Below are 144,179 nucleotides of genomic sequence, written 5' to 3'. Positions count from 1 at the left end.
TCATGCCTTCCATGCTTCAGACCTGAAATCAACCATTTCTCCAGGGAGCCTTGGTTCCTTTTAATGGAGAAGAATATAGAGAAACCAAGTTCTGGGTGTTATTGGGGATGTCATTGCTTTGGGGCCATTTTATGGGGGAAATCCTGAGCTTTAATTGCTACCTCTGATTGCACTCCTTCCTGCCCTACTCCCTTTGTAGCTCCCTTTTCCCACACCAAAAACTGGCTCCCAGCGATGTCAGCGTGTTATCTTTACTTGTTCAGTTCGCCAGTATACACAATGCATTCCGGAATCGCTATACTTGTCTCACTACCAACAGCCAACATAGGTGAAGTTCAGTCTGCTTTTCAATTCATTTTGTTCTTAGAATACACACTTAAGAATACATTTTGTTCTTAGAATACTTTAGCACGGTGGTTAGTTATTTGTTAAAGTGTTAAAGTATTTGTGCTGAGTTCTGTAATTTTCTTTCTGTGAAAGATCAGGTCGCTAAGAAATCTATTTTGGTAATCAAATGAAACAAGGAGGTGAAGGGGGCTGAGTGCTCTGGTGGGGGACACCAGTGGTTTTGGTGGAGGGCTGCAACCACATGGAAGCCACGGCCCCCTCACGGACTCGCAGTGGTGGGTGGCTTTGGCTAGGTCAGTGCTTGGCTCAAGGCAGCGCTCTGGGCTCTTCTCGCAGGTACTCTGACCACAAAATGTGGACCGCCTACCTGGGCCTGCATGACCAGAGCAAGCGCAGCGCCACTGGGGTGCAGGAACTTGGGCTCAAGCGCATCATCACCCACCCCTTCTTCAATGACTTCACCTTCGACTATGACATTGCAGTGTTGGAGCTGGAGAAGCCGGCCGAGTACAGCAGCACCGTGAGGCCCATCTGCCTGCCGGAATCTTCACACACCTTCCCTGCCGGCAAGGCTATCTGGGTCACGGGCTGGGGCCACACTCAGGAAGGAGGTGAGTGGGGTGGTGGGGCTGGTGGCCACTGGGCTGTCCCATCACCTTCTGCCTGGCAGGCTGAGGTTGTTCAGGAGTGAAGTGGAGGCTAGGCTCTGGGTGGAAGGCCTGGCCATGCCACTGAACTGAGTGGCCTTGGCTGTTGCTTAAACTCTGAGTGTGTTTCTTCACCTATAAAATGAAGATAAAACACCCTCCCAGATGGTACTCAGTGAGCGGAAGGGACACTGGAGGGAGCCCTGTGTGATGTAAAGGCCTGGCAAGCTGGGCCTATGTCAGGTCCTATGGGGGGAGCCTGGCCTCCTCAGTCATTCTGCCTCCATCTGAAGGCCCTTAGCTGGTAAATGGTAAATGGAAAAAAAAAATCAGTTATAATCGTACCACAGCACACTGTGGAGAATCTATAGAATAGAGAGAGGAAGACGAGAAGGAGCTTGACATAAGGCTTTACATCCTTAACACAGCCCTGGAGCCACTCTGTGGTGCTTTCCCTCACTCTTCTGTTTCCTGTTTTCCACACCCAGTCCCCATGCCGAACATCCGATTTCTTGTCACCTGTCGCACAGTTATCCACAGGGCTGCATGATGTCCCCTCGAGTAGGCGAGGCATCAGTTCCTTGAGCATATCAGCCATGAGCACTGGGGTTGTGTCCGCAGATTTGCTAGTGAGGTCACTGCCGTGGGAGCTCCTGGAATGGGGCGCTGTCCGTTGCACTGCCCGTCGGGGTGCCATGGCCCGGGTCAGCCTCGGCCTGCTCACTTCTCCCCTTCCACCCAGGCACAAGCGCGCTGATCCTGCAGAAGGGCGAGATCCGCGTCATCAACCAGACGACCTGTGAGAGCCTGCTCCCGCAGCAGATCACCCCCCGCATGATGTGCGTGGGCTACCTCAGCGGTGGCGTGGACGCCTGCCAGGTGTGCGCGCGCGGGGGGGGGGCCCGAGGCCTGGCGCCATTTGGCAGGCGAGGGCGCAGGCGGGGCTGGCACTCACACTGAGTCGCTGGTCTCCCTGCAGGGCGACTCCGGGGGCCCCCTGTCCAGCGTGGAAGCCGACGGGCGGATTTTCCAGGCTGGTGTGGTGAGCTGGGGTGATGGCTGCGCTCAGAGGGACAAGCCCGGCGTGTACACAAGGATCTCTGAATTTCGGGACTGGATTAAAGAGCAGACTGGGGTGTAGATGCAGTGGCCATCGGCGGGCCACCCCAACGTGCACACCTGCAGGCCAAGGACAGGATCGCTAACTGCACCCCTGACTTGAGCTCCCCAGAACCCAGACTGTGAACTGAATCCCCAGGACTCTGGAGAGGGTGAATCGGCTTGGAGAACTTCTTTCCGCGCTCAGCCTCCGAAGCAGGAGATGGGAGCTGGGGACATTGCCCGTCCCAAGGGGCACAAGCCCGAAGACACAGCCTTTTCCCTCCAGTCCCAAACTGGACTGAGGCTCCTCTTGAAGATCTTTGCGCTCTGCCTGTCTGACACAGGAGCGTTGGGACCCCTACAGTGGGGCTGGTGGGGGCGCTGTAGGCTTCTAGGGTCACACTCTTCAGGAAACCCAGGCTGGAGGACCCTGGAAGACAGATGGGCCCAAGATTTGAATTTTTACCAGCTCCTAGGGTGGGCTTCAGTGTATGTATTTGTGTGTATGAGTAAACTTTGTTTTTAGGTAAATTTTTTCTCACGGGACTTGATGGACTCTCCTTCCTCTTTCTCCCAGCTCCAGTTGCAAGCCATAGACTGGGTTTAAATTCCACATCAGCACACACCCTGGAGTCAGGCTAAGAGCAGAGGCCACAGTGCCCTGTGGCCTTTTCCAGAACAGCAAGGGACTATGTTTTGCTTCTGCGCAGGGCCTGGTGCCCTGAAAGGAGGAGTGTGCAGGGTAGAGGGCGCCTGGCAGTGAGGCATGAGGTGGGAAGGGTGTGCAGTATGCCCAGCCTGGGTGCCCGAGGAGAAGGAGGAGCTGTGTCCCAGGAAGAAAGGAGGAAGTACGGCTTTCCCTTAGGCAGGGAGATGAGTTCTGTGAACCGGTGTGTGCATGTACACGTAGACATGAGGGTAGGCATGATGTCGAGGCTGTCGATGATAGTCCCTGAGCCTTGCAGGAAGGATGGTGCCTTGCTTAAGTGTTCTCACATTTCTAGTATACCTTCTTTGATTTTTTTTTTTTTTTAAGATTTTATTTATTTATTTGACAGAGAAAGATCACAAGTAGGCAGAGAGGCAGGCAGAGAGAGAGGAGGAAGCAGGCTCCCCGATGAGCAGGGAGCCCGATGCGGGGTTTGATCCCAGGACCCTGGGATCATGACCTGAGCTGAAGGCAGAAGCTTTAACCCACTGAGCCACCCAGGCACCCCCCTTCTTTGATTTTTTTTACTTATTAATCTCAAATATTCTCTTTCCTTGCTTGGAGTGACACAGAATGACATCAATGATCTAGGGAGGGCTTAGGGAGTTCCTGAAGGGACATTTGAGAGCCTTCTGTATGCCAAGGCATTATAGAGGCTGGTGCTAGGGGAAAGGAGGGGCTTAGAAAGAGAAATCAGAGGGCCAGTGTCATGGACAAGGTGGGGTGGTCTTTGCTCATCACCATACCCCTGGCTCAGGCCTGGCTCCTGGACGATGCTAATACATATTTGCTAAATGAATAGTCTTTGCCCTCCATGAGTTTTGGGAACCAAAGTGAGGAAAACACAGTTTGGTTGGAGCAATCTGGATGAACCTCTTGGAGGAGATCAGCTGCCTCTTTGCTTTTAGCCTGAATGTTTGACTTTCTGGAGGGAGGAGTTTTGTCTTGACACCTGCACAGGCATGTACATTGGATTTTCCTTCCAGGGAAAGGAACGAGCGCCCATTCTCCACCCACCCCGGAGTTTTTTTTTTAATTAACATATAATGTATTATTTTCTTCAGGGGTATGGGTTTGTGAATCATCAGTCTTACACAATTCACAGCACTCACCATAGCACATACCTTCCCCAATGTCCATAACCCAGCTACCCTATCCTTCCCCTCACCCCCAAGCAACCCTGTTTGTTTCCTGAGATTAAGAGTCTCTTATGGTTTGTATCCCTCCCAATCCCATCTTGTTTCATTTTTTCCCTCCCTTCCCCCCGACGAACCCCCATCCTGCCTCTCAAATTTCTCATATCAGAGAGATCATATGATAATTCTTTCTGACTGACTTATTCTGCTTAGCATAATACCTGCTAGTTCCATCCACGTTGTTGCAAATGGCAAGGTTTGTTTTTGGATGGCAAGAGCGTTCATTCTTCACCAAGGTGTGATAAGTAGAAGAAAGAAGAGGTTGTCAGAAGACTCCCGTGCGGGGGGCGCTGTGCTGTAAATAGCTGACACTCAGTGGGAGGCTTCATGTGCGCTCTGCTTCCCGAGTTCGCACACCCCTCGGGTCGCCAGCCTTGGCTCAGGTGTGTAGAGGTGGTCACCCACACAGTGGAGTGTGGGAGGCCAGCCTGTGCCTGCCCATTGCATCCTCTTTCTCCCACCATGGGTGAGCACTGTCTTGAGAACTCCCCGCCCAGGTCAGAAATGCACACAAGGTCATCAGGAGACTTCCATGTGGAAGTCCCTTCGTCCCCTAAGGGCGATTACCCTGTTCTGATTAACTGTCATTCCTTAGCTGTTGTTTTCCCCCTGGGGAGTGGGTTAAAAATACAGATAGTTCTTCAGAGTCACTTCCATTTCTCCAGGAGACTCAGTTTGGCGGGGACTGGGCACAGCTTCTCCCACAGTGTGGCCCCTGGGCCAGGAGCTGTGACACCACCTGGGAAGGCTCATGCTTCACCCACACCTCCTGCATCAGAAACTTTGGGGCAGGCCCCTTGGTCTGTGCATTAGCAGGTGTTCTGGGTGCTTCTAACCCACCACCATTTCAGCAGTGTGTCCACAGGCTAAGGGCATCAGCCTCACGGGCGCCCAGGGCAGTGATGTGCAGGTGTGTCCCGCATTCCTGGCCCTGCCCTAGAAGCCTCAGACATTTGATGCCTGGAAGCTCAATGAAATGTCAGTTCTTTTAAAAAGACCATGGGGCCAAATCCTTTTACTCCTAACTGGGGATAAGGATAGCCTAAGAGGGGCGCCAGAGTGGCTCAGTGTGTTAAGCCTCTGCCTTTGGCTCAGGTCATGGTCTCAGGGTCCTGGAATCAAGCCCTGTGTTGGGCTCCCTGCCCAGCAGAGAGCCTACTTCCCTCTCTCTCTCTCTCTGCCTGCCTCTCTGCCTACTTGTCATCTCTGTTTGACAAATAAAATCTTAAAAAAAAAAAAAAAAGAAAAGAAAGAATAACCTAAGAATCCTCAAGTAAGGGGAAGTCAAGCTCATCCCTTTGAGGTCCCTTAGTCTCCAAAGATCCATTTCTCTGGTTCTCTCCCAACTACCTTTAATTGCAGTTGTTTTAGCCACCAACCAAAAACATTTAAAGTTTAGAGAATGTTTAATCCAGTTGCATGGACAGGGAGTCTGATTCAGATGTGGATCCTGCAGAAATAACAGTGAGCTTGGATGAATTAGGATGGAGTTTATAGACAACGAATAAGCCCAGTTTGGAAGTCTTCCGAGCCCCAGAGCCCCAGAACCCATACAGTGGGGAAGGAAGTTGTCCAACCATCATGGGGCAGCACAGGATTCCCTTCTGGGCCTCCGACCAGCTGGAAGGAATAGAACCCATTGCAGCCACAGGGAAGGGGTCTGCTCCCTGCCCTCTGGGGTGGGTTGTGAGTAGTAGGCTGGTGAGGAGGGATGGGGAAGGACCCCAAGTCCACCTGTTCTCAGAAGGCTTCCTTCTGTTGCTTTTCAGTAGCTTTTCTAGTGCAATCAATTGGTGCCCTCTTGTAGGGTGAGGGTCAAGAAGCCCCAGCACGAAGCCTTTCCTGGTCAGTCCTGTGGCCCCATTAGTGCCCCCGCCCCTAATCTGCAGCCAGAAGTGCTGGCCCTCAGACACTGGGACCTGGAGGTCAAAGACAGTTTTGAGAACAGAGGTCACCTCTGTGGGTAGGAGGTACATGTCATCACTCAGAGTAGCCAACAAGTGTGAAACATCATCCCATGAAACACTCACAGTTGGCAGATAGCTGTGACATACACACACAGGCAGGTATGTTATTACACGCCACACACACACATTTGTGGGGAGGAGCAGGGCGTGTGTTCTAGGGACCAAGGTCCCAAATTGAATATGTCACAGGAATGTGACATATTCACCTGTCACCAGGACCCCCTCTCCCTCCACAGGGGCTCTTAGGTGACTACAGGCTTGAACTTGGAGGGTCTCTACCTTTTGGGGATGAAATGATGCTTTTCATTTTTCTAGGCTTAGAGTCATGGGTGCATGTGTCATGTATGTGGATGCTTTGCACACCGGTACCCACATGTAAGGGGAAATGGGTCTTTAAGTCAGTGGTTCTCAGACATTTGAATTTCTTGGAACTGTGAAGTTGTAGGAATACATGGCCCCGACAGATCTCCCACTTAATGATGAGCGCCTTCTGAATGTTCTACGTGCTTTATTTGTCTTAGTTAATTTAAACCTCACTATGATCATTCCCATTGTACAGACAGAAAACCAGGGTGCTAGAAGTTTTTTTTTTTAAGATTTTATTTATTTATTTGAAAGAGAGACAGTGAGAGAGAACATGAGTGAGGAGAAGGTCAGAGGGAGAAGCAGACTCCCCATGGAGCTGGGAGCCTGATGTGGGACTCGATCCTGGGACTCCAGGATCATGACCTGAGCCGAAGGGAGTCATCCAACCAACTGAGCCACCCAGGCGCCCAGGGTGCTAGAAGTTTAAATCACTGCCTCAGATCCCACATTTAGGACCTATTGGATCGAGGACTTGAGTGCTCTTAGGCATTTGTGTCCCACAGCCTATTTTCTGGGCTGGGGTTTTGCCAGCCTGGGTGGAATGGTGCCACTGATGGGGTTCCTGGGCTCCACCTAGCTGCCAGGCCATCTCAGTTGGCCAGTAAGAGTGGTTGGTTGAGGGAGGGAAGGAGGTGGGGGAACACCACTGTCTCAGGACAGGTGCCTCTGGTCAGGTGACCATCAGGAAGAAAGCTGGGAAAGCCACCAAGTACCACTGAGAAGGAGGAGACCAAAGCAGGGATGGGAATGTTTATCATCTGCTTTTACCTCTTGGCATGACCTAGAAAGTGGTTCAAACTGTTCTTCCACAAGATGAGCAACACTAGGAAGATGTCAGAGAGGTTTTGAGCAAGTGGCCATTGGTCTGAGCCTGTGGTGGGGGGTGGACACAGACTCCCACCACCCAGCTCGTGGCCAGCAGGGGCCTGGTCTGGTTCCCTTCGGGGATGAGCCCTTCTCAGAGGGTGGCAGAGACAGGACATGGGAGGGAGCTGCCGTGAGATATCAGAAAAGCAGGAGTGAGCTGGTCCAGTCACTGGCTGAATGTACAGGGGAGGCCTCGGTCTAGATTTATTATCTCTTCCCTGCCCCCCCTCAAGGAAAGCCCCTGAAGAAAGAGCAGCTTTGATTCTCAGATGAGTGCCTGTCCATCACACTAACTGCTTTAGTGCTCAGATAGAGCCCCAGTGATGATATATTTTGATAAAAAAATCCTCTTACTCTTAGGATTTCAACTGGTTTCTCTCTCCTTTTTCTGTTTCCCTCCTTTTCTTCTCGAGAGGGGTGTATACTCCCAAGTTCCATTGTCCCGGGGCTGCAGCTTGGAGACCGTGTATTTATTGTATCCCCTCACCTTCGATTGTTTCCGCAAAAGTCTATCCAGAGCTGTTTCCATGGTCTGTCCGTTCCATTGTTGCAGGCTCTTCCAACAGGAGGAGGCATGTGTATTTTCCTGGGATGTAAACTAACTTTCCCTGCCCCTTGGCTCTCCGCGCCTCCCTTCCACTGCACGCGTCCTTCACCTTGGAGGTCATCACTGTTTCCCTGCCCACACCCTTGTGATCAAGAATAACTCCATCTCTGTGCCAGACAACCTCCTCTGGAACTTCATATGGACTTGCTTAACTCAAAAAGGAAATTCTTAGCCTGTGCTCTTTTTCCAGAGAGCTGCGAGAACACAGTGGGTGTGTGTGTGGTGGGGGTGGGGTACTGGGAGAGGAAGCCTGGGGGCAGAGGAGGACAAGGTCCAGTAGAGGAGGGTAGAGAAATTCTCTTCGCACAGAAGTATGTTCAGAGAACAGTTTCCAGAACAAATGGCATGAATTTCATAATATACTGTCCAAATGCCTATGAGGACTACAGAAATGTACAGAAACAGACTAGAAAAACTTGCTATCTTTGAAACCTCTGACTTGCAAAAAGTGGTAACAAGCTTATTTATATAAGCCAGCCAGAGGGAAGGGTGGAGAAAGACGTCATTCATTAATTCAACAAGTTTTCACCCACTCTGCCATTTGTGATGGGGAAAGGGCGATTGGTGTAGGAGCAGGCGCCACCTTGGGCTCCTCGGCCCTGGCCTAGGCAGACACTTGGGAAGCCTGCCTTGAAGCCTGTCCAGAGCCTGTGGGGAGTTCGCATTCCTAGCAGGTGTGAGGTCACAGGGTCTGGCTCCCTGCCTGGGCAGGGGAAATGTGTCTATGCCTGGCGCCTTTCCAGTGTGTGCCAGGACCTTCAATTGCTCAGTGGGAATTATTTCCTGGGATAACCAGGGCCCGAGGGGCCTTCAGAACTGGGAGAATACCACCAGTCAGGGTCACAGTTGGAAAGAACCTTAAAGGTCATCTAGGACAGAGGCACCACGTTCCACAGTCTGTTAGGCATCCAACTCTTGATTTCGGCTCAGGTCATGATGGGCTCCACGCTGAGCATGGAGCCCGCTGAAGATTCTTTTTCTCCCTGGGCCCCTTCCCCACGTGCTCTGGTGCTTGCTCTCTCTCAGTATAAATAAATAAGAAAAAAAAAAGGTCATCTAGGCCAGTCTGCAACAGAGCAGAGACAGGCTTCTGATGCTTAGGAACTTGCTGTCCCTCCACCTGTCTTTGTGCACCTGTCCTGCCAAATGGTGTTACAAGCTATCTTGATGTCTGTTTCTTCCCCTCACCCTTCCCCCACCCCCCACTGGATCGGATGTGAGAGCTTGTCTGCTCCAACAATATATAAGAAGTTCAGTAACGGGGCACCTAGGTGGCTCAGTGGTTAAAGCCTCTGCCTTCGGCTCAGGTCATGATCTCAGGGTCCTGGGATTGAGCCCCGCCTCGGGCTCTCTGCTCAGCAGGGAGCCTACTCTTCCCCCTCTTTTTCTGCCTGCCTCTCTGCCTATTTGTGATCTCTGTCTCTATCAAATAAATAAATAAAATCTTAAAAAAAAAAAAAAGAAGTGTCAGTAACAACCAGCGGTGTGTGCTGGGTGTCCATATAGATGACTTCATGCATCCTCATCACCGTCTTCTGAAGTATACTTTCTCATTCCGCTCATTACACGAGGGGAAACTGAGGCCCGGAGGCGCACTGCATCCTGCTCAAGGTTCTTCAGTCATGGAAGAGGAAGGATGCAAACTCAGCTGCTGGCCTTCTAAGTCTGTGCAATTAATCCTGCACTGCCTTCTAGAAGCAAGGTACTCTCCACCAGAAGCTTTGCAATGCTGGGTCCAAGGACCCCCCTTGCCAGGTAATAAACTCACCGTCTTAGGAACCACATGGAAAAGGCTAAAAGGAACTTTCTCTAGCTGGACTCTGAAATGACTCCTTCAGCATTTCAAATCTTTCCTGTTCCCATTTCCTTCAGCCCCTGGCCATTTCCCTTTCTCGGGGCCAGACCATCTGCTTTTTCTTATTCTTCTGCCTGGGGTCAGTGTGGACTGGAGGGAGAAAACATTTTCTTGTGGCCTGGGCAGCGGAACTCAGTATTCTGACCTGTGGCTCAGAAGGGTCCTCCTCTGCCCCTCATCTTGCTCCCCTTTGCCACGCATTTCTGCTGAATGCTGGTTGCCTTTGGGGGAGGCTTAAGAGAAGGGCAGCAGAAGCCCAAAGTGATGGGACCTGAGGGAATATAGCAACCAGAGCTGTAAAGACAATTCCATTTTGTTCTAGTTCAAAGGCTTTTGAGAAATTAAAAAAAAATAGTTGACAGTTTGGACTGGGTATTTATTTTAGACAATAAGTTTAGACAATAAGATAAACAATTTTGGACTTTTGCACTGGGTATTTATTTTAGACAAAAAGCTTTTTAAATTTGGTTTAAAAATATTTTGTTGAGTTTAGCTTAAGGGCAAAGAGATGATTTTGAACCCAGGCTCTGGGGCTTATTTTGGTAAGAGCAGTAGGGGGCGCTCACACACCACATTTCCTACGACGAGTCGGGGAAGCAGCAGGAGCAGAGGTCCTGAAGGAAGTTTTGGGCAGTTCACCTCTCCCCACAGCGTCCCTCCCGTCCAATTTATGACGAGTCTTGGCGAAGCGTAGGTGTAGAACTCCTGCGTCTCCATGTGTGGAAACCCCGGGTTTGGACACCGCCGTGAAGGCGCTTTCCAGTGGCTTCGCTGCCTTTTCTCCTCCTCACCCCTCACCCCCAGGTGTGAACACCCGCAGGCAGTGGCCCCCTGCCAGCTGTGTCCCCGCACACCGCGAAGGAACGCACTGTACTTGGCAGACGCTGGCAGGCACTTATAAGTCCCACAAGTATTTCCCGAGGTCCTGAACTGGATGGCCTATCTCTGTGCGTGGTGCCAGGCTCATTTGTGCGACCTTGGACTGTGTGAAGTGTTGGAATCATGCAGGAGTCCTGGCAGATTCCTAGGGGCGAGCAGGTTTATGGGAGGCGAGAGGGATTTGGGATCACGGTCACTGCTCGGGGAACTGAGCATTTTCTTTTCTTTCTTCTTGGAGCTCCAAGCAGCTCCCCAGATCACCTTTCCAGAGCACGGATTTCATCCCATTTAATGTATCTGGAAACGTTTCACAACTCTGAAGTTTTTTCTTCTCCACGATTGAATAATTTTAACCCCTTCAGGCTTCCCTCACTACTTTCTAGCTTTGCAGTTATGTTCATCACATCAGGGAAGCTGATGAGTAGTTCAGGATTAGGTGTTTCTTCATTATTGAAGGTGAAAATGACAGGGGTAGGAAGTGTGTTGAGGCTTGATAATATACTTAAAAAAAAATTAACTGCAACCCATTTCCATGGTATGTACATTCATACCTCATTTATTCAATCAAAGTGTAATTACTGACTTCTTACTCTGTGCCATTCCTGTTCTAGGCACTGGGTGTGCACATGATGATTCTGAGTACCTCAGGAGAAAGGTAGGGCTTAGGGAAGTGAAGTGACTTGCTCACATGCTGTACTCAGAATTTCCTGACTGCACACAGCACTGTCCCGTCTGTGCCCTTGTCTGTCACGGGAGGGAAGAAAAGAACCTTAGAAAGGCAGGAGCAGAATTGAACGTTCTGTAAAAACTTTATCAATGCCCAGCTACTCACAGATTAGTTTTTGGCTTTGGAAAGGTAAGCATATTTTATGTTATCACATGTTCCTGTCATCCTAGATTAACATTATCTGGGACTGAGTCTGAGTTGGATTCAGCCTTGACCTCCCTATATACTTTGCATTCTTCTTGGGACCAGTGATCCTCTTCTCTGTTGTCCTTATTCATGGGACTGCATTATAACTTCTGGGAAGCAAAGATCAGTCATGTCTAAACCGAGAACAACTTACTTTTATTTATTTATTTATTTATTTATTTATTTATTTGACACGGAGAGATTACAAGTAGGCAGAGAGGCAGGCAGAGAGAGAGAGGAGGAAGCAGGCTCCCTGCTGAGCAGAGAGCCCGATGCGGGACTCGATCCCAGGACCCTGAGATCATGACCTGAGCCGAAGGCAGCAGCTTAACCCACTGAGCCACCCAGGCGCCCCACAACTTACTTAATATACTTAAAGATGGCCTGTTGTAATGGTGTGTGGGGAGAACCAGGGAGAAGGCCAGCCAGTGTCCCAAGGTTTAGGAACTCCGGCGCTGAGCGTTGTGCTGCTGTCTGGGGCATCTGGTTCCCACAGGAGGCTGGGGCTGCTGGGCAGCAGTGAGCTGCTGGGTTTTCTTTGGCTCCTGGCTCTGCTCATCTCTCCACCCCCACTCCCAACCTACACTTCACGGTGGGAGAAGAGCTGGAAAATCCACTGATGCCCATGAAGAGCTGGGATAAAACGGACTGTGAGTGAGAGAGCCCAGGTGGGAAGCGATTCAGCTGGGGGGAAAACCTATACCTGGTGCCTGCAAACAGGCAAGAAGAGGCGAGATTTTGTTTGGCTCTGGGATGCTGGTGTTGCTGACAGTTGGCCTGTGAGAAGGAGAATGTCAGGCTCGGTTGGGAGCACACTCGTCTTTACTGAACAGGAGAGGGCTTTCTGCCCCAAGTGCTCCAGCGGGGAGGCTCGGGCTCAAGGGAGCGTCTGGTAGCTGTCCTGGGTGGGGGCATCGGAGTGGGTAGGACTGTGTCCAGAAGCATTCCAGTGACATAGAGAGGAGCTACAGTAGTACCCACTGACTGTAACAGAGGCCCCCCTTTCCTTTCACCCCTCCTTTCCAGTGAGTGTGTGTGTATGTTTGGGAGCACTTACAACGTGCAAGGCAAAGTTGGAACTAACTTCCCCAGAGTGAACCTGGGCTGCTCTCTTCCTTCTGGGACTGCACGGGTATCCCTACTGTCACAGTACCTGGGAGGCCTGTGATGCTGTGGGACCGAAGTTCTGGATAGAAATGATGCACGAATGTACCAGGTACTAGTGGGTGATCAGTGCTTAGATTTTCTAGGCATATGCAATTTCCCTGTGTCGACCTCATCCTTTTCACAATACTTCCCTGCTGCAGCTCTTTGAAAGGCGCCTAATAAAATCTTTCAGGGCAGTGGTGCCTAGCTCTTCACCCGTCAGATAGTTCTTGAGGAAGAGAGTCTAAGAAAAGCCATGTGATATTTGCAGGATGAAGGAAGAGCACACACTTGTGGAGGACATCTGTGCACACAGGAGTGTGTGTGTAGTCGGTCCTCCTACAGGAAAGGATGTGTCCACCTATTTGACACAGAGGTCTTTTATTTTTTTTTTTTTAAGATTTTATTTATTTATTTATTTATTTGTCAGAGAGTGAGCACAGGCAGACAGAGGCAGAGGCAGAGGCAGAAGCAGGCTCCCGGCTGAGCAAGGAGCCCGATGTGGGACTCGATCCCAGGACTGGGATCATGACCTGAGCCGAAGGCAGCCGCGTAACAAACTGAGCCACCCAGGCGTCCCGAGGTCTTTTATTTTAATTAATTTGACAGAGATCACAAGTAGGCAGAGAAGCAGGCAGAGAGAGAGGGGGAAGCAGGCTCCCTGCTAAGCAGAGATCCCGATGCGGGGCTCGATTCCAGGACTCGGGTCATGACCCGAGCTGAAGGCAGAGGCTTAACCCACTGAGCCACCCAGGCGACCCAGACACAAAAGTCTTTTAAATGGCATCTTAAAGTCAGAAAGAATCCTCAAATTTGGATATAGAGAATGAGCTCAGCTATACCCCAATAAATAAATAAATAAATAAATAAATAAATAAATAAATAAACGCTATAAGCACTGCTAGTGCCTGGCTTTAAGCTCAGTTCCTAACTCAGAGCATCCTGTTTCTTCGCTTGCTCAGAAAGATGTATTTTATGTATGGAAACGAATCTCCTTCATGCGGTTTCTGTTCCACATTTCAGTCTCTGTCATTGCCTCTTCTGCCTTGGCTTTGTCTCCCAGAGGCTTCAGAACAAACTCCGTGGAGGTGGGGACCCTGGCCTCCCTGCTGTCAGCATGCCAAGCTGGGACACACTCTCAGCGGCCTTGCACTTGCTCTCCCCTCCCCTCCTTAGGCCTTTGCTTACATGCCATCGCACTTCCAATCGCTCACCTGTCCACCGACACTCCGCTTACCTGGTATATTGTTGGGCCCCACCCACCCCTCCCCCAGTCCTTCCCCCACCAAGAGCAGAAACTCCACGAGAGCATGATTGCTGTTAACTCTGTTCAAGGCTGCAACTGCAGTGCCAAAAAGAGTGTTTGGTGTAGGAGACATTCAGTATTCATTCATCCACGGGAAGCAATAAGAAGCACCAGAGGGAATGAGGAGACGAGAAAGGTCTCTGAACTTTCAACCCCACTGCCCTGGTTTGGCAGAAGCGCAGTGCTGCAACAATAACTATTATTATAGGAATATATTTGCAGGACCATTCCTAGAGGAGAGACGTCTCTCCTCAGTCTTGATCTGAGCTCAACTCTGGAACCTTGCTGAGAACTTTTCCTCATTGTTTTCCCTAGGACACAGAGTTCCCACCTCAAAATCCAAGGGAGGTTGCCTAAGAATCTCATGAGGTCACGTAAGTAGTACAATAGGCCTTGGTGTACAGCAGACAACGTCCCCTGGTCTTACGATCACAGGCCCACTTCTCACCAAATCCCTTACCCAACCCCTACACACACCCCTCCCTCTAACTCTCCTCCTGTTACCTTTCTTTGGGATTCTCCCTAAACTCCTGAAGTAATTCTTAAGTGATTTCAGTTAAATTTGCATGCTTTCCCTCTAATCTACTTTGATTGTTCTTAATCTTAAGTCTCTCTGCCTGAAAATGTGCAATGTTTCTCTATTTCCTACCAAATTTGGTTCAATTTCTTAAGGCCTTCTCTGACCTGGGCCCAGTCTATATCATTTTCTTCCACTCTTTCCCCTCAGGGATCTTCTAATGCTTGGCAAATTAAGCTACGTTCATTCCCTGAACATTCTACCTCCCAGACTCAAATGTTAGTTCCTGGAGAGACCTCCTTCTCTTCGCACTTCTGCCTGTACCAGTCCTCGACCTCTTTTCAAGGGGGATCCAGCTCAACCGTTGCCTCCTTCATATTGCCTTCCCTGATCCCTCCAGCCAGGTCTCTTCCTCCTTCAAATTTGCAAAGCACACTATTTGGTGTTTCATTCAGTGGCAATCAGTTATTTTTTGTAAAGCCATTTTCTCCTAAAGTCAGACTTTAGTAAGTCCCGATCTAGTGTGGGAAGCTCTGGCAAAGCTTCTTTAAGAAGTGGTATGTACTGGGACGCCTGGGTGGCTCAGTTTGTTAAGCGGCTGCCTTCGGCTCAAGTCATGATCCCAGCGTCCTGGGATCGAGTCCCACATCGGGCTCCTTGCTTGGCGGGGAGCCTGCTTCTCCCTCTGCCTCTGCCTGCCACTCTGTCTGCCTGTGCTTGCTCTCGCTTCTCTATGACAAATAAATAAATAAAATCTTAAAAAAAAAAAAAAAAAAGAAGTGGTATGTACGGATGGACCTGATGAGTAAACCGGACAAAGGGAGGAAAGTGACAGGCCAGTGTTTCAGAGAACAATTTGGGACAGTTTGATGAATGATGGCAGTTCTCAGTTAATATTCATTCATAACCATATGCAGCCTTCTATTTCATACCTTCATTTAAAAATGAGTAAGATGGGGAGCCTGGCTGGCTCAGTCAGTAGAACAAGCAACTCTTGATCTTGGGGTCATGAGTTTGAACCCCACACTGGACACAGAGATTATTTAAAAAATGAGAAAGGTTCTGATAGACATGGTGAAGATGATATACCTGATACAAGTTATGCATAAGAGCTGAGTTTTTGAGTTCTACTACCTGTCAAGGAATACACAAATAAGACAGTCCCTTAAGTCAAGAATTCAGCCAGTTGAGGGAGACACATACTGAATAATGACAAGGCTTCTAAAGTAGTTGCTAATACACTTAAGTGTTGTTCTAAGCATTTTACATATAACTCATTTCTCATCCTATGTGATGAGGTAGATTTACAGGATAGTGTGATTGAGAAATGGTTTGGTGGAGCTAAACAAAATATGCTATGGGAACAGCCAGGAGGGTCCCTAACCCCAAACTGGAGATGGATGGGAATGGGTGTTTGGACTGAGGGGTGGTTTCCTAGAGGAGGTGAAGCCTGACCTGTGTCTTGAAAATCTGACTCTAATCAGCCAGGCAAAGCAGGCTGGGGGCGGTGGAGGTGGGGTGGGGAATGGGGTAGGGGAAGAGAATCCAAGGGAGAGGGACGCAGGCTTGAAGTAGGGCAGTGGCCTGATTAGAAAGATGACTATAGTAGTGATGCCTGAGATGGACTGGAGGCAGCTCACCTGCAGAGAGGGAAGAGCAGTTAGAAGGCTGTTTGTGTTATGAGACCAGAAACAACAAAGACTTGAACTAAGCTAGTGGCAGTAGGGATGGAAAGTGTCACCTGTACAGGTGGGAAAGATAACTCCAGTGGAGGTATTCACTAGGTAAGAGTACATAAAGAAAAAAATGGACCAGTCAACATCTTTAAAACAAGGTCATATGCAATTTTTTCACACTGTAAGAAAAGTTTACCTCTAATGCTCTTTTAAGAGTACTAGGTCCTGGCATAAAAGACATAAGAACACCCATCTGCGTAACTGAATTCTTATTTCCCACCAGCATTACCCTCCTCTCAAGTGTCTCCCAGATGCTAGTGCTCAAAAAGAATCACAATGCTAGAACTGGCAGGAGAACAGTTCTGGCTTCTCTTCCAATCGCTGTGTCTGGGAGAGTTCACACAGATATAGGCTCTAATAATTGAAAGCCTCTAAGGCTCCAGCCCTTTCTAGCGGCCTGGAGATTTGAGTGCATCTAATGCTTTTTCTATAATGCATAGGCAGGACACCCACCACCTACATGGACCACAGATTCGTTATTACTTTCCTTGCTTGTCTCAATGGGTTTCTGAACACCACTAAAGGTGCCGGCATTTTATTTTTAATAAATTCTACACCCAGGGTGGGACTCAAACTCTTAACCCTGAGGAGTCACATGCTCTATAGATTGAACCAGCCAGGCTCCCAAAGTGCTAGCATTTTATAAGCTGTAAAACATACTGAAATCTTTTTACTAATCTTGTAAGGTAGACTCATTTGCATTCAATAAAAAATTCTGTCCCTGGACAAAAGTTATTATGCACACAAATCCTATCATGAACTATTGATGCTTGGATGGAACATATCTGCTTTAGCCCCTAATTTAAAATGGTCTACAGGACAATGACATGGATGGAGCTAGAGTATTACGCTAAATGAAATAAGTCAGTCAGAGAAAGACAAATACCATGATTTAACTCCTACACGGAATTTAAGAAATGAAACAGATGAACATCGGGTGGGGGAAGAGAGGCAAACCTATAGAGAACACACTGAGGGTTGCTGGCAAGGACATGGGCAGGGGTGGGTGGGTTAAATGGGTGAGGAGTGTGAAAGAGGGCACCTGTGATGAGCACTGAGGGTTTTATGTAAATGATGAACCACTAAATTCTACACCTGAAACTAATATTATACCATATGTTAACTAATTTAAAGAAAAACTTGAAAGAGGAAAAAAAATGGTCTACAGGAATTTCATTTGATATACATATTTTTTTAATGTTCTAAAGCAACTTTTCCAACAGAGGGTCTCTAGAAAGTAAGAATCATTAGAGGCAATTTTTCTGAGGCTAGTCTTTTACTGGAGAGCGTGCTCAAATGTGCTGCTAAGCCTAACTGTTCAGGATTTCTGGTCAGAGAGACCCACTCATTCACTAAATGATCTCTCCAGCTGAAGGCAGTCAGCTGTGGGAAAACTTAGGCAAGAAGAGAAAGAAGGGTGTGGGATTTTGTGTGCGAGCCCTACAAAATAATGCCAACTCTGCCCAGAGCCTCTGCAATATCCACTTGCCAATCAAAGGTTAAGAAAACAACCAGTTTTCCCTTTGTCCCCAAGGGTGTTCAAACCCGAGTTCAAATCAGTTTGTTGATGAGGAATTTCTTTCTACATTGAATATGCCTATCTTAGTTTTCCATCTGTATAAAAGTTTACCCATATAGGGGCACCTGGGTGGCTCAGTGGGTTAAGCCTCTGTCTTCGGCTGTCATGATCCCGGGGTCTTGGGATCGAGCCCTATATTGGGCTCTCTGCTCAGCAGGGAGCCTACTTCCCCCTCTCTCTCTGCCTGCCTCTCTGCCTGCTTGTGATCTCTGTCAAATAAATAAATAAATAATCTTTTTAAAAAAGTTTACCCATATTAAAAAAATGAATTACACTAAACTTTGGGATTTGATATTCATGAGAAGTTTCTCCCACTTAAACTCATTGTTTGTTAGCTTAGTTTAGTACTTAGAACAAACATTCTTGTTCAAAAGAGAATGCCCAAACTATTAATTTCAATTCTGTCAGGTAAGAAGATACACATCTTTGGTTATTACATTTAGTATCATTCTCAGAACAGTTGTTCTGGTACGCAACTCATATGCAAATCAAACTGTAGGATATAGACAACCCTTAAACAATATAGGATTGAACTGTGTTAGTTCACTCGTATGATTTTTTTTTTTGGGATGAAGTACAGTAATGTAAATGTACGTTTTATGATTTTCAGTAACATCTTTTCTCTAACTTTACTGTAGGAATACAGTACATAATGCACATAACATTAAAAAATGTGGGGGGTGGCACCTGGGTGGCTCAGTGGGTTAAGCCGCTGCCTTCGGCTCAGGTCATGATCCCAGGGTCCTGGGATCGAGCCCCATGTCAGGCTCTCTGCTCAGCGGGGAGCCTGCTTCCTCCTCTCTCTCTGCCTGCCTCTCTGCCTACTTATAATCTCTATCTGTCAAATAAATAAATAAAATCTTTAAAAAAAAAAAAATAAAATAAAAAATGTGGGGGCCCCTGGGAGGCTCAGTGAGTTGAGCCTGTGCCTTCAACACAGGTCATGATCTCAGGGTCCTGGGATCGAGCCCTGCATTGGGCTCTCTGCTCAGTAGGGAGCCTGCTTCCCCCTCTCTTTCTGCCTGCTGCTCTACCTATTCGTGATCTGTCAAATATATAAATAAAATCTTAAAAAAAATAAAAAATTTGTTAATTGGCTACGTTATCAGTTAAGACTTCAGTCAATGGCAGACTGTTAGTAAAGTTATTTGGGATTCAAAAGTTATAAATGGGATTTTCAACTGTGTGGGGGTCGGCACCTCTAACCCCTCACATTGTTCAAGGGTCACCTGTAATTATTTTAATTTTTACATTCTACATTAATATATATCACCTGTGGCTGAGACTACTGAGAACCCAACCCAGGGGCTCCTGGGTGGCTCAGTTGGTTGAAGAGCCTGAGTCTGGACTTCACCTCAGGTCATGATCTCAGGGTTGTGAGATAGAGCCCTGCACAGGACTCCATGGTGGGTGGGTGTGGAGTCTGCTTAAAATTCTCTATCCTTCGGGAGCCTGGGTGGCTCAGTGGGTTAAAGCCTCTGCCTTCTGCTCAGGTCACGATCCCAGGGTCCTGGGATTGAGCCCCGAATTGGGCTCTCTGCTCAGCAGGGAGCCTGCTTCCTTTCCTCTCTCTCTGCCTGCTTCTCTGCCTACTTGTGATCTCTCTCTCTGTCAAATAAATAAATAAAATCTTAAAAAAAACAAAACAAAAAAAAGAACCTAAGAGAAGACGATTTGTTTCCCCCCTCCCCGCCAAATTCTCTATCCTTCTCTTAAAAAAACAAAAACAAACAAACAAAAAAACCAGGGTGTAATGAAAAGAAAATACCTCTTAAAATTTACCACTCACAAGGAAAAGACAATGCTTCTTAAAATTTACCCTCTTTCTCTCTGAACTTAATTCTGAAGTGCCTAGTAAGCTTGGGATCAATGAAACAATTTTTCTTTGCTGGTTACTCACTCTATATAGACCAGTTATCATTGAAAGCCACATCGAGGGGCGCCTGGGTGGCTCAGTTGGTTGAGCGACTGCCTTCAGCTCAGGTCATGATCCCGGACTTCCAGAATCGAGTCCCGCATCGGGCTCCCAGCTCCTTGGGAGTCTGCTTCTCCCTCTGACCTTCTCCTCTCTCATGCTCTCTCTCACTCATTCTCCCTCAAATAAATAAATTAAAAAAAAAAAAAAAAAGCCACATCGAGGGGCGCCTGGGTGGCTCAGTGGGTTAAGGCCTCTGCCTTCGGCTCGGGTCATGATCCTGGGATCAAGCCCCATGTCGGGCTCTCTGCTCAGCGGGGAGCCTGCTTCCCTTCCTCTCTCTGTCTGCCTCTCTGTCTACTTGTAATTTCTGTCAAATAAATAAATTCTTAAAAAAAAAAAAAAAAGCCACATCGAGATGAATCTAAATCTAGAAAGCCCTTTCTTTAGGCTCTCTCAAAGGTTTACTACCTATGCAATGAGCTGTCTTCCCCCACCCCCAACCCAAGTACTGGTTTTCTACTTTCTGGTTGTAAGGTATTACTGAAATGTTACTAACACGTCTCTCAACAATAAAGTACAACTTCAGGAAAGATTCAGAAACACTTCTAAAGGTGCAACCCACACTTTAAGAAGTAGCCTTGCACAAGAACGTGCTTCAACAGCTCTAAGATCTGAGGAGCTTCTCTAACTAGCTTCCTTTTTATCTCTTTCAATCCACAGTGCTTGTGGAATCGGTGCACTTTCAGCTCTTTTCTTCCTGGCATGTACCATCTAATGTAAGAATCTCTGGTCTGTGTGCACTCAGTGGATGCTTATTTAAGTAATGCGTTATTCTGATAACTTTCTCATCCACTTCTCAACCAGCACCACCAGTTTCTTCCTTCCAGCCAACAATAAAAAACAACAGCAGGAAGTTTTACTCCATAAAGCATTAATAAGATATTTTAATGAGAAAAAAAATCTTAGTATTATGTTTCTATTCAAAGACACTCAAAACTAGTTTTTCCCTGCCCATCCCTTCTAACTGCAACTTTGTGACCATGTAATAAAGGCCAGTTTAAAGATTTTTTTAAAAAAGTTTAAACCTTTTTTAAAAAGATTAAACAACCAGGCTAGCAAAAAGGTACTCAATACATACTTTCCTTATATCAAACAAGCTAATATTTCAGTACAATGTAACTATACAGAATATATACAATACACATATGTTCACAAAGCAAACACTATAGGCTCAGAACAGATTTGAAAAAACATGATATTCACATTGATTACAATAACTCTAAAAATGATTGTTAACGTTGAAACGGCACTTAGTTTACAAAAAAGTCACAAAAATATATATATATGTATATATATATATATATATATATATATATGAAGTCACCAAGAACTATGGTTCCTGTAAAATACTAATAGCCAGATACTAGTATAAAATGTGAAGTTCTGACATTGTATACATTTTTTAGGAAATAAAACAAAATCCAAAACCATTTTCATTATTGTTGAAAGTCAAACATGCCAAGTAACTTAGCTATGGCCACTGACACCAAGTAAAGCCATATTTAAATGAGATGACAACTGGATACAAAGCTGGTGAGCTGGGGACTGGCAGTTAAGGGAGTTGTACTGGTTTTAGGAGAGGGTAGAAGACATAAAAACACCCATCCATATACTTTTAATTCACATTTCTGCCCCAGCATTACCCTCCCCCAACGGTTTCATAAAACGCCAGTGACCAAAAAGAATCATAATGCTACAAGGTTAAAAAAAAGTTTCCCCCAGACTTCTTGATGCTGGCCTATAGGAAAATATTAAGCATGCATTGGCTAAACAAAGCAGTCAGTCACCCATCTGGAAAACTGTGATGCGCAGTTTCCTCCCAGGCTGGTTGTACTAGAAAGTACTCCAGTTTTTAAATGGAGCCAGATTTGTATGTTAGCTCTGTAAAATTATTGAGCTACTGTAGCAGCAAATATGAAATTACAGAAACAAAACCACAATTTCATTTAAAAATTCATTTCTGTGACATCAAAACAATTTTTTCCTTCATATCTGTCTCCTGTAACCAGACATCAATTTTTTCTATCACTGAAGTATGGTCAATTTCAATTTCAATCTTTCTCATTATGCTGCTGTGGAAAAAGACAAGTTCTAATCCTGGAAAATTTTAATTTACTCTTAAAAATGAGAATACAGGAATTTCAAAGTAAAAAAAAAAAAGTCTGTTCTAAAAGTATCTCACAAATATATATATTTAAATATTAAAATAGGCTACCTAGGATTTTTATAAAATGGCTTTTGAAAAGATAGTAGAGGCACAAAGAAGCCATACACTATCTTCCAATTGGACATAAGGTGCCACAAGGGTGCCCTATAAAGAGGCAGGCAATCGCTATCTGATGCAACAGGAGGCACCAGTAACAACAGAAAAATCAAATATATTATTGGGACTTGGATCAAAACCAAATTTCGCTCTATTAAGGGCTGTTTTTTTTTTTTTCTTTTTATCTTGAAATATATGCATTAGAAGACATCACTTTGTATAAGGAAGAAAATGAATACAGTTTATGATCTTACTCCTTCCAAATACCTGGTGGCATTCATTTCAGGCACCTGAAAGATGAAAAGCAGTGCAACTTTCAGTAATTTAATGGACTACTCTCAGTATGAGAGACCTTACATAGCATCTATCAACTTGAAAATTAAATTGATAACTGAAATAAAGCAAAGCTTTTAGAGAAAACACATTTATAATCTAATCACAGAAAAGGTTCTTTCTAGAAAACAGATGTTTCTAGGAACTGCATGAAAGGCTTCCCACCTCTAAATGAACACAGCTTCCACTAATGCCGTTGGAAACGTGTTAAAGTGAGTTGACTGGCTCCTCTTAAAGCAGGGAAGATTTATCCTTCCTTAGAAGGTGATGTACTTTGGTAACCTGAACATACAATTACAGGATGATTTTTTAGCTTGTTTAACTGGATTACGAAATCTGGATATAGTTAGACCAGCATTTGGAAAAACAAGGATAATGTAATAAAAGTCATGACACTAGCCCCTCAAACAATCAAGCAGCGATTTTGTCAATAAATCATCACAACTGAATCCAGGGCTTTAAGCTTACTTAGCAAAATTAGTCAATTTAAAATAGAAAGGCAATAATCAAAGAATTAGATTTTATAAACCAGGCACTTCAAACTGAAATTAAAATTTTTAAAGTTAAAAACATTTTTAAAAAAAAGTTTCTGTTTTCAGTCAATGGTCTCAACTTTTAAATTCTTTGTAAACTATTATGTACACAAGAACCTTGGTACTAGTTGTAACTGGCATGGGGCCTGCACAGAGGAAGTTTGCTTAAAGTAGCACGAGCACTTTAAGGCAGTTTTGTATTTTGGATACCGCCAAACTGAGAGTCCATAACACTGCCTGACATCTCTGCAGAGACTACCTGTAAAGACCTGGAACTGTTTTTTTCTGTCATAAAAATATAATCACTACAATGTAGTGGATATATCTAACTGTATTAGTTTAGTATGAGGTTAAAAAAAAAAAAGTACAACTAGGATGTCACTAAGAGTCTATATCCCATAATCTGATATAAGCTTAACTCCTCCATTAATAAATTTCAGCCTTTATAATCGAAGAATAAAATATCCACAAAATGTCTGTTCCTTAGTTGAACCTGGAAATTCATTCAATTCCACTTCATTGTTTAATCTTAACCATTATTGCTTTTGGCAAATTCAGCTTGCTAAGGGCTTTCCAAATAAAAACAGCCTATATCACCACAAGTAAAATGACATTAAAAAAGTGGGTATAAGCAAAATAAAAAATAAGTTTAAATTTTGAGATTTTAGCTTAAAGCTAAAGGAGTATGCTTAGCTATAAATATTCTTCATAGATGTGTTTACTATAATAGAACTCTCCCCAATTTTGTGCCACTGCTTAAGAAAAATCTAGTTTCTATACACTTTTCTTCCAGTTACTTTTAAAATCTGTATATATTATAAATAAAGCATCTTATGTCAATAACTTATAGTGAAAATCATATTTATTACCTTTTAACAACTTTGGGTTGCTTCCAAATGCAAACTTTACCAGTCACTCCCCTTGCCATTAATATTAATATCTAGAAAACTATTCTCCCTCACTTGGATGTATATTTCAGAGTTATAGCTTCACATTTTACAGATGAGTGAAAATAGGATAAGTGCCACATGAAAGCTTCTAATTCTCTTCGTCAATTCAACAAACCTCAAACTCCTTTCTGTTAAGATATTACAATTTCAGGACTTGATTCATCAAGCAATAACAATGATTTTCTCCATGTGGTACAGTACAGAGTTGCTATTACCTTATAATTTTTTTTTAGGGACTACAAAACTAAGAGACTAAAGATCTGAGAATCTTCAAAATAAAAGCCGCTAACCAAGATAACTGGCCTCTATCTAGACTGAATACAAAAATAAAACAGAAGATCAAATAAAAGACTGAAAGAGTTAATACAGCTTCCAAAGGTTCCCAGGGACTCATTTATACAATGGGGAGAGTCTGGCTCAGTAGTCAGAAGGTAACAGAGCTACCAATGATACTGCATTAGATATGCTGACTAGTCCATTCCATTTGAAAAAATATTTTAACAAAACACATTTTTCTGTTTGTTTTTAAAAATCAAAGGGCATGTGTCGTATCATGGATCCAAATTACTTAATCCAGAATGGTTGCTGAAAGGCTAAAATATAAGACTGAATGAGGCTATTTAAACATTTTAGTACACTTTGTCTCACTGAAATTGAGAACTTTAAAAACTGGCAGTGTAACTTAATGTGCAACTAATTATGTGAAATAAAAATTAAGATGATTACTTGAAATTCCAAGTAAGAGAAATTCATTTAAATGTATTTGTGGATGAAAATCTCCATCTGTATCCATTTCTAAAAACTTCACATAACCCCCCCAGTATTAATCCTTTTGTTTCTGAATTATTACAATCACGGTCACGCTAGACGCCTCCTTGTTAGAACACACCCTTAAAAATGGAAAGAACGACCGTAGGAGCTGTAACATCCAGTATCACAGCGAGCATCTTTACTCATTTCTAAAGTGTATCTCATCTATTTGGTAGCATAAAAATGTAAAATAAATGCTTTTCTTGTATAAAATACTCGTTTTTAAAAAGGCAATTTATCCTGCATCCTAAAATTTAAGCCCTTTAAATATCAGAAAGTTACCCTCCTGGGCCCTAACAAAGATAGCTATACTTAAGTATTCTAAACTGGAATTTTTTGTTTAGTTTCACTGGCAATCCCTAATGGATGGGATAATGTAACTAGCTTTCATCTCTTTGCAATCTTTTTCATATATTCTGGTAAAAATTATACATTCGGGTATCCCTCTCTGATGAATTTTAAATAAACCTAAATAACACTATATACAATTATACCTTGCGGCTTAGTTTCCTAAAACAGATCCATAAGCTAAAAATCCTTAAGCTGTCTATCAAGAAAAATGTAGAGCCTCAATGAAAGAAAAAAAAGGCTTTTGTTTATATCACTTTATGTTAAATACTAGTTAGCTACCTGTATTGATAAGATTTGGGGAATAAACAAACCAAGTACACATTTTCATAATATATTCAAATTTTTCATTAAACTTGAAAAGCTGTGCAATCCGTAATTACCAATGAAAATCTAAAGTTTCCATTTGGGAAAGAAGAGCCAGTAGTGGTAATCCTACATTTCTGAGAATACAGACCACTTTTGAGCTGCCAAAATTGTGGGCTCTTTTAATGTAGAGTTCTCAGAATAGGGGACGTGTTTTAACACTTTCAACCATAAAAATCCCCGATTTTGGTTTTTTTTTTTAAACCCTATTTCTTTCTGTTTTTTCTTCCTTCCTTCTTTTCACACCCTTAAAAAAAAAATAACTCTTAGAACTGAAGGCAACAATGATTCCTGGCCATAATTTTACCTAGTTTTTATTTTGCCAATGTAAGATTTTAAAATTAACTCCAAGGCTTATCCATTGGTAGGCAGAACAATTTTCAAGAATATGTAGGACATTAAAAATAAAAATTCCTGACCTTTCTAGCTGAGACACAGCAGTACTGTTACAAATTAAGTATCTCAGTCTGTTGCAAAAAATGTAATTCAACCCTACTAGTAAAGAAGCATAAACGGTGGAAGCCCATCATAATTTGAGTATGTTGTTCTTCCTGAAGGTAATATACCTGTGTTTGGGAGCAAAGGGGGAAAAAATGTTCAAGATGGAGATAAGGAGTCAAAAACAAGTTCAAGACAGCAGAATCAAGAAAAAGAATGTTACCTGAAAAAAAAATCTTCAATGCATTTACTTTCCCTTCCTTTACATTTGTGGGAGGAAAATCAATCACAGAATTAGCCAATTAAAAAAATGAAACAAGTAAAATCACTAGAACTTAAAAATTAATTTTATTATTAAGGTCTAGCACCTGGACAAAATTCAGAACATGTGTTTTGAATAAAAAACTGTATTTAGTTTCTTTTTCTAATTTAATCAGGTGTTCTTATAATTATTAAAGTTTGGGAATATACACAGAAAAAAGTTATTCAGAAGTTGTCTATGGACTCATGAATATTTAGGATCAAGGTCAGTGATGCTTTAATGGCACTAGATGAAAAGTATACTCCAGTCTAGAGTATCACATAAATTTCAACTATAAACAGGAAGTTTCATTTTTTTAGCAGCAAAAGAAGTGATATTAATTTAAGGTTTTAGTTTTAGTTTTAACGATTCTTTCCCCCCAGATTAATGAGTCATAGATCATTAATTTAAAGCCTCTTCTTATCTTTTACATTATTGCTTACATTGTGTAAAACCTACACTAACCCTTTTAATGAACTTGGCAATGTCTAAAAATATTTTGGGAACAAAAAACAAAGTATCACTGACATAAGGAATTTTGTAAACAATCTTAATTGGGTTAAGAACGTAGCCTTAACAGAGAATTCTTTTATTTTGTCCAAATCAGCACAATAGAAACATCCCCAAGATTACATAAGCCTATATATAAAATATAGAATATCTCCAATATTTTTCCCTTATATGATATCATGCCAGTATATGCAAGAGGAAGTACTGTTCATGGGGCAAGAGGAAAATGATTTAGGCAATGACCTAATTAGCCAGGCACTAACATTCAGAGACCAGGTAAACAACAATTTTAGTCAGAAAAGCAGTATTAAAAGAGTTCCTATAAAGCTGAGATTTATGTATACTTCATTTCCCACTCCTGGTCATTTCATGCACAGCCTGACTATTCTCAATCATGGTTCTCCGACTTCATAGAAGAAAGATTATTTGGAGTGGTACTAAAAAAAGTTCAGGGACTGCCTCTCCCAAAACTATTATTTTTACCGTGAAAAATAATAGAAATGACAAAGAAATGAAAAAAAAAAGAGTACATTGGATTTCAGAAGCATTTACCCTAATAATTTTTAAGAAAGCTTACCGTAAATATTTCCAAAACCAACAGGCTTTACAAAATATTGTACAACATCTTGTGCATAAAGAGCAAATATCTACTCAGGCTACCTGTCAAATTATGTTTAGTAATTTGTTTCTGGTGTACCCTTTCATCTCAGGAAGGTCAACAAACATCTGAATTCTTCTTTACCTCATGATCTCATTAGCCCACTTTTAATAATGGAAGAAGAAACTGACAGAGGCCTTAAAGTCTACTGGTTCTCCTTAAGTCTCAGTTTCAATTATGTTTCAACATCATGTTAGTGTGCACTTACAGAAGCAATCTCTCAGTCACGAAAAATAAAACGAAAAATAAAACGTCAGTTGCGGGGCTTACAAAGTAAAAAGGGAAATTCTTTCCTAAACTCTTTTTTGTTTAAAAAATTAAATTTAAAAGTACAAGACCAAGCACAGGCACTTTCCAAAAACCAAAAATGAAGCCAAACCATGAAATTATTCAATGGTTATAGAAGACAGCTCTGATTTTGGGGGGTCATCTCTGGTTGCCTCAGTACAAGCACTGGTCTTTGGCTGCTCTGGCATTTCTTCCTCTTTTTCTGCCAGCCCACCAAGAGACCCCAAGGGGAAAGTGCTTTCACAATTCTGGGTCGAGGAGACCTGCGAAATTACAGGCATTTGAACAGAGGAGTTGCTTTCAAAACTGTGTTCTCCAAGATCATACTGAACAAGGGTTTCTTCTTGCTCCTGGTTTAAGTAGTCCGGTACTAGGAAATCACTAGATAAGAGGCAAAGGATGAAAGAGGGAGTTAATTTTCAAACAAGTAATAAATTAGCCACAATAAAAAGACCTGATTTGTAAAACAAGATTGGGATTTTTCATTTCTCTAATTGTTGATTGGTTATAATTCAGGATGTTCAATTTCTAAACTAAATATGAACCAATAGTATCCATTAGAACCAAAGTACATCAATTCTCTCTACCACCAATAGATAAGATTATCACCTCCACTGTCATTTTAGACACCTAAACAGACTTTCTTGTTCTATGTAGAAGAGTTTCCGTATACAAACAAATGTAATTCGCATGCTCACTTAAGCAAAGATCATGTGAATAACTTCTGCTTAACCTTTCTTGGATTATATACTAATTAAGAGGTATATCAACTTAGCTTTTTAAGTCCTTGAGCATAAAAGGCATTATATTTGAAAATGTCATGAGACTGGTTATATATTAGTCCTCAGGAAGTGTTAATATTGAAAATATTTAATATTCTATTAGTAGAGTAATTAAGTATTTAATTTTTGAATATGGACAGTAAAATATACCCAAATTTTAACAACAGTGGGTATTATCCCTAAGTGGTTAGATCAGAAAATATTATAGTTTCTTATATTTTATACTTTCCTACATTTACTAAATTTTCTACTATATGCATTTTTTGGTAAAAGAATAAACATTATAAATCTTAGATGCTTTAATTAAATCTTTGTTAAGCTAAACAAGCTCATTCTGCTAGGAATGTCAATAACTAATGCATTTAAGAAGGATATTTTATAATTTGATTGTCCAGTATTAATAAAAAATTAAAATCTGTTCATCTGCAAAACAATTTAAAATGCCCTATGTTGTATTTTCTAAAGTCTTCAGGTGTTAGAGGAATGGACAGTAGAGGGCTCTGAATAGGGAAGATACAGGCAACAGGAGTGGTTAACTGAGACACTATTTTCGTTATGAACAAACAATGTTTGATAAGACATGTAGAATTTAGGTTTAGTGGGTGCCTGGGTGGCTCAGTGGGTTCAGTGGGTTAAGCCGCTGCCTTCGGCTCCAGTCATGATCTCAGGGTCCTGGGATCGAGTCCCGCATCGGGCTCTCTGCTCGGCAGGGAGCCTGCTTCCTCCTCTCTCTCTCTGCCTGCCTCTCTGCCTACTTGTGATCTCTCTTTGTCAAGTAAATAAATAAAATCTTAAAAAAAAAAAAAAAAGAATTTAGGTTTAATGATAGGACAACCAGACATTCAGACATGATTAAATAACATGAATGTCAGGTTTGGGGAGAAAAACAGAATTTATCTAGCAATAATTTAGAATTTATTAAAAAATAAGATTTAAAAAATAAAGATGATTTAAAATGTAAAGGTTTAGGAAGATTTCATTTGATAAAAAACAAAGGATTCCTACAGATGTGTATTTATGATAAAATATTTTAAAAAGATGACAGAATTTTATATCTAGAGACCTTAGAAATCATCTTTAAAGCTTACATTTTATCTTTCTCTATGTTTCAAGCTTCTTCATTTGTAAAGTGACACGTTCAATCATAACAGCAGTTAGTGGTAGAGGCAGAACTAGAACCTGATTTCCTTGGATACTCTATAAATCAGAAAGGAATTCTATTATAATAAATTATTAATATTAAAAGCATGGAGCTTTAAATTGAAAAAGAAAATTTGATCTAAAGAATCATATCCATCATAGTTGCTATTGAAGTTTCTTTCTTTATTGGTAAATATATGTTCCTTTATATAGAATTTTAAAAAATGAGAAGTGGTCAAAAATTTTATGACATCCAAAGAGTCTGAAGTAATTCAGTATCACTAAGATCATCCAACATGGTAAATTTTCCAGTATGGTCCATATTACTTTAACCCTATGTTATTGAAAAAACAAAAACACAAAAAACAAAACAAAAAGACAAAGCAAGAGGTAAGCAGTCTACTTCTGTAGGGAAAAATTTCCAATACCAACTAGAAAAATATTTATAATTGTATAAACTTAGAAGATTCAGCAAAATTTTATCAGATCATGGGATCAGAGTATGGACAGTGGGAATTTAAAAGGAATGTGACTGATTAGCTGGCAACCTGATAAAAAACACAGCAGGCTGCCCTAAAAGCAGGAAAAGAGAGTTTAGTCAGCAGTTTTCCTGGTTCGTTTTTGTTGTGCACCTCACCTGCTCTGGAAGTAGTTTGCTAGCTCTGACGCTTCATGGTTCAGACTCCTCAGGTGCACGATTAAATTTCCAGAGTTGGTGAACATGGCGCCACATGTTTTGCACTCGTAAATCCGAGGCTTGCGGATAATGTGCCGGGAAACCCTCATGTGGTGTTTATATTCCCCGAAGGAAGTGAAAGTGGCACTACATATCTGGCACCGGAAACAGCGTTTACCTTCATGCTTTAGGCGATGCATCTTTAGCGAGTAAGCCCTGGTGAACTTTTTCCCACAGCGGTCACACTGAAATGGTTTAATTCCTACAAAATTAAGCAAAACAAAATATTATCTAAAAAACAAAATAAAATGAAAGGTCACAAACCTCACAAATTTCTGAGTTATAATTTTGTAGCAATAGGTAATTTAAAAAGACAAAAATCAGCAAAAATGGATTCCAATTCAACATCTCAGAAAAGGTAAAGAACATCTGAAAAGTCACAGTGCTTAGAAGGAAAGAAAGAAAGAAAGAGAGAAAGGCATTAGAGGGAGAGGTAAACTTGTTTATACTGAACATCTATTTTATAGATGATTTAATCACAGTATTTAAACAGAATTAAAAACTCCATAAAACACTGTTATTTCAATTTCATTAAAGTAGTATTGTTTATACTGAAAAGACGGAAAAAGGACCTACTTTTCATTCCCTACCTGGGAGAGAAATGAGAAGAAAAAAGGAAAATTCTAACATCTCTGAACATAATTAATAATGATGGTAGAACTATCACTTGGCAAAGTGGGTTTCTGGGCCTTTAATGTAAAGTGACAGAAAAAGATATAGAAACTAATATGTGAATTATAAAGTATATTAATTGTCTCTTCCAATTAACTATCACAGTTTTGGCAAAATTTTTAAAAACCTTCAAAATATAATCTGTTGATTTAAATAAAGTCATAGGGAATTGATGTTAGCTCAAGGACTATTAGAACTAGCCAGGGCACAGGAAAGTAAGATAAAAACACAGATGAAAACAGTTGCAAAGATTTCTTACTCTATCAGAGGTCAGTGTTTACCCACGAGAATTTTGTTGCCTTTATGTGATCACTGAACTAAATTTTAAATCTGTACTAAGCATCATTTATTAAAAATCTCTTTTATACTAATAAATAATACAAAGCTGATTAATCAGGGTACAGAGAAATTTAGGATTGCAGAACTGAAATTAAATTATGGTTATTAGATTTAAAAAAAAAAAACTTATTTGGAAATAAGTCCAACCCTTAAAGAAAAGTTACAAGAATAGTACAAAGAACATCAATAAATACCTTTTCAAAAAAAAAAAAAAAAGATTTTATTTATTTGACACAGAGAAAGAGATCACAAGTACACAGAGAGACACAGAGAGAGAGGAAGCAGGATCCCCGCTGAGCAGAGAGCCCGTTGCGGGGCTCGATCCCAAGACTCTGAGATTATGACCTGAGCCGAAAGCAGAGGCTTAACGTTACCATGAGCCACCCAGGTGCCCCAATAGATACCCTTTTAATTTCATCTGCTCTATCTGCTTCAATAGAGAAACAGTATTTGTGCTTCTCTATTGTACATATACACACAACTAATATATCCCTTTTATTTATGTATTATACACACACAGCCCTTCAAGTTTTAATCTAAATACTTAGGCCTATGGCAAATGTGCTAAGCTTTCTCATACTGTACCATTTAAGCAACAGAATAAGTAAGGCTTATCTGACTTCTCAGAGATACATATATATTTTTTTATTAACATAGAATGTAGTATTTATTTCAGGGATACAAGTCTATGATTCATCAGTCTTACATAATTCAAAGCACTCACCATAGCACATACCTCCCCAATGTCTTAGAGACATATTTTTTAAACTCAAAAACACCTGTTTTCTATTTTTAACTGGGATTTCTAAATATGTTTCAAGTACTCATTTATGCAACAATAGGGAAGGTGGCATTACCTGAGTGGATGAGCATGTGCTGTTTTAAGTTCTGAATACGGGTGAATCGTACCCCACAAGTTGGACACTGAAAAGGTCTATCTGGACCATTTGGACTTGGTCGTTCTGTACTGCTGGTAGAAGGAGCAATGTAGAGTTGGTAGGGATATTGAACATTTTCCAATCTAAAAAAACAGACCAAAGAAGGCAACCAGATTCTGATTTTTAAGTTGAATAAATATTTCTGTATAACTTAAAAATGAACAGAAGAAAAAATGACTTTTTGAGAGCTTAAGTGTTACATTAAAAGTTTCATTTATAGCAATATGAAAAACAATGTTATTGTCCAGAATGTCTGGCATCTTAAGTAACATATAAATGATTTTACCTCAGGTACCGTTAATCTCTCTAATACTTTCCTTCCTAATATTGCTTTAATTTAGGTCTTCATCAATACACTCCCTCTCTTTATGCCCCCCAACCCCCCCCATCTATCCTTCTGCTTGCTTCACAGTGATCTGATTAAATCAGCCCCCTCTTTAAAATCTTGCAACGGCTCACTGCTACCTTCAAAGTCTAAACCCTTTGCGAGGCATAGGAGACTCCTTATGATCTGGGTTCTGTGTACTCTTCCAGCCTCATTTTTTCTCATATTCCCCAAATACACCATATACCAAATAGTTCCTAATATTTCTCAATGCTGTGCTTTTCTACATTTAACTAATGACAATGCTCTTTAGAGATAGGTAAGACTGGATGACCGGGATTTAGGTGGGGAGTTACGGGTCTTGGCCATGTTAAGTCTGGAAGCCCCTTATACATCTATGTGAAAATATGAAGAAGGGAGGGACAGTTTGAAGATAATGACTTGTGAATTATGGGTATGTAGAGGAGCATTTGGCATCATTCTATGTAGTAAGTTAAATAATAAATATTTTTGGCTTTCATCTCTGTTTCAACCACTCAACCTGAGCATTCACAGACAATACATAAACAAATGAGTGTGGCTTTATGGGAACACTTGATTTACAAATTAGGTGGTGAACTGGAATTGGCCTGTGGTTCACAGTTCACCAATCCCTGATACAGAAACTATTTAAAGGTAATGGGCCTGGGCTGTTTTCAATGCCAAAAACCCTGTATAGGTGGTCTAATTCATGATGTAATGACCTCTTTGCTCTGAAAAATAAAATGAGGTACCAATAAACTTCTTATATAATTAAAATTATATAGTTAAAATGTTTGGATTTACAGTTGCAATCCCCCTTTATAAGAAAACAACATACTATGTCAGTACTAACCGATCATCATCATCTGCATGAGCATTAGTGCTAGAAGTGCTTTGAAGTGTAGGTAACCCTTCAGTGACACCTTCATCTACTGAACCTGTGAACAGAAGGACAAAAAGAGGACAGCTGTCAATACTGTGGTATAAATGAGCCAAGATATTAACTGCAATCTGTATCACCAAGCCCCTAAAACACAGAACATAAAGAAATCTTTTACAGAAATCAGATGTAAGACAACAGCCTTATATTACTACTTAAATTCTTTTAGGAACAAATAATAAATTTCAGAAACAAGCAAATTCAAATGTAAACTAAACAAAAATTTGCATAAAATTAAATCATGTAAGGAAGCACTATTTTTACTTTTCAAGACTTTATTGTGACATACACATAGAACTTCTACATAGAATTCAAGAGACAGCTATAAAGTGAGTATGTATCTGTGCAACCTTCATACGAGTCTCACTAAAACACTGCCAGCATCCCGTAAGTCCCCATTTACCCTGCCTGGATCACAAACCAAAACTTCTTCCTTCCAAGTAATAACCACTCTTCTATCTTTCATGGACCTCATTTCCTTCCCCTTTTCCTTTTAAAAGTACTTTTATTTCCAACATGTGTACTTGTAAACTATGGGTTGGCTCTTGCTGCAACACAGCCATGAACCATCTAGGGCTGCTTTTACACCAGTGGCACAGCAGAGTCATTGCAGCTGCGACAGAGACCACATGGCAGCTAAGTCTAAAATACTTACTATCATGCCCTTTACAGAAAATCAGCCGCCCTCACCAACGACAGTATATAGTTTAGTATTACTGCTTACAAACTTTATATGAATTACACTGGAATGCACTCTTAAGTCTTCTTTCCTTCAATACTGTGGACCGATCCATGCTATTACAGGTGAAAGTTTACACTGTAATAGTCATAATCTAGCCATTTCACTCTTAATGTACAGTTTCAGGCTACCATGAACAATGCTGCTGTGAATATTCTTGTACATGTAACATAATGCTTTTTTTTAAGGGTACCTATACTTAGGAATGAAATTGCTGGTTTGGGGCACTGGGTGGCTCAGTTGGTTAAACATCTGCCTTCAGCTCAGGTCATGATCTCAGGGTCCTGGGATCAAGCCTCATATTGGGCTCCCTGCTCAGCAGGCAGCCTGCTTCTCCCCTCCCTCCCACTTGTGCTGTTTCTCTCAAATAAATTTTAAAATCTTAAAAAAAAATTGCTGGGTCATTGGATATGTGTATCTTTATTAGAAAATGCTAAACTCTTCCAAAGTGATCATACTAAATTTATATCACTACTTGCAATGTATGAGAGTTCTATCATTCTACCTCCTTAGCAAAAAACTTGGTCTTGTCGAATTTTTAAAATTTCACCGATCTGGTGGGTATGTAGCAATATTTCACTGTGGCTTGAGTTTTATTTCCCTATTGCTAGTGAGGTTGAGCACACTTATTTACTGAACCCCCCGTTTTGTGAAATGCCTGTTCGAGGCTTGTTACTGAGTCGTCTGCTTTTTATTATGAATTTTTTCATATTTCAGTGATACATGTTAGAAATATTTTTCTCACTTCTATGGCTTATCTTTAGATGACCAAAAATTTAAATTTTAATTGAACTGAATTTCTAATTATTTTCCTTCATAGCTGTGTCTTTTTGGTGTTGTTTTTAAAAATCCTTGGGTGCCTGGCTGGCTCATTTGGTGGAGCATATGACTCTTGATCTCAGGGTTGTGAACTCAAGCCCATGTTGAGTGTTGAGATTACTTAAATATAAAATCTTAAAAAAAAAAAAATCCTTCCTCATCTCAGGTAATCTTATCAAACATTTGCCCTTGACATTTAGGTCTTTTCTTTAATCCACCTGGAGCTGATTTCATAATCAAACACATTTCCTGAAATGTCTGTCTTTTCTTCTCTGTTCTGCAGGCCTCTAAGTGTATGGGTCTGTTTCCAGGTTCCATTAGTCCCATCCGCTTGTCTGAACTTACATCAATGCCAATCTTCAGTTACCAGAGCTTTTCTATCAGATAGGGCAGTAAGTCTTCTCACCTTGTTCATTTGCTTCCTGAACTCCTTGGCTATTCTTGGCCCTTTGCATTTCTTTATACATTTTAAAATGAGTGTGTTAGACATAAATGATAATTATCATTCTATTTCCTCTCTTTAGTTTGGAAATTATATAATCTTTCCCTATTTTTACTGGTTACTTTGGAAATCAGACACATAATTACCAAATTCTGAAATTAAAACTTTTGAACATTAAGGATCTTAGAACAGTTTAACTCCATTTTTCTACACTTTCATTCTGCAACTTATGAATTATTGTGATATTTTACTTCGCTTTGACGAAGTCCCACAAAATATCATTACTTTTATGCAAGTAATGTTTACCAATATTTGTCCATCTATTTTACCTTTCCTTTGCTCTTCATTACTTCTGGTATATTAGACTTTCCATCAGTGCTTACTTTGCTTTTGCCTGAAGTCCACTGTTAAGAATTTTCTTTAGTGAGGATTTGTGATGATAAATTTTTTGTTTCTTTGAAAATATCTTTATTTCACCTTCATTCTTGAGAGGTATTTTCACTATGCATGAAAATTGACAGTTATAATTTTCTTTTAGCACACTGAGGATATTATTCCACTGGTTTCAGAAGTCATTCTTCCGAAGGTAATGTCTTATTTTGTCTTTTCTCTATTTTCTCTATAATGTGCCTAGGTTTGTATTTTTATTATTTCTATTTGGGATTTGCTGGCCTCTAATCTATGGATTGGTGTTTTTCACCAATTCTAGAAAATTCTCAGCCATTTTCTCTTCTCTTCTTAGGGCTTCATCAAACCTACATTTGTATCATCCATAACCTTTATTCTCTTCTTCGTAGTAGTTTCTGCCATTGTCCCTGTGATGGTTAATTTTGTGCATCAACTTGACTGGGCTAAGGATGCTAGGATACCTGGTAAAACATTATTGCTGGGTATATCTGTAAGAACATTTCTGGAAAATATGAGCATTTCAATCAGCAGACTGAGTAAAGAAGACTGTCCTCACCAATGGAGTTGATGGCAAGTGTCTGTGGGTGTTTCATCCAATCTGTTGAGGCCAGAATAGAAAAGGTAGAAGGGCAAATTTGCTCTGTCTTTGCTTGAGCTGGGGTATCCATCTTTTGTTCTTGGACACCAGAACTACCAGTTCTTGGGCCTCTGGACTTGAGACTTATACCATCAGCCCTCCAGTTCTCAGACCTTCGAATTTGTACTGGAATGACATCATGGGCTTTCCAGGGCCTCCAGCTGGTAGATGGTAGACTGTGGGACTTATCCTCCATAATCATGTGAGTGAATCCATCCTAAGAAATCTCCTATATACATACCCCCCCATGATCTGGAGATACACTAATACAGTCTCTTTCTAGGCAGCATTCAGGTGATTTCTTCCTTTCTTTTAACGATTTATTTGTCAGAGAGAGAGAGAGAGAGAGAAAGAACATGTGCACGCACAAGCAGGGAGCAGCAGGCAGAGGAAGAGGGAGGCTCTCTGTTGAGCAACGGAGGCCGACGTAGGACTTGATCACGGGGATCATTACCTGAGCTGAAGCGAGACACTTAACCAACTGAGTCACCTAGGCATCCCACAGGTGACTTCTTTTATCTTCTGATTCACCCATTCTCTCTCCTGCAAAATCCAATCTGCTGTCAAAATGCTAACAGTTCTTTATTTTTGGTTACTTTTTTCTTTTCTAGAAGACCTACTTATCCCCCCGAAGCCCCTGCCAAATCTGCTACAACTTTTCACAGTATACTATTGTCTGTAATTATTGTTCAGGTTTATTTCATTAAAACTTGGTAAGCATATGCATTTTGTATCTGTGTGTGAAAACTAAGCACCAATGCATTTCTGCTACCTGTTTTTGTTATACTGTTGTTTTTTTCTCTGCTGTTTCCTTGTGGGCCTCAGTTGTTTTTCACAGTGGTTACTGCCCTTAAAAATGGTATGTAGAGACATGATTTGCTTAGCTTAGGATGGATATGCCCTCTTCCAGAGAAGCTTTATGTTTGCTTCTGCTATGTTCCTGGAGGCCACTATCTATACCAAATTCACTGAAATTCCCTGGCCCACTTGTGCAACTATTAGATCAGGATCTAAATCTGCAAGAGGGCTGGTCAGTGGCCACAACTTCGCAGAGATGTGTTTTTTTACCCCTTTTCCTTCCCATTTTCTACTCTGCCCACTGCCAAGGCAGCTATTTCTATAGTCTTCTGGGGTCTGGAGGAAGGGAAGCCAATTTGGTTGTAGTGGGGAAGTCCTTTGGGGTCCCTACTCAGTGTAAAGCAAGGTCTCTAGGATTTCATATAACTTTCACATGCTCTGAGCCTTAACTTCTGTTTGCCTTGATCTTTGAGTTAATGAACCAAATCCCCTTTGTGTTCTGGCAAATGTCTTAGGAAACAACTGGTTTTAGTGCTCTGATATACATTTACCTTTCTGGGTTGGGCTCCCCTTACCCCACGTTTAACTTGGCAGTTCCCCGACTATTTTTCAAATACTAAAAAAAGCCCCATGTTGTTTTTAGTGGGAGGAAGATCCGCACAACCTATCCTGTTCTCAAAGACTGAACTTTGCCAATGTATTTATCGTACGCAAATAAGCTGTGCTTTACCAAATGAACAAATCTGAACTCAAGTTGTATAGTCCACTGTAACAGCAAGCATGCTTTTGGTTGCAATATTTTAATGAAAGCTAAAACAAACTAGTTTGTAACAGTTTGAACAATACCATATACATGTGGATATTTAATAAATATCATGTTATTAGAGAGTTAGTGTGAAATTTCCTTCTGATGAAAACGTAGAATCCAGTACTTCAGTTTTCCCCTTTGGAACGCTTGAATTAGCTGACATTATTAAGAAATGAATACATTTTCCACTTAAGTAAAATTTTCCCCAAAAAATAACCTAATTGCTGTAAAGGCATCCAAACTTACTTTAAGTCATTTGTGCTAGAAAATTTGTGACAGTCTGCCTTGATTTCTTAAGAACACTAAATATAATTGTTTCTTGATGACTCATGGCAAACATCACAAGGACACCAATTACTATATTACTATTCTAATACACTGATAGAGATTTTTGAAAGGACACAGGACTATGTGCATTTACATCCATCCCCAACTGCATCTATATTCTTCCTACACACTTCTCTCCCACACCCAACCTCACTCTCACTGGTGTGTGTTTAGCATTTCTGTATGCCTTTTCATTTTCTCTTTCCCTTACTGTTAAAATCTTTGTATGCTTTTCCTCATATCTACTTGCCCAACTTATTCCCAATCCTTTTGATTTGTTTTTAATACAGATTGGGGGACCAGATACTGCTAATTTAAGAAAACTGTTCACTTGTCAACATTTCCTTCCCCATTCTCATTTTTTCCTTAAAGGGAACTAAACACTAACATTTCAATCTGTCCTAGGATAAAAACTGGAAAAATCCCAGTATTTGGACCTGGTCACCATGGACACACAAAAATCTTCTTTATAGCAGTATTCTGCAGCTATTCAGAGTGCAGACAATATTAAAGCTTATAGGCAAAGACCTGCAAAAAAGGACTAGAGGTGTGACTAGAGCAAGTCAGGAAGACTGATCTGACATTTGCTTCTCACAATCAGACCACACTACTTCTAGGTGGGGCAGGGGTGGAGTCTTGGAGAAGTGGAAGTAAAAACCACACTGCTTTGGATGGATTCTAGCACTGTCAAGAGTTTGCTTAAAAAGCTGGTCAAAAAAGAACTAAAATGGAGTCTAAGATACATCTAGCAGATGGCCCCTCTTAAAGAACATTCTCCTCTTGCCCATGGTTATTAATGCACCAAAAGCTAAATATAAAAACTACTCCAAGTTAAATTAAGAGTTAAAAAGCACACTTTAAGAATTCTATCTATACTGTGGACATTATAACACACAAATAATGTTATATCACTTATGCAACTATTGATGAAAATCTTTTTTTTTTTAAAGATTTTATTTTTTTTTTTTTAAAGATTTTATTTATTTATTTGACAGACAGAGATCACAAGTAGGCAGAGAAGCAGGCAGAGAGAGAGGTGGAAGCAGGTTCCCTGCTGAGCAGAGAGCCCGATGCGGGGCTCAATCCCAGGACCCTGGGATCATGACCTGAGCTAAAGGAAGAGGCTTTAACCCACTGAGCCACCCAGGCGCCCCTGATGAAAATCTTTTAAACTTTCTCCCGAGGTGATGGTTTTGGCAATGATAACACAAATAATCATATGAATTGGAATTTAATTAAAACAGTTTAAGAGCAGGATACACAAACAGCATTACTTTCCTTGAGTTACAGTGATGCTTCTTAAATTATAAAAATGGAATTTTCTCACCTTATGAAACAGGAAACAGATTTATAGAGACAATTAGCTTCATATGGTAAGGGTTATCTTATCAAGATAGAGTCTACTCTCTTCCATCAGTTAGTAGTATATAATAGCTTTTGTAGCATCAAAGGGATTCCTGTTTTCTGCCGCTAACCATTATTTAAGTACCCAAGACATAAAAAACTCTTCTGGGTGGTGAAAAAGAACTCCAGTGACCATCCACTACTGAACATTTACCATGTGCCAGCCACTCTTCCATGTGTTTTTAAAACATTATCTCATTTCATACTTGAGAAAGAAAAGCAGCTCCTAACATCCAGGAACCGGCCTGAACACAGACACTAAGGAGTGGGCCTGGTGTTCACAGCTAGACCCTGGCGCTTTATGTTGGACACAGATAATCTCACAGAATAACAACATCAGACCAGGTCACAATGGTCTGAGACAAAACACATAATTTTGTTTAAGCACAGCCAAAAACAAGGTCATTGTGCAATTACAAGAATACCAAACATCCCCCCTCTAGCTAATAAAAGTTATTGGGGCACCTGGGTGGCTCAGTGGGTTAAAGCCTCTGCCTTCAGCTCAGGTCATGATCCCAGAGTCCTGGGATTGAGCCCCGCATCAGGCTCTCTGCTCAGCAGGGAGCCTGCTTCCTCTTTCTGAATCTCGGCCTACTTGTGATCTCTGCCTGTCAAATAAATAAATAAAATCTTAAAAAAAAAAAAAATTACTGCTGCTATAGCTTCCCACTAGTAGGCAATCCTAGATATTTGTTAGATATTTTTCCTAGATACACAATCACAGGGGTGGCTGGTTGGCTCAGATGGAAGAGCATGCGATTCTTGATCTTGGGGGTCGTGAGTCTGAGCCTCACACTGGGTGAAGAGATTACTTTAAAAAAAAAAAAAAAAAAAGACACATAATCATAGTTTTCCCTGCTTACTGATATCGCTAGTCCTGAGCAGACCCCATCACTTCTGTGAATCCTCCCTAAAATCACTTCACACAAGCCAAAACCTTTAATTTCTTTCTAACACCCTCTTACTAAGAAACCCTAAAGACCCCAGGGTGTGTGATTTTCTATAATGCAAATGAGCAATAAAACCCAACTTGCTCAATTATATTTGTGCTCCTCGTAGTCACTGGCAACCAGACACTGGCAAGAATGGAGGATCCATTGAGATTCAATCGCAATTCTTGTTCTCTTGCACTGGGCACCTTGTTAACAGAGTGTACATCTAAAATCCCATTTGAGGTGCAACTTGACCTTGGCTGGGAGATTAAGTTCATTACAAACTGAGCTAAAATATTTCACAGTAAAGTCCTTCAGTGGTGGGTTTGCTTTTGTTTTCCTAGAAAATCTTTTGGGAATATTTTGGTTATCTACTCAGATTTGTCACTGTTTCTTGGTCAGATTGTTTTCTAGCCTCCTAAGACCTGCTCCTATGATAGGTATGTCTAGGGTGTTGACTCCTGTCTAAAGAGGAATACATTACAATGAGGATGGAGATAGGCCCATCTGATCTGAACTGAATCCATCTGAAATGGGCCTGGAGGCTGAGTTCAGAAGATCTCTGATTGGCAAAAACTTTTCAAAACTCTACAAGGTATGCCCACAGATGAACCTTGAAGATAGTACAGAAAGTGACAGCAGCCAGTCAGGAAAGACCACATATTGCATGATCCTACTTATCTGAAATATTTAGAACAGGCAAATCTATAGAGAGTATATTTGTGTTTGCCTAGGGTTTGGGTGGGACTAGGAGAGATTCACAGCTAAAGGTACAGGGTTTCTTTTTAGGGTGATGAAAATGTTATAAACTTTTGTGGGGATGGTTGCACAACTTTGTGAATGTACTAACAACCACTAAAGTATACACTTTAAATGGGTGAATTTTATATGTGAGTTATATATATATATATATATATATATATATTTTTTTTTTTTTTTTAAGATTTTGTTTATTTATTTGACACACAAAGATCACAAGTAGGCAGAGAGGCAGGCAGAGAGAGAGGAGGAAGTAGGCTCCCTGCTAAGCAGGGAGCCCAATGCAGGGCTCAATCCCAGGACTCTGGGACCATGCTTCACCTGAGCCAAAGGTAGAGGCTTTAACCCACTGAGCCATCCAGGCACCTCAATATAAGTGAGTTATATTTCAATGACGATCTTTATTTTCAATGAGGATGTTTAAAAAAAGAAAAAGATGGGGTGCCTGGGTGGCTCAGTGGGTTAAGCTTCTGTCTTTGGCTCAAGTCATGGTCTCAGGGTCCTGGGATCAAGCCCCATATCAGGTTCTCAGCTTGCCAGAGAGCCTGCTTCCGTCTCTCTCTGCCTGCCTCTCTGCTTACTTGTGACCTCTCTCTCTCTCTGTCAAATAAATAAGTAAAAAATCTTAAAAAAAAAAAAAAAAAAAGGTTTAAGGACTTTCTCAATTTTGTCTGCATCCCTAAGAACTGCTTTGTTTACTTTCACACGCTCAGAATCAGGTATTGTCTGGTCCCTGATCAGTGACAACTGGCCTTTAACCGAGCCCTGAAATAAAAAGTTACACAAACATTGTTTTGGACCACTGCAGTTCTCACGAATTGTCTCAATCTAAAACTGCCGCCTCTTCTAGGCCAAACATCTGCCTCCTTCATGTTTCCTCTCTCTAACACTAGCTAATACACTCACCTCTAAACTGATTTCAACAATGAAAATTTGGAACTGCAAATGACCATTTTGGGGGGAGCTTCTGACATAAACAAGACTGTTCACTTGAGGTGCATCAACACTGTGCAACACTATAGAATGGGGATTTTAAGAGGCACTGCCATGGTTACTTCCGACGTATGGCCTTGCTGTCACTGACACAACCTTGATAAGACATGGATATGGACCAAACACTGAAGTATACTTAAATATCTCCAATGAGCAATCAGTTTGTTCTGGTTATTGGTTATTTTTAGGGTGGCCTGAGGCTTTTTCATGCTAAAGATCTATGCTATAATGATGGGGAAAAAAATTACTAGATTTTGTATTCCTGACTTGGGAAATCCCAACTTCTTTCTCCAGTAATAGGACCACACATTCACTGATATTATTGCGAAGAACTCCATAAATGTTCTATTTTACTGAGACTTTTGACTGTCCCTATCATCCACAAACATCAAGAAAAATAAAGGGAATAAATTATGTAGCCACTAAAAAAAGAAAAGAAAAAAGAAATCTTGCCATTTGCCAACAACACGGATGGACTTTAAGGGCATTATGCTATGTGAAATCAGAGGAAGACAAATACTGTATGATCTCACTTTTACCTGGAATCTAAACAAACCATGCTCAAAGATAACAGAGAGCAGGACAGCACAAGGATGGTTGCCAGAAGCAGGGGGTTGGGAGGATAGGAAAAACAGGTAAAGGCGGTCAAAAGGTACAAACTTCCAGTATGAAATAACTAAATCAAGGGGATGTAATATACAGTATGGTGACGATAGTTAATATCGTGCTGCATATCGGAACGTTGCTAATCTAGTATATCTTCAAAGTTCTCATCATGAGACTCTTGTGTGGTAACAGATGTTAACTAAACCTACTTGCTGTCATCACTGTCATGTAATACATGTCATGTAATACAAGATTTTATTTATTTGAGACAGATCACAAGCAGGCAGAGAGACAGGCAGAGAGGGGGGAGCAGGCTCCCCGCTAAGCAGAGAGCCCAATGTTGGGCTTGAGCTCAGGACCCTGAGACCATGACCCGAGCCAAAGGCAGACGCTTTAACGCACTGAGCCAGCCAGGAGCCCCTGATCAGGTATTATTAACAACTAATTTAGCAGTAAAATTTCAAGGTGCTATTCAGTAGATTCATGTTTCCCAACCCAAAATACATACAACACATTTTTTGAGGGATTCTTCAGAAGATACTGATTTAAAAGTAGATAACTCCCTCCCAAGATAACAAAATCATATTAATTTTGATTCTTCAGTTATCTTTTCTATCCCTTTACTACTTACCTACTATCAATACTAATCTTGTTTAACAAATAATGTGATCTCTCATCTCTACTTCATGTTTTTTAACTCCCTAAGATCTCCTTTTGTCACTTAAGGAAAAACAATACTCTTCTAGGTTTTCTCCAGACTATAAAGACTATTTTGAATGTAACAGATCAATGAATCTATTATCTATTAATAACTGTTCCTTTAAACATGTCAGAAGGTAGGTTCCGTTTTAATGGCCCCTTGTATCATATTATATTTCAGCTCTGAGCCTTGAGAAAAAAATGTTCCCTGATCTGACATCATGAAAATGCTTCTGCTTAAGTCATTACAATCCTATCATCAAGGCCTATTCAATCAGAAAGACATTAATACAGGATATCCTGAATACGACAGTCTAAGCTTATTCTCTTCAGAGACACTTCAGCCTCTGCAGAAACTGTTTTAACTGATTAACAGTTTCCTCAAGGAATCTGTCCATTTTAAGGGACATAAAACCGACACACTCCTGTTGGTTTTTGAATGATACTTATATTCGCCAAACACCAACCATGAGGATACTACTTCTTAATGTGATCACAGGGTTTACAGGTGCCTGCTGCACACTAACTTACCCTGTGTATTTGCAGTAACCTGTTAGGGATTTTCAGACATTAAAACTACTACCCTGAACTGTACAACTATGTTCCTGGTTGTCTTTTGCTGGAGGGCACTGACATATTTTATAGATAGGTATTAGTATCCTTACTTTATAGTTATAGGAACTCACTGAGGTTAAATGATTTATTTCCTCAAAGTCATACACCTATCATGTGGCAGAAACTGGTAGCAGATTCTAGATCTGACTCCAACCCCTGAACTTTTAATCATTATACTACTTTTCCATATATGATCAATGTTGTAATCCTACCATTATTCTAGTCGCCAATTATCTATTCACTACTGCTACTGAGAAAACTGTCAAATTATCTCTTAATATAACTGACCCCTGTAACAACTGCTTTACTTTTGATGGCAGATTTTAAAGTTTAGAAAAAACTGAATTCCTTTAACATAGGAAACTGTCGATTATCTAGAGCTATTTATTTTGTCTTTGTGAAGTGCCTAAAGATAATTGAATACTTCAAGACAAATAATAAAGCCATCTCACTTACATTTTTTAAAAACTGTATCAGATATTGATGACCATCTTTTTGAGTATGAAGACCCAACCGAAAACTAGCATACTATTTTTCTCTTTTAAATTTGCTGTATTTATTGCTTCTATTTGCCCTAAACTGGGGTCGTCAGATTTATAACCCCCCTGTTGGGCCAAATGGCAATAAAAGGAACTTAAAAGAACAGGCAAAATCCTATCTAAGTTAACTTCATGGATTATCAATTTTAGAATTTTGTAATAATGGGCGCCTGGGTAGCTCAGTCAGTTAAGTGTCTCCCTTCAGCTGAGGTCATGATCTCAGGGTCCTGGGATGGAGCCCTACATCAGGCTCCCCGCTCAGTGGGGAGTTTGCTTCTCTCTCTGCCTCTGCCCCTCCCTCCTGCTCAAGCTCTCTTTCAACTCAAATGAATAAAAATCTTAAAAAAATTTTTTTAAATAATGTGTTAAATATTATATTCCCAGTCCCTAGGAAAGACAAACTACTTTTTAGATATCTTCTTTAATAAATCAGTAGTAAAATTAAGTACTCTTATGAGTATTCTTATAGAATACAGAAAAAAAGTTAGATACATATTTTTCCTTTCTCCTGCCCACATTTTTTGAGTGCTTACTATACTCTAGGAATTTTGTACAGTAAAGCTTTGTTTCGTTGTATAGATTTGGAGTTAAGATAGATTAATTGAGAGTGATTAGTACATTTACTATGAAGGCAAGGAAAACAACTCCTTTGGATATCCTTGATTCTGTGATATTCCTATTATAGTTACTCACATGTCAGCTTTATAACAGAATCTGTACCTGACAGTATATATTGGAAGTAAATCATAGTTATATAACTGGTAGGTTTATTCTACTTAAGTCTAACTTCTCTATTTAGTCATGTTAGTAAGACAGAAAGGCATATCTCAACTGATTAGATACACCTGAGAGTGGTTAAAATCAGACTATCTCACATGCCTAGTAAGCAAGATACTGAGTGAGATTAATATTTGGTTTCTAAGTTCTCAGATAAAATGATTAAAATAATAATATCCATGAAATAGTTCATTATTTAGAAGGTGTATGAGGAGTAAAGAATAGTAATTTAACAAAAAAACTTGGTCACATTAACAAATAGCTAACATTAAATACTTTATTGAAGGTGTGGTCACTGAAATTCTTCAAAAGTATCCTGACCCGGGACACCTGGGTGGCTCAGTTGGTTAAGCGGCTGCCTTCGGCTCAGGTCATGATCCCAGCGTCCTGGGATCGAGTCCCACATCGGGCTCCTTGCTCGGCAAGGAGCCTGCTTCTCCCTCTGCCTCTAGCCTGCCACTCTGTCTGCCTGTGCTTGCGCTCTGTATCTCTCTCTCTCTCTCTCTAACAAATAAATAAAAAAAAAAATCTTAAAAAAAAAAAAAAGTATCCTGACCCATGTCCATCAACAGATGAGTGGTTAAAGATGCAGTGTGTACACACACGTGCACACACACAGGAATACTTCTCAGCCATAAAAAAGAATGAAATCCTGCCTTTGCAGTAACATGGATGGATCAGAAGGTATAATGCTAAGTGAAATAAGTCAGTCAGAGAAAGACAAATACCATATGATTTCACTCATAAGTGGCATTTAAAAAACAAAACAAATAAAGAAAAACAAGGCAAAACCAAAAACAGACTCAAATACAGAGAACTGAGAGCCTCCCCACAGGGGAGGTGAATGAAATGGGTGAGGGGGATAAGAGCACACTCATCATGATGAGCACTGAGTAACATGTAGAATGTTGCATCATTATATCGTACACCTGTAACTAAAATAACACTGTGTTAATTATACTGGAATTAAAATTTAAAAAAAAGAAAAAAGAAAAAAGAAAAAAAAAACCACCTTGACCCAAATTCAGGTATATGATCTTTAGTTGGTGCTGTGGGTAGAACTATGTGAACAAAAAGCTATATTCAAGTCCTAACCCCTGATATGTAGGAATGTGACCCTATTTGGAAATATGGTCTTTGCAGATGTAATTAAGTTAGATGAGGTCATCCTGAGTAGGGCAGGCCCTAATCCAAAGACCAGTGTCCTTATAAAGTAAGGGAGATTTGTAGGCAGAAACACAGGAAGGCCACCTGAAGATGGAAGTAGAAATCCGAGGGATGCAACTACAAGTTGAGGAACAACAAGGAGTATTAGTAACTGCCGGAAGCTAGGAAGAGGCAAGAAAAGAACCCTCTTCTAAAACCTAAGGGAGCACAGCCCTGCCAAACACCTTGATTTCAGACTTCTGGCCTTCTGAAAAATGAGAGAATAAACTATTGTTTTGTATCATCCAGTCTGAAAGTACACTTTGTAGTGACAATACAAAGTAGGTCAAAATTCAAGAAATCAACAAAGTTAATATGGCATTCCTGGTTCCCCAATCTAATAGAGAAATCCTCCTTCTTAATCTTTATTGGCTATTCTTCTCTCCCTGAATATAGGTATTTCTTAAGGATCAGTCCTTTGGTTTCAGCTTATATATATATTTTCCTATTGAGGTTCAATCTGTCAGAATACAGAAAAAAAAGTTACCATACTAAAGAAAAGCCCTGAACTGGTAATCTTCAGTCTTGATTTCACCAATCTTGCTTTTTCAACTGCTTTGTAGCATGACATTATGGGGTTACCACCAAAGCATAATTCACACAGAATTGACCTTGCTGACTTACTCTTAAAACTAGGTTCCCATCTTCTTCTACTGATTTTCATATTACAGTAACTAAATTTAATAGACTCCTATCCATTATATAATTACCATGATTTTTCTACCATTAAGAAAAAGTAACTGTAAAAGATTAACTGTAAGATATAGCTCCTATGAAAAATTATGACTTCGAATCAGTGAATATAATAAAATGTTATCACCATTTTTCTAATCATCTAAAGTTCTCTAACCCCTTCCATCCCTCCATCCACATATTCAATATCATCAGGTAGTAATGATTCTTCCTTTATAAAGTTTCTTATGATTTTATAGTTTTACTTTAAGCATCTTCATTCATACAAAAGCAACTCTACTGTAACTAGTTTCTGAGACTCTTTGCCCAGAAGAACTCCCCTGCAAACTATTACCAAATTAATTTTCTTAAATATCTGCAAGTGTCTTATTTTTATTCCCGTTAAGGTAGACTCTTTATTACCACAAGGATAACATTCAAGCTTATGTGGCCTAGCTGTGGCAAACACTGCTAGTTGCACATAGTATCCATTCTCCTCCAATTTTGAGGCAGCAATTTTGAGGCAGTTCTATATCCTACTAATAGACATAACTTCTCAGATTCCCTTACAGCTAGGAAAGATCACATGACATAATCTGGCAGTTTTTTAAAGGATTTCTGGGAATGTCTGTGCTTTGATATAAGCACTGCCCCTTCCTAGAATATGAAGCTAAAGATGAAGTAAGCATTTCTTAACTATGTATGAAGCAATAAGCGTATCAATGAAGCTGACAAACTAAGGACGGTGGATTATAAATATAGAAGGCACCTAGGCCACACTGATTACACTGTAAAGCCACCATACCAGTCCTGGATTTCATACTTCTGAACATTTTATGTGATAAAAATAAAGCCGCCTTTGTCTAAGCCACTTTTATGGGTTCTGTTAGATGTAGTTAAATGTAATACCAACTGAAATGAGAGAGAGCAGTGTCTCAACTGCTCATTTTGTCCTATCTCTCATTATTTCCAATACTTGCAGGCTTCCAGGGTTTATTCACATCATTTTAAACTGAATTTGCCGCTTCCCAAACATGCAATGGTTTTCCACATCTCTGGGCTCTCATTCATTTTCAAAGAAAAGTCATTTCCTCTCGTGTACAAACTCATATTTACTGATGAAAATCCAGTTCAAATACATAGGGCTAACTTGCTCTGTCCTTTGTGACCCTTAACACTTTGTTCATATGGCTAGCCTAGTACTAATCACTGATTTACACCTCTGCTTCCTCAATTAGACTGTTAAACCCTGAGATGCAGGAACGATGTCTTTTTCATCATATATCCCCAGTGTTTGGCACAGGGTAAGTTTTCAGCAAATATTTTGACAAAGAATAAAACACTAACTGGATTTTTAAAAACCGGTATATTCTGCATTGAAAATAATTCACAATTCATATATAACACAATCTGCCTTTGACCTGTCAGAAATTGTTTAGCTATTTTCTCAGTGCATAACTTGTAAAAAAAATAGGACTAGTAAGTCTCTAAATAAATCCAGTTATCCTGTTTTATTCTTTTTCATGATTCCTACAGGATCCAACACAAACTTTTATCTTAAAAGGTATGCTCAAGTTGACTTTACAATATCATGAAAAACAAAGAAGACATTATACCTATAGAGGAAGACTGTGGACTAATCAGAAGGTCTTCTTGGACTTGTTCACTTCCTGGCACTGTCTGTTGATCACTCAGTGAACTCTGAGATGCACTGACAGGCTGAGACACTTCCTCATGGACCTCCTCATCACTTAACCTTTCTACTTTGACCCGGACATCTTCTTCACTACCCAAAGGCAAGGTAGTTTTTGTGCTCTCACAAGTCACATAATCAGTCATTCTTCGCCCCGTCTCAGATGGGCCAGGTAACTCTAAAGTCCTGGTGTTTTCTGCCTGCTTAACCTTATCAGGCTGAATCCTTCGATCAATTCCAAAAGGAAAAGTCCAGGGAAAAGCTAAAGAAGAGTCAACTGGCTGATTTCTATTTTCTGAGTAGGAAGCTGAAGAATTCAATACCTGGGGAGAACTTGTTTGTGTGCTACACTTTACAGGACTTTCAGGAGACATAACAATGTAGCTTTTGCGCTTTCTCCGGGACTCTCGGCAGACAGGAATGGTTCTTTCTACCACACTGCACTCTGAAGACACTGGCGAAATACTTCCATCTCGAGAAGTAAAATTGCAATTAGAGTTATTTTCTTGTCCAGCATCTAGACCCTTTTCTGGTTGGCTGTTGGGTGTATTCCATAAAATGCTTGATTTCATGAACTCTGAGCAGGTGCTAGCAACACTAAACATTTGCATATAGCTGGCCGCAGCTAGAACATCAATGATATTTTCTGTGTTAATTGACAGAGTGGCTGTGTAAGCATATTCTAAAAGGGGTATAAAGCCAGTCACTGTAACATGATGCAAATCCAACACATTCTTGTTCTCATCCTCTGCTTGGCCTACAAGTTTGGTGCGAAAGAAATCACTGCAAGCTGCTAGTACCACCTTATGTGCCCGGAAGATTTTGTCCTGGACACGAATAGTGATATCACAAAAATGTCCATCATTTCGCAACATATTTAGCTTTCCAAGCATTTCCTGGCTGTGGGAAGAGGAGCTATGAGTAAATGTTTTCACACCCATCTTTTCCTTCCTCTTCTACAGATGCTCTTCAAGGATGCAAATGAATCAGAAATGTCCTAAAAAATACATAAAATAAACATTAATTGGTGGTATAGTGGTCGAAATAGAAGGTGATTTACATTATTTTCATGTGGCCACTGTGCTAAACAAACAAAGCTGAAGGATGGTAATGAGAAAGTTCAAGGAAGGGAATTTTTTAAAATACACTCTCCTTACCATTCCCTCAAACTCTTACCAGTGGAGTCTGTGAGCTAATGTTTCAATGAGCTGGATAGTTTTAAATAATAATAGTTTGTATATAAGACAATTATATATTTATAATTTAGAGTGCTCTCTATGTGCCAAACACTGTTCTAACTTCACATTTGATAATTTAGTTGACTGTCCTATCAATGAGGACATTATTATTCCTGACTAACAGAAAACGGTTAACTATTTTGCTAAAGTCAGAAAGTTATTGAGTGGCAGACCCAAGGTTCAAATCCAGACAGGCTGCTCCACAGCTCCCCTCTTAACTTTAATGCTATATATTGCCTCTTTTAGGATATAAAGTGATTAAATATAAGGGGTTAAGACTTCAAGATATAGAATGTGATGGGCCTGGATTTTTTCTCAACAATTCCTCCATGATTGTTACCTGTAACAACCTGTTACCTATAAATGAAACAATGCTTAAGTAATGCTTAGCACAGTACTTGGCATTTTGTGAATGCTCAACAAATGAAACCAGTTATTTTTATTGTTTATGTTCTTAATACAATGAAACAAACTTTCTGGAAATAAATTTATAAAAAAGTGGTTAGAAATCCATCAGTTGATTGGATTTTTCCCTTAAGAAAGAAGTTAGTTTGCCCTTATCAGATTTCACATTTACTAAAAATATAAAAAAATGACATTCTCAAATAGTTTTAATATAGCACATCTAATAATGCTTCAGTTTTTTAATACTTTCCCCCTAACTTCTCTATATACCCTCTATGTGAAGTCAGGGAGACCTTTTAAGAAAGTTAATGCTCAGAAAAGTTACATGACTAACAAATGACAACCAAAGCTATAATCTGGGTCTTTTGACTCTTAGATCACAGACTTCTCAAGTGTAAAAAAAAATACAACTATGTACATTAATTATTTTACGTGTTATAACTTTTTTTATTGTTAGTACTGAATTAAGTATAAAACAAAGTCACTCTGGAAATTACCTCTAGATAAAGATTTTAAATACTTCAAAAATACAGCTATCAATTTTAAAAGATGCTAAAGATGAATCTTTAGACTTGGAAAAATGTTTGGTTCTGAATATTAAATGAATGCCTAATTACTGACATATAGTGGACACTCAACAGTAGTAGATATTACTATGTATTTGGTGAAAAATGTGATTAGAGTGTTTGTATCCATATCACACACATGGAGCAAGAGAACATGAGGTCTTAACCTGAGATTCATGAATTCCCTATGGGAGCCATAATCCTTCTGAAACTGTACAGAATAATGTCTGCATCTATGTACAAAAGCTTTCATCATATTCAAGGGAATCACTGGTAGGAGTGTGGGTATTTATTTTATTTTTTTTTTGCAGATTAAGCAAATTTTTTTCTTAAAAAAAACCCTAGCATACTGCTACACAACTAGGTTTTCAGGTCCTCTTGGTTCAAACTCTAAAGTCATATAGACTAGGTCTACTTTTTCTTTTCCCTCAAAAAAGTCTTAAAAAACTGAAGATGGAGGGGCGCCTGGGTGGCTCAGTGGGTTAAGCCGCTGCCTTCGGCTCAGGTCATGATCTCAGGGTCCTGGGATCGAGTCCCGCATCGGGCTCTCTGCTCAGCAGGGAGCCTGCTTCCCTCTCTCTCTCTCTGCCTGCCTCTCCATCTACTTGTGATTTCTCTCTGTCAAATAAATAAATAAAATCTTTAAAAAAAAAAAAAAAAAAAACTGAAGATGGAAATCACATGCCACTCGTTCCCACGGTTTCTCTTCTTTAAACTAAACATCCCAAATCCCTTTAAGAGCTCCTTAAAATCTGATTAACATCCTTGTTCTGAACCATCTCCACTTTTCAATGTTCCTTTAATACTGGTCCCCAGAACTGCATGCAAATATGGTTCGGTATGGTAGGATTATAAATGAGCATAACTGTACTATTTTTACGTCCCTTGTTTTGGGCAGAAATATTAATAAGACTGAGTCAGGTATTCTAACAGTCAAATTGTAACTGATTTTGCTCAATAGTAGATTTGCCAAATGTGAGGTACTCTATTATGTGAAGGGAGGAACATTAAGTACAAATAAAACACTGTCCTTGACCTCCCTGAGCTTACAGTTGTTATAAAAAGGCATGTTCCTAACCAAGACTACAAAAGGTGTGCAGCAGTGCTATGTGAAAGCAATGAATGAAATAATTAATTTTGAATGTACAAGGGAGAAGACACATCACAGAGGATGGGGCCTAGCGAAAGTAGAATTCTGCCAGGTGATAAGGCAGAAAGGAGTTCCAGGTTATCAAGGGTTCACACATGATCTCAGCGAGTGTTCACCATCCTGATGGTTCTTCCCTGCGCAACAAATTGTTAATGTGCACTGTATGACATTCTAAATGTGAGCATGCACCTGCAACTAATATAACATTGCTAACTATACTGGAATTAAAATTTTTTTTTTTTTAAAGTAAAGGGGAGCCTGCCTTCGGCTCAGGTCATGATCCTGGGGGCCTGGGATCAAGACCTGTGTCAGGCTCCCTGCTCAGTGGGGAATCTGCTTCTCCCTCTCCCTCTGCCCTTCCCTGCTGCCCCAATAATTAAATAAAACCTCTAAAAAAAAAAAAAAAAAGTGAGCATGCAGAGGGCAGTGTCAGTTTAAACATCAAACAATCCATTTGATAAATATCCCTTTGAATGTACTATGCAGATAAATGTGTATGTAAAGGGGGGGGGACAAGATTTCTAGCTGAATAAATATAAGGTCATTGAATATTCTAAAATGGGAAGACAAAATTATCAACCTGGGATAACACAACAGAAAGGATAAAAGGCATAAAGCCCTGTGCCCAGACAGCCAGGTAAGGCCACTGAAATCATTATCTTCATTGTTATCGGAGAGAAGTTCAAATACAAATATACTTCATATACTCTTTCCAAAGACAAGTAACCGCAATACACTAGACAGCTAAAATTGGTCTAAGCAAACCTCTGTTTTAACATTGCTGATTTTTCTCATAAGAATGACATGAAAAGGAAGAAAATGGAAGGATTTTAAGTTTTAAGTTTTTAAGTTATTAAGTTTTGCTACACCATAGTAAACCGGCTTCTTTAAAAGCACGGCCATTAAGAGTGCTTGGTTTGATTGGGATCATGTGGTTCAGGGAGGAAACCACATGTCTTCAGAGCAAGTGATACAGTCTTAATCTGGGGACCATCTGCAGGAACAAAGGTGTGAAGGCAAGGAATTAAAGAGCATTTGGAGAACATGTGCAACAGGGTCTTAAAATGAAACCATTTCAATCTTGGCTTGGGTGGAGGACTCAGACACTGCTGGCCAAAAGTGAGATGCAAAACCACCTATACAATAAGGTAGTGGAAAATTATTTTTCTTTTTCTTTCTTTCTTTTTTTTTTAAGATTTTATATATTTATTTGACACGGAGAGCGCAAGCAGGGGGGAGAGCGAGAAGCAGGCCCCCTGCTGAGCAGGGAGCCTGACACTGGGCTCCATCCCAGGACCCTGGTATCATGACCTGAGCTGAGGGCAGAAGCTTAACCGACTGAGCTGCCCAGGTGCCCCAGAAAACTGTTTATCGACCTTGAGTTATACCCACCTTCAATATTCAAAGAGTTAAATATTACAAAAGGATTTCTGCAACAGCAATCAGTGTGCTTTGAGTTCCAAACCCCATCCCACTCCCTCCTACTCTTCTGCAAGGGAAAGAGTTGAGACATGTTTGCTCTTTGTCTTAGGTCTATGGAAAATGTATGTCACACTTGGAAAAAATTGAAAGGGTTCAAGTCTTATTTAAACTCTGGCAAAGACTATGAAGTATGCTACCACTTCCCAACAGAATATAAAAGCAATAGAGTAGAGTGGTTGAGATGCGGCTCTGGAGCTAGAGTGCTGGGTCTGCATCCTTGTACTGCCTTCTAAGTTTGTTAAGCTGTATGACCTTAGGCAAGTCATTAAACTGTGCCTTACTTCCCTCAACAGTTACTCAACTTTTGCCTCTCTCAATCCTGGAGGGGCCAGAAGCCATAGTTAGCAAATGAAGAGGAATAAAAGGCCAAAGGGTAGAAAAACGGGGGGGGGGGGGGGGAAAGGAAGCCAAATAAACCTCATTTTCACATTTTGTCTGCAGTACGACTGAGGAAGGAAAGGAGGGAAACCTTTAACTCTGAATTAAGTTCATTAGTTTTTTTTAAAAAGTATTTTATTTATTTGACAGAGAGAAAGAGAGGGAATGAACACAAGGGGGAAGGGAGGGAGAGGGAGAAGCAGGCTTCCCAGGGAGTCCCATGCAGGGCTCGATTCCAGGACCCTGGGATCATGACCTGAGCCGAAGGCAGATGCCTAATGACTGAGCCACCTAGTAGGCACCCCAAGTTTATTAGTTCTTGAAAATAATGCTTTTATTTTCTGAAAGTAACCTGAAAAGTTACTAAGACTTGACTTTAAAGGAGTTGGAGGAAGAACTAACACCACAGTATACATTTAAATGGATAATGGAAGACAAAAATAAAAATGGATTATAAGAACCTTCCATAAATTCTGCTTCTTTAATGTAATGGTTACAAATCTAAGCTACAAAGCCTGATATAGCTGAAGGTATGGGATGAGAGGAAGGTGAAGATTAGACTGAGAAAGGTCTTGTATACCATGTACTATATGCATTTCCTAATACATGTCTGTGGAAACCTAGTCTTATGATATACTCCATGATAAAAAATTACACGGACTAATATATTTTGGAGATACTGCAATATTATACATTGTGGCAAAACTTAGGATGAAATTACTCTATTTGAAAAAGTCATACAGGGACGCCTGGGTGGCTCAGTTGGTTGGGCAGCTGCCTTCGGCTCAGGTCATGATCCCGGCGTCCTGGGATCGAGTCCCACATCGGGCTCCTTGCTCAGCAGGGAGCCTGCTTCTCCCTCTGCCTCTGCCTACCATTCTGTCTGCCTGTGCTTGCTCTCTCCCCCCCCATCTCTCTCTGATAAATAAATAAAATCTTTGAAAAAAAAAAAGAAAAAGTCATACATAATATGGATATAGTTTAGAAGTCAGGTTATACTCAAAAAGTATAACCTGAAATTTTTATCAATTACATAATTCTATTAAACATTTCATTTTCCCCACCTGTGTAGATGAATATGTATGTGTATAGTTACAGATTTAATTTGGAGCTCATTCAAAATTCTTGAATAAAGATAAATATTACTGCATTCCAATTACTAATGTAGAATTCATGCAGTATTTAAAATTAATAAAATCTATTTGTGTAATAGTTTGCAATTTGAACTAGTAATTCAGAAATCGTCTCCTTCCCGCCCACCCCTCTCCCTTTTATTCTAAATCACTGATGAAATAGCATACATGGTTATGAAAACAGTAATTGCTAAATCCCATGTTGTTTTGCAGCTGGGCTGAAAAATTTTTGGCAAATAAGGTATATAGCCTAGTTATTAAAAAAATGGTTTAAGTTAGACAATCTTGGGTTTTGAAAACTGACTCTTCCACTTATAAGTGAGGCATCAAATCTCAGTCAAGTTACTTCACCTCTATACGCTTGTTTGCTCATATGTAAAACAGGAATAATGGAAATCACACTTTCAAGACAGTCAGAAGATTAAATTAGCACAGTTCCAGGCATTAAGTAAGCATTCAGTAAATATTAGCTACTATTACCCTAGAAAAAGTGAGAGTGAAAAGTGAAATGAAGATCAAATTTCATGTCTACTCTATTTCTTATATGACACAGAATACATCTTGAATATATATATATTTTTGTATAGAGATTAGCTGATAATAATTATCAGAGGATTTGAGGTTAAAATGGAGTAGAGCTCTTAGCATGCAAAGATGGCTGCCTCACATGATTAAATAGTGATGAGGACTGCTGATTGGAAGGTAAACTTGATATTTAAAAAGAATTTGCATGTTTAAACAACTAGCCACATTTATAACTGGACACTAACCTTCCCAATGATCTAACATGGTTTTAATTATGGGAAGAATGAACTGAGAGAATTTCATTTCTACTCTATATCCTAATTTAAACCAATCAAAGGCAGAAAAGGCGGCTAAGGAAAGGGACATACTGCTTTTAAGATGCCTCTAAGAGGAGTATCTAGGTAGAAATATATGAAGTTGCCTGTACTGTCTACCATATAGCAGATGCTAATAGTAGGAGCTTTAGATATGCTATCACACATGAGGTAAGATGATAATAATCTGATTTTACAGAGTAAATTTATACTTGGGATATTACTTTGCTCAAAGCCACTTATGTTTGTTTATGCTATGCTAAGGACCTAATGAGATTTTTTTTTTTAACTGGGACCTAATGAAATCTTATTCAATAGGGATGAGTAGCCATTGGGGAGCAGTACTGTCATATCTGTATTTTAAAAAGATAATTCCGAAGGCAATATAGATTTGAGGGTGACTATTACAACAGTATAAGTAAATGATAAAAGCAAACTAAGTGGCACTGAGGATAAAGGAAATACATCTAAGAAATATTTAGGAGGTAAAACCACTTAGGTATGATCTACCAGGACTGGGGTCGGGGAGTAGCTAGGAGAGAAGAACATGACTCTTAAGTTTCTAATCTGGGTGACTGAGTGGATGGTGTTTTCACAAATAAGAGAATGAAAGAGAAAGAAGGTTTTGGTAGGGGCTGATGATGAAGAGAAAGAACATTTTGGTTTTAGGCATACTAAATTAGAAAAACTTTAAAGAGGAATATTTACATCAATTTGTATATGAAATTGCTCATTTTGATGTGGAGTTCAGGAAGAGGTCTGCATGGATTTAAGTACTGGATCTTACATAAGTCACTGATAAGTCTCATTCTGTTGATTGTTACAACTAAAGACATCCAAAGAATGTACAGCTAAAAATGTGAAGGCAAGCTGTGAGAAGCTCAGGGCAGGCAGAGCAAAAAGATTTTTTTTAAAGATTTTATTTATTTATTTGAGAGAGAGAGACAGAGATAGCGAGAGGGGAGGAGAGGAAGAAGCAGGCTCCTGCTGAGCAGAGAAGTCCAACATGGGGCTCGTTTCCAGGGCCACAGGATCATGACCTGAGCTAAAGGCAGATGCCCAACTGACTAAACCACCCAGGTGCCCCTAATTTATCTTTTGATCCTATCCAGTATCTAGCATGATATATTTAAAAAAAAAATGCTGTGAAATATATGAGTAGATAGATATACTTCATAAAATTTCTATGTGGTACACACATATATATGTAAAATGCCTATATATATTGGTTATCGAGGATTAAAGGTAAAGAAAGTTATAATTTGAATTTATACTCTTAAATCTGAATTAAAACAGGAAAGAATAAGGCATTTATCCTGGCTTTCCAATATAAATGGTATTTTTTGGTAATCAGACTATGAAGAAAGATATGTCTTTATAGAATGTTCTGGCTAATAAATGAAGGAGTATCAAAGTAAAAGATAACCATTTTGCAGTCCCCATTCCTAAATGAAGATGTATACATCACCAATGGTTCAAACTTGACCAAAAAAAGGACAATAAGACATTGCAAAAAAGACTGAACGAAATTCTAGATCCCATCAACACACTATCAGTTCATAGGAAATACACAGGTGACAGGAACATGTTAAGTCACATCACTGCAATGCAAACAGCAAAATCTATACTATACTAATCTATACTATACTCTATACTATGAGAAAGCCTACAAGAGGCTTTTTTTTTTTTTTTTAAATAAAGAGCAAGGGGAAAAAAGAGATAAAGGAGGAACAAAAATAGGGAACTTATAGATTAAAAGAATTTATGAATCAATCACACTGCAGAGGGGTTATCTTAATTGAAACAAATTAACACAAAAATAAATTTTTTAAAAAAAGATTTATTTGACAGAAACAAAGGGAGAGAAGAAACACAAGCACAGGAAGTGGGAGAGGGAGAAGCAGGCTCCCTGCTGAGCAGGGAGCCCAATTCAGGCCTTGATACCATGACCTGAGCCGAAGGCAGATGCTTAATGACTGAGCCGCCCAGGCACCCCCACAAAAATAAATTTATGAAATAATTGGAAATTTGTTTTTACTGTTTGATATCAATAAATTATTTATATGTAATGACTATATATTTTATAAAAGTTTTAGATATAATTCACCTCCTATATTAATAACCCTTTTAAAAGTATACAGTTGGAAGCTTTTTTTTTAATGTTCTGACATTTTGATTCTAGCCATCCTAGTGGGTGTGAAGTGGTCTTTCACTGTGGTTTTGATTTGCATTTCCTGGATAACTAATGATGTCAGACATCTTTTCATGTGCTCACTGGCTATTTGTATAAGCCTTGGAAAAATGTCTATTCAGATGCTCTGTCCATTTTTTACCTGGCTTGTATGTTGTCTTCTTACTGAACTATAGAAGTTCTTATATCTTCTACATACAAGTTGCTTATCAGACATATGGTTTACAAACATTTTCTTCCATTCCATGGGTTGTAATTTCACTTTCTTGATAGTGTCCTTTGAAGCACAGAAGTTTTGAATTTTGATGAAGTATAATCTATTTTTCCCTTTTGTTGCTATATTTAAGAATCCTTTGCCAAACTCAACATCGTGAGTATTTATCCCTATGTTCTCTTCTACAGGGTTTTGTTTTTTTTAAATTTTATTTATTCTTAGAGAAATAGAGAGTTCATGCAAGCAGGAGGAACAGGTAGAGGGTGAGGGTGAGAGAGCGGGAGAATCTGGAGGAGTCTCCATACTTGAGTGTGGAGCCTGGAGTGGGGCTAGATCCCATGACCCTTAGATCATGAACCCAGCTGAAATCAAGAGTTGGATGCTTTCCTGAGCCACCCAGGCACCCCTCTTCCACAGGTTTTATAGTTTTAGTGCTTATAATTAGGTCTCTGATTTTTAGTTTTTCTTTTATATATGGTATGATGTAAAAGTTTAACCTCATTCTTTTGTATGTGGCTCTCTAGCTGTCACAGCACAATCTATTGAAAATATTCTTCTTCCCCAATGATCTTGGCATCCTCATTGAAAAATTATGGGTTTTATGAAAAACCCATAAACACATTTGTATGGGTTTATATCTGGATTCTCAATTCTACTCCATTGTTCTATATGTCTATCCTTATGACAGTACAATACCTTAGTCATTGCTGCTTTGTAGTCAGTTTTGAAATCAAGAAGGATGAGTTCTCTGAGTTTGTTCTTTTTCAGTATTGTTTTGCTTATTCTGAGTTCTGTATAACTATAAAATATGAATTTTAGAATCAGACTGTCAATCCCTACAAAAAGTCAGCTGGGACTTTTGAGAGGGATTATGCTCAATCTGTAGATCAGTTTGGGGAGTCCTGTCATCTTCACAACACTGAGTCTTCCAATATAAGAACATGGGGCATTTTTCTGTTTATTTAGACCATCTTTAGTTTCTTTTGTAGTGCTAAGTTTTACACTTTCTTTGTTAAATTTCCAAGTATTTATTCTTCTTGATGCTACTGTGCATGGAACTGTATTCTCAATTTCAATTTTAATGGTTCATTGTTTATAGTATTTTTTATTTATCCTTTTAAAAAGATTTTGTTTATTTCAGAGAGAGCAAGAGCAGCATGAGGGGCAGAAAGAGAAACAGACTCCCCAGTGAGCAAGAAGCCCGGTGTGGGGCTTGATCCCAGGACTCTGGCATCATGACCTAAACCAAAGGCAGATGCTTAACTGACCGAGCCACCTAGGCATCCCCATAGTATTTACAATTTCTATTATTTCCTTTCTTCTCTTGGTTTTAGGTTGACTTTGCTCTTTTTCCAGTGTCTTCAGGTAGAAAGTTGGTTATTAATTAGAGCTCTTCTTTCTTTTTTTAAAGATTTATTTTAGAGAGAGATGGGGGGAGGGGCAAAGGGAGAGAGAGTCTTAAACAGATTCCACACTGAGTGCAGAGCCTAATGCGGGTCTTGATCCCATGACCCAGAAATCACAACATGAGCTGAAACTAAGAGTCCAATGCTTAACCAACTGTATTTATAGTTACACGTTTCCATCCAAGCACTGCTACTGCTTGCTGCATATAAGTTTTGGTATGTTGTATCTTCATTTTCATTTATCTCAATGTTTTCTCATTTCCTGTTTGATTTCTTCTGTGACCACTGGTTATTTAGGAGTGTACTCTTTTATTTTCACATATTTCTGAATTTCCTAAACTTTTTCCTGCTATTACTGATATCTAATATCATGCCTGTATGTTCTCAGAGCACACTTTGTATTATTTCAACCTTTTAACATTTATTGGTAGGAGCTCCTGGGTGGCACAGTCAGTTAAGTGTCCAACTCTTGATTTCAGCTCAGGTCATGATCTCAGGGTTGTGAGATGGGTCCCTGTGTTAGTCGCTCAGCTCAGCACAGTGTGCTTGAGATTCTCTCCCCTCTGCCCCTCCCACTTGTGCTTTCTCTCTCTCTCAAATCAATCTTAAAAAGAATTTTTTTTATTGGTTTATGACCTACCATACGGTCTACACTAGAGAAAGTTCCAGATGCTATTTGAGAATGTATCCTACACATTTTAGTCCATAAAACCCTCTCACTTGGTACAATTCTTTGGAGTTCCACTCTATCTATATAATAAATGCTGTCTAATTCATGAATTGCTAAATAAAGCCAACCAGATCTTTTCAAAATTTATGGCTGGATTTTTCCTTTAACACACTGCAAATATATAAAAAAAGAAGAGAGAGAATACTACGGACGACTATACACAGAATTTGATAACAAAAACGAAATGGAACAATTTCTGAGATAAACTACACACAAAATTCAACCGAGATGAAATAGATAACCTGAACAATGTAATAACTGTTACAGACACTGAACTGACAATTAAAATCATTCTAAAGAAATCTTCAGTCCCAGATGGTTTCACTAGAGAATTCTATGAAACATATAAAGGGGTAATGCCAATTGTATAATCTCTTCCCGAGAATCAGAGAGAGAAGACTTCTTATTTTCTAAGGACAGCATTACTCTGATACCAAAGTCTGTAAAAACAAACAAACCCCAGAACATCTTTGTGAACACAGATGTACACCCTAACAAAATATTAGCAAATCAATTCTAGCAATGCAAAAATAAAAAGAAAAGAATACCATAATCAAGTGGGGTTTATTTTAGGATTACAAGGCTGGTTCAGCATTTAAAAAAAAAAAAATCAGTCAATTTAATCCACCATATTCAGAGTCTGAAGAAGAAATGCCACATGATAATTTTGATTGATGCTGAAAAAGTTTTGGAAAACACTCAGCATCCCTTCATGATACTCTTAACAAACCCGGAATAAAAAGGAACTTCTTTAACCAGTTAGAGAGCATTACAAAAAAAACCTGTAGGTTGTAACATACTTACCAGATAAAGATTAGATACTTTCCATTAAGATCAGAGAAAAGGCAAGAAAAAGAACCAAAAGGGGCGTGTGTGTGTGTGTGTGTGTGTGTGTGTGTGTAACCAAAAAAATAAAACTGTGCCTACCAGACATGATTATCCACACCCAAGGAATTAAGGAGAAAAAAAAAAAAAAAGAAAAAGAAAAAAAAAAGCCTTCCAGAACTAATAAGTGACTGGAGATAATAACATCATAAAAAAGTCAACTGTATTTTGATATAGTAGCAATAAGGAACAGGAACTCTAAGTAGGCAAATCTATAGACAGACAGAAAGTAGATTAGTGGCTGCTAAGGGCTGGGGGAAATTTGGGGTGACAGCTAAAAGGCTCAAGTTTTTTGAAAGTAATGAAAATATTCTAAAACTGTGGTGATAAATTAGTGAAATTACTGAAAAGTCACTGTACTGTACATTTTATTTATTTATACATTTTATTTATTTTATGGTGACTTGCCTATATAATATGCTAATTTTAAAGCCATTACAAAATAGGGACGCCTGGGTGGCTCAGTGGGTTAAAGCCTCTGCCTTCGGCCCAGGTCATGATCCCAGGGTCCTGGGACCCAGCCCCGCATCCGGCTCTCTGCTCAGCAGGGAGCCTGCTTCCTCCCCCACTCTCTGCCTACTTGTTATTTCTGTCAAATAAATAAATAAAATCTTAAAAAAAAAAAAAAAAAACCATTACAAAATAGAACTAAAATGAAAAACTCAAGAGATGAGTTAAAGAGTTGAACAGGAGAATGGAGTAGACAGAGGAAAGAATCAGTAAACTTGAGAAAAAAATAAAAATTACTCAATATGGATAATAGAGAAAATAGACTAAAAATATGAAGAGAAACTCAGAGGCCTAGGAACTATAGAAAAGATCTAATATTCATATCTTCAGAGTCCTGAGAGGAGAGAAGAGAAAGGATAGGGCTGAAAAACTATTCTTCTCCCCCAACAAAAGGCTGAAAACTTCTCAAATTTGGAAAAAACCTAAAACTAAGTATTTGAGAAGTTCAACAAACCCAAAGAAGATAAATCCAAATATCCATGCCTAGATACATCACAATCAAACTGATGGACGCTAAAGACAAAAGGAAAATCTTAAAAACAGCAAGAAAGAAGTGACTTTTTACTTATAAGGGGAAAACAATTAAAATAACAGAGGATTTCTCATAGAAACCCATGATCCCAGATGGAAGTGGCACACCACTTTGTAAGCATTCAAAGAAACTACCAATCAAGAATTTCATATCCAGTGAAAAGATCCTTCAGGAATAAAGGGGAAATCAAGGAACTTGCCCATGGGGGCACCGGGGTGATTTAGTGGGTTAAAGCTTCTGCCTTCGGCTCTGGTGGTAATCCCAGGGTCCTGGGATGGAGCCCCACATCGGGCTCTCTGCTCAGCAGGGAGTCTGCTTCCTCTCTCTCTCTCTGCCTGCCTCTCAGCATACTTGTGACCTCTATCTGTCAAGTAAATAAATAAAATCTTAAAAAAAAAAAAAAAGAAAAAAAAAAAAGAAAAAGAAACTTGCCCATGAATGAAAAATGGAGAATCTGTTGCCAGCAGATCTACTAAAAAAGAATGGGCATATTTAATTCTTGAAATGGAAGGAAGAATGACAGAAAAAAAAATAGGCACTAATCTTTCCTCTCCTCTGACTTTTCTACATTATGTTTGACATAACTGAATCAAAAATTATATAACACTGTTTGATGTGATGCTCCAAGTATGTCGAGAAAATACTTAAGACAGGGAGTATATATAAGACTATAAACAGGGAGGGTAAAGAGACTTTAAAAGCTTTCCGCACTTCATTCTGACTGGTAAAATGTTGACATGAGTACACTGTAAGATGTTTATTCATGTTTAATGTAATTCCCAGGGCAAATTCAAAATAATCTATACAAAAAGAAATACTCAAAACACTGGATAAGTCAAAGTGGAATTCTCAAAAAAGGTAAAAGTAATATATAGGAAGGGAGAAAAAAGAAAACGGAAACAAAAAACAGAGGGAACAAACATAAACAAAAGATAAGATGGCAAAGTTAGGTCAGAACTTACCACTGACTATAAACAGTCCAAATAAAACCAATTAAAAGAGAGATTTGGCAGCTTGGATATTAAAAAAAAAATGAGTCAACTATATGCTATCCATAAGAAACTCATTTCAAATACAATGATATAGGTAGGCTGAAAGTAAAAGGATGAGAAAATACTTCTAAGAAGTAGTCATTAGCCATATGCAGTTATCTTAATTCAAATTAAATAAAATTAATCAAATAAAATTAAATACAAACTCATTTGCCTGCCACATTTCAAGTAGATCTGTATATCAAAAAGCAGTTTTATTGTATTGGTAATGTGCCCAGTATTACTTTATTTAGAAAGTTTTCTAGAACTCTGTTATAATCTAAAATGCCTACATCATCTAAGTTACTTAATTAACAGCAGTAAATTAAGGTTTCTTTTTATTGTGGCAAAATAGACATAAAATTTACTATTTTAGTCATTTTTAAGTGTATAGCTCAGTGGCATTAAGCACACTAATGCTGCTGTGCGACTATCATCACTACCCATCTCTAGAACTTTTATATCATCCCATACTGCAAGTCAGTATTCATTAAACAATAAATCCTCATTCTCTATCCAGCTCTGGTTACCACCCTTCTACTTTCTGGCTCCATGAATCTGACTATTCTAGGTACCTCATATAAATGGAATTATCCAATATCTGTCCTTATGTGACTGGCTTATTTTGTTTAGCATAACGTCTTTAAGGTTCATCCATGTTGTAGCAGGTTATCTATCCATTTACTTTCTTTTTAAAGGTTCCAATCCAATGTACGTATACACATTTTATTCACCTACTGATGGACATTTGGTTTGTTTCCATGGGTTTTAAATCTCTACTTAAAGAAACTAATGTTTACTCTCAAATTCAAACAATCTCCAGGTAGAGAGCAATCCTGGAGGTCATCTAGTTCCATAGCCTTCTAATACTTAAATCATTTGATGGAAGTTATCACAACCATGAAGTTCTGGTATTTTTCCTGTATTATCCTGAGTGAGGGTGGCTACTGCTTTAAACTGTTCATATTTCTTTTTCAAAGTTGGCAATTATCATCAGTATTTTATTTATTTTAAAGATTTTATTTATTTATTTGATAGAGAGAGAGACCATGAGAGAGGGAACACAAGCAGGGGGAGTGGGAGAGGGAGGAGGCGGCTTCCCACTGAGCAAGAAGCCTGATGTAGGGCTCGATCCCAAGACACTGGAATCATGACCTGAGCTCAAGGCAGATGCTTAATGACTGAGCCACCCAGGCGCCCCTATCATCAGTATTTTAATTAATTTATGTAACTGTGACAAATATAACAAATGTTCACATGTGTGATATACCTGCATGGGCAAGGCTAGATTTTTAAAAAATATTGTGTACAATATAGAAAATTTGCCCTTCTTATCATTTTTAAGTGTACAGTTCAGTGGCATTAAATAAACTCACATATAAATGGAATCCTCACATATGTGCTACTGTGCAACCACATAAGTATTTCTAAAACTTTTTCTGTGGCAAGGCCAGATTTTTTATGACACTCAAAAGAGCTGCAGGGAATAAAGGCAAAAGGCAAATAGCAGCACAGATTTAATTTTGGGAGGATATTCTCAAACAGATTTTATGAAGTGTGTAAGAAATAAGTTCATCTATTTAAATATATTTTAAAAAATTCATTTTTATATAAAGAAAATGAGTGTGTTCAATCTCACCTATAAAAACTAAGCTCTGACATTAAGAAATCTTGATTTTTTTTCTGACCCTTTCCACAGATACTTAAAAGGCAAGCACATATGTAGATAAAATTTATAGAATTACACTGTATGTTATGTTACTGCATTTTTTTTCATTTTATCATTCTTGCTTATAGGCAATATGGATGTATAGTTCATACTTTGCTCACTTACCCTCATTAGTTTGTTCAAGGATACTTTATGTGGAAGACCCAAAAGACTCCACTCCAAAACTGCTACAACTCATACAGGAATTCAGTAAAGTGTCAGGATATAAATCAATGCACAAAAATCAGTTGCATTTCTATACACCAACAGCAAGACAGAAGAAAGAGAAATTAAGGAGTTGATCCCATTTACAATTCACCCCAAATCTTAAGATACCTAGCAATAAACCTAACAAAAAGGCAAAGAATCTGAACTCAGAAAACTATAAAATACTCATGAAAGAAACGGAAGAAGACACAAAGAAATGGAAAAACGTTCAATGCTGATGGACTGAAGAACAAATATTGTGAAAATGTCTATGCTACCTAAAGCAATCTACAAATTTAATGCAATCCCTATCAAAATACCATAAATTTTTTTCAAAGAAATGGAACAAATAATCCTAAAATTTATATGGAACCAGAAAAGACCCTGAATAGCCAGAGAAATGTTGAAAAAGAAAACCAAAGTTGGCGGCATCACAATTCTAGACTTCAAGCTCTATCACAGAGCTATCATCATTCAAGACAGTATAGTACTGGCACAAAAACAGACTCATAGATCAATGGAACAGGACATGGAATCCAGAAATGGACCTCAACTCTATGGTCAACTAATCTTCGACAAAACAGGAAAGAATCTCCAATGGAAAAAAGTCTCTTCAACAAATGGTGTTGGGAAAATTGGGACAGCCACATGCAGAAGAATGAAACTGGACCATTTCCTTGCACCACACACAAAAATAAACTCAAAATGCACGAAAGACCTCAATGTGAGATAGGAATCCATCAAAATCCTTGAGAATAACACAGGCAGCCACCTCTTCAACCTCAGCCGCAGCAACTTTTTCCTAGAAACACTGCCAAGGCAAGGGAAGCAAGGGCAAAAATGAACTCCTGGGACTTCAATCAAGGCCAAAAGCTTTTGCACAGCAAAGAAAAGTCAACAAAACCAAAAGACAACTGACAGAATGGGAGAAGATATTCACAAATGACATATCAGATAAAAGGCTAGTATCCAAAATCTATAAAGGACTTCTCAAACTCAACACCCAAAGAACAAATAATCCAATCAAGAAATGGGCAGAAGGGGCGCCTGGGTGGCTCAGTAGGTTAAGCCGCTGCCTTCGGCTCAGGTCATTATCTCGGGGTCCTGGGATCGAGTCCCGCATCGGGCTCTCTGCTCAGCAGGAAGCCTGCTTCCCCCTCTCTCTCTGCCTGCCTCTCTGTCTACTTGTGATCTCTCTGTCAAATAAATACATAAAATCTTAAAAAAAAAAAAAAAAAGAAATGGGCAGAAGACATGAACAGACATTTCCCCAAAGAGGACATATAGACACATTGAAAAGTGCTCAGCATCACTCACCACCAGGGAAAAAGAAATCAAAACCACAATGAGATACCACCTCACACCAGTCAGAATGGCTAAAATTAAGAAGTCAGGAAACAATAAATGGAGGCGAGGATGTGAAGAAAGGGGAACTGCAAGCTGGTGCAGCCACTCTGGAAAACAGTAAGGAGTTTCCTTAAAAAGTTGAAAATAGAGCTACCCTATGACCCAGCAATCACACAACTGGGTATTTACCCTAAAAACACAAATGTAGTGATCTGAAGGGGCATGCACACCCAAATATTTATAGCAGCAATGTTCACAATAGCTAAACTAAAGAAAGAACCTAGATGTAGATGTCCATCAACAGATGAATGGATAAAGATGTGGGATGGATGTGTATGTGTGTTGTGTGTGTGTAATGGAATACTATGCAGCCATCAAAACTGAAATTTTGCCATTTGCAATGACATGGACAGAACTAGTGGGTATTATGCTAAGTGAAATAAGTCAATCAGAGAAAGACAATTATCATATGATTTATTAGTAATTTGAGAGGCAGGGTAGGGAGGGAAAAAATGAAACAAGATGGGATTGGGAGGGGGACAAACCATAAGAGACTCTTAATCTCAGGAAACAAACTGAGGGTTGCTGGGGGGTTGGAGGAGAGGCAAAGGGTGGCTGGGTAATGGACATTGGGGGAGGGTATGTGCTATGGTGAGTGCTGTGAATTGTATAAGACTGATGATTCACAGACCTGTACCCCTGAAGCAGATATTCACAGATAAAATAAAATTGAAGTAACCATAATAACCACAAACTGGTAATTCATAATTGTCACAATTATTAATGGTACTATACCTTAGTAAAAGTTCTTTACATAAGATGGGGCAATTAAGTCATGGAAACCCCATTCCTTAAGCTCCAGCTGTAACTCACAACCGACAAAAAGAGGTACAATCACAAAACCTCTGGTAAGATCTTCTCCTTTGAGGACCCGGACTATAGTTGGTCAAGAACAGGACTTCCTATAGGAACTCTGGAGATTACTAGTCTTTGTATATAAGACTGTGGAGAAATACTGCATTTTGATATAGTGACTATTGTCTACAGAGGAACCACATGCCAGACAGAGGTTTGACTCTGGGACTGATATGTACATGTATTTTTTTATACTATAATATCTATAACATATATGATAATATATAATATTTATAATAACAAGTATTATTTGTGCCCCGAATGTTATCATAGAAGTTAAAGAGATAAAAGATGGAGGAATCGATTGAAATGAGGCATTTTTTTCCCCCTCAGCTGAGAAAAAACCCTCAGAAATATAGTGAAGGGATTTGAATTTTGAAGATGAAAGGGATATTAGATTATTTGCAGTTTAAGAAGTTTTTTAGTTCAAAATACTTATCAGGTGCCAGATATCATTCTTTTTAAAACAGTCCAGAAAGACTAACAAAGTCAGTAACTTAATGGAAGATGGGGATAGGACTCAAGACTACTCCATTCTTGGGAATCCACTGGTTTGTACAAAAATCACATATAAAAGCAGGACCAGGAGCTAGAACTACTACATTATGACAAATACTCTTTCCACTGATTTGATTAATAAGGTAAGAATAGTAGTGTAAGAACAGTTAATAAAATTTTTATCTTACTACTTCTAGAACTCACATTCGATCGGTTCAAATTAGTAATCAACTATCCTGAAAGTAAACTGCTTTTATACAACTAAAAAAATCAGAGTAGGATGGGAAAAAGTTAAGATTCCTTGTAGTAAACACCTTTCTAAATTGTCAACTGATACAAAGTCAGATAAATTCTGTAACAAAATGATGTCTGAAAAAAAATTGCTACTGAGCCAGAATTTTGAAAGCTGAGTCTTAGAAGTAGTATTTGCTGTAAAACAACCTATAGAGAAAAATAACTGTGAAAATACCTAATGTAGCCTATTCTGATGATCCGAAAATCTGATGTCTCAGAAAAATATGTCTATAGTTGCAACTTTCAATCTATAAATATAAAAATCTACAATAAAGCCTTTTAAAAACACTAATTTAAATTTTTAATAAACTTACTAGCACAATGGGGTGCCTGGGTGGCTCAGTGGGTTGAGCCTCTGCCTTCAGATCAGGTCATGGTCCCAGGGTCCTGGGAAGGAGCCCCACATCGGGCTCTCTGCTCTGCGGGGACCCTGCTTCCCTCTCTGCCTGCCTCTCTGCCTACTTGTGATCTCTGTTAAATTAAAAAACAAAACTAAACAAAAAAATTTACTAGCACAATATATATCTCTCACATCCTAATTCATTTTTTAAAAATATTTTAAAAAATATTTTATTTATTTATTTGAGAGTAGGGAGAAGCAGAGGGAGAGTGGGAGGGAGAAGAGGACTCCCCACTAAGCAGAGAACCTGATGTGGGACTTGATCTGAGGTCTCTGGGATCATGGCCTGAGCTGAAGGCAGATGCCTAACCAACTGAGCCACCCAGGAGTCCTGCTAACTCAATTGCTATTGAGGTTTTTAAGTATAGATATGTCCATTAATACTCTTAGTACCTGTCTCTTTGAACTACAGAAGACTGCTCTAAGGATATATGATGTCTTTTGACATAGTACAGGTTAATAGTACTTTTGACATAGTACAGGTTAAATTAATTAAAAGAATTCTAGTTTTTCACATTGCCCAAATCCAGTAACAAATTTCTCCACCTCATATATAATTAAACAAACTTCTCCACCTCATATATAATTAAGTTTTATTTACTTCACTTATATTAAATTGTTACCAATTAATACATTAGATGTTGCCTGGAGACAGCATGTACGCTAGGAAGCTTTGTAGTTCAGACAGATCTAGATCTTAATCATGGTTAAATGAGATTAAGAATATGGAAAGCACCCAATGCCTGGCACACAGTATTATTACAGTATGTACAGAACTGAGTAGTAGATGAGCTAACCTTATTGACAGATCTTGGACTCTATCAACTCTGTATGAATTAATCTTAATCTCTTAATTCCATCACTCTTCCTGAATTTCTAATCTGGACTTCTAATGACCAGATAAGAGTGCTACACAATTCCCTCTGAATGTGTCTGTCTTGTTTCAAATTTACCATTTAAAACTGAACTTAAAGTCTCAACTGATACCCCACTGCAAAATTTCTAATTTTGTTAATGATGGATACTTTCAGTTGCCTAGTCACCCAGAGCTTAATCTAGTACTCATTTTTGATTCACCTCCTCACCTCCTGTCAAAACCTGGAAATCTTCTCTCAGCTACTGTCCCTTCATAGATAAATTTGGAAAAATTACATATACTTTCTACTGATGAACATGTATTGATAAATCAAAATCATACTCTAGAATGTTAAAAAAGGTTCTGCATGGCCATTTAAGTCTTTGCTCCCTCATTTCCTTTAGTTTGCTCTCTCTGCGCTTAATTTTGTGGTTGTGGATACTATTAAATTCAGCATGGTCAATAAGCATAAAAAGCAGAAGAATGCTGAAAGCATATTAATAAACAGAGGTATGTGGGGCACCTGGCTGGCTCAGTTGGTAGAGCATGTGACTCTTGATCCTGGGGTTGTAAGTTTGAAACCCACTATACTGGATGTAGAGGTTACTTAAAAAATAAAATCTTTTGAAAAATTATAAACAGAGGTATATGATTATGGTGGAAATAAAATGCTGAGATAAACATATTAATAAAGAATGAGAAAGCATGCTGCCCCCATGAATGGGATATATCACTGAATAGTATGAATGATTCTGAAATACCCACAACAAATCCTGTAACATATGAAGATGCTATATCCCTGTGATTAACTGATAATACTCAGGAAGTGACAAGAAAATGTAATTGGAGAAATGGAAGAACTTTTGAGTATGTGGTTCAGCACTAGAAAGCAAGGTTTCAAACTCTTTAGTCTCAGGATCCCCTGTATACTCTTAAAATCCACTGAGAATCCCAAATAGCTTTTGTTCATGGTTACCATATTATAAATCAGAAGTTAGATATGTAAAAAATAATTATTGATTCTTTTAAAAATAATAAGCCCATTAAGTGGTGACACAACGTATTTTTCTAAAAACTACATTCTCAGACCAAAAAAAGAAAAAACAAGAGTGACACTGATTTTGTAAATAGCTTAAAGTCTGGTTTATAATATAAGCTGAATTCTTATTTCTGCATCTGCATTCAGTCTGTTGAAAACTCCATGGAATACTGTGAGAATAAGAATGAAAATAACAAACAATATCTTAATACTGTTATAAAATGGTTTTGACCTTGTAAACCCTCTGAAAGGTTCTGGGGATTGCCAGGAGAGTCCCCACACCACATTAACCACCACTTTAATGTTTGATGTTAAATCAAGAGATGGTTAGAAATGTGCAGACCAGAACTTAAAGGCTAAGCGAGGTCAATTGGAGGCTTAAACTTCTGACCCAGACCAGAAAAAGATGTTTCCTTATCTTCAAATCTGTATATCAAAAGTAGTAAAATCCACGGTCACTTAAGATAATCATAAAGGAGTGTCATATGTCATGTGTGTGTGGAGGGGAGAATCAGGAGGACCTGCTTGTGCAATGTAGATGTAATAGTTCCATGTAGGTAAAGCACAGTCAAGAAAAAGGCTTACCTAAGAGGAATAGAACTTGCTGAGAGCCTCTGGGGTTAGCAGATTAGAACAAGCAAAGAAACCACAAAAAGCAAGCACACAAGCCTAGAATTATGTGGGCCATCTTGGAACCATAAGGAGACAGCTTACAGATGGCAAAGCAAAAAGTTGAGAACTTGGATTCTTGATGATGTCACTGAATTGCTATGAATAACCAACTCTGAAGCTACCTTACTCCAGGATTTCTTGTTGGTTTTGTGTGAAATATAAATGTCTTTAATGTTTAAGTCACGTGATTCAAGATTTTCTGAAAAACAAAATGAATATTCACATAGAGATGCCCCACAGGTACTTGAACAGGTCACTGAATTCATCATCATTCCTCACCTATGCACTCTTCCTCTTGAAGTTCTGTGGCCAATGATACCACCAATCCGAAAAAGCAAAAGTCATCTATGACTTCTGCAACAGACTTAAAAAGGTCACACCCCCCCATATGTCTATGTCCTAATGTCTGGAGTTTGCAAATGTTACTTTTATGATGAAGACTTTATAGGTAGATTAAGTATCTTGGAATAGGGAGATTGCCTGGAATATTCAGGTGGGCCCTAAATACAAACGTTAGCACCCTTAAGAAGTAAAAGGAAATCTGACATCCGTACCAGAGAAGGTGATGTGAAGATGGAGCAGCAATCAGAGTGACGTGGGTTTGAAGTGAGAAGAGACAAGGAATGGATTCTCCTCCAGAGCCACATGGAAGCCGCTCAGAAGGAATGCCTGCCAACATCTTCATTTCAAAGCAGTGATACGGACTTTGAACCTCTGGCCTCCAAAACCCTGAGAGAATACGTTTGTTTTAAACCAGCCAGCTCGGGACGCCTGGGTGGCTCAGTTGGTTAAGCAGCTGCCTTCCGCTCAGGTCATGATCCCAGCATCCTGGGATCAAGTCCCACATCGGGCTCCTTGCCCCGCAGGGAGCCTGCCTCTCCCTCTGACTCTGCTTGCCACTCTGCCTGTGCTCACTCTCTGACAAATAAATAAATAAAATCTTAAAAAATAAAAAATAAAAAAATAAACCATCCAGCTCATGACATTTATAACACAATAGCCACAGGAAACAAATACAACTTCTATCTTTCTCTTTTCCTCCTAACATAGCCTTGGTCTCTAAGGCCTATCTCATATCCATCTTTTCCTTTCCTCCTTAACCATTGCTTTGGACTACTTAAATATCCTGACTGGTCTGTCCCACCAATCCTGAATTAATCCTTCACCATTATTCAGATATTCTCCATTGTTCAAATATTCTCTAAAGTATAATCATATAAGTCCAGTACTTACTACTTCATACCTTATCTCAGGAAACAAACCCTATACAGTACACCTTGTTCTTTTCAGCACTTTTATATACATATGATATTGATTTCAATATATAAAATCCTTGAGATAAGGTGGATTATCCTCCTCCCTTTATGCTGGTAAGGAAATTGAAGCAGACAGAATAAGTAACTTACCTAAAGTCATAGGGCTGGTAAATAACAATTTATATCCTGATGCTAATCTTTTTGTCTCATATTCTCTCTACTCTATTACTTTTTATTTTTTTTAAGATCTTATTTATTTGACAGAGAGAGACACAGTGAGAGAGGGAACACAAGCAGAGGGAGTGGGAGAGGGAGAAGCAGGCTTCCTGGAGAGCAGGGAGCCCGATGTGGGACTGACTGGATTCTAGGACTCTGGGGGATCATGACCTTTGCTGACGGCGAATGCTTAAGGACTGAGCCATCCAGGTGCTCCATCCACTCTATTACATTTTTTGGCTGCTATCTTTTCCTCTCTACTCTCCAACATCAACTCTTTGCTCCAAACTGATTTTGATTTTTCTCAAAATATATCACACACATTTCCACTTCCCCTACCTCTGGTCCTTTCTTAGAATCCCCTCCTTATCAGTCTCAACAGATCAAATACTATACTTGTTCTTCCTTCTACCCTAGATGCCAGCAATACCTCTCATTTGTATGGTATTTTTCAGATTATAATGTATTTTCAAATATATATTCTTTGGATCTTAAAAACCTTGTGAAATATATGAGGAAGCCCCTTTAAAGATGAAGAAAAATTGTATCAGAGAAAATAAGTAGCCTAACAGGGGCTCCAAATCAGGAACTCGGACTTTAATTAAATCCTGTCCTAACTTTAATCAATGCTGCCCCTCCCTTCACCTAACTCCTACAGTACTTTCTGTCTTGACCCCTAATTTGGCATTTGATAGAGGACCAACTTAGGTTTTACCAGGGCTTATTCCCCAGGGACAATTCTAATATGTTAATGAAATTGATCATACCTGCATTTTTAAAACACATTTTATAAGTACTTGAGATATACCTGATGTACAATAAATTGCATATAAAGTATACAAGTTGACTAGTTTTGACATATACATCATCACCACAATCAAGATAAGGAAAACTTCTGTGAGCCCTAGAAGTTTCTTTGTGTCTTTTTGCAATTTTCCCCTCTATATTCCTCTGTAGCAACTAATTATTTGCTTTTCATTTTAAATTAGCTGCATTTTCCAGAACTTTATATAATAGAATTATACAATACAGACTTTATTACTTATCTGGGTTCTTTCACTGGATAAAATTATTTTGAGATTCATCCACATTGTTGGGCTCAAGAATTTTTATTCCTTTTACTGCTGAGTACTATTCTATTGTATAGATATATTAGAATCTGTTTTTCATTTAACTGTTGACAAACTTTTGAGTTATTTCCAGTTTGAAGCTATTACAAGTAAAGCTGCTATGAACATTTATGCAAAGTCTTCATTTGGATACACCTGGAGGTTCTTAATCATTTCTGCTTCTATACCATTTACCTATTATATTCTTACTAGAAACACTGGTTATTATAGTGCAGTGATTCTCACTGGGCATCCATTTATGGCCACAAAAGAACCACTGCTCAACCTCAGTAGTTTATGTATAACAGGCGATCAACTGTTTGTAGATCTTGTGGTCTTATGGACACACATGCTACGTGAGAGGCTGAGGCTATGTGTATTCTGTGTGTATTCTCCCTAACACAGAGAGAGCACTTAAAAAATGCTGAATAAATTAGAGTTTAACATATAGGACATGCAAAGTTTAAGAACAGATAAGCCATAAAACAAACAAAAAAAACAGAAGAGCCATAACTCAAGATAAAAATTACATGCTAGCCATCAAAAGAAATGAAATCTTGCCATCTGCAACAACATGGATGGAACTAGAGGGTATTATACTGAGCAAAATAAGTCAATCACAGAAAGACAACTACCATATAATCTCCCTTATATTAGGAAGTGGAGCTGCAACGTGGTGGGTTTGGGAGGTAGGAAAGAATAAATGAAACAAGATGGGATTAGGAGGGAGACAAACCGTAAGAGACTCTTAATGTCATAAAAACAAACTGAGGGTGGTGGGGTTATGGACATTGGGGAGGGTATATGCTATGGTGAGTGCTGTGAAGTGTGTAAACCTGGCAATTCACAGACCTATACCCCTGGGGCTAATAATACATTATATGTTTATAAAAAAAAAATTTCATGCTAAAACTACACAGAAAATGTATGTAAGTGAACTAGTGAAAACTGCAACTCAATTACTTCTCTCTCTAGAAAGTTATTAAGTTAAAATAAGATGTTTTTCACTATCATTAAGAATTAACTTTTTACAAATATTACAGTACCACAATTTTAAATTTTGTTCTAAAGCAAAAACAAATACCTGTATTCTTCTATGAAAGGAAGTATACTTTTTAGAATAGATTCACATTGAGTACTCATATTTGAGAACACACTTTTACTTTCTCTGAACAGTAATAATAAAAGTGTCTGTGATCTTTAATTTGACAATGGTTTATTTCCCATGGGTCTTCCTTAAGTGTTTATTAAGTTTCAGAAAGAATTTCAGATGGATCACTGTATCTGAGCTATAAAAAAATCATTTAACTTTTATAACTAGCCATTTTTTAATCAAAGATTTTAATTACTTCAGAGTTTAAGAAAGAGACTGAGATTTACCAGGATTTAATAAATCAGTTAGACCAGTAACCGAACTATTAGAATTTCCTCTCATTGCTTGTAGCCAGAGTCATGCTGATTGTTAATTTCTACATTAAGGGAAGATTAGTTAATATATATTGAGTAATTCACCAGGTGTCTTTATCTCACTCTGGATTCATGATTCTGAGAAAGGGATTTAAAAATCCAGTTATAAATGAGGAAATCAAAGGTACAATTAACTTGGCCTTTGTCCTATAAATAAATAATAAAATCAGGATTTGAACAGAAGTCTATTTGACTATAAAATTCAAATTCATAGTCCCTTCCTCCTATCCCATCATGTTGCCATTCATAAGGATTCAATCACAGTATGTAAGGAATATCAGCTGTTAGTATCAATTCATTATTATTAGAAAGCAAGCTTAAAGAAAGGACAGATCTTATTCACTCTTTGGGATCCTTACATGAGAAAGTTAAATTCAAGTCTGTTTTAGCTAATTAGCATTTCAAGAGATTTCTTTTCTTCCCTGAAGAGTTTTTAAGCCCTCACACCAAGTACTCAAGAGTTTCAATGTGTTTCCTTTAGAAACAACTACAGTGACTTTACTCAACAGGCCTTCACAGTGCTGCCAACTTTAAATGTGTCTTATTATGGATTGTACTGTCCCCCCCCCCCATATGATTAATATAATCCCCAGTACCTGAAAATGTCACCTGATTTGGAAACAGGCTCTTTACAAAGGTAATCAAGTTAAAATGAGGTAATTGGGGGGGCACCTGGGTGGCTCGGTTGGTTAAGCGTCAGCCTTCAGCTCTTGTCCTGATCCCCGATCCTGGGATCAAGCCAAACAGTGGACTCAACTTCTCCCTCTACCCCTCTCCCCTGCGCATTCTCTCTCTCTCAAATAAATAAATAAAATCTTTAAAAAAAATGAGGTAATTATGATGTCCTTACATAAAGGGGATATTTGAATGAAAGCAGACACACAGGGAGAATACCAAGTAAAGCCTGGAGACCTACTGCCAGAAGCCATGGCACTAACAGAAGCAAAGGGAATGGCAGAGCTTATTCCTCATAGGTTCCTTCCTTCAGAAGGAACCAACCCTGCCAATAATTTGATTCTGGACTTGATTTAACTACACTAAATTTTAATGGACTCAACATTTCAACTAAAAGGCAGAATAGGAATAAAAAAGCAAGTCCAACTGTATGCTCTTTTTAAGAAATAAATAAGAGGACACAGGTATGTTAGAAGATTTACCATGCAAACAATGAAGACAGGTAGGCTGAGTTCCCTATTTTTATTATCAGACAGACTTCAAGACAAAAATATTATTGGAGATAGAAGTGTGTAACAGTAAGAAATGTGTGTGCACCTAATAACAATGCTTTAAAATATAAGCAGTAAACACTGACAGAGTTAAGGAGAAAGACAATACACAATAATACTTGGAACTTTTTTTTTTTTTTAATTTTATTTATTTATTTGACAGAGAGAAATCACAAGTAGATGGAGAGGCAGGCAGAGAGAGAGAGAAAGAGGGAAGCAGGCTCCCTGCTGAGCAGAGAGCCCGATGTGGGACTCGATCCCAGGACCCTGAGATCATGACCTGAGCCGAAGGCAGCGGCTTAACCCACTGAGCCACCCAGGCGCCCCTTGGAACTTTTAATATCTGTCTCAATAACTGACAGAACTAGCTCCTACTCCAAAGTTACTAAAAAGACATAAAAGATCTGAATAATACCATCAACCACCTTGACCTGATATTTATAGTGCAGAATACATACTCTTTTCAAGAACAACACAGTATGCTCATCAAGACAGATATGCTGGACCATTAAGACAAATCTTAACAAAGTTTAAATGAACGAATGTACACAATGTTCTCTCAAAGGGAAAAAAAAAAAAAGAAAATGTTCTTTCACCATACATAAACACATACGATTAGAAATCAAGGAGTTAAAGAAAACCCCAAATATTTGGAAACAAAATACTGAAATAATTCACATGTTGACTGAAGGAAGCAACAAAGGAAACTGGAAAGTATTTTTAACTGAGTAATAATTAAAATACATTATTAAGATTTGTAGGATGTTGCTAAAGCATTGCTTGGGGTAATATTTATAGTTTTCAATACATATATTAGAAAAGAATGTCTAAAAATCAGTGGCCTATAATCACACACCTACCACCTTCTACCCATCAGAATGGCTCTTATTAAATAAAATAAAACACAACAAAATACACAAAAAGTAGCAAGTGTTGGTGAGAATGTGTAAGGAAAAAATCCTTGTGCACTGTTGGTGGGAATATTAAGTATAGCCACTGTGGAACACAGTATGGGCGTTCCTAAAACACTTAAAAAATAGAGGGGCATTTGGGTGGCTCAGTTGTTAAGCATCTGCCTTTGGCTCAGGTCATGATCCCAGGGTCCTGGGATGGAGGCCCGCATCAGGCTCCCTGGCTTGGCTTGGCTGGAAGCACTCCCCCTGCTTGTGTGTTCCCTCCTTGGTTGTGTCTCTCTCTGTCAAATAAATAAATAAAATCTTAAAAAAAAAAAAACTTAATAGAATATCATATTATCCAGCAATTCTACTTCTGAGTATATATCCTAAGGAAATGAGAGCAGGCACATGAACATCTTTTGTGCACAAATATCCATGAGACCATTATTCACAATAGCCAAAAGGTAGAGGTACTCCAAGTGTCCATCAACGGAAGATAAAGGAAATATGGTATACACATACAATAGAATATGATTTAGTCTTAAAAATGAAGGAAATCTGATACACAGTACAATATGAATAAATCCCAGGGACAGCTATGCTAAATGAAATAAACCAGTCACAAAAGGACATTGTCTAATACCAATATGAGGTTTAGAGAGTAGTCAAATTCACAGAAAAAAAAGTAGGAGGGTGGGTTCCAGGGGCTTGGGAAGGGAGGAGAATGGGGGTTACTGTTTAATGGGTACACAGTTATAGTTTTGTAAGATGAAGAGTTCTAGAGATGAATGGCACTAATGGTTGCATTAAGAGCGTGAATGTATTTTATGCCATCGAACTGTAGACTTAAAATAGTTAAGGTAACAAGTCTTTAAAGCTGTATTTCACTAGAATTAAAAAAAAAAAATCAATGGCCTACTGTTCTACTTTAAGAAGCTAGAAAGAGTGCAAAGCAAGCTCAAAACAAACAGAAGGAAATGAAGCACAGACATAGAGTAGGAAACAGACCCAGAACAAGTTAAAGCCCAAATGGTCCTTTAAAGAGGATCATTAGCTAGGATCCAAAATTGATAAACTTTTAGCTAAAATGATCAAGGAAAGCAAGAGGAGGAAAAAGATGGTGGGAGGCAGCAAAAAGAAAATCTGGAAAAAAGTTATTCTGAAGGACCAGGAAGGTAGAATATTCCAAAAACCAAGTATTTCAAGGAGTGGTTGTCAGTGTCAAATGCTGCTAATAGGTCAAATAAGATATAAACCAGTCTATCTGATTTAGCCACAAGAAATATTGATGATCTTATAACAGCATATAGTAGAGTCAGACTGCAACAAAGAAAAAGAGTATACAGAAATGAGGAAGTGAAAACTGTAAGTAGAGACAATTCAATCTGAAGAAGTCTGTTTCTAAAGATAGAGCAAGAGAGTTAGTTGGAGGGAAATAAGGGCTGAAGGGAGGATACTGGTACTTTTATAGAATGGGAGAAATTAGAGAATGTTTCCTCCCCAGATATATTGTTTTTATTATAGTAAAATATAGAAATGTTTTGACAGTGGTTGGAAAGACTCAAAGAAGGAAAAGTTAAAGACAGAGGAAACAGCGATAATAGCACAAGGTCCCTACATAGGCAGAAACTAGAGTCAGTGCATGAGTAAAAAAATTAGCCTTAAACAGAAGGAGACCCAGTGATAGGAAACAAGAGAAAAGGAAAAGTGCAGTTACAGCTAAGTTTATAGGTGGGTGGTGACAAGTAGTGAGAGTTCTTGTCTGATAGCTTTGGCTTTTCTATTATTTCTCTTTGAAACTACAGGTAGAGGAAGACTGCTGAGAAGAGAAAAGATAAAAGTACAATTTTGAGGAAAATGAAACGAGAAAAATGTTGAGAAAAAACCCTATAATGATGGCTAGGAGGTACCGAAGACCCAAATAAAATTGGGAGATCACAATTTGTAGTGGCAATAACCTACGGCTTTTTAGTTTTATCTCAATAAACTGCCAAAAAATAATCTGTGGCTTTGAACTAGTTTTTTTTTTTTTTAAAAGAACAATAATCTTACTTAATACTTAAACAGTACTCAATATACACCAAGCATTGTTCTAAGTATTTTTACATATTAAATAATTTAATTTTCACACAATCTTGGGATAGGTAACACTTTGGTATCTTCATTTTACCAGTAAGGAAAACGAAGCACAAAGAAGTTAAGGAAACTGGCCCAAAACCACATACAGTAAGTTTAAGAGTCAAGATGTGAACCCAGTGTGTGCTAGCTCTCAAAGTAAAGCTAAGTAAACCTAACTGAAGGAAGTAAAAGAAATGAGGAAGAAACAATAAAAAACAAAGAGAGGCAGTAATTCCTGTAAATAGAAATAATTCTCATACAGGTATGGTTTGTATAGTTTTATAAGGCATGGAAAAGGCATCAAAAATAAAGCAACTGTGCTCATCAAGTAAAAGAAAGCTACAAAAAAGGAAATGAGCAGTGTTGGAAGATCCAAAGCAGAAAGGAGAAGCAAAGAGACCAAAAAAAAAAAGGGGGGGGGGGGGGGGTTGGGATAGAGGAAATCAAAACGTAAAAAGGAGAAAAAATTAAAAGTAGAAGAAAGAAACTATACAACACCCTCCCTCCCCAGTTAAACAACAGCAGTAAGAGAAAAACGAAATGAAGCAAAACAAGTATGCCCAAGCCCTGGAAACTCTTAACATTTTATTTTATTTTTGTTTAGACCAAAGATTTCTTAATTTTAGCAGAGAGCACAAATACAATATTTAATAGAGACTAGTACTAAATATGCTTGCTTTTGCTTGCTAAAAGTAGGTGAGGATCAGACACTTAGGTTAAGATCTGAATTAAGAGGAAATAATTTAAAAATAATTATCTAAAGTTGTTTCAGAAGTCAGAGGGGTGAAAGTTCTACAAAATCCTGATTCCAGAGATTCAAAGTCTTGGGTTATATGCTACCCCCAAGATATCTGTAGTTATGCTGAATGCACCAAAAACAATCAAAACCAAATAAATAACCAAATTCCCTCAACATATATAAAATACATACATTTTAACTACTGTAGGATAGCAATACAGAACTGACATTATAAACTGATCACTTATAAAACATTTTCAAGTTTTTAAAGCTATACCAAAAATTACTAATAGAAGAACACTCAATGTGGAAACAAGGATGGTTCTGTTCTCCAAGAGTGAGACATTAATAAGTTTCATCTATCAGTTTTCACTATTCTAAGACAGAGATATCAATATGAAATACCATGATGATACAACTCAAGCAAGTGATTTACTCCAAAATCAGTTATGTAAAAATGTGCTAGCTAAGGTCACCCTTGGCACTAAAAATGTTAGCGAAGAAATAAATGTAATAAGTCAATATGCCCTTCAAGCAGGATTATAATATAAATCTAAGGTATACAATCATTATTTTAGATTCTATGACTAAGAATCTAGAGACTTCCAGCTCACTGTCTAAAATGGGGCAATGCATTTCCAATATAAAGAACAAAGAAAACTAATGTGGCTTTCAGTCCACCAGGGGATAAGTTTCTCCCAATCATTCTCTGGTACACTGAGAACTGTTTGTTTTGTCAATGTGAGGCATTTAAAGTAAAAACAGCCCAAAAAGCTTACATGAAAAGTATGCTCAACAGCAGTCCTCCGAGTATCAGAACATCATAGGGGGAAAAAGTATATATACAAATTTAATATATCTAATATTTATAAAGATACTCAAAACTATAGCTGGAAGGAGCCTAATTAAGAGCCTCTGAACTGGGCGCCTGGGTGGTTCAGTGGGTTAAGCAGCTGCCTTCGGCTCGGGTCATGATCTCAGGGTCCTGGGATCGAGTCCCGCATCAGGCTCTGCTCAGCGGGGAGCCTGCTTCTTCCTCTCTCTCTCTCTGCCTGCCTCTATGCCTATTTGTGATCTCTCTCTGTCAAATAAATAAATAAAATCTTAAAAAAAAAAAAAAGAGCCTCTGAACTGATGAAGTAAACCCCTTTACAACAACAGTCTTTGACTCTTGATCATTTTCGGTGACAATTTTTATCCTTTATAGGGCTAGGAAGACTTACTAAAAATTTAAGAAAATCACTGTAGGCATAGAGGATATAGCATGTTACTGGTTTTTACAGAACTATCAATGTTTTATAACAATATATTGCTAATCACTCCTGATATTTTATTATGAAAAATCTCAGATGGATCAAAATTTAAAGAATTTTACAGGTGAATATGTGCATAACCATACCTAGATTCTACCGTTAACATTATTATACTTGTTTTATCACATATCTATCCATCCACCAATCCACCTTGATTTTCGATGCTTATTTATTCACTTATGCAAAGTTTGACTGATTGAGAGACTATGTAGGGTGTAGGAATGGGGGGTGGGGAGAGGGAGACAGAGAATCCCATGCAGACTCTCCCAAGCGCAAAGCTAGAAGTGTGGCTCAATCACATGCTCCTGAGATCATGACCTGGGGTGAAATCAAGAGCCACCCAGGCGCCCTGATGCTCTACTATTTAAATACCTATTAAAATGGTATCTAAATGCAGTTTCTGAAGCAAAGTCTGATATACTAAAGATGTGTAATAGATATGACAAGCACTTGGGGCTCTTGACATACAATCTTCAGTGTTGCTACAGGACAAACATCAGTCCCGTACTTCCTTTAATTCATGGTTAATGAAATATATTTTACTACCCATTATATTTAGCTATGAGGTGTACCAAAGTAGTATAATGCTAATTCTGAAGACAGACTTGAGTGTGAAAGCTGGATTACAGTTTCCTTACTCGCAAAATAAGATATTAGCAGCCATATCAAAGAGTTAATGTGAAATTTAAATGAAATAAAATGTTTAGTACAATGCTGACTTTCTGAAAGGGTTCAACGAATGTTAGCAATATTCTTAGTGTATTTTCCCCTTCACTCTATCACAATTGGTTCTACCTGTCATGTGGTTATACATACTTATGCAACTGTTTGTGACATTTCCCCCCTTACTTTATGTGTTCTATTATTTACTTTATGTGTTCTAATATTAGGAAATCTCTTTTTACTGAGATTGAGGACAGAATAAGTGAATGGGTCCAAAGCACAAACATTCTCCATTTTCCCACTCCACTCCCTGAAGGAAATTGATGTTCACTCTGTTACCCAAAGCAGTGATAGCACACAAAGAGGAAAACACATGGGCCGCATCTTTTGCTTTTTATAGCACCTGGGTGGTAGGTGATTGAGATAAACTGACTGTCCTCTGCCCACTTTAGACAACCACTGCTCCCTCCTAAACTCTCATTTAAATACCTAATTATAATTTCTATCAAATTTTGCCCAATCCAAACAAAACATGCTGTTGTCACTGATTACACGTCCGAATGCCCTTTATATCCACAGACTGCATGTCGGGTTTTTTTGTGGCATTCAAGTAGATGGATTCATAAAACTTCCACCATCTCCATACCTCTTTAAAGACTTGATTTTCAAGTAAAGTGTGCAGAAGCTTGAAGTATATTTTTCTGCTCACCTTCAAGGATTAGTCTTAATTCTTTCTCTTTGCCAGAGGAATCAGAATCTAATTGCAAAATTTAAAATTACTCCTACATCACTTCAAGGAAGTAACATACTGCTAAGCCTTCTGCAGTTAAAACATATGAGAATATATTAGATACTAAAGGGTCTACTTCATCTTAAAAATTAATTTGGGTGAGGCTTCTTTAACCATACTTTTAAAAACAGTTGTCTTTTGAACTATGTATTGAACCATATATTTGACATATTCAAAAATAAAGAAAACCCCAAAATAATAAATAAAACAAATGAACTGTATCAAATTAGTAGCTTAAATAAACAGAAAAGTATTTCAAGTGACTTCTGAACACCATAAATACTCTGATTATATACCCTTTATATCATGCACCAAGATTTTCATTTAAGAGACAAATATAAAATCAAAGAAGGAAAAGTCTGCTATGTTAAATTCGAACTGGATATATCACTATAAACTTAGAATTCAACAAATAAGCAAAAAACCATTTTTTAGTTCTTTCCTCTGAAAGGGTCTTGAAGCAATGACACTCCAGCAGCAATGAATATGAATATATCCACATCCTGATCTTGGTTTCTATATACCCTTTCTCATCAAACAGAACCAAGACTCCTTAGATAGACAGCCCATTCCAGATCTAGAACAAAGAAAGTAACAAGGTAAGCGTTGGGTATCTTGTGCCTGAAAGCACTCCAAGAATGCTCCAATGGCAATCAGGAGTGTTTAAAAAAAAAAAGGACACAGGAGCCAGGTTGAAAAGGTTCCTACTATCCAAATCTGGGACAATCTGATCAAAAAGAAAAATGACTGTAACAGTTCTTTTAAAAAATGAATAAATACACTAAATACCATGAGTCCAAAGTGTATCTCGCAAAAAAAAAAAAAAAAAAGAAGGAAAAAAAATCTCATTTGCAACCACTGGGGTAACTATTTCTCCAATCCTTTCTCTGAATACTGATAATCAAAGGGAAAAAATCAAGCATTTACTGCACATTTGTAGGAAGAACTTTAGTTTATCCCTAGCTAATGAAGGAAATCGTTTTTACATTTTAATCTCCATAAAACAGATTTAATCAAGAGCCACCAAAGAGTGTTAAAATCACTAAGCAAAAGGTGGCCAGGAACAGGATATTTGCTTGGTGTCAAGTATTACCCCAAGATGATGTACAAATCACAAACAGCAAACCACACCCTTATAACAGATTGGCAGTCACCACTTGAGTGGTCATTTGGCATCACTAATAGTATAGCAATCTGACAACATATACCAGTTTGTGAAGCAGTATGAAGTACATAGTATCCCTTATTCTTGCCAAAGGAGATCTAACTTCCAGTAACAGAAAATTCAAGGGGTTGGGTTATAAGTTAAATGCCACTAAGAAGAAACAGACAAATCTAGAATGCCGAAGTATTCTGTAAGACAACTGGTTTGGTCAATTAAGTGTTAGAAAAAAAGGAGATGGGTATTATTCTTTTTAAAAGGGATAATCATCAAATGCAATACATTAATCTTGACTGACTTCAGAAAAGGACAAATTTCTCAAGGAGATTTTAGAATAAAGAGGAAATCTGCATACGGATTGTTAATTTAGAAAGAAGTTGATAACGATGTTTGGGATAAGTAGGAGAATGCCCTTTATTTTTAGGAAATGCATGCTCAAATAGTTGAGGGTCCTGTTGTATGCAACTTACTTTCAAATGGTCACACCCACAGAGACACAGAAAGGGAGAAGTGAAGACCGAACAATAAATATTACTCACTGAATCTACACAGTGGAGTATTCAGTATTTCTTTCTCAATTTCATTAAGACAAATTTTTCATTATAAGGTTGAAAAAGTGTTCCTGTATTGAGAGGCAAAGCAGAAATATACTCACATTGCGATTATATCTGGGTACAATTTTCACTTCTAGCTGTGTTATTTGTCTCATCTATATAAAATTAAAGTAACAGTATCTAAATCATTAGGTTGTTCTGAGGATTAAATAAGATTACATACGTAAAATGCCTGTAGTGCACAAAATAAGTAAATCTGGTTTCCATAATTAATGAATGTTACCTTCCTAAAATACAAGACTACAGGAAAACATTTCTTTCATTATTTTCACATTGCGTGATAAGGAAACTACATTAGGTACAATTAAATATTATTAATCCACTGGCAGTCAATGTGAAGTAATGAGGGAAATGAAGATTTATATAATACTTTTTCTAATCCAATAATTCTAACTGAAAGCCTAGGCAAAAGGAAATCACAAAAATTTTACCAAGCCAAACTATTTGCCATCCTATCAAATTGTTTATGTGCTTATGGTGTTAGTCTGTATCTGAAAAAACCTGTAAGAAAATAAGTGGAAGAGAATTTTTTCCTGACCTCAACAGATTTATTTATATGTTGAAAAAACTTAAGTTTTTGTCTTCATTTCTGTAAGTTTCAGTAAAGTACACAATTACTAATCTTTATTCTAAATTCTGGTTAAGATTTATAGAACTTACAAGGATGCAATTTCCTTTCATCAGTTCTAATGTACTTGTCATTTCACTTGCAGGTAACCCCCTTTTTTCTGGCTAGGCCAGCAGAAAATAACTAGATGCCGAGTGATCCTCAGGTAGAGAGGAAAAAGAGGTGTTTGTTATTATTTTTTAAGAGTGCGATTCTTTTCTTTCCAGTACCAGAGAAAAGGCAGCAGGGGACACGGTGGTGGGGGGAGGTGGGGGGGACAGGTCTCGGGTTCGACCAGGTGAGAGGAGGTAACACCTCTGCCTTCTTTGGGTTAGGGTGTTGGGCAAATGGGCATGCAAATGATGGGGAGCACCCGGAACGATCGGGGTGATTTCCAACTGGGGGGCCGAAGGCTAGTCTCCTCCTTGAAGGATTAAATGCCAATGAGGGGACCCTATGGGGTGTCTCCCGGAGCGGATTGGGTGACAAGATCAGGCTTTCCTTTCCGTCCAGCGCCAGATGGGGGACGCGTGGTGGTGTCAGCCCCTGGGCGGACGCACCCCGAGGGCACTGGCGGCGAGGAGTGGCTAGTTATTGCCCCCGCTGGGGCCAAACGGCCCGCTCGCCCCCCTTTCCCCATTACCTGAGGGCGGCGGTGCCGGGGCCCGGAGGCCTGGTGCTCCTCCTCCTCCTCCTCCCCGCCAGGCTGAGGCGGCGAGGTGGCGGCGGCGGCGGCGGCGGCGGCGACAGCCCGGGGGGAGGGGGCGGAGCGCGCGGCTCGCGGCCTCTCTCCTCCCCGGGGAGGCTGAGGGGACCCTATCTCGGGCCGCCGCGCCTAGGCCCGTGGACAGCCTGTGGCTGGGGCATGGCGGCACAACCAGCAGCGTGCCTGGGAGGTGGGAGAGGGCGAAGCGGCGGGAGGGAAGCACCCGCGGCTCTCGGAGGGGCCTGAGGGGAGGAGCGAGGGGGCCCGGAGAGCCGCGCGCTGGCGGCCGTTGGGGGCGGTTGGCCGAAGGTAGGCGGCGGTTTGGGGAGCGCGGCGACGGCTCGCGTTTTCTCGATGGGGCGGGGTGGGGAAGGGGAAAGGGAGTGAGGGGAGGGGAGGGGGAGGTTGGGAGGGAGCCGCCGCCGCGCGCGTGCGGGCCGGCGCCGCGGCCGTTGCCGCTCCGCTCACTCCAGCCTGTTTGGGGGCACTTTGTTTGTGTCCCACAGTGCTCTGCGCGGGCGGCCGGGCTGGGGAAGGGGAGGGAAAGTGGGTGGGGCAGAATGAGCTCGGGGGCGGGGCGCCAGCGGGGTTGGGGGGGTGGCGAAAACGCGGTTAATGCGCAAGCGCAGAAGAGGCCGCTCCTGGTCCTTGGGATTTGAACTGTGGGTGGTGAGGTCTCCTTACACACCCGTGGATTTTGATACCGTCTGTGTGCGTTTGTGTATGTGCACACGTGCGGATTTACATTCATATGCGGTAGAAGTACTGCCCAGTTTGGCCTTCCTCTAGCCTCTTCTCAGCCAGCTCCCCACCTATACTGACAGCGGCATTTCTGAGCATGGTTCACGCTTATTGCATCCCCCCCCCCCCCTCAACTGAAAACGAAAGAAACTCCTCGTTTCTCAAGTGGTTTCTGTTAGTCGGGACGAAACTGGAACGAACACCCAGCCCCTTTCTCTCAGTGAGGGAGGTGGGCCAGTAGTCCGCCCATTTTTCACACTGGGAAACTGAGGCCTGCGAAGGTGTGTGGCCAAACACGTGAGGGATGCGGTCGCTTTTTTTGTAAACAACCGGCCCGCAGCCGGTATCCCCGATTTTGAATCGCCTTTTGAACTGGCATTTTTTTTCAATACCCTAAGATTGTTCTAGCATTGCCCTGGGCGATCTGGCAGGAAGTGCGGTTCTGAAATGACTGGAGAAATCAACACCCAAATCGATCTCATTCCCTCCAACACGGGGGCACGTATATATGCCTATTCTTTCCACGACCTCGAATCTCATTTTATTACACCATCACTTTCCTGGGCCTTACCACGGGGGTAGTGTGTGGAGCACCCCAAAGTGACACGGGGATTTTAGAGTTCTTGGTCAACTGCAGAATCTCTTAAAATGTTAAAACTTCCAGAGCCCTAAGCCTTTTCCCCACACCTGGCGGGACTGAAACCCGGCAGTGGGAGGGGCGCTCACCGCAGGCGGAAGAACGCCCCAGGTGCGGGGAGGCGACCAGGTTGCGGGCCTGGAGGCCCAGAGCTCTCAGGCTGTCTGCTTTGAATACTTTGCTTTCCCACGCCTTCAGCTTTTAAACCGAAAGTCTTCTTTCCCAAGGGCTTTTTGTGCAAGGTGAGTTGACGTCCTGCTTCAAGTGGAGTGGAGTGGATTTTTTCCCCTGAAACACTTGGCAACATCTAACATTAACCCCTTCCCTAATCCCTTTGATGAGCAGCCAAGCATCCTGGCACCCTAATTCTAACAACTGAACTCGACTTTAGAAATAAAGGCAATAAAAACGACATCTAATTTTACAGTCCTTTGCAGTTCCAGCAAATTCTCAAGTATATAGAATGTTTAATCCTCACGGCAACTATACTGTATAGGTTTTACTGTTATTCCTACCATGATTTTTATTATTCCCATTTCAGAGATGGGGAGAGTCAGAACGATGTGAATTAGGCCCAGAAAGTTTTGTGGTGAGATTTGCAGAAGGGAAAGAAGAAGAAGGTGGAAGGCTTACCTTAGTGATGAGGGAGCACGAGGCTGGCTGAGGACAAAGCAAAAGCTGGCGCCTTGTACCCCCACCTTCATCCACTTCCCCTCAGTCCTAAGTGTAGCATCCCTCAGGCAGCCCTGACTGCAGTGAACAATAAGCAAATAGTTAACTTGCAGAGCTCACATCCTGCTAGACAGGAGTCTCCCTTGGCTTGCAAATGTCCTAAATCTCACTAACAAAGACGATTGATAGCAGGATTGTGACATTGCACCAAAAAGTCTCCCAACTATCTAATGTTAAAGGCTGGTCTGAAGACAACATTGATCAAGCCGCAAGGGCAAGAACTGCAAGGGCAAGGCCTCCGGTAGGCCTCCGACATCCTGGCACCTAGTAGGCCCTCTTTAGCATATGAAAACTCCCATTGAAACCTCCCTTCTCCTCACCTTCCCCCAACCGCAAGGTATATAACACGCCTACCCTCACAACCCCGAGCAGCAGCTCTTCCTGCCCACGGGTCATGTCCCCGTGTTTTAATAAACCACCATTTTGCACCAAAGGTGTCTCAAGAATTCTTTCTTGGTCATTGGCTCCGGACCTCAGCTCACCGAACCTCACCTAGGTTCTAGAACTTCATCATTAGGAGAGGGATGGTGGTGACAGAGCGAGGCTCTGGAAGGAGCAGGTTTTGAACCCCTGGTTTTGGGTGTGTGTTAGACTGTGAGCACGACATTACAACTGGTGAAGAATCAGGGTGGGAATAAAGTAGTCAAACTAGCGGCACCTGGGTGACTCAATGGGTTAAGCCTCTGCCTTCAGCTCAGGTCATGATCTCAGGGTCCTGGGATCTCAGAGCCCCGGCATTGGGCTCTCTGCTCAGCAGGGAGCCTACTTCTCTCTCTGCCTGCCTACTTGTGATCTCTCTCTGTCAAATGAATAAATAAAATCTTAAAAAAAAAAAAAAAAGTCAAACAAACCCCATCTACCTCTCTTAGGGCATTTGGTAAGGCAGTTAATAAAAGACATTAGGTAAATCTTTACTGTTTTCTTAAGGGTACCTGGTAGCAGCTGTTTCGGATTCCGGATTCCTTGTTATTTGTTCTTCTCGCCTCTCCTTTTCCCTCCCTTTTGGCTTTTCAATTTTACATTCAAAAACTCCATCATCTTCTCACCCCACCTTCACCCCAGGCCTGGAGGATCTGTTAACCAACAAATGGCCAGCTGTTAGGCCCTAAGGGCCCAGTGCTGGATATTTGGAGAGGGTGTGAGGAAAAAAAAATACAGAGATTAATTTTGTAGGAGCCCTCTCTGTGTTTTGGCTTTGGGCAGGGTCAGTTTCTGTGGCTACTGCAACCTCCCACCTTTTTCTTTCCGGGCGAGAAGAGACTTGCCTTAGGGTTGGTGGAGTCAGTAGGCCTTTCTTTGACACTAAGTTAAATAACACTGCTGTGGGATTTTATGAAACCAGAATTCTTCACATAGGTGAAACAAATGGAGACCTCCCGAGGAACTTTAATTATTAACTGGGAATAGATGGTTCTGAGGAATTCAGGCTCCAGCAAAATGGCTCATTTCTGCCAGCAGGTGTTTTGGGGGCCAGATTCCGGCACAAATGGTAGTTTCCTGTAGTAGACCTTTAGAACTGAATGGAAATTTTAGTTGTTTAGTCCGCGACTTCTCTAGTCTGACTTGAATAATCTCAGTGGAGGAAAGCTCATTACTGTACAAATCATCTTTGCTCTCTTATTAGATCGTCCCAACTATATGAAAAATAACTAATCTTGTCCCCATCCCAAAATCTGCACCTCTTCTATTTCCATCTCACTGTCCACTCAGTTGAGCAAGTCATCTTATCTGTGTCACTCTGTTACATCTCAGTTCTAATCTGTCAGCAAGCCTTGAATTTGTCCAATCCTGTTGCCACCGTCCTAATCTAAGATACCAATAGTTCATGCCTGGAGAATTCTAATAACACTCTTCTGGTTTCTCAAATACACTCTTCTTCCTTTCATTCTCCACCTGGTAGCCAGAATGCTAAGGCATAGTGATCATATTGCGCAACAACTGGTTTCCTATTGTTATTAGGATAAAGTCCCAAACTTTTAGTGTGGCTTTTATAACACTGTACAGTCTCGGTTCTTTCAAGATGGTCAGCTTCATCTGTCATTACACTCTATCAAGAAACATGCCAGTCACAGAATTTTTTTTCACATCTCCTAAAATGCCATACTCTTTCCTCCAATGCACACATTCTTCCCTCTGTGAAGAAATAGTTTATTCCTTAGCCAATTCCCCTCAATATTCAGATCTCACTTATATATAAACTTTACTGAGATGTAATTCACATGCCATACAATTTGTATATGGTTCAGTGGGTTTTAGTAAATTTACAGTGTTGTACAACCATCACCACAATCACTTTTTTAACACTCTCCTTACCCCCAAAAGAAACTCATACTTATTAGCAGTAACTCCCCTTTCTTCCACAACTCCGCTAACCCTAGGCAAACACTAGTCTATTTTCTGGCTCTACAGATTTGCCGATTCTGGACATTCCATATAAATGGAATTCAGATCGCTTCTTGACCACCACTCATTCAAGGCCACCTCCCCTGGTTCCCTAGATTGCATCAGATCCCATGTATATATTCCCAGAGTGCCCTGTTGTCTTGTCTAACACTCTTCTAATTACAACTGTAATTCTAATGACTCTTGTCATTCAACACTAATCCCAGAGCCTAGGACAGTGTCTAGCACATAATTGGTATTTGATACACATTTAACGGACAAATAAATCAATAATAAAATCAGTGCGAAGGCCAATTTTATCAGCTAGTAGAAACAGCAGCTTCCCGTGACCTGTGATGTCAGGGGAAAAGCTAGCTTGTGCTTCAATAAACACCCCCGTTCCTCCACAGGATGCCAGAATATCCAACACCAGAGTTCAAGATTCTTTTCAAGATTCTTCAGGTCTTTAAGATTGAAATACAACTCCTTTTCAGAAAAGGAATTGGTGTTTTAATTTCTTTTCAATTCACAGAAGTGGGTAATGATTTAATCTCAGGGATTCAATCTTAATCCTTGTGTCTGCTCTCAGCCCCATATTTCCACCAGATACACTACTATTTTTTCTTCCTCACATGATTAACAGCCAAACTTCTCAAAACTATTATCTACACTCAACTGTTCTTCATTTTTAAATCTTCATTACTTTATAACACCTCTAATTTGAATTTCCCTTTTGTCCACTAATATCTTCTTAAAGTCACCAATTATTTTGATGTTGCTAATCCAAATAGTATTTTTCACCATCATTTTACTGGCTGGAGCAGTATTTGGTCTTGTTAAGCACTCTCTTCCTTGTCTTCACTGATATTCTCATGTCTGTCAGGGTTGAGAACTAGCTTCCGAGGCCAGTGGTTCCCAAAATGTGGTACTCAGGCCTACATACAGTATTAGCATCACCTGTCAAATTGTTAGAAATGCAAATTCTTAAATCATACCTAGACCTATGAATCAGATGCTTTGGGGTTAGGGCCCAGCCATCTGTGTTTGAGTGAACTCTCCGGGTATTTTTGATCTATGCTCAAGTCTGGGAGCCAATGCCCAGGCAATCCCATCCACTCACATAAACTCTGAACTATTGATTCTTAAATGTATACCACTAGCCCAGATCTTTCTACCCAGTTCCCAGTCTGCCTAACTGCTTACTAGTTTTACTTTGCTTGGTTGGTTCAGAGACACCTCAGACTCAACATGTCCAAATATATTTTTTTTTAAGATTTTTTATTTATTTGTTTGTCAGAGAGAGAGAGAGAGCATGCACATGCAGGGGGAGAGGCAGGTTCCCGGCTGAGCAAGGAGCCCCATGTGGGACTCGATCCCAGGGCTCTGGGATCATGACTTGAGCCAAAGGCAGTGGATTAACCAACTGAGCCACCCAGGCGTCCCATGTCCAAATATGTAATGGCCTTTGGTAAACATAGTTCTTGCTCATTGTTTTCTAAGGCACTGAAAGGTACCACTTCAGATCTACAATCAAAAATCAGAAATCTGGGGCGCCTGGGTGGCTCAGTGGGTTAAGCCACTGCCTTCGGCTCAGGTCATGATCTCGGGGTCCTGGGATCAAGTCCCACATGGGGCCTCTCTGCTCAGCAGGGGGCCTGCTTCCCTTCCTCTCTCTCTGCCTGCCTCTCTGCCTGCTTGTGATCTCTCTCTGTCAAATAAATAAATAAAATCTAAAAAAAAAAAAAAAATCAGAAATCCAGCATCATCCCTGACTCTTCCATCATATTCATTCTTACCAAATAACAATTTATTATTAATTTATGTCAATTTTGCTTTCCAAATTTAAAGAAAAAAAATTTTACCATGGAGAATTCAACACATATAAAATGCAGAAAGAAGGGTTGAAAAATATTAAAATATGTGATTCTGTACCTATTATCCAAGCCACCACATCCAAACCATGACCAATACTGCCTCATTCATATCCTCTGTCATATTTCTCTCTCCATATTATTTTGAAGCAAATCATAGTTATTGTATGATTTTCTATGTAAATATTTTAGTCTTAAAATATTTAAAAGAGATAGTCTTAAAAAATGCCACAATGCTATCATCATAATTTTAAAAAATAGCAATGATTTTGTAATATAAAATATTTACATTTCTAATAGGCTCATAAATGCTACGTATATGTAGATTTACAGTTTGCTTCAGAATGGAACTATACTGATTTTGATTGGTCTATCTTTTAAATCTTCTGTATTTTTGTCTCTGTTTTCCCAATAATATTTTATTTTTATTTAAGGAACTTGGTTGGTTGTCCTGTAGTTTTGACCACAACCCGAATTTTGTCAGTTGCATCCCCATCGTGTATTTTTAACATGTTCTCTCGTCCTCTATACTTTTCGTAAATTGGTAGTAAGATCTAGATGTTTTCTCAGATTCAAGTTTAATTTTTTTGGCAAGGTATCTCATATGTAGCAGTATATTCTTCCATTAGGAGACACACAGTATGTGCTTATTTCCCCCCCCCCTTTTTAATGTGATCTCTTTCTCTCTCTCTCTCTCTCTTTGTAATTGCTCTTGAGTAATGCCTGAGCAATTCATTCATTAGGAGTTTTAAATGGTGATATAATTCCATCATTCTTCCTGTATTAGCAGCAATGTTTCTGCAGAGGGAAGGTACTGCTCTTCAATTTTTTTTTTTAATATTTTATTTATTTATTTGACAGAAAGAGATCACAAGTAGGCAGAGAGGCAGGCAGAGAGAGAGAGAGAGGAGGAAGCAGGCTCCCCGCTGAGCAGAGAGCCCGATATGGGACTCGATCCCAGGACCCTGAGATCCTGACCTGAGCCGAAGGCAGCGGCTTAACCCACTGAGCCACCCAGGCGCCCCTGCTCTTCAATTTTTGATTACTTAGTAATTTAGTTTATATGAGAAAGCAGGATAAATACTTGCCTTTTTCCCTTTTATGAAGTATCTCTTAACCCTGCCTACTTCTTTCATTTTCAACTACTAACAGCCTGATCAAAAATCTTTAACCTGACCTCTAAGATCTTGAATCTTTGTTATCCTACTCTTATTATAAGGTCTTGAATAATCTGGTTCTTGCCTATTTCTGCAACCTCATTTTATGCCTCTTTCCTTTTCCTTTTCTTACTATTCCAAGCTACACTGACTTGCTTTAATTTTCTAAATCTTCAAGGTCTTTCCCATTTCAGGACCTTTGCACATGACCCTTCTACCTGGAAAACTTTCTCCAACTTCCTCTTTCCATACTAACTCCCACATTGCTTTCTTAAGGAAGTTTAGACTGATATACCAATTATAATCTCTCATATCACCTTCTATTTATCTGTCATGGCACATTTCATAGTTTGTATGTGACTATTTCTTTAATATTTGCCTCCCCCACTGAACTATAAGTTCCATGTAGGCAAGGACCATGTCTCTTTGGACACTGTATTTTTTCCCTAAGCTTAACTTAGTGCTTGGAATACAGTATGCACAAAAACAATAAAGACTGAATTTAATAACATTGAATTGAAGTCAACTTGGGAAAAACAAAATACTTTGTATCTATTTGTAAAGACTAAATATACCTAACATTTGCAGAGTGCAGAGTGCCGCTCTAAATTCTCCTAATATTCACCACAACCGTGGGCAGTGGACATGATAATTATCTCTATTTGACAGATGCAGAAGCAGAAGAGAGGTTCAGCCATTTGTCCAAACTCATGTAGATAGTAAATGTCAGAGTCAGGATTCCATTCAAAGCAATCTGGCCCTAGAACTCTAGATTGAGTTTAAAATCCTAATATACTATACAATCTGCAGGGAAGCACCACACAAGTGTGTACATTGGAGAGGAATTGACCTCAATTTTTTGAATCCAAATTTCAGAAAAACTAGTGAAGGGGCTTTTTGGTTTAGCTCAGATCAGGTACTTATCCCTAAACCAATCAACCTAAATCAAGACAACGGGCACTGTAAGAACATGTAGCTTTCATGCTAGATATGTGGATGCTCAGGAGCATTTTCTGGGAGAATGGGGCATGCCTGGCAGACAGTCTCATAGTAGAGTACACACATATTTCTTCCCATATATCCAATTTCGTAAATTCCCTTGTCCAACATAATGCAGTTGTATCTCAAGGAACGATAGCTTGCCTCCTCCCTGAGAAACTATGCAAAGACATGACCAGCTGCTGCATTTGTATTTGGTTCCCAGAATCAACAGAATCAAGGCTGGATATGGTTGTACACAATTTTGCCATCTATGGACTAAATGACACATTTAATGACCCTTAAGACAGTAGAGTCACAACCTTTGCCAAGTTTCTAAACTCCACCCCTGCCATGTGAGAAATTATCTGGGGGCACTGATAGCGAGAAGTAAGGGGAAAGGGGTAAATGTTTTGGATAAGGTTCAACTGGCGTGGATGGACCATACTACCTGAATATGGGTCATACAGAGTTCATATTCCTTCTTTCCCCTCCTGTGTCAGCTTTCCTCACCTTTGGTGAGGTAATGAGGATCAGAATTGAGTTTAAGCAAGGGGTCCAAGAGCCTGAAGCTGCATGGAACCAATATACACAATTGTCTCTTAGAAAGATTGCAGGGTCAGGTATATGTAATCAATATCTGTTTCATCAACTACCCTGATGAGTAGCTATGGATTTGATTTACATTTCTGGAGCAGAGTGCAAGGGTGCCAGAATGGGTATCATCTACAGATGACTGATTTCACATGTCCTAAATCTTGAATACTTAATGTACCTCATATATATTTGGTGAATTGTGAATATTTGGTACATCTTGGGTTTTCCTTCACTTTCTAGTTCAGAACATGTTTACTTTTACATTTCTCTAACATACCCAACATGCCATTTGCCTCTGTACTCAATTTCCTCTAGCCTCCTTATTTTTTGTTTTTCTTATTTTCTTTAGCAGAATGGAAAACCATTTTTTAAAAGTTTTTACCTATTTATTTATTATAAGTAACCTCTATACCCAACATGGGGCTTGAACTCATGACTGAGATCGAGTCCCATACTCTTCTGAATGAGCCAGTCAGGTACCCCAGAAGTTCTTAATAACACAACAAATGCATATTACAAATTTAAAAACCATGTAGCATTAACATTACCTTTGAAGATCTTTTAACTCTCCACAAAGCAAAATGTGTTGCATTTTCGAGCCATATTGGAGGCAGACATGCTGTCTCTCAATAAAGTCCAACACAGTGGATTTTTTTTCCTCCCATGTTGGAACAGATTGCTCATTCTTCTACTGAGCACTAGAGGAAGTTGTTGGTTTCTATTTAGGGACTCTAGCCTTGCACTCAGACTGCTAGATGGCCACACCATGAGACGCCTGAGACGGAGATCCGCTGAGGAACTGACACATTCATGTCTTCCATCTCCTGCTTCCTCTGAGCAGTTACTTGCTGAGTGAAATGATCTGATGCTTCTTTCTCTCAAGCTCACTTGAATTCACATAATTACATGTGTGTATGTTGTTCTAGAATACAAGAAATATAGAGTGATGACAGACAAACAAGATTTCCCTAACTTAAAAACCTTTAGAAAGGAGAGAAAGCCATGTGTAGTGGTCACTGGTACAGATCTTCTTGAATATCTTGCTGGATGAGGTAAGGTGGGTCATAGGGCCAGCCGATTTCACAGGCACTCATTTGTTAACTCGCCACCTTGATAATGGAGTAAGTTCAGTATGGGTGCCCCATGTTCTGTCTGCTAGGAGAATTTCCTATGTTTATATCCCACTGGGCCATCCCTGAGAAAGACCTTGGGGAGATTCCTCTGAAGAGGATTTGACTGTTTTAGTGGTATACTCTCTGTTGGTGAATATATTTGGACTGCTGTTCGTCTTAATGGTTAAGCAATAACCAACAGCTTACTGTGCAAGGATTGAGGGTTTTTTGGTTAGTACTTTTTTTTTTTTTAAGAGTTTATTTATTTGAGAGAGAGCGTGAGCGAGCCAGCAGAAGCAGAGGGGAGGGGCAAAGGGAGAGGGAGAAGCAGACTCCCTTTTGAGGAGGGAGTCTGACTCAGAGCTTCATCCTAGGACCCCGAGATCATGACCTGAGCTGAAGGCAGACAATTAACAAAATGAACCAGCCAGGTGCTCCTGGTCACTACTTTTTTTTTTAGGTTTTTTTGTTTTTTTTTTTTTAAGATTTTATTTATTTGACACAGAGAGAGAGACAGTATAAGCAGAGGGAGCTGTAGGCAGGGCAGGCAGAGGCAGAAGCCATCTCCCAGCTGAGCAATGAGACCCATGTGGGACTTGATTCCAAGACCCTGGCATCATGATCTGAGCTGAAGGCAGCTGCTTAACTGACTGAGCCACCCAGGTGTCCCCGGTCAGTACTTCTTTAAGACTTTAGTTAACTGCCTGTTGCTTTCATTTTGGGGGAACAGTGGGTTTGTTAATAACCCCATCTAGAAGTCATTTATGGTGAGGAGCCAAAGATAATGATTTACCAAACCTGTAACAGATGGTCATCTTTAGATCAATGAACTATTGCCCAGTGGTGGGTAATACAAAAATAGAATTCCCACAGTAGCCATCTGGATGGGGGTAAAATGTGTTCCCAATTCCCTCAAGTGTTTTCCTAATGCAGGCTTATAATCATATATTTTGTTCACCAGTTCGTCTTTTATTTTCTTAGATGGCTATTTCCTAACATCTCTTTTGTCAAACCCCCATTACCTTCTTTCCTACTCTCTAACTCACAATTGATAACCACCATTACAGTAATTACATATATTTAGTGGCTTAAAACAACAAAATGCATTGTCTTTTATTTCTATGGGCCTTGACACAGGTCATGCTGGGCTAAAATCAAGGTGTAGGGGCTGTCCCTTTCTGGAAGCTCAAGGGGAGAATCAACTCCTTGCCTTTTCCAACTTCCAGAGGCCACCTGCATTCCTTGGCCCTTGGTCTCCTGCTATCTGCAAACTTAAGAACTCTCTGACCCTTTTCCCATTGTTACAGGTTCCCAGACCCAATATTCTGTTTCTCTCTTCCACTTCTTTTAGTAACAGTTTTATTGAAGATCTAATTCACCCATTTAAAGTGTACAATTCAATAGTTTCAGTATAATCATGGAATTGTGCATTTTTCACTGCAACCAATTACAAAACACTGAAACACTTTTCATCACCCCCAAAAGAAATCTTATACCTTTTAGTATAAATGGAGTAATAAAATATGTACTCTTCTGTGCCTGACACTTAACATGTTTTCACAGTTCATTCATGTTGTAGCATGTGTCAGTATTTATTTCATTCCCCTTTTACACTTTTGAGGACTCTTCTAGAGATAAAATCCACTTGCTAGGAAGAAGAACTTCTGTCAGCATTAGAAGGAAAGAACAGGAATGAGAAAAACTGATGAATACCTATAAAAAAAATAGACCACACCAACTTTTATTTTATTTTTCTTTGTTACTCTTTTCTGGTTGATGACAAAATTCCCGAAGGATTGATCTCAAATATAAAAAGAGATTTAGGATTTGATTCGCCCTAGGCAAGATATATATTAGAAGTCCCTATTACTTCAAAATGAAAACAGGTTTGGAAAGCTCCCAGGTTTATCAATAATTGGTTTATTCTCATAAGCCTTATTATATGTAAGGTTGAAAGGGCAACTTCTCCTATGGTTTGACTTTGATGTGTAGAGGAGCTGCTCCGTTCCTTCCATTACCCTGTGTTGGACGGAGTATACTTACTTCCATAATAGGATTCTATATTTGGACATCAATTCCTTTCATTTAAGGCAAATTCTCCCTTCTATTTAGTGGGATCACCAATCTAGATCTGTACATCAAGCATTTTTCCTGAACTCTGTAAATAAATAGCCATCTGTTCCTGCCCTTCAATCACTTCAAATGCAACATTTCCAAATAAAATGATCTGTCTTATTCTAGACCTCCTTTTCCCTCTGAGTTTCTACCACTGTACTACTACTCACCAAATTTTCTACGGTAGAAACCTGAGTCTTCCCATTGCCCATCCCTAACAAGTAACTAGTCTCCTGAGCTGTTATTGTGAACAATTTTTAGCTGTCTGCTAGTGTCCATAGTTTAGGTGCTTTGCCAGTTCTCACTTAAATGCCTGGGAAGTTGGTCCCCTCTTCTACCATTCTCCACAGTACGGTGGGGGAGGGCCATTTGAAGACCTAGCTGACTAAAGCAGCCTGTGATTTCTTTCTTTTTTTTTTTTTTTTTAAAAGATTTTATTTATTTGACAGATCACAAGTAGGCAGAGAGGCAGGCAGAGAGAGAGGAGGAAGCAGGCCCCCTGCCGAGCAGAGAGCCCAATGCGGGGCTCGATCCCAGGACCCTGGGACCATGACCTGAGCTGAAAGCAGAGGCTTTAACTGACTGAGCCACCCAGGCGCCCCACAGCCCATGATTTCTAAAATCGTATACAATGGCTACTCATTGCCCTTATGATAAAGTATAAACTCCCATATCGTGAAAGTTATCCATTTTCTGGAACTTGTCCAGCTCTCCTATTCTTCCTCTCTTTACCCAACCATCACCAGTTTCATATGTTATCACATTTTCTCAATCTGCTCATATTCTCTTTATTGTCTGTGTCTTTTGACATCCTGTTTCTCTTGCCTGAGAAACTCTTTTCCCCTTTCCCCTGGCTAACTCATGTATGTTGAGACTCAGCTTAGTCACTAATATCCTTTGGAGAGGGTGTTCCCAGATATCCTGCTTGAGCTAAATGCTACTACCTATGTGCTTCATAAATTCCATATACTTACCAGTATCGTGGTGCTTATCACATGGCTTTGTTAATTTTATTTCAATGACTTTCCAGGCAGATTATAACATCCTTTAAGACAGAGACAATTTTTGTGTATCTTTGAAAGCTGAGGACCTACCATACCAGAGAGCTGACCATTGGTTAGTATTCAATAAATTTTGTTCAAACAAATGGAAGAAAATTAAATGATACTTAATGCATGGTTTGAGGGTTATGAAAACATGTTTCATCTTCAATATAGTTTAAAAAATTTTATTGTGTTAAAATGCATGAGACAGAAAAATTGCCATTTTAACCATTTTTAAGCATACAATTCAGTGACATTAAGTACATTCAAATTGTTTTGCAATTGTTAACCACTAACCCTTTCCAGAACTCTTTTATAAGCCCAAAGAGAAATTGTATACATCAAACAGTAACTCCCCATTCCACTCTGCCCACAGACCTTGGAAACCTTTATTCTGCTTTCTGTTTCTATGATTTGCCTATTCTTGGGTAACTCATAAAAGTGGAATCATGTAATATTTGTCCTTCTGTGTCTGGTTTATTTCACTTAGCATAATGTTTTCAAGGTTCGTTCATGTTGTAGCATGTACCAGAACTTCCTTCATTTTTAAGGCTAAAAAACATTCCATTGTATGTATATGCTACATTTTGTTTATCCATCATCTGTTGATAGACACTTGGAGGGTCTCCATGTTTTGGTTATTGTGAATAATGCTGCAATGAATATTGGTGTACAGGTATCTGCTTGAGTCCCTGGTTTAAATTCCTTTGAATATATACCTAGGGGTGGAATTGCTGAATCATATGGTAGTATAGTTTATGTTTACCTTTGTGAGGGACTGCCATAACTGTTTTACAAAGTGGCTGCACTTCGCATTCCCACCAGCAATGAACGAGGGTTCCAATTTCTCACATCCTCACCAACACTTATTTTTCCTTTTTCTTTTTCTTTTTCTCTTCTCTTCTCCTTTCCTCTCCTTTCTTTTTTCCTTTTCTTTCCTTCCCTCCCTGCATCTCTCCCTCCCTCTCATCCTTTCTTCCTTCCTTCATAACAGTCCCCCTTTTGAGTGTGAAGTAGTATCTCCTTGTGGTTTCAGTTTGCATTTCCCAAATGGCTAGAGACGTTCGACATCTTACATGTGCTTGTTGGCCATTTGTATATCTTCTTTGGATAAATGTCTTTTGACGTCTTTTGCCCCTTTTTAGATTGGTTTGTTCATTTGTTTTTGTTGTTGTTGAGTTGTAGGCATTCCTTATATATTCTGGTTGTAAGATATATGATTGGCAAATGTTTTCTCTCTTTTGGTGAGTTACCTTTTCATTCTCTTAGTGAATCCTTTGATTCACAAAAGTTTTTAATTTTAATGGAGTCCAATTTATCTAATTTTTATTGTTGTCTGTTTTTAATGTCTTAGCCAAGAAATCATTGCCAAATCCAATGTCATGAGCTTTTTTCTATGTCGCCTACTAAGTTTTTTTGTTTCGACTCTTGTCTTTGATCCAATCCGAGTTAATTTCCATGTATGATGTAAGAGAAGGGTCCACCTTTATTCTTTTGCATTTGGATATCCAGCTTTCTCAGCACCGTTTGTGGAAAGCCTGCCTTTTCTCCATTAAATAGTCTTTGCACCCTGTTGAAAATCATTTGACTCTATACTGTGAGGTTTTAATTCTTGTGTCTCTATTCTACACATTTGTATTTAGGCCAGTGCCACACAGTTTTGATTACTATGGCTTTATACTAAGTTTTAAAATCAAGAAGTGTGAATCTTCCAACTTCATTTTTTCTTTTTAACATGGTTTGGCTATTTGGGGGTCCCTCGAGGGTCCATGTGAATTTTAGAATGGATTTTCATATTTTTGCAAAGATGACATTGGGATTTTGATAGGAATATCATTGAATCTGTATTCCTTTTTGGTAGTCTTTTTATCTTAATAAAATTAAGTCCTCCAGTCCATAAATGTGGGATGTCTTCCCATTTATTTCTCTCAGCAACATTTTATAGTTGTAAGTGCATACTTCTTTTGCCTCCTTGGTTAAGTTTATTCCTAAACATTTTATTCTTTTTGGTCCCATTGTAAATGGAATTTCCTTTTTAGGTTGTTTGTTGCTATTGTATAGAAATGCACCCTTCGGGGTGCCTGGGTGGCTCAGTGGGTTAAAGCCTCTGCCTTCAGCTCAGGTCATGATCCCAGGGTCCTGGGATCGAGCCCCGAATTGGGCTCTCTGCTCAGCAGGGAGCCTGCTTCCCCCTCTCTCTGCCTGCCTCTCTGCCTACTTGTGATCTCTGTCTGTGAAATAAATAAAATCTTTAAAAAGAAAAAAAAAAAAAGAAAGAAATGCACCCTTTGTGAGTGTTGGTTTTGTGTTCTGTAAATTTTCTGAATTTGTTTATTAGTTCTAACAGTTTGTGTGTGTATGTGTGTGTGTGTGTGTAGAATCTTTAACATTTCTTCCTATAAGATCGTATTGACAGTGAACACAGATAATTTTATCTTTTTTTCCCCAATTTGGATACATTTCCTCCCTGCCTTTCTCCCTCTCTCTCTCCCTTCTTTCTTTCTTCATTTATTCTTCCTCTTTTCCTTTTTCTTCATCTTCATCTTCCTCTTCCTCCTCTTCTTCATTTTCCTCCCCCTCCCCTTTTTCTTCTTCATTCCCCCCTCCCCTTCTTCTTTGTCTAGTTACTCTGGCTAGAGCTTCCAATACTATTTTGAATAGAAGTGGCAAGAAGTAGGCATCCTTGTCTTGTGTCTGATTTTAGAGGAAAGGCTTTCAGCATTGCATATATTAGCTGTGGATTTTCCATATATGGGCTTTATCATGTTGAAGAAATTTTGTTTCTATTCCTAGTTTTTTGATTGTTTTAATCACAAAAGGGTATTGAATTTTTTCCTCCGCATCAGTTGTGTTTTCCCCTCTTCATTCTATTAGTTGGCAAGGATGTGGAGAGTTTTTGACTTCTGAATCAATACACTTACTAGTTTTAGGTCTATCTAGATTTTTCTTCCTTCATGAGTCAGTTTTGGTAGGTTGTATGTTTCTAGGAATTTGTCCACTTCATCTAGATTATCCAGCATGTTGGCATACAATTATTCATAGTATTCTTTTATAATTATTTTTATTTCTTTAAAATCAGTAGTAATATCCCCACTTTTTTTTTTATTTAGTAATTTGTTTTCTTTTTTTCATTAGCCAACTTAGCTAAAAATTTGTCAATTTTTTGAGCTTTTAAAGAACCAATTTTGGTTTAGCTGATTTTATTTTCTTTTGTATTCTCTGTTTTATTTATCCCACTCCAATCTCTATTATTTCCTTCCTTCTGCAAATGTCAGACTTCTCTCTTTTGTAGTTTCCTAAGGTGTAAAGTTAGGTTATTGATTTTGATACTTTTTAAAATATGTTTTTATAGTTGTAAATTTCCCTGTTAGAACTGCTCTTGCTGCATCCCGTTAATTTTGATATGTTGTGTTTTCATTTTCATTTTCATCAAGGTACTTTATAATTTCACTTGTGATTTCTTCTCTAACTTATTGGTTGTTTAAGAGTATGCTCTTTGGGACACCTGGGTGACTCAGTTGGTTAAGCGTCTGCCTTCAGATCAGGTCATGATCCCCGCTGAGCAAGGAGCCTGCTTCTCCCTCTGCCTACTGCTCCCCTTGATTATGTTCACACACACTCTCTCTCTGTCTGACAAATAAATAAATAAATAAATAAATAAAATCTTAAAACAAAAACAAAAACAAAAACAAAACAAAAGAGTATGTTCTTTAGGAGAGCCTGGATGGTGCAGCTGGGTAGGCGTCTGACTCTTGGTTTCAGTCCAGGTCGTGATCTCAGGGTCATGAGATCAAGCCCCATGTAGGGATCCATGCTGCGGAGCCTGGGTGGCACAGTAAAGCTGTGGTAAAGCATACCATTTCAGGGTCGTGAGATCAAGCCCCATGTAGGGCTCCATGCTCAGTGAAGGGTCTGCTTGAGAATCTCTCTCCATCTCACTTATGCTTACTTGCTCTCTTTCTCTCCCCCAAATAAATAAAATTTTTAAAAAGAAGAGTATATTCTTTAATTTTCACATATTTTTGATTTTTTAAAATTTCCTCCTGTTTTTGATTCTAGTTTCATTATGTTTTGATAAGAAGATGTATTGTACAATTTCAATTTTTAAAGAATTTATTAAGAATTGTTTGGAATATGGAGTGCTTGGGTGGCTCAGTAGGTTAAGCCTCTGCCTTTAGCTCAGGGTCCTGGGGTTGAGCCCCGCATTGGGCTCTCTGCTCAGCGGGGACCCTGCTTCCCCCTCTCTCTCTCTGCCTGCCTCTCTGCCTACTTGTGATCTCTCTCTCTGTCAAAATAATAAAATCTTAAAAAAAAAAAAAAGAATTGTTTGGAATATATTATGTATATTTGTATGTATATATATATGTGTATTTGGTTCTGCTGATTAGTACATATATGCTTATATTTGTTATATCTTTTTGATGAATCAACCCTTCTATCAAGGTATAATGTCCTGGGGCACTTGGGTAGCTTTGTCAGTTAAGCATCCAACTCTTGGTTTTGGTTCAGGTTGTGATCTCAGGGTCCTGGATCAAGCCCTTCTCTGGGCTCTGTTCTCAGTGGGAGGTCTGCTTGAGATTCTCTCTCACTCATCCTACTCATGGACACTCTCTCTCAAATAAATAAAATTTTAAAGAGATATAATGTCCTTATTTGTCTCTTGTAACAGTCTTTAACTTCACTTCTACTTTGCCTGATACTATTATAGCCACCCTAACTCTCTTTTGATTATTGTTTGCTTGGGCTATCTTCTTCCACTCTTTCACTTTCTGTCCATTTGTGTCTTTGGGTCTAGTGAGCCTCTAGTAGACAGTATATAGTTGGGTCATGTTTTTAAATCCGTTCTGCCAATCTCTGCCTTTTGATTGGACAGTTTAACCCATTTACATTTAAAGTAATTACTGATAAGTGATGAATCCTAAATCCTGCTCCTGAAACTAATATTATACTTTATGTTATCTAATAGGCATTTAAATAAAAACTTGGAAGAAAAAAATAAAGTATTGATATTAAAGAACTTACTACTGTAATATTGCTATTTGGGTTTTTATGTCCTATAGCTTTTTTGTTCTTCATTTTCTCCATTAGTAGTTTCTTTTCTGTTTTTTTTTTTTTTTTGACTTTTCATAGTGGCATATTTTGATTCTCTTCTTATTTCCTTTCGTATGTATTCAATAGTTATATTTTGTGGTTATAATTATAACTACATATAACATCCTGAAGTTATAGCTGCCTAATTTGAATCGATAGCAACTTAATTCAATAGCATACAAAAACCCCACTTCTGTACAGCTGTGTCCCCCTCCTCACCCAACTTTATGTTATTGATGTAACAAGTTACATTTTTACATGTCATGTGCTTATGTTAGTTCCCTAGTGCTACTCTAATGAGTCACCAAAATTGGGTGGTTTAAAGATATTTTATTTATTCATTTGACAGACAGAGATCACAAGTGGGCAGAGAGGCAGGCAGAGACAGAGAAAGGGGGAAGCAGGCTCCCCACTGAGCGGATAGCCCAATGCAAGGCTTGATCCCAGGACCCTGGGACCATGACCCAGGCCAAAGGCAGAGGCTTTAACCCACTGAGCCACCCAGGCACCCAAAAATTGGGTGATTTAAAGAGGAGAAATTTGTTATCTTGCCAGAGGCTAAAAGTTATCTCTGGAGGCTAGAAGTCCAAGATCAACATGTCAATGGGATTGCTTCCTCCTGAGTCTGTGAGAGACAGTCTGTCCATGTCTCTTACCTACTTCTTGGTGCTTTCCTGACAATCTTTGGTGTTCTTTGGCTTACAGAAGTATCACCCCGATCTCTGCCTTCATCTTCATTTGGCATTCTCTCTGTGTGCCAGTCTCCAAATTTCCCTTTTTTTAATATCAGTCCTACTGGATTAGTGGCCGACAGTACTCCAGTGTAACCTCATCTTAAATAATTAAATCTGCATGACTTTATACCAAAATACGGTCATATTCTGAGGCACAGAGCTTCAGAATTTCAACATAGTAATTTGGTGGGTGGGGGGGGGACATAATTTGACCCAAAACAGTGTTCAGTAAAGTAGCTTTGTAATTATTTTATGCATTTTTTCTTAATTCCTTTATCAGAGATCTTTATTTCTTCATGTAACTTCAAGTTACTGTCTAGCATCCTTTCATTTTATTTTATTTTTATTATTTTTTAAAGATTTTATTTATTTATTTGACAGACAGATCACAAGTAGGCAGAGAGGCAGGCATAGAGAGAGGAGGAAGCAGGCTCCCTGCTGAGCAGAGAGCCCGATGCGGGGCTCAATCCCAGGACCCTGGGATCATGACCTGAGCTGAAGGCAGAGGCTTTAACCCACTGAGCCACCCAGGCACCCCCATCCTTTCATTTTAATTTGAAGGACTCCCTTTAGCATTTCTTGTAAGGCATTATCTAGTTATAGTGAATTGCTTCAGTTTTTGTTTATCTCGGAATGTCTTCATTTCTCTTTTATTTTTCCAGGAAAGTTTTGACAGTTATAGAATTCTTGGCTGACAATGTTTATTTCTCAGCACTTTAAACATTTTATTCCATGTTCCTCTGGCCTCCAAGATTTCTTGTGAAATTCTTGTTGAAATTCTTATTGAGGATCCCTAGGACTTGATGATGGCTCACTTTTCTCTTGTTGCTTTCAAGCTTCTCTCTTTATCTTTGAACAGTTTTCTTATATTGTATCTCAGTTGGATCTTTTTGAGTTTATCCTACCTGGAATTCATTGAGCTTCTTGGGCTGTAAATTTATGTATTCTTGCAGTTGTAGATTCATGTATTTCATCAAATTTGGGATGTTTTACCATTATTTCTTTAAATAATCTTTTCCCCTTTATCTTTTCTCTCCCAGGACTCACATAATGTTTATGTTGGTATGTTTCATAGTATCCCACAGGTCCATTAGATTCTGTTCTTCTGTTCCCTTTTCTTCATCCTTTTTGTTTCTGATCCTCAGACTCCATAATTTCAATTGTCCAATTCTTGGTTTTCCTGATTTTTAAATTCTATTTGCTCAAATCTGCTATTGGATTTCTCTAGTTAAATTTTCATTTCAATTATAATTTTCAGCTCTAGAATTTCTGTTTAGTTCCTTTTTATAATTTATGTCTCTGTTGGTATTTTAATTCTTTTGATACATCATTTACCTCGTTTCCATTAGTTCTTTATCCATGTTTCCCTTTAGGTCTCTGAGTATATTTAAGTTTCTCCAGTAAGTCCAATGTCTGGGCTTCCTCAGGAAGTGTTTCTATGATCTTCTTTTGTTCCTTTGAATAAGCTATGTTTTTCAGTTATTTATTTATTTATATCTAGAGATTTCTTGCCAAAAATTAGAATTTAGCTCTTATAATATGGTAACCTCTGGGGATCACATTCTTCCCCTTCCCCAAGGTTTGATTTTTTGTGCATGTATTGTTGTTGTTGAAGGCTATGGTAGTCTGTATTTTTTGAGTGTTTTCTTAACTATTTTTGCAGAGGCTAATATAATCCTTGTCTTATGTGATCACTGAGGTCTCTGTGCCTTTATTCTGATAGAGATTTCCTTGAATCCCAGGAACTTTTCCAGTGTTTGCAGGTTGGTTCTATGCTAGTGCATTCCTGCAACACTTAGCTAGTCTTGGTCTGAGGCTAGCAATCAACCTGAGGTGAAAACTTAAGGTCTTCTCAGATCTTTCCTGAGCATGCATCTTTCTTGGATGTGCTTGTTGCTTCCTAAATTCTCCCATATATTAATTTCTCCTTAATTTCTTGGTTGCACTGCAGCTTTCCTTTTGGGCCTTAGATAGACTCTTGTATTTCTACCTGTAATCTTTTGCCCCAGAAGTCTGTGGTACTGTAGTCATATTGCAAATTTGAGCAGTACCCACTGCTTTTCCTGTGTGATTTCTGAGTTAGATGTAACAGTGACAAACTCCTTCCATCAGTCCTTCACATATATCCCAGACAATTTTGAACAGAGGTACAAAATAATTTGCAAATAAGATCTTCTCTGCTCCTTCCAGTTTGAGGGATAGTACTGGGAACTAGGCTTCCACCACTTCAAGACCAAAGCCACTGCCATGCTGGGGAGGGGCAGAGCAAGGGTTAGTAAAAATGTCACAAAACTTTCTTACTGTTTGAAGATTGTTTTCTTTTTTTGATTGGGTGTTTGCTTGGCAGCTACAAACCTTTGAGTGTTTTTTAGAGCTCCAGCAAGACTGGTTTAGATAATTTCTGCCTTTTAAAAATGTTTCTGAGGGGGAATGAAAGCTTAGAGCTTCCTAGCTGCCATTTTACTGATGTTTTCTTTTTCACCATAGTTTTGCCTTCACTTGGACTTTCACCAAAGGGCATTAGAGGCCTTGGCCTGAGACCTAAATGAAGGTGTATGCAATCACAAAAAAATGGTGGGAACAAAGACACTCTTAGTCACTATAAAGAAGCTTGGAATAAGAACTTGTCTGGGGAGTTAAAGTTTTATAGATGAGGAATCCACTAGGATATTGGATGACAGTTGAGAACAGATAAGCTCATGAAATGTTCTGTCCAGGTAGTAAATTGCTCAGGGAGCTGGTGCTTGCTGACAGAATGGGACAGCTGCAGTTACATGCTACAAATGGTTGGGTCTGTTTCTTGATGCAAATTAATTCCAGTTCGTGAAGGGTTTTGAGCAATGCCAAAAATGATCTAGTGGAAGACTATGTGAAAATAATGAGATGGCTGGTTCTGGTGCTAAATTAGAGCCTCCCCTCAGGGCTTAGAGAACCTGTCTAATTCAATTCATTCCTAATGGTAGCTGTCATATCAGTTTGTCCCAACCCCGACTGTGGTTCACAGCCATACCTCAGAAGTAACCTGGGAAGGTAAGCCTTTAGTAATTGTCTCCATCTCTCTATTTCCACTCTCTGTCTCTCTCTCCTGTCAATAGTACTCCTGCCTCTCCTCTCAGTCTTCTTCTTTGACTACTTATCCTCCTCTGCCTGTTATTCCTTCGGTGAAAATAATACTCCAAGGAAACCATCTGCTAAGTAAATTCATATTAAAGTGTACATAGTAAATAAGACTTGAATGTAAATACTTTCAGGGGCTATTTGCATTTTAACAGAAATCTTTATTTCAAGATAAAAGAAAAAAATTCTAATTGTGAAGCTGTAAGTGTTAACTGTTCCATAGGAAAGAGAATTTTTAGAGGAACTTGTTCCAACTCAATGTTTTTCTGTTTTCTAGGTATTCACTACTCCAGATAGCATGAATAAATGCCAAATTATAAAAGAGCTTTTAAAAAAAAACACCCAAATTTGTCCTCCCAATGTGAAATGAAGCTCTGGGGCTGATTGACTATACTGTCATTGGCTAATGACCTTTTATATTTTTCAGTTAGAGACACCAGGGATAAAGCCAAAGCCTTGATGATATTGAGAAGTCAAGTCAAGTCAAGGAGATTTTCACCTTGCTATAGGAAAAGCTGATAAGTAATAGAACAGATCTACTTTAGAATCTTGAATATTTTAGAGGATAATAAGCAGCCTTCATACCTTTATATGGCCTTTCTTCCTAGTCATCATCAAAGAATCTTCACTAGGATACAGTACACAAAGTGGGGGGCTGCCATGCTAGCAAAATGTGTACCAGGAAGTAAGAGCTAAGAGCGGGAAACACATTATCATTGTGATTGAATTTCACCTCTCCGAGGTTCTGTTTCTTCCTCTGTAATGCAGAAACAAAAATAGCTATTGAGTGCATCAGAACTCTTTTGACTGTAAACTACAAGAAGCCATATTGAACTAAGTTAGGTTGGGAGAAAAAAGAGAATGTATAGGCTTCATTCTGGTTGTCCAAGGGGCTTTTGGGTAAGGTTGGATCCAGAGACCTAAAGGACACCTTCAGAACTTTTTGATTCTCCATTTCTTAGTTCTGCTTGGTTTTGTTTGGATTTATCTTGTATACTTTTAATTTATATGTCAGCTAAGAAGAACTAAAAAACGTATCTCCCAGCTTAACAATTCTAGCAGAAAATCTCATTCAGATATCAGTCCCAGAAAGATTATATTGCCTTGCTTAGGTCAGATGTTTAAACCCTAGCCTGTCTCTCTGTGGTGGGATTTTTTTGATTGGCAAGCCTAAGTCATAGGTATAACCAGTGATTTGGCCAGGATACCATAGATCACGTTGCATGAGGGAGAATTTCCTAAAGGACTCAGGAGACAGAGGGTGGGAAAGTATGCTGGGGATAAAAATATTATAGCTATTATGGGGCACCTGGGTGGCTTGCTCAGTGAGTTAAGCCTCTGCCTTCAGATCAGGTCATGTTCTCAGGGTCCTGCATCGGGCTTCCTGCTCTGTGGGAAGCCTGTTTCTCCCTCTCCCACTCTCCCTGCTTGTGTTCCCTCTCTCACTGTGTCTTTCTCTGTCAAATAAATAAATAAAATCTTAAAAAAAATATTTAGCTATTATAATTTATCAAGCTTGTCACTACAGAATCAAATGAGCAGACACAGGGAAACTGTTTATAAAATACAATTATATTAAAACTTTTCATTCAAATGACAAATATCATGATTATCAAAATCAAGAAAGTTGCAATGTATAAAGATGGCTTTATTATTATTTATTATTATTATTAAAGATGGGAAAAGATGAACCATTCAGTATGTGGGTATGGGATAACTGGATAGGCCTCTAGAAAAAATGAAAGTAGAAGCCATATCTCCCATATATAACAAACAAATTAAAGCTTTAAATGTAAAAATGAAACCATAAGAGTATTAGAAGAAAATATGAGAAAACTCTTATAATCTTAGAATGGGAATGGTCTTCCAATCATTATTCAAAATTCTGGACTCATAAAGAATATGACTGATAAATAAAACCACATCAAAAATCAAACATTTGTATGCCGAAAAACATCATTTGAGAAGAAGTCAAAAAGCAAAAACCAAATGTAATAAATAGCAGTATTGCATTGGAGATGGCCTGCACTGGCTCACAGGGGCTGATTATTAAATTTTCAGGAATTTTGAAAGCTGATTATCAAACTCAGCCATTATTTAAAATTAAGTCAAACAAGCTTATAATTAAACACAGAGTTTTACAAAGGTAATAAATTCTCCAAACTCATCACTTTCTAATTGTTTAACTACATTCTGCCGTCATTCTTGATCTTGAGGTCATTTGCGTCTGTTGTATCTGTACTGTGGAGATATTATATAATGGTCTGCTACTGCACATCTCTTTCCAACTCCACATTTAGAGATGACATATTGGTAGCTTGAGATTGTCTGTGGTGGGGATATTTACATCATGGAAGTTGGCAAATGCTCTAAACCAGGGTTTATTTTCCCTAAAGACCATTGCTCGACATTAACCAACACACCACTGGAAAAAACTTCTTCCAAGTTATATTACAAGAGAAAATGCTGATCTCCCTATATAATGTGCTTCTGTAAGTCAAGTGTAAAAAGACGATTCACCTAATAGAACCATAAGAAAGGTATAAAGTGTCCACTCATAGAAATAAAGAGGTGCTCTGTGTCATAAGAGAAATATGAATCAAAACATACTGAGATATTATTAATTACCTATTAAATTAGCAATAATCCAAGTTTAATAAAACTCTTTTGGAAGGTCTGTGGGGAAACAGGCATTTTTTTACATTTCTGATGAGGATAAAATTGGTATACCTGAAAGACAATTTGGAAATGTATGTATAAAATCACTAATACATAGACTATTTGACTTATCAGTCCTGTCTCTGGGAATTTATCCTATCATATGGTACAGGGTGTTTTTGTTTTTTAATAGAAAGTGATTGGAAACAACACAAATGCCCATCCACATGGGCTGGTTTAATAAATTGTGGAACATTCACACAGTGGAATTGACTCGAACTATAAAAAAAAAGTTGAAATCATTCTCAAAGTTGAGTATGGAAGAAACTCCAAGTTAGATTTTCCCCCTCAGTTTATTGAGTTATAATTGACATATAACAACGTATTTGTTTAAGATTTACAACACAGTTCTTTGATATATATATATATATATATATATATATTGCAAAATAATCACAACAAGTTTAGTTAACATCCATTACCTCATATAGTTACAATTTTTTTTTCTTGTGATGGGAACTTTTAAGATATTGTAAGATCTTAGCAACTTTCAAATACACAATATAGTGTTGTTAACTATAGTCATCATGCTGTAAATTATATCTCTAGAACTAGTACATTTTGACCACCTTCACCCATTTTGCTCACCCCCTACCCTCTGGCAACCAGCAATTTGTTCTCTGCTTCTATGAACTTGCTTGTTTGCTTGCTTTCTCACAGTCCAAATATAAATGAGATCATATAGTATTTGTCTTTCTCTGACTCACTGAGCATAATGCCCTATGGATCCACCTATGTTGTCCAAATAGTAGGATTTCCTTCTTTTTTTTTTTTTTTTTAAAGATTTTATTTATTCATCTGACAGAGAGCGAGATCACAAGTAGGCAGAGAGGCAGGCAGAGACAGAGGGAAGCAGGCTCCTCACTGAGCAGAGAGCCCGACGTGGGGCTTGATCCCAGGACTCTGGGATCATGACCTGAGCCGAAGGCAGAGGCTTTAACCCACTTAGCCACCCAGGCGCCCCTCCTTCTTTTTTTTTACGGTTGAATAGTGTTCCATTATAGACTTTTTTATTTTTAATATTTTATTTATTTATTTGACAGAGAGAGATCACAAGTAGGCAGAGAGGCAGGCAGAGAGAGAGAGAGGAGGAAGCAGACTCCCTGCTGAGCAGAGAGCCCCATGCGGGACTCGATCCCAGGACCCCGAGATCATGACCTGAGCTGAAGGCAGCGGCTTAACCCACTGAGCCACCCAGGCGCCCGAATAGTGTTCCATTATATGTATTTTTTCTTTATTCATTCATCGGGTTACATTATTAAGTGAAAAAATGTAAGGTTGACATCAGAATGTATAGTACATTCTCTTTTGCCTAATGAAATAAAAATATAATTGTATATGATTTGCATAAACCCTGGAAGAATAAATAAGAAACTAATAAAATGGTTATAGTGGGAGGTTGCTGTGCAGAATGTGGGAACCGGATGGGTTGAAAATGGGGTGAGAACAAGACTTTGTATTATCGGGCACCTGCATGCCTGCCTTTGGCTCAGGTCATGATCCTGGAGTCCTGGGATAGATCCCCACATCGAGCTCCCTGCTCCATGGAGAGCCGGCCTCTCTGTCTCCCTTTCCCTCTCCCTCTCCTTCTGCTATTCCTCCAGCTTGTACTCTCTCTCTGTCAAATAAAGAAAATCTTTTTTTAACTTAAATTTAATTTTTTTTCAGTGTTCCAAAATTCATTGTTTATGCACCACACCCAGTGCTCTATGTGATATGTGCCCTCCTTAATACCGACCCCCAGGCTCACCCAACCCCCACACCTCTCCCCTCCAAAACCCTCAGTTTGTTTCTCCGAGTCCACAGTCCCTCATGGTTTGTCTTCCTCCCGATTTCCCCCAGCTCACATCTCCTCTCCATCTCCCCATGTCCTCCGTGTTATTCCTTATGCTCCACAAGTAAGTGAAACCATACGATAATTGACTCTCTCTGCTTGACTTATTTCACTCAGCATAATCTCTTTTTAAAAAAGACTTTGTATTATCTTCTAACACTGAAATAAATGTTGAGCTATGCCAACACACTACCTTTTTACAAAATTAAGTCAAAGCTTCATAAAGGAGCACTTGGTTGTTTAATTCACCGGACACTCAATATATAGTTATTGAGCAGTGACCATGTGGCTGGCACTGTCCCAGGAACTGCTCCCAGAAGACAGCACCAGATCATGTAAGCTGTGATTTAAAGCTAAGTTTAATGGTTGTCTTTAGTCTCATAAACCACTCTCAAAATGCCACATCTTCTCTTATGCCCATCATCCGGCAATGTTCTCTCATTCCATCTGGTCTCATGTTCATGACTTCAGCATGGAAGAAACAACTCCCAAATCGTTCAGGTCTAGGGGCAATTTAATGCTTGTGTCTTCTATGTGTATGTCGTCTCTGTTTTCACGTCTTGGTTGCCTTTCTTTTTGAGTGTGCTCTTTAAAGTAATTGATGGAACTTGATATTTTACAAGCTCAGGGTTTTAATTTTATGGACAATGAACAAAACAGCAATTCCAGTGAATTTACATTGTAGTGCTGGTCAGGGAGGAACTTTCTGAGGAGGTGATATTTAGCACAGACATGAAAGGTATAAGGGAGTGTGCTTGTCAGTATCTGGGATTATGCTTGTAAATTCATAGTAATTATTATTTCTGCTGCCCTCAGGGGGATTGCAAAACTACACATGCACACACACGCACACTCACACACATTTGCCCTTATTTGTGAATGTATACTACTGCCAAACTAAAGACAATGTCCTACTGATGGCATATCTGGTAATGATGGTAGGTTTGAATGGAGTAAACCATCTCTGGTTTCTTGCTCTGGCCTGCAGTAATGAAGGTCACAGCAGACATTAGCTGGGCCTCTGGATTTGATTGATGGCTATACCTCTGGGTGTGGGATCTTTATCCTCATTCCAAATGAATCTAAATGGCCCACAAAATGAAAGCCCTGACCTTTTAATATCAGATTCTACCAACCAGAGTAAACACTCTAAAAGAAAGGCCACCGAGATGTGAAAACATAGAGAACAGAGAGGAGAATAAAACATTCGATTTTCACTAGACCTTGACATTCATGGGGGGTACTTTTACCATGTTGAGGTCACAGACATGAGACAGGGTTGGAGGAGAGAACGTTGTTGGGTGGGCATAATGTTGGGTAGCACATGAAGAGTAATTTCTATGTGTTTGAAGAAACTCACAAATTGCTTAGCTTTAGATCACAACGTACATGATCTGGGGCCTGTTTCCTAGGCTTCTGCAGAACCTGTGCTCTCTTTAGTCCCAGCTCCTATTACAGTTTTCCCCTCCTATAATTGTTGACGAGGTGGTCATCTCCTTAGAGGAAAGTTCTGCACATATTTCCTCCATATTTCCCCTAGTGCCTAGCACAGCCTTGACATTAAGAAGTCTCCACTGAAAGACTGGTAGCAATTTGTCCTATGAAGCAAGAAATGGGGTAACCTTGTAGATATCTCTTTGGTTTGTGACATTTGGAATCCAAGAGGCATGCTTTGTTTTTCTGTCGGGTGACTGATGGACCGCAGGATGTTTTTGGTAATGGTTAAGATTTCCTCCTCCCGGTTAGCCTGCCCTCTGCATGTACTCAAGGTACAGCTGGCTCAGCACAGCTGAATGACAGTTCTCAGCTCCGTGCCAACTGGTGAAACTCTCCCATGAATCTGTCCCAGAGTCTCCCACACGCTGCAATCTGGCAATAATCCAATCCCCTTAGACTTCTCTGATCGCCCGCCCCGTCTTTTCCTCACCTCTGTCCCTTGCTTTCTGAGCTTCTGAGACTTCAGCAGCCCCGTGGGACTAAAGCAAAAGTGAGTTCATCCACAGAGCATGTGCCTGAGCAGCCAAGTACTCCAGGTTTGAATAAAATGACCCAATCTATTTGGTATTCACTGGGCAGTCACACAGGGACATGTCCATTCTGGGATGTCCCTCATCAGGGCAGATGCTGCCTCAGCCAGATCTGCCAAAGGTCCTTGACTTTGGTTCCCAGTGAGAGGCTGGGGGGTTGGTCAGAGTCTACCCTCCATGACTGTTCCACCAAGCCCCTTATTCTACCACCATTTTGCCTTAATAATGAATTCCAGTAGGAATTTCTACTCCCAATTCCAGTTGGATTCTTCCCAATTTGAAATCTCTCACCTGGTCTGTAACTGCAAATTTAAAAGACTCAAAATTGCAGCTTTCATAAACAAGGGACTATTTTATTTCTGGGGGTAAAGAATTGGCACTGGCTAATGAGTTATATTCCAATGTACAATGCCCCCTGATTGTGTATTATATATTAGCACTCTGGACTTGAAAGAAACAATTGTGTAATGTTTGCCCATTAATTGAGAATAATCATCTCAGCTGCACAGTATTGCATACCAGCCAAGCTTGTCATTCTCATATCCAACAGCTTTTAATTGTTGTATTGCCCTTTAATGGCAACCTTTCTCAGAGTTTGGAGAATAAAAACAGAGACTTACCTAAATATCAACTCCTTCCCACCCTGAGAGAAAAGAATCCATTTAGATGGAAAGGATTTGAGTTTTCTAATCCCCAGAGAGTGATCATGCCATAGCAATTTCCATTATCCATCAAATCTAAATGTTAAGGCCACGGGATTGCTTCTTCCTAATAAAGTTAGGAAATGTATCAGACAAGAAAAAAAGCTTGCGCGATTACACAGTACGCTGGAGACTAAAAAAGAAGAAATGCATTAAGATCATTGTCAGGACCCTTTTGAACACAAGTACAGAAAATCTAAATCAAACTATGTCAACATTTTTTGGTTCACATAAATGAAAAGTCCTATATGGGGTTGCTTCAGCATGTCTAGGTTCCAGAGCTCAAAAATATCTTCAAGCTTTGGTCTCATGCTCTCCGTGTCTTGATTCTTTTTTCCTCTCCTGCTGCATTCTTAGGTGGGCTGTCCCCTCATCTGGCAAGATGGCAGGTGGCAGCTTGGCTCCAGGCTCACATCTCTGGTGAAAGTCCCAAGATGGAATTTCACTGGATCAGCTTGGGTCATGGTCTTTATTCCAAATCAGTTATGAGGCCAGGGGCATGGAGTATGTTCAGTGGCCTGGGCTTAATCATGCTCACCCCTGAGGGTGAAAGGCAGGGTCAGATCCATCAATTTGAACCATGTGAACTAGCAATAGAAGGCGCTGGTGAGTCTCCAAGAAAAAACGGGCACGGTTACCAGAAAAACCGGACTGGAGGCTGAACAAGAAAACCTGAGGTACTGTACATTCATCTCCACTTCAGGGATGAATGCTTTTGTAGGCTGGTAATTCAAGCTTAAGATCTTTTTCCAGAACCCTCTCCAAAATGAAGATGACCGTTTACCAAGTGCCTGATATTGTGTAGGGTGTTTTACATATATCTTCTCATTTAACCCTGCTAGGCAGGTATGATTAACCCCTCTTCGAAATAAGCAAATCGAGACACAGGGAGATTAAATGACACGCTCTATGTCACACAACTGTCGAAAAGTGAGTCATTATTCAACCTGGCCTAACTCCAAAGTGCAGGCCTTTTCTCCTTTTGTGTGTTTCCCAAACTTGCCCATTGGCAAGATTTTCTGGAGTGTTTAACAAAAATACAGGCTTTCAGACATACTCTCCCCTCTCCTCCCAGCTCTGCCCCTGAGATTCTGATTCAATAAATCTAGGCTAAAGTCTGGGAATCCTTTTTGTTTACAAGCATGCTCAGTGATTCTTATGATTAGACTAGCTTAAAAATGCACAATATCATGCTGCCTCCCACAGGTTAAAAAAATCTTGCCAGTGACCACTACCAGCCTCTCTTCCTTTCTGCTCCCTTTCCCCGCAGAGCATCTGAGGGATTTGCTTTAGCTGCTCGTATGCTTGGTCCACTCTCTAGAGCAGTGGTCTCCAAAGACGGGGTGCACAGAGGTTCTGCTGCTGCCTGGGGGCAATATGTTTTCTTTTTTAAAATTTCTATTTGATTTTTATTCAAAAAGAAAAGAAATTCAGCTTTACTGAAGTTGATATCCAAATTGACACTGACATTTTTCCGGAGGCACCTGTGAGGCATCTATGGTACCTGAGGTGTCTTAGGAGGAAAGCGAGTGGTCCTACAATGCACAATGGTGCTCCCATCCTTTGCAGCTTCCAGGCTACTGAGACCTTATCTGCACCCAAGGGGAATTACAGATCATACTATCCTGTCCCCCAATATCACTAGGCTCAGAGGGTTTGAGAAAGGATACAAAATCATTTACAAACATACAATCATTATATCATACCTGTTTCAAATGATAGAAAAGGTAAGTTAGCTACCCAGATCTTTTTATGAATTAGTTTAACTTTGATACCACTGACAAGGACAATACAAGGAAATGATCTATTAGTCACACTTAAGAATGTAGATGTAGGATTCCTAAATAAAGGACTGGCAAATTTAATTCAGCAGTGTAATATATGTAATAGGTATCCATTTGCAACAATGTGGTTGGAGCTAGCGAGTATAATGCTAAGTGAAATAAGTCCATCAGAGAAAGACAAATACCAAATCATCTCCCTCATATGTGGAACTTAAGAATCAAAACAAGCAAACTGGAAAAAGAGAGAGAGACACGCACAAATCAAGAAAGTGACTCTTAACTATAGAGAACAAGCTGGTGGTTCCCAGAGGGGAGGTGGGTGGAGGAGGGGTGAACTAGGTGATGAGGATTAAGGAGGAGGTCACTTACGAGGAGCACCAGGTGACATATGGAATTATTGAATCACTAGAGTGTACACCTCAAACTAATCTAACGCTGTATGTTAACTAACTGGAGTGAAAATAAAAACTTAAAAAATAAGAGATAGCGAATGCTTCAAATAAGTAGGATCCGTGGGGCTCAGCCATGTAGTGTCATTATTTCCTTTCTGCTATTGTCCTTATAAGCAGATTTATGGGGCTAGTTCTTTTTTGCCTATGAATAAATGAAAATTCAAGGACTTCTCTGTATATTCCAAGTAAAAAGTCCTTTGCTCATGAAAAATTGTCTCAATTTATGAATTAAGATGTATAGTTCCTGGTAATAGTTAAACTTAGAGATTCACAAAGTTAAAGCTTATTCTCATCCCCCACCTGAGCCTGTGGCATGTGGAAAGCTTGTGGTGGGAAGCGACAGCAGGCGTGCGTCTCATTTGTTTCCCACAGCTGGATTTCCTTCTTCTCATGCACTTGTCAGTCAGTCTCTGACTTCTCTAGGCTTGAAACAGGGGAAGGGAGGAGAACAGTAGGAAGGTCCTACTTGCCCAGCACTGTTATGATCTGGTATCAGAAGAGCCTGGACTGGACAGAAGCTTAAAGCTGACATTTATTTATTTATTTATTTATTTTTAAATATTTTATTTATTTATTTGACAGAGAGAAATCACAAGTAGATGGAGAGGCAGGCAGAGAGAGAGAGAGAGAGAGAGAGGGAAGCAGGCTCCCTGCTGAGCAGAGAGCCCGATTGGGACTCGATCCCAGGACCCTGAGATCATGACCTGAGCTGAAGGCAGCGTCTTAACCCACTGAGCCACCCAGGCGCCCCTTTATTTATTTTTCAATCATGGAACTCTCTAATAGCTTTCTTTGAGACCCTCTATTTCTGGAATCTCTCACCTACAATTTAATTCATGCAAAAGAGTACATCTTTTCTACTTAGTTTCCCCCCATAGGAATGCTGGTTCTTTATAAAAGCTGGCCCTCTTACATGGCTCTATGATGATCCCACAAAAGCACATATTATGGAAACTTGCCTATGGGAACTTCCTCCATACTTCGCTCAGATAAATTCTGGGGATGTGGGATTTCTCTAATGCCTCTGTTTGCTCTGCCTCAGAGCAGCTACCAGCCAGCCTCTCCCTGTTTAGATTTCAAGAGGTTAGAAACAGTCTACACTGTTCTTCAAGTTCCAGGAGACTTCATGGTAAAGCAAGGAGCCAAAAAACCTAGATGCCATTTTGAAAAAAGATGGTGAAACTTGTTCTATGAGATATGTAGACTCGTTTTTAAATACATCTTAAAAATTAGGACATGGGATAGTGCAAAAATTTGAAAATAAATTGATGGACAGGATAGGAAGCCCAGAAACCCACTCACACATACATGGGCACTTGGTATATGATAAAGGTAGAATTGCAAATCAGAGGAGAAATAATGGCTGTTCAATAGTGGTGCTTGGGAAATTGATTATCGGTATGGAAAAACACAAATTTAGGTACCTCTCTAATCTTACAAGTGGGTTAAATTCCCGCAAGTAAAAACAAACAAACAAATAAACAAACACAACTTTAAAATTTTAGAAGGAGGGACGCCTGGGTGGCTCAGTTGGTTGGGTGGCTGCCTTCGGCTTGGGTCATGATCCTGGCCTCCTGGGATCGAGTCCCGCATAGGGCTCCTTGTTCAGCGGGGAGTCTGCTTCTCCCTCTGCCTCTGCCTGCCATTCTGTCTGCCTGTGCTCACTCTCTCTGACAAATACATAAATAAAATCTTGAAAAAACAATTTAAAATTTTTAGAAGGAAATATTGGTCTTCATGACTTTGTGCAGAGAAAGAATTTCTCTCTTTCTTTCTTTCTTCCTTCCTTTCTTTCTTTCTTTTTTAAAGAATTAATTTATTTGATAGAGAGCATAAGTAGGCAGAGTGGCAGGCAGAGTGAGAGGGAGAAGCAGGCTCCTTGCCAAGCAGGGAACCTGATGTGGGACCTGACCCAGCACCCTCGGATCATGACTGGAGCTGAAGGCAGATACTTAACCTACTGAGCCACCCATGTACTCCAGAAAAGATTTCTTTGGGGCACCCCACTGGCTCAGTTGGCAGAATGTGAAGTTCTTGATCTCGGGGTTTATGAGTTTGAATCCTATATTGGGGAGTAGAGATTACTTAAATAAATAAATAAACTTTAAAGAAAAAGAAAAAGAAAGAATGATTTCTTGGAGTTTACACCAAAACCTCAAACTGTATAGGAAAAAAAATAAAGATAATTTTTATTACATTATATTAATGGTAATATTCGACACCAACCAAAGATACAATAAACAAAGTATAAAGGCAAAAAAATGCAGATATTTGGGGGAAAGATATTTAAAATGCAAAATCTGACAGAGTAAAAGTAACCAGAATATAGAAAGAGTCCTTACAAACCAATAATGATGATAATGGTAATAGCCAGGCACTGTCCAAAGCATTTGAGATATACTAACTCATTTAATCTTTACTATGTCCCTGTGAGAGAGGTGTTTATTGTTCCCACTTTATAGATGAAATATAGGCATAGAAAGTGTTTGATAAATTGCTCGAAGTAACTGGTAGGACTGAGTTTGAGCCTAGGAGCCTGGCTCCAGTTCCTATGGTCTTAGCCACTATGCCTGCCCTCACACTCAATAGAAATAACAACCCAAGTAGTCAACACACAAATAAGAAGAATCTCAGTCCCACTAGCAATCAGAGAAGTGCAAATTAAAATATCAAGGAGAAATTATTTCACACCTATGAGCTGGGGAAAAAAAAAGTCTGATAATACCAAGTTTGAGTGAGGATATAGGAAGAAGATGAAACCTTTTATTTATTAAAATTTAAAAAATTTGAGTATAGTTGATACACAATGTTATCTTAGTTTCAGTTGTACTTATTCATTTATTAAAACTTTAAAAAATATTTTATTTATTTATTTATGGGGGTGGTGCAGAGGGAGAGAGAGAATATATTTTTTTAAGATTTTATTTATTTATTTGATAGAGAGAGAGGGATCAAAAGGAGGCAGAGAGGCAGGCAGAGAGAGAGGGGGAAGCAGGCTCCCTGCTGAGCGGGACTCAGTCCCAGGACCCTGAGATCACGACCTGAGCCAAAAGCAGAGGCTTAACCCACTGAGCCACCCAGGCACCCCAAAGAGAGAGAATCTTAAGCAGCCTCTAGGCCCAGTGTGGAGTTTAATGTGGGACTCAATCTTACAACCCTGAGATCAAGACCTGAGCCCAAGTGAAGAGTTGGACTCTTAACCAACTAGCCACTCTGGCACCCCAAGGTCTTATTTTTTTTTAAAGTCATCTCTATACCCAGCTTGGAGCTTGACCTTAAAATCCCAAGATAAAGATGAAATGCTCCACTGACTGAGCTAAACAGGTGCCTGTAAAAAAATTTTTTTTAAAAAATTTGATTATAATTCGAAAACAAAGCATTTTGTACACTGCTGATAGAAGTATAAATTTGCACAATCATTTTGGAGAGGAATTTGGTTATATTTAGTAAATTTGAAGGTGCTTATACCCTAGGACTTAACAGTTTTACACCGGAAATATATGCTAGAGAAGTTTTCATGCTGTGCACAGGGCGAAGTGTGCAAGAATACTCATTTCAGCATTGTTTGTAATAGAAAAATTTCAAAGCCTAATTAACAGGAAAAAATTGTCATAATATATAGCATGAAATAACATGTAGCAGTTAAAATGAACCAGCAACGAATCTATCAATATGGATAATTATGAAAAAAAAAATAGTACCATGTAGGAAAAAACTTGTTGCAGTAAGATACTTAAAATGTAATGGCATTCTGTAAGATTTAAACAACTGTAAAACAGTGCTATTTAATATGTATGTATACAAAATACATGGGAAAAAAATGAAAATTTGAACAAGAATGATAAATAATGTACTTATGGTAGTATTTACCTCTAATAGAAAAAGAAGAGCAATGAGATTGGGGATATGTCTGCATAGGAAGTCTAAATTGTATTCATTAATGCTTAATTAGAAAAATGCTTAATTAAAATAAAATCCTGAGACAGGTTTCCAAATAACATTTCACCTGGGGAAATGGCTGATCCCAGGTCTGGGAAAGAAATGTACACGCTGAGAGGCAACTGGGTGCCTCACTCAGTTAAGCATCTGCCTTTGGCTCAGTTCATGATCCCAAGGTCCTGTGATCGAGCCCCACACTGGGCTCCCTGCTCAGCCAGGAGTCTGCTTCTCCTTCTTATTCTCCCTCTGTGTGCACTCTCTTTCTCTTGAATAAATAAAATCTTTAAAAAAGAGAGAGAGAGAAAGAAATATACATGACGAGCCAACTTGTTTTGCAAGGAAGCTCTCCCAGACTGAGGTCATGTCCAAACAACACAGGAACCACTTCAAATGGGCTCCTACTGGCTAAACTGGGCCATTTCTACATGAAAAATAACAATAACTACAATGGACTAAAACTCAAATACATTAAACCCATGAGTTCATAATAATACCTGAAACAACAACAACAAAAACAAAATACAGCTAATAGTTTGCCTTTGGCAGTTGCTAGGTAATAATTAAATATTCTGAAAATGAATAAATCATGACAAAGCTTTTTTTTATCTTTTCTATGCCAACTGTATTTTACAGTAACTAGATAAAACTAGTTGATAAAACTAGATATTTGACAAAATTCCTGTATAGAAGAATTCCAAATAATAAATGCAGAAGGAATGATAGAATTAAAAAAAACCCCACCATTTTTGACCTCTAATAAAATAACTGATTTAGGCAACACTCATTAATGAGACTAAAACTATTAGCTGAACTGTTGATGGGGCACATTATAATGGAAAGGTCAGGCTGACACCACTTACACCCTGTGATCAATCTTAGCCTCCTGAAAAGTTGGACAGCCTAAACATTACATGAGATGATACACCGGGATACACCAGTATCCCTTATGGTGTTTCTTGTCTAAAAAATGGAAACTGATTTCAATCATTATATTGGAATTAGTCTTTAGAACTAAAGATTAGTCTTTTGAACTGCTACTAGTTTATAGGAAATATGAGGGACAGAAGAGCTGCTTGAATGAGAAGGATGTGACTGGCTAGATCCCAAAGACGGGACACTATGGGAAATGTGACCCGTTTCTCCAAATATGCTTTATGTACCTATAAGAATGGAATTAGAGAAAAAGGGAAGGGGAGTTATTATAAGATAAAATACACTGAGGAGAGAAAACAGCCAAATCATTGGGAGGCTTTTCTTTGGATCCTGATTCAAACAAATCAACAATAAAAAGACCCATTGGAGAAAAATCAAGGAAATAGGCATTGGGATTAGTAGGAGAGGTCATTAAGGAGTTATTGTTATTTTGGTAAGTGTGTTGAAGGTATAGTAATTATGTTTAAAATGTCCTTGGGGCACCTGGGTAGCTTAGTCATTTAAGCATCTGCCTTTGGCTTAGGTCATGATCCCAGGGTCCTGGGATCGAGCTCTGCTTTGGGCTCCCCGTTCAGCAAGGAGTCTGCTTCTTCCTCTGCCTGCTGCTCGCCCTGCTGGTGCTGTTCATTCTCTCTCTCTCTCTCTCTGACAAGTAAATAAATAAATCTTTTTTAAAAAAATGTCCTCAACATTTAAATAAGGACGCTTTAGACAGAGGGTAACATGGTGAAATATATGCCTTTCCAATGGTCTTTTACCCCAACACTTCAGAGAACCTTAATTATGGAAACCAGTCGAATACTTCACTCAAGGGTTGAAAGGATGATATGAGAGCCTAGGAAGAGACTGTAATACAAATGAAGAAGGCCAGATTTTCTGTGCTTTGGTAAGGCGGGCTTGGAGTAGAGCACTAGGGTACCACACCCGTGTTTGTGGGGCTGGCCCTGTTCCTCAGCCCAGAGGAGGGGTGCCAACAGGGTCAGTGCAGCTAGGAAAAGGTCACAGTGTCCTGGGGGCATTGGGTGCATGGTGGGGGCTCCAGGAGGAAGCAGAGTTTCCAGAGTACACATTAGATGCTCAGGAGCTCCTGGACTAGAAGGGCAGGAGAGGAAGTCCCCTCCTAGGTGAGAAGGGTGCCTTCTGTATTGTTCTGTCAGGGCTCACACTCCAGGCTGATGCAGCTTGGAGACATCTGACCTGCACTCATGGAGCAGAGATTTGGTATTTTACAAGAAGCACAACAGTCCAACCTCAGGACAAAACCCATTTTAGAGCAAGAGAAACAAAGGTGCAGAATCATTTAGCTTTTATTGCTCTCTCTCTCTCCCTCTCTTGTTTTTTTGTTTGTTTGTTTGTTTGTTGTTGTTGTTGTTGTTTTTTAATCAGCAGGGAGGGGCAGAGGGAGGAGAGAGAGAATCTCAAGCAGGGTCCATGCCCACTGTGGAGCCTGATGCAGGATTTGATCTCACAACCCTGAGATCATGACGTGGCCCGAAATGTAGAGTTGGACTCTTAACCAACTGAGCTACCAGGGCATCCCTCCTATCTCTTACAAAGGCTGAGTGAGAACTACCTCTTGGTGCCAAGCTGTGGCTTTAACCACCACCTGCCTGTAAATTTTCTGTGCACTTTTGTCTGACACGCAGAAAGACTGTCAAAAGAGTTGCAGGCCTCAGGCCAAGGGTGTTAATAGCTACTATCTTCTTTCTGGACTTTTATCAGGAACTGCTGTTCTCACAAATCAAACTGCGAGAACGTTTGCCAGAGATTTCCCAAGAGTGGACTTAACTCTTCCTGTTATCTCAGAATTAGCCTCTTTAGTGGTCTTCACACATCCTGGGGCCTGGGGCCACTACCAAGCCAGGTTCATCCTGTCCCTAGAAGGGATGCTCTTTTGATTTGATACCTGCTTCTCTGGTGGGGACTGGGTGCATTGGAATGTTTCTGTGGCAGTTTGCCAGCAGAAAGAAGACTAAGCTTGCCCTGAGAATTTCCATTCGTAGGCATTGAACCAAGTCCAGGGACCCATCTACCAAGGAGAACATTTTGATTATATTTCTTTTGATTTAAGTTTCTTCCTGCCATGTCTGTAGACTCTGGGAATTACTTTTGATCCTGAAAGACTTGTGCTTTTTGGAATTATGTAGACCAGGTCTGCCTTGTTTATAATGAGAAAGATCTCATCCTACTATAAGTAAGCGTTCATCTGTATGCTTTCTGAAGGCATGAGACCAAGAAAATTAATGAAAAGAGGAGGAAAAGAATCAGGTGTGGTGTCTTTTCTGGCCTTTGTGAAGATAATACCATGGTACAATGCCAGGTATTGAAAAGACAGAGAAGAAGACAGAAGAAAGAACTCTACATTGGGCTGTCTGACTTTTTCAGGGCTTTTAGTCTATATTGTCCTCGGTTGCCTGGTCTGTTTAAAGTGAGACTAATAATAACTAACCTCAGTAAAGGCCAGAGGTTCAACCTAATAAATATCTGGAGGGACTTTCCTTTTCCTTAAATGTGGGAAACACTGACAATGCCTCTCTTTCATTCAGTGATTTATTATTGCTTTATAGCCTCATTCATTCATAGATACATCCCTTCCCTCAACAAATATTCATTGAGGACATAGTATATGAAATTAATGATGCATGATACTATTAGATAAATGGTTCTGCCCTCAGGAATTTCCATCTTAATTGTAAAGAGAAGACATGCATGGGAAATTACAATGTACAAGACGCTAAATGCCATCGGAAGAGTGCCAGACGCTATGGGAATTGAGGAAAAAAGAAACTGCTTCCAGGAGGGAATTTCAAGGAAGATTCCATGAAGGATAAAGTGGTTGGACTGAAGAATAAATAAAATGTCAATAGTTAGTTGTGGGGAAAAATATTCTGCAGGCCTAGCAAAGGCCTGAACAGAGACCTGGAGATTGGAATGTATGGGGTATGTTTGGGAAACTATAAATCATCTAGAAAAAAATTGGAAACTCTTAAGGCTATTCAAGTCGAAGACCAATTCGGAGACAAGTGCCACAGTTCAAGGGACAGTTAGTGAGCATTTGAACTCAAGGGGTGAGGGGAGAAGGAGATGAGAGTCTGGCCAGGAAAGTATGACCGTGGCAGTGAGGAGGAAAGGATGGGAGTGGAGGGACTGGAGGCCAGAATCTTGATATTTGTTTCTTTTCATCAAGGTTGGTAGTCACTTTCCAAGGCCTGCTGCCCCTCAATTTTTATTTTTGAACAGCACTGGGTTTAATACCCAGTCATCTGTTCAGAGAGGGTCAGAGTCTGGCCAAACAGTGATAATATTTGCATCATGATCATCATTTTGGGTGGTATTTGTGTTTTGCTTAAGTGTGCTTGCCGTTTTGCTTTAAAAGTCAATGAATGAGTCAGCAACATTTCTTCAAAACCCACTGAGGTTTTACAATTGGTGCATAGTTTCAATAAGAGTTTCTTGAATGTCTCTGAGGTTGAAGGTGGTGTAGGCGGAGGGAGGAAATTACAGCTTGCCTATAGGAGTTTATAAACTCATGGCAGGGAAAGCTGTGTATGTAAATAATTATATAAAAGGAGATATGTAAAAAGTACAATGAAATTAGGACAAGTTCAAACGAAGAAGCATTCAGGTCTGGTAGTCTAGGAAAGCTTTAGGAAGGAAGTGGCCAATAAAAATCTGGGTCTGTCTGAAATGCTCAAGGGTGGGGGCCTGGAGAGGAATGAGAGGCTGGTGGGGTGGAACTGAAGGTCTAGGTAGCAGTGGATTTTGTCAGGGGGAGCTGCTCTGTTTGGGGGCCTTCAGACTCCGTTTAGCCAGTACCCACCCAACCAACTACACGGAGTCCCGCAATCTGGTCTCTTCTGGTTGAAGCTGGCTTAGTCTCCGGGGAAAGACAGTCGTGGGATGTGTCTGATGAATCAGGGGATGAAATTAGAGTAATCTACGGGGCCTCACATCGGCAGGGTTTTGACAAGACCGTAATTTGACAGTGAAGCTCGTATGAATGAGACACGTGGTGACCTCAGGGCCCCTCGCCTTGCTGTCCCATCCTTCAAAATTGGTGTGGTTTGTTTAAAAAAATCCCACCTACAACTTTTACCAAGACCAGCTTTCCACACTCTGAGAATGGATTTCTCTTTGTGGTCTGGTAGGCCATTGTGGTTTTCCCTGCAGGATTCCTTTTTGTGGTTGGAGGTCAGACCCTTTCTTGCCTGCTGGTTCCAGGAATGCATGGTGTGTGTCCCGGCGTGCTACACGGGAGGGTTTTATTTTATCTCTCTTGAATGGAATGGCAGTCATCCAGAAGGCCTGGGTGCATTTATAAATAGAAGGACATGTAAGCCTGTATTTAATATCCAGAGCATAAACCAGCCTGCACTGCGTGTTACCCCATCATGTTTTGATGAAAGGCTGCTGACAGCACCACAGACCAGGCCGTGGGGCCCAGCAAACCACCTAAAACCACAGCTTTATTCCAGGCATCGATGGGACAGATCTCCCTGCCAGGAACAATTCCTTTCCAGCCACTAGCAGGTCTGCATTTCTTCGGCTTTTCCTGCTCCTATCACCCATTACTCAGGACCCTTGGGCAGAGAGGCCAGGGTGAACATGGGAGGACAGAGATGTACAGCTAAACCCCGAATCTTTTATTTCATTCTTCGTAAGGTAGAAGATTTAGACCCACTCACTTGTGAATCCCTGGGACCATGGAGCTAATGTCAAAAAGGCCCATTCAAAGGTTAGCATGTCCAGATCTCCTGCCCAGCTTCCTACAATGTGCTGCAGGAGCTCATCCCTTCCTGGCCTCTACAGGATGAAGTATAGACTCCTGCCATTCAGGTCCTTTACAATATGGTTCCAGATACTGTTACCATCTTATAACTCACCATATCCTTACTTTAGCTTCTGTTTAACTAGATTGCTTTATTTTCAGTTGCCCTGGGCCACTTATGCCGCTGTGCCATTATTGTATTGGTCTCCTCCCCTAAAATCATTCTCCTTCTCTCTGACAGTGGAAAAGTATTTCTAGTTATTAGGCTGAGTTTAATTCTGTGACCTCCATGACCACTCCCATCCACAGGTGTCTTTCTCTCCATAGCATGCCTTATTTCTACTATTTACTCATTGAGTCATTGCATTACTTGTGATATATTCTTTATAAGCTCATGTACTAATTAGAATCGACAGATTTTAGATTGGAGTTCTAGTCTCCTTTGGGATGAAAATCCTGTGAGGTCAGGGCTCATGCATCATCTTCTTTGTGACTTTGACAGTGTTAAGGACTATGTCCTGTACATAAGCGGGGCCAGGGAGTACTTACTGATTGAATGAATAATAATCTCCTATTAAAAAATCAGAGCCTTGGCAGTATTTATTAGTGAAGCCAGCGACCTTTCAAGGACATTCTCTGGCTAAGCAGTACAATATGAGGTAATAATTAAAGTTATTCTCAGGTACAGTAGGGAGCTCAGAGAATATCACTCCACTGAAGTTCCCTGGAGCCATCTAGAATGTCAGCTTAACTCAGCTCCCATGTTGGGTTGCTTCCACAGTTTTAGGTTTCTTGGGATTCTACTTTATGAACTCAGAAGACCTGGTTTTTATGACTGTCATCCCATAGTAGCCTCCATATTCATATTCAATCACTACTTGATGATTTGATTAAGCAAGGAGCCGTTTGTCTAAACTCTTACTAGATCTCGTGAAGAATGACTGGGATGTTTGTGTCAGATGTGAACACTTTTTGTACAAAATTTAGGTTTTGAACAATGTCTTTGAAATTCCGGAAGTACCTGCAAAATATAGTCAGTGGTTGCAAAATTTTTCTTTCCATAGTGGCTTTATTTGGCTTTCCTAAAGCTCTAAATATAACTTCTAGATAAACATGATTAATAAAATGCAGACTCAAATATCATGATATTTTAGCACAAAATAAGGAATACCAAAAACAAAACAAAACAAAAAAAACGGGGGTGGGGAGAAATCCATGATTTCTGGATGTGGCTTATAGTGGGGCTTTGAAGGTGGTTTTAAAAGAGAACATTCAGAAATGTATTAAATTATAGAATCATTACTGTAATAATAATAGCTTCCACTTACTGAATACTTGTTGTGAGTCATTAAGTATTTGATATTTAAAATCTCATTTAATCCTAAAAGCAGCCCTATGAAGAAGGATTTTATTAGCTCCATCTTAGAGGCATGGAAACGAAAGGTAATAATGGCTAACCTGGATTTCAACTCAGATTTGCTGGACTGCAAAGCCCTTGGGGCACTACCACAGCCCCTGTGGAGGACAAACAGTTGATTGGATGTGCTGAACTGTACATGGTTAGGGCCCCTGAGGACTGCTTACTACAAACTCCAGGGGGCGGCACTGAACTCCTGTTCACAGCATGTTTGGATAGTGTTTATGACAAAGTTCTAACAGATGGCTGTAGCGAGTCTCAAAAAAGATTTTGGTCCTCCCCCCCCCCCCCCCCCCCCCCGCCCCACCGTAATTGCTTAAAAATTGTTCTCAGTGTTCTAGTGTCACGTGTAGAAGGCAGGATCATTAAACCGAAGGAATTCGAAATCCTGAGCAGCTTCTAGATGAGCCACCTTGAAAGTGGCAAATGAGAGTTCTTAGGATCTGAAGTGGTATCTCACTTGCCTGTCATCAGGGCACTGCCTTTCTTCTGTGTTTGGAGTGACCGTATTCGCTCTCAGTCCTCTTAGTTATGAGTTGAATTTTTTTTTTTTTAAAGATTTTTATTTATTTATTTGACAGAGAGAGATCACAAGTAGGCAGAGAGGCAGGCAGAGAGAGAGAGGAGGAAGCAGGCTCCCTGCTGAGCAGAGAGCCCGATGCGGGACTCGATCCCAGGACCCTGAGATCATGACCCGAGCCGAAGGCAGCGGCTTAACCCACTGAGCCACCCAGGCGCCCCAGTTATGAGTTGAATTTAATGGAAAAAAACAACTTACTGAGAATCTCTCATGTGGAAGTTGACAGGACAGACCCCTGCCGGGAGGGAAGAGCCGTCGGGGGTGAGGCATGGAATGACATCATGGAGGTGGGAATTCAAGGGAGTGTGCAAAAACAAGTACATGGCCTTGATCTCAATTTATAAGTTGTAGAGGGGATGGAATGGCGAGGACTATACGTAAGTATGACAATGGTGCCAGTGGAGGGAGGATATAAGGAAAATTCTTTGAGAACATGTGGGAAAGAGTAGATTATTCTGTCTGGGAGAGCTGGACAAGCTTTCATGGAGGATGGGACACTTGAGCTCCCTCTTGAAGGATGAGCAGTTCCCTGACAAATGGAGAAGGAAGGAACAGCAGTAGGAGAAACACTAGGTGAGAGTGGTTTAATAGTTAAGGCGAGAGGGAGGTGTGCATACAGGTTTGGGGCAGACAGGAGCAGGGGTGCAGGGTGCAGCAGGAGAGGTAAAGACACTTGAATAATCTCTTAAAGAGTTTAGATTCGCTATGGGCAATGGGAGTCTCAGAAGATTTTTGAGCAGGTGTGTGGCATCTTTTCATCTTTCCGGTTTCCAGAGATGGCTCTTCCGGTATGTGCAGCTATCGGACAGTGTTGGTTCTGTTATCTGGTGCAAGTTGCACTTTTATTTTTCCTTTTTAGGGGAGCTCTCACAAGGAAAAGATACTGTCCTTTTGTCCCCTTTTGCCTGGGAGAAAAAGTTTAGTTTGATTTTTCTAGTTACCATTTCCCGTCTCTCTTCTGATGCCTTTGGCAAGGCAGGGGTTCTCCCATTGGTTCCTGTGATTAGCATCGGAGTCAGGTATCTGGCTCCCATTACCACATGACTGTTCTTTTTGGTGAATTACTTGGGTCATCACTGCCTATGGGTTGAAAGCTCAAGAAAGTTTAGGGATAAAAGAGTTGGGGAAAGAGGCACATAGACAAAGATGTGGGACATACATCAAAGCACAGAACAGCACATCGGTGCATTGTGAGAGGTCTCAAAATAGAAGGCAATTCTCTTGGGATTCACACCACAGGCCTTGGCAGGGAGCCCACCCTTATCACCATTAATTTTTAGAGTTTGGAACTAGGCAGCACCCTCTGGTGTTAAGCCGTTAACCTCCAGCATCAAGGCCACAGCTGCTGGGAAGAATTCCTCTTTCAAGCTGCGGTCTCATCACAGTTCTTCATCTGGACACACCACAAAGGGCGAATGTTCCTGAATCCAGTCCCATGATTCTGGGATGCTATATATACCCAAGCACCTCCCACTCCCTTACTCCAGGGCGTGCATACACAGAGCGGAGCCTTCTGGTAAGTGGATCGGGGCACTGCCCTCGCGGCGTGTGTGCGCATGCGTGTGCGCGTCTGTGCACGTATGATGCGGAGGGCGAGAACCCCTTTCCAGAACTTTCGCCTTCTACTTCCGGAAATAGTAAAACCGGAAACGACATGCGTAATCTGAGACAACTGAGGACATTTCTGGAACCTGGCTTTTCACAGCGTAGTCTGCTCCAGGTCTAGAGAGACACTATGGCTCTTAGATTCGAGAGTCCTTAAGACTACCCAGTTTTCCGGGCCTTATGCTATGAAGTTCACCCAAGCCATCAGCAGAGGGCTCCCTCAACCTTAGAAGCTGGAATCCATGCTTGGAAGGCCAAGCAAAGTCCATGAGAAAAGAAATGCAGATCTGTGAGTTTAAAATCCAAAGCCTCAAAATGCTTTTGTAGAGAAGAAACCCTAACCCATCCTGAAAACAGACCACTTCAGCAAGAAGGTATTTGCTAGCGTTTACATTAAATGACACTGTTTAAATTCCTGGATCAAGGTCAGCATAATGTTTATGCTCAGTGTAACACGTAGCTCAGTTATCCTTCGGAGAACCTGAGAATCAGAGCAACTCCCTGACCAATGGTTTAATTGTTTCTGGACCAGTGCTCGAGGGTTCCTAAATATTGAATCACAGTACTCTTAATCACCATGCGTCCCAGGTCTGAACCAAAGCTCTACAGATGCCAAATCCCTGTGTGGCATTTGGCCAGATCTGGCGAAACATCAAGAACACCAGACTGATGAAGTACAACGTTAAGGTATAGTGGCCACAGTCTGTGAGGGCAGCTGGAACTGACCAGCTGCTCTAACCTATAATTGAGAAGGCTGCTTCGTGAAAATGGGATCAGGAGAAGGAAACAGGACCCTGAAAAAACAGCATCTATCTAAAGTCGATAATGTAAAAACTAAATAAAGTTGATCATATCTCTTGAGACTGTTCTGACATCCCCCCTTGCCGACCCAGAAGCCTGGGATCTAATGCCAGATATTAGCTACAGTTCTTCCTTGGAATTTGCTGGACAACCTCTGTCCAGGTTTTATTACCTAGATCTTTTCCCTTAGCTCTAGGGAAGGAATCATATTCCTTTATCATAACTTCATCTGAGGGGCATCTGGATGGCTCAGTTCATTAAACAACTGCCTTTGGCTTTGGTCATGATCTCAGGGTTTTGGGATTGAGCCCTGTGTCAGGTTCCTTGCTCAGTCTGCTTCTCCTTCTCCCTTTGCCTGCCCCCCATCCCGCTTGTGCTTGTTTTCTCTCTTTCTCTCAAATAAATAAAGATAAAATCTTTGAAAAAAAACTTCATCTGAGGTGTGTTACACTGAATGCCACCACGGCTTGTTGGACACCAGGTGTGCTTGGGAATTCTAGAGGCACACACAAGATTCCTTGCCTACATTTGGGAGGCATCTTGGTCTTTTATTTGGGGGTGATGGGACATACGTGGTTAGTGGGTGAGGTTTTCTGACCTTTTCAAATTCCAGGGAAAAGAAGGCAGCATACTGTGAGCAAAGTCGACCTCCCACCTGCTTTGTATAAAAACATATCAAACAGGGTAGGCGACAAGGACCCACAGCCAAGGGGCAAACGACAGCAGAGCGTGTTGAGTGGACTTGAGGGAAGGTGGGGTTTGTGAGGTCGTGGTTAATCATCATGATCTGGAGACTTTTCCGAGAAGAAGCATGTGTCCTCCTTGTGATAGAAAAGCAAACGTATATACGTGGAGAAACCAGGCTACTGCAGTGGGAAACGCAACAGTTTCTGTTTGTACTGGCTTCTTTCATTCAGATGTTTCCCATCAGCTACATTCAGATTGATTCCATTTGCAAAGCTCTCCTGGCAGTCTTGGTGGAGGAGGCTTGGTGGCAACATCTCTGGCATTTTCTGAGCCTGCCCAGGCCTTGCTCTTCTTGTGTCGTTTCTTGGCACTGAGGCTCCTAAGCAGAAATTGGCGAAGCAGACACTGCTGCTGAACAAAACCAAATGTAAAACAGAACATTGGAACACCGAACGAGGAGACTTTTCTAAATGTGGGGGTGGGGGGTGGGAATGCCGCGGAGAACAGCAAGGGATCAGGAAAGGGAGGGGCTTCCTTAGAACCAGACTGAATCATGCTCTGGGGAGGTTTGTCATTGACCCATCTTGTCAGCATCCTCGATAATTGTGCCAGATCAGAGGTTACATCTTTTTTACTCTTCGATCTCACTAATGGATGCAATATAAAATATTTGGGTCCCATTCAGGTCCATTCTCTCATTTTCTGGCCCTTAACAAGTTTGTGACCCATAACACCCTGACACCACTTATTTTTTCCCCCCTAATCCTTGAATTTAGCCTGTTGCCTCGTGTCACCTTCCTTCTGGGCATCCCCCTCCCCAGCCCCACTCTTTTACACATGTGACCCATCTTTGAGTCCTGTACTTGATGCTAACTTTCCTTGGACTGTTAAGGAGGAGGCTTGTCATCCTACCCCTTATACCACCACAGCAAGGAGAGGACATGCTGTTGGAGGAATTTCCAATCCCTCTCTTCCCTCGGCTGAGACTGGTAAAAGGGGGGCTATTGTCCATAGCCCGTGGCTGTCCCGCTGGAGACTGATGACACGTGTTCTATTGTTCCTGTACTTCACAGTGCTGTCTGGATTTGGCTTCCCCCCATGTGGGTCAGAGAGTCTGAATTTAGGGTAGGTACCTAAGTAGTAGGAAATAGGGAGCCCACTGACTTTTGGTCCAAGACGTTTATCCAGTCCGATAACGCCGACGTACACACACACACACACGCACACACACAATATACACATGTGATGCAGGCTTATTGTTACACAGTTCAAAATTCAAAAGGCATAAAAGGGCAGAGCTTGAAAAGTCTTCCAGCATTCCTATTCTCCTGGCTTCTTAGTCATCTCTGTAGAGGTAACAGGTGTCTACAGTGTCTTATATACCCTTTTGGACATACTTTGTAAGTCCATTAGCAAATAATACATACATACATACATATGTGCATATGTTTCCCCACGATTGGTAGCATACTCTATATTTTGTTGAATACCTTGTGGTTTTTTCATCTTTTTAAATGGTTGCATAGTAGTCATTGAATGGATATCCATAGCTTATTTAATGGGTCCCATGTGGATGGACATCTGGACATCTGGTAGTTTCCAACTTTTTGTTACCATAAAATAATAAAGTTTGTGGTCCTCAAATCTTGTGTTTATTCCCCAAAGACTCGGCGCTCCCCTCTGAGGTGGTGATGAGCTGAGTGGTCGCTCTCCACATTAACTGCCAAGTTTGGTACTGGATTTGAAGTCCTGGTCCACTGAGTCAGATACATCAGGTTTGCACTTTTGTTTTCCCTAATTCTCTCCAGCATGCCATCATGTAGCAAATTATGCTGTGATTTCCAGTGTTCACTAAATTAGGTACTTTTATTCTTTTCCTTCTCTTCTGCCTACATCCTCCTCCTATCCAGGGGTTTGACTGTAGCTAGAATACTCTTCCAGCAAGTGGTTCCCTTATCTCTTAATACTTAAGGCTCTGAATTCCATCCATTTCTGTAGAATGTTATAATTTGCCAAAATACCTTCATATAATATTTTTTCCTTTGATTCTTACACAGATTTTCTGAGTTTGGCAGGACATTTTCTAGATGAAGAACTCGAGGCTTGGAGGTACTATGTGACTTGTCCACCATCACCTAGTTGATGAGTGACAGATACAAATCTTGAAGCCAGGTCATCTGATGATGAGCCTACTGCTTTACTGCTTTCCTAGTCCACATGCTAACCTTTTCACCATGTAGGTGACATCAGAGTCAGTTTTCAATTTGGAATATGGCGGGAGACTGGAGTCTAGAAAATTCTCCCTCAAATTTCCTTTCCATTCGCAGATAGATTGAAGCTATCCAGACAAGAGAAATGATGGGCTAATTCCTGCATTGATAGACTATCCACTGGGATAGTTCATAATGTGATGAGGGCAATGCCAGTCATCCAGGGAGCAGGAGGAAGTATAGTGGGAGAAGTACCGGGGCTGAAAGCACAGGTTTAATGTGGAAGCCGGGGATGGGCTTGCAAGATGGAGGACGGGAAGAGAGGCAAAGAAAGCATGTGCATCAAGTGTCTGCTGTGCCATGCTCACCCATTACTCATTCACCAAACTGGGCAAGGACATATGCAGAGATATGACAGGTCGCCCTAGTTTTGTCCGGGTGTGATGGTGGGGGTGATGGTGGTGCTTGGGTGGTGGGACTATTTCTGCTCCACCCAGCAGGTAGGGGGAGTTCCCTAGGGCAGCAGGGGCTGTGTAACTGCTGTCATCACAGAGAGGAGGACACCATCCCATGGTGGCAGGGAGGCAGAAGACAGGAGCACCCAACAGCCTCCTGAAGGAGAAAGGGGAGATTTCCAGGGGGCACTGTGGGGAGAGACCCTGTGCAGAGAGGCAGGGGCTGGGTCATCAACCCAGCTCAGAGGTTGTCCCAAGGACTTAGGGAATTATCCTATAGGCACAGGGAATCATGAGGGAGCTTTGGGTAAAGGAGTAACAAGATTAAATATGCATTTTAGAAATCCCACTCTGTCAGCAATTCATGCATTTGTTCCCTGAACACTGAGAGAATGTACTCTGGGTCCCATCCTCAAATTTGGGTGTTGTAGTCCTAACTTACAGGCTGATGGGGCCTTGAGGAGATAGTTTTAGAGGGGGTCATGAGGGTGGGGTCTTCATGATGAGATTTCTGGCCATGTGGGAAGAGACTCCAGAGAGCTTGGGTTGTCACTCTCTCCCCATCAGTGTGAACCAAGGAAAGGCAACCATTTGCAAAGTCTGTAGGTTCTCACCAGGAACTAACCATGGGGGCACCCTGGTCTCGGACTTCCAGTCTCCAGAAGTGTCTGGGTTTAAGCAACTTCGTTCAGGCAGCCCAAGCCAATGGAGACACACACAGCCATGTAGCTGGTTGTACCTTGGCTCTGGATATCCAGCCACAAGCAAAGAGTTCTTGTCCTTATGGAGGTTCCAGTCTAGTGAGGAGGAGAGAGAAGCATGACACCATGCGAAAGGGAGTAATGGTGCCTCATTTAGGGTGGGGAAAATGGGGGAGGACTTCCTGAGGATGGGACCTTCAACCTGGGACCCTGAGGATGAATTGAGGGGAGACAGGAGTGGGCAGAGGAAAGAGCATCCCGGGCTTGAGAAGGGCATGTGGGAAGCCCTTGGATGAGAAAGGGTTTGGTGAGAAACTGATAAGACACAAATGTCACCATAGTGGGGAGAGTGACATAAAATAAGACTGACAACTGTCATGTTCACTTAGGAACTGGTAGGTCTTGTTAGGAGTTTAAGATTTATAATATTAGTGGATTGGGGAACCATTATAAAGTTTAAATGGGGGAAATGAAATGAGAAATTTTTATGTTTAAAAGATAACTGAACACTGTGAGCATCAGATTGGAGGAATATCAGGCAGAATGAGAGAGGCCTGTTGTGGCCATCCTGAGGGGAGGTGACCCTGAGCAGCAGTGGGAGTAGAGAGGAGTGGTTGCCTCTGGGGGCCAGTGGATAGTAGGGTAGGGAAGAAGGAGAAACAGAAGATAAATCATAGTCACAACAGCTGGGAGGAAGAGGGTGAGTCTGTGGACATTGAGTCTGGTGGGAAGTTGGAAAGACATGGGCCTGTTGAGGAGACAGCTCTAGCCAGAAAGCAGTAAACGCAGCAGGCCTGTCACTGCTGTCCTTAGAAAGACCTGATGGCATGGCGGGCCCCCGGCTGGTGTCTGGGAACCCGGCTTTCAGGGTGTCCCAGTCAACAGTTGACTGATAAGGCTCATTCCCTGCATTGTTTGTGAAGACAAGATGATTTATGCTGAACACCTACTTCCCTTATGGGAGTCTGGAATTTCAGAATGTGCTAGGCAGAGCCTGCTTACCTGACTGATCCCCAATTAAAATATAGGGCAGCGAGTCTCTCATGGGCTTCCTGAGGCAGAAACATCACAAGCAGGTTTTGGAACAAGGCTGGGCTCTGTGTGGTCCCTCACGGGATGGAGAGAGCACAAGGAAGCCTCCTGTGGATTCCTCCAGTCTCCTCCTGTGTCTTTGTCCCTTATAATTCAACTGTGTCTCTGTAATAAATCTCAGCCATGAGAATAGCTACATGCTGAGTTCTGTTGAGTTCCTCAGTGAGTCTCCAAATGACGGGGTTGCCTTGGGGTCCCCTGACACAGCCTCAGGATTTAAATTTGGGAGTGATTAGGATGTGAGAAAGACTGAAACTGTGGGAGCATATGAAATCACCCAGGAGGACTGAGTAGCCCTCTGAGGATCTCCATAACCACAAAGGAGGGCCAGAACTCAGGTGGTAGGAGAGAGGAATGTCTGGATTTAGCACAAGGTCATTGGCAACCTTGGCAAGACAGTCTGTTGGCAGTTCTTTTGGGAGCTGGAATGTTAGGGGGCGAAGGGGGAAGCAATCCTCTGAGATGTGACTGTGGAAAGAGCAGAATGTGGAGGTGGTGTAAACGTACTGAGATAGAAAAAAACTCGATCATTTGTTTTTTCATTTATGACTTGCCTGGTGTATGCAAATGAACACAACATGTGGTCTATCTCTCATGGACTGTGGGTCCAGCAGTGAAGACAGGAAGGACTACCAGGGTGCTGGGTATTTGAAACGTGAAGTGTACAATACCATGAGGATATTGTTCCCTGGGGGTTTCTTTGAGGAGGTGACCTTGAATTTGGGGCTCAATGTATAAATAGGAGTTTGTTGAAGTGAGGAGAGGAGAAAAGGGAAAAACAACAATTCAGGGCAAGGGAAGAATGCGTATGGTTGTCTAGAGGGAGCAAAAAGTGTGTCCGTTGGAGGAGCAGCAGGAACTTAGCAAGCAAATTGAGTGGGAAGAGATGGGACCACAACAGGACAGCAGCAGGATGAGGGCGTGCCTTCAGACTCTCATGGGGAGGAGCCAGCAGAGTAGGGGGAGCTAAATCTACATGAGAGGGAAGGATCCTTGAAGGACTTGAAAAGGTGGAGGGCTGTGGTGTCCAGAATGGATGCATTGTGATAGGGAAGAAACTCACCATGTAACAGAAACAGGAAGAGAGAATGGGTTTTAAAAGGACAGGTGTAGGGCACCTGGGTGGCTCAGTGGGTTAAAGCCTCTGCCTTCAGCTCAGGTCATGATCTCAGGGTCCTGGGATCGAGCCCCACATCGGACTCTCTGCTCAGCGGGGAGCCTGCTTCCTCCTTCTCTCTCTCTCTCTCTCTGCCTACTTCTGATCTCTGTCAAATAAATAAATAAATAATCTTTAAAAAAAATAAAAGGACAGGTGTAGCTACAGGTAAGACCTTAGGACTGGTGGCAAGAAACTGAGCATCTTGTATGGTGACCTTAATTTTCTTCTTGGGCAGGTTTTTCTCCCCCCCCCCCATTCCCTTTCCTGAAATCTAGCACATTTGGAGGCTGAGAAAACAAAATGGGCCTTTGGTAAATAACTCAAGAGGGAGAAGAGGGAGACATTTTTTCAGCATTACAACACGTCAGAGATAGGCTAGCAGGAGGTCAAAATTAGAATTGTGGAAAGTCTATTGTCTTTAAGATAGGTTGTCCTTGGACCTGTCCCTGTGAGGGCTTTTTCCTTCTTCCCTTCCTCCACCCTTGACATCTGAAGACCCAGCTCCATGCAGCAGTTACTCTACATGGAACAGAATGACTGACAAATCCTGTCAGGGGCCAACCCCAAGGAAAGGCATTTTGCTGGGTAGAAAAGGTATTTACTCTGTGGAGCGCAGACGAGTCCACAAGGATGATAGGATGGGCAAGTTGAGCCATGTGTGAGTCCTGGATGTCTAGACGTGATGTGCTATGACCATCACAGGAGCTGAAGGATTAATTTAGTAAAGTAGAGGAGTGATCTCTCATATCGTCACTCTTCTGTGGACCTGACGGTAATTGGAATATATCACTTGAATCCAAAATAAGGTAGAATTACAATGTTATTTGAGATTCATGTCTGTACCGTGACTTGTTAACAATGAGACTGTCCTCTCTCTCTCCCTTGTATCATGGGTGATGCAGTGTTTGGTACCACTTGGTGGTAGGAGGTAAAGCTCTCTACTCAAAGAAGCAGAAACGTGGCAGGATCACGAGTTTGAGGATGGTGGAAAAAGTGTCTAATAATTTCCAAGAGCCAGCAATAGAGCTGACTAAAGAAGGCTTCTTGGGTCAGAGTTTCCATTGGGGACCACAACTTTACAGTGACACCTATGCAATTTCCCTCAGTGAAGGAAAGCCTCGTTGGTAGCACGAAGATGATGAGCACAAGGCAGAGAGGTGAGGGTGTCTGGACTGAGGCTCTGCTTGTTGAGTTCCAGAGAATGTCAACGGGATAAGGAAGGTGGGGCTGTTGGCAAGACTGAAGCGAAGGTTCCGGAACACGGAGTCTAAGCAGCACAGGGAAAGACGAAGGGGACGCCGAGGAGGAATAAAGACTGGGGAATGTGTATATATGGAGGTGGTCAAGGATCTGGGGGTCCCCAGAATAAACGGGAGCTAGTGAGATATCTGGAAGGATAGGAGGTCGTGGTTGGTAGTAGGATATTTAAATTTATGATTTGAGAGACGGAGAAGTTCTGAGTAATAAGCAAATTCAGGATGTGGCCTTGGGAGGGCCCACACTGACCCTTGTCACCACCGGGAACCTCTCCCTGATCCAGCGTTCACTAGGCTTTTCTCTCTCCTTTCAGCCTCTGATGTACCTCCCACCTCAACTACCCCTTTCCCACTTTCTGGTCCAGCAAAGGGAATCACAGCATCTTTTCTTACCTCAGGAGAAATTCATTCCACATGTGTCTGATTCATTTGCGTTTACTGAAAGTCGAAATCTCAGCGTCCAAAACCTCTTTCAACTCCCCCCCCCCCGCCCTTTCTTAGAAACAGGAAGTTGTGTTTGGCCAAGGACAAACTCTTCCAGTGCCCCTGGGATTATAAGATGTTTGGAATGAGGAACGGTGAGGTCTGGGGAAGGCTTCTTTATTCTCTCCCTTCCTGGGCAAAGCAAGTATCTGCCAGGGGTAGGCTGGGCAGCTCATGGGGATGGAAGACTAGCCAGAATTTTCCTGTCTCTCCTCACTGAGCCCAAGGCCTGAGGGAAAGTATGTTCTAAGAGACAGGTGGCTTTGAAAACTCCCGAATTTCTCTCTCCCTGCACTAGCATCTACAATTGTACATTCCATCTTACCTTTCTCTTCCCAATATTGGGTAGTGTCTATGAGGAGTTTTTTTTAATTGAGTTTTTAAGGGGTGTGGGCTCAGTTTTAAGCAAGGAAGACAAACTACCTCCTGAAGAAGAATAAACCGAGCTGTGAAGGGCTCACGTCTATTGTGATACACCTGGCCAGGTTGTTGGCAAGGGTTAACCTAGAAAGCAGACAGGTACTTGGCAAGGGCTGATGTCGTGCCAGTGAGGCGGGAGAGCATGGAGGTCATGGCCCCAGCACTCTTCTCACTCAGTGCTCCAACACTGAGTCCCCCTTCAGTGTGATATTTTCTCTTGTTTAGAATTTTTTCATGTGTAAGGTCAACATGACCGCAATGTATCACTTTAGTGATTATCTAAATTGAACCAGCAAAAATGTGAATGACTTAGGTGAATGACTTCTCTCTCTCTTGCATTCCACATGCAGCTTTCTTGAAGGACCACAGGAAAATACTCTGTGCCAGAAGAGAGCTTTCTCAGACATACTGTCTCACAGCCAAGGGCCACCAAAGGCGAGCAAACCATTTATAGTTCTCAAGGGCAGGATTGCGGCTGCCTCCCTCCCTTCCTCTGCCTTCTGTCCTGGCACCCATGGGCGTGCATGCTTGCGTGGGGAATGCTGGTGAGGACACACGTCTCTTTACTTAGGGGATTCCCTCCCACTCCACACAGAGCAGAGTCAAGGTGAACAAGGATGGGTGTTGGGGATGGTAGCTTAAACTTGCCTAAAATGTTGCCTTCATTGTCTTCCTTGTGCTTACCCTCCCTCAAGTTTTGTTTTGGCTGTATCTTCCGTAATTGAGCTTTAGCTGACAGAAGAGGCACAAGGAAGGGACAAGGTTGTGGCAGCAGAAATCTGGGAAACTAAGGATGATACTACATCTGATTCTCATTGGTGGCCTCTCCATTTCTGTTCACACTCCCAAACCACTCCTCTTTCCCAACTGTGAAGGGGATGGGGCTGCTTCCCCATGGGGCTTGGTGGTCTGAGGCAGAATACGTGGAACAGAAACTGTTGTGGGCTTGGGAGCCTCTTCTCCTACAACCAGGGGAGACTCAGACCCTGCGAGTCCTGGGTTTAAGCAAGGAAGACCAATGGCCTCCTGAGGCAAAATGAACCAAGGCAAGGCAGCAACACTGCCTTACCACTCTACAGACTCAAGAATGCAATGATAACAAAGCCTCCCTCTTTATTTGCCCTGGACCACAAGTTGAAAATATCAGGACAAAGCAAAAACCAACATACTCTTAAGAACTTTTCTATTCTTGTCTTCTTCCTCTTTTCCTTCTTCTTTTATTTATTAATTATTATTATTATTATTTTGGTTGGTGGGGGAGGCTTGGAAAAAATGAAGAGAGCTCTGGAGGAAAGCAAGAAGAGCTACATGTTTCGATGCTTGGAAGGAGGGACAGTCCTTATCATGAGGGCTCACTTGGTTAAAAACCCCAACCTAGTGAACATCATCAGAGTGGCAAGATGGGGGGCCTGGAGCTAGAGGGAAGCGGGTCCCTTCACCCCTGGACTGTGTTCCTGGGAGGGGTGGTTGGCTACAGTGGACTGGGGAACAACAATGTTGCATAGTTTTGTAAATTTACAAATCCCTCTGGCCAGCTACAGGGGAATAAAAGGGCAGAGAGCATACCCCAGGCAAAGATTCATTTTTCTTAAGGATGGAGGAAATGAACTCTGATGCTATGTACCGCGTCTGAAATCTTCCTGGCAGGTGTCGGGAGGAACCAGACGAATGACCGGCGGAGTTACCTGTCAAGTCAGGCCCCTGGGGACTTTAGGGGACGCTGGTACCTGTTTCCATCAGGAACACTAGCTGGAAAACGCAAACTTGCAGCAGAGGAAACGTACTCTTCCCTTCTCTGGGTTAAAAGGGTGGTCGAGGCTGGCCAGGGGGAAACACTGGTGTGGTCTCTCTCTGCAGATCTATTTTCTGAGTCCCTGCACTGCAGCTGTTGAATTTCCAGACACAAACAAGTATGCATTCTGTGAGCCTGGCCGAGCCCACACAACAAGGAAGAGCCAAGCTGGATTCCATTCTGCTTTGCACATCAGCAGCTCTGTCGCCAGCTGAACTCCAGGGCAAATGCTGTGGCTGCTAACGATGCAGCCGGGCGGGATGGTACTGCTGGACCGATACGGGCAGTGCGTGAGGGACACGCTGGGACTCAGTTATTTTGGGGACAATGAGAAATGGAAGGAGATGGGGAGTCGCAGAAATATACATCAGTCTCGAAAAAAGGTACACAGCAAGGGAAAAGCTGGTTTTACTAGTCATCCCCAACAGGCCTGTGTGTGTGCTTGTTTATGTTTAGGTAAGCCTGGCCTCCCACTCACTAACGAGTCGGCAGACAGGGAAAAGGCAGTCAACTCCATGTTGAAGGCCACGGTGCAGAGTGGGGCACCACACAGAGGTGACCAGCAGCCACCAGCCGAGGGCACTGCTGTAGGGGCTGAAATCCTCTTTGTTTTGTCTCGTGCCCCCAGGGCGAGTCCTCCCAGAGGAGCCCCCTGTTCCTCATTCACCCTAGGGCTCTGTATAGCCTCCTCTCTGCCCAGGTCACCAGTTATTTGAAGAGGTCTTGAGAGAAAGTGAAAGGGAAGGATGAAGGGGTCAAAGTCAATAAAAAAAAAAAAAAAAGGGAAGATGCAAATGTTTATATGTTCCTTCTTTTTCACTAGAATGTGAGTTTTTGATGTCTCCTGTTTTCATCTCATCCATTTGTGACCAACACTGTCTCCCCTATACTAGACCCTATGGAAGACTGAGCCAGGAAGAGGGGAGGAGATACAGAGTGGAAGTTGGGATTTGGGGGGCTCTCAGGGAGGTCTTGGGGGCAGGTGAGCAATGCAGTTCTGTGTAGAAAGGACAGAGGGGGCACCCGGGGGTCTCAGTCCGTTAAGCATCCGACTCTTGATCTTGGCTCAGGTCATGATTGTGAGATTGAGCCCTACATCGGTTGCTGCTCTGGGCGTGGGGTCTGCTTAAGATTCTCTCTCCCTCTCCCTCTGCTCCTTCCTCTGCCCTCTCCCTCCTCCCCCTGCTCACACACGCACATGTGTAAGCGCATTCTCTCTCAAAAAAGAAAGAAAGAAAGAAAAAGCTGAGTGGGGCCATTGCAAGTGTT

The 144,179-nt window shown here is 40.3% G+C and overlaps 2 protein-coding genes across 5 annotated transcripts in view; one reads left to right on the top strand and one right to left on the bottom strand.

The window, feature by feature from the left end:
* Window positions 1-2,642, top strand: part of ST14 (ST14 transmembrane serine protease matriptase) — a 40,308-nt gene extending 37,666 nt beyond the window's left edge. Inside the window, exons 17-19 of the mRNA XM_059413771.1 lie at window positions 685-959; window positions 1,738-1,874; window positions 1,975-2,642. Coding sequence (XP_059269754.1) covers window positions 685-959; window positions 1,738-1,874; window positions 1,975-2,136 — 574 coding nt within the window. The 3' untranslated portion in view covers window positions 2,137-2,642. The remainder of the gene's footprint in view (window positions 1-684; window positions 960-1,737; window positions 1,875-1,974) is intronic.
* A 23,441-nt stretch (window positions 2,643-26,083) lies between these two features.
* On the bottom strand, window positions 26,084-87,280 carry ZBTB44 (zinc finger and BTB domain containing 44). 4 transcript variants are annotated; one of them, XM_059413743.1, is made up of 6 exons: window positions 86,727-87,280; window positions 49,205-50,278; window positions 33,322-33,406; window positions 32,042-32,154; window positions 30,075-30,375; window positions 26,084-27,896 (listed from the first exon to the last, which is right to left on the bottom strand). In XM_059413743.1, the coding sequence occupies exons 2-6, from the start codon at window positions 50,220-50,222 to the stop codon at window positions 27,614-27,616; spliced, it is 1,800 nt and encodes a 599-aa protein (XP_059269726.1). In that variant the 5' UTR covers window positions 50,223-50,278; window positions 86,727-87,280; the 3' UTR covers window positions 26,084-27,613. The 4 variants fall into 4 exon arrangements, with proteins under 4 accessions (XP_059269726.1, XP_059269715.1, XP_059269741.1 ...); XM_059413732.1 differs by having other exon boundaries at window positions 32,042-32,205; window positions 86,727-87,279; XM_059413758.1 differs by having other exon boundaries at window positions 27,803-27,896; window positions 30,292-30,375; window positions 32,042-32,205; window positions 86,727-87,277.
* Window positions 87,281-144,179: the final 56,899 nt, after the last annotated feature.

The sequence above is a fragment of the Mustela nigripes genome, chromosome 1 (genome assembly GCF_022355385.1).
Source record: "Mustela nigripes isolate SB6536 chromosome 1, MUSNIG.SB6536, whole genome shotgun sequence".
Lineage (NCBI taxonomy): Eukaryota > Metazoa > Chordata > Mammalia > Carnivora > Mustelidae > Mustela > Mustela nigripes.
This window is presented reverse-complemented; position numbering and strand designations above follow the sequence as displayed.

Coding starts and splice junctions, on each gene's coding strand:
- ZBTB44 (XM_059413732.1), bottom strand. CDS start 50,222: ATGGGTGTGAAAACATTTACTCATAGCTCCTCTTCCCACAGCCAGGAA. Junction 33,407..49,204: donor TCCACAGTCTTCCTCTATAG/GTATAATGTCTT, acceptor TTCTGTTCACAG/GTTCAGTAGATGAAGGTGTC. Junction 30,376..32,041: donor GCACATGCTCATCCACTCAG/GTAATGCCACCT, acceptor TTAATTTTGTAG/GAATTAAACCATTTCAGTGT.